At 38.2% G+C, this 144,179-nt stretch overlaps 2 protein-coding genes and 1 long non-coding RNA gene across 5 annotated transcripts in view; 2 read left to right on the top strand and 1 right to left on the bottom strand.

Annotated features, from left to right (window-relative positions):
* npr3 (natriuretic peptide receptor 3) overlaps positions 1 to 9,558 on the bottom strand; it is a 23,118-nt gene extending 13,560 nt beyond the window's left edge. For both annotated transcript variants that reach the window (XM_082168859.1, XM_082168860.1), the window contains exons 1-3: positions 8,571 to 9,558; positions 1,879 to 2,001; positions 1,275 to 1,450 (exon numbers count right to left, since the gene is read on the bottom strand). In XM_082168859.1, the coding sequence (XP_082024985.1) occupies positions 1,275 to 1,450; positions 1,879 to 2,001; positions 8,571 to 9,249 (978 nt within the window). In that variant the 5' untranslated portion in view covers positions 9,250 to 9,558. The remainder of the gene's footprint in view (positions 1 to 1,274; positions 1,451 to 1,878; positions 2,002 to 8,570) is intronic.
* Positions 9,559 to 33,794: 24,236 nt separating this feature from the next.
* arid3c (AT rich interactive domain 3C (BRIGHT-like)) lies at positions 33,795 to 122,504 on the top strand. Of its 2 annotated transcripts, XM_082168763.1 has the most exons (9): positions 33,795 to 34,194; positions 35,555 to 36,187; positions 47,892 to 47,978; positions 82,928 to 83,000; positions 97,952 to 98,135; positions 100,956 to 101,203; positions 115,133 to 115,420; positions 117,785 to 117,874; positions 119,109 to 122,504. In XM_082168763.1, the coding sequence occupies exons 1-9, from the start codon at positions 34,156 to 34,158 to the stop codon at positions 119,279 to 119,281; spliced, it is 1,815 nt and encodes a 604-aa protein (XP_082024889.1). In that variant the 5' UTR covers positions 33,795 to 34,155; the 3' UTR covers positions 119,282 to 122,504. The 2 variants fall into 2 exon arrangements, with proteins under 2 accessions (XP_082024889.1, XP_082024890.1); XM_082168764.1 differs by lacking the exon at positions 47,892 to 47,978 and having other exon boundaries at positions 33,800 to 34,194.
* Positions 83,007 to 87,251, top strand: LOC309498232. The gene is made up of 3 exons (XR_014205883.1): positions 83,007 to 85,042; positions 85,079 to 86,631; positions 87,173 to 87,251. It is a non-coding gene; the product is annotated as an uncharacterized lncRNA (long non-coding RNA).
* Positions 122,505 to 144,179: the final 21,675 nt, after the last annotated feature.

The raw sequence follows: 144,179 nt of genomic DNA, 5'->3' as shown, positions 1-144,179 counted from the left end.
CACCTTTGGATCTAAAACGGCACTTTTTAAATATCCATATTTCACGAATCTTTTAAAGGTCTTACTTTGTAGCTGGATTATACAGCCAAGCTTCTAGAATGTTAACAGTGGAAACTGTCATTTATCCAGAAGATTTACGTTATGCATATGGGGGGCTCTTTGCAAATGAGTATGGCTGCATTTCCTGGCAGCTAGTATGAATTGCTTAAATCTGTGCAGATGCTCATAAGAACACCACTCACTGTAAGCCAATTCCAAAAAATGTATCACCTTCCTTAATGAATAAAGTGAGCATTCTTCATCCAGCTCATTAATTCAGCATGAACACCGCGTCAGAAAAAAACTGAGCAGATACAAGCAGTGGCTACAAGCAAAGGGCCAAGTTTGTGAAACATCACATTAGCCTGTGCTTCTGTCAGGTAAGGCTTCTCTGGGAAGTGTACTCGTACATTGAAATAATTGTGCTTGGCACACTGAAGTCTTGACATTCATATTTGGGAGGGGAATGGGCTTTGTCTAAATACATTTCTATATGGTAGTGGTCCCCCACAAAGTCCAGCTCAAATCTTTTGTGGCTCCAGTTGATACAGCAGTTGAGCCAGTCAGAAGTGTCAGGGCCCCCACTGAGGTTATTAACCTTGGCACTTCAATTCGTCCACAATTATTTATTTCAGAAAGACAGTTTCCACTGTCTTTCTTAGAAAACTCTGATGGCTTTTCAAAGGAAGCTGACATGATGGGGACAAAGAGCCAGACCAAAATATGGGGCCTATACGGAACGCCAAGTCACTCCATTCAAAAGCACTTAAAGTGTGAATGCACTGTATTCTGACTTTAAACTGTGTGAATAAAAGAATCAGCAGCTCTCTGAATATTGCAGGCCACAAAATGGATGGAATTGCAGAAAAGAGAAAAATGTGATTGATTGACTGACTGACTGGCTGATTTGCCTGTATATTGTTAACAGTGGACAAAAGGATGGTGTGTTGTAAAATAGCCAAGAAGATTCTACATATATATATATATATATATATATATATATATATATATATATATTCCATTGTATATATATATATATATACAAATTAAATATATAACTTTTTTAAAATAATTAACTTTATGTAAAAATATAAAGTTAAAATAAAAGGTGAAACGTGAACAAAATATCCAATATGAACAGATAAAAAATAAACAAAGGTCTTTAGATCTTATATTTGGCTTTTGAATATGAAAGTATATTTTTAACATTATTTTAGTTTCAAAGACTCACGTACAGCACTGCAGTCTTCACAAACAGGGATGCCCGACTGCTGTAGTGACTTTTTCATTTCCATGGAGAAGTCTTCAAACTCTGGCTTAGTGGACCTAAGCAATGTTACAGTGTTGAGAAAGCTATATGCAGCCTTGGCCTCATTGTCAAATTTGTCTCCTCTCCTCCAGGATCCATCCCCTGTGAAATAATATTGTGATTTTATTGTAATAAATTCATGTTCACATGAACATATTGCAAGATTTGCTATAGAAAAGTTTGTCTCTCAGGATAAGGGCATTATACCAGCGTGTTTTGCCTGTTTCTGCTGATAAAACCTCAATGACAATGGGTAAAATATCTACCCTGTTACTTTTTCTGCAACAATGGGGCTTTTAGATATGCACAGGAACATCAGTGGAACATCCTGGACCTGCACACCAAACAATATCCAGGCGCTATTGTGTTGAGCCAAATATCTCTTGAATGTTATCTCTATGAAGCACAAGACCTGCAGATAGCTTCATTGTGCAACAGGGTCACAGGACTATCTTGTCTGACTATGGCTCATCTTGAGAATAGAGATAAGCTCTGTAATCAGTGCACAACAACCATGAATACAGCTTTACCATAGGAAGAGGAGTTAAAGAGCTCGATGTTGAAGAAGATGTGGCTGTCGGTGGTTAATTTTCGTCGATGAAATGCCAGCATGAGGTCTCGTATTTTGTCCGCCTTGGCACACATAATCACCACTGCAAAACAACAAGGAACAGAGTGTTATTTGCCATTCAAAACAACAACTTTAAGCTATCATCGCCACCTGGGTTATGTGTATACAGTAATGTCAAAAGGCATTTATGTCAAGGTTGGGGAGACAAGAAAATAATAAACAAAATAAAATAACGTGACTGAATGATTTTTATTGCGTTCGGTTCTCACACGTGTCTTTCTATGATAACGACGGTACACAGACCTAAAACACTCTGAAAGTGTTCCCTGCCTAACTATTCAGCACGAAACATACAGAACGAACAACTCTTCTGAGCAGGTTCTTTTTGCTGATTATAAAACAGTCCGATTCCAGAGCAAAACACTGGTTCTTTTTAATGAATCACAACTTATGACACAGTTGGAGCTGTTTCTTAATGAATCTGACTCACATACTGAACCACAAGTCATTGATATTGTCATTTACAACTCCAAAAACTGATATAATGTAAAGGCTTGTGAGACCTAATATGATAACACTGTATGCACCAGAACCGGAATCATCATTTTTCTTTTACCATTTTTAATTATAGCAGAGAAAATAAAGCACTGTGTCCTTATAAGAGTTTTACAGACCACGAATCCAACATGCACATTAAGGTAGGCTACTGTATTATCGTCTTGATCCTGAGAACACGTTCAGTGCTGTTCATTTAAGATTAATTATGACCTTTTTGCTACTGGCCAGCTTCACAAGAACATGTGGCATTGATTCAATTATGTAAGCACAAGCCTTTAAGTATCATAGAATAGCTTATTTTAGACCTGGTCTTACAGAAACACAGTCTCAGGTATGAAATATATTCCCATGGAGCAAGGAGGTAAAAAATAAATAAACAAACAAGCAAGCAAACAGAGTTTAAAATAATAATAATAATAATAATATTCGCAAAGTGTCCCATAAATAGGAAGATTCAGAGGATTGGAACTTTCCCCACAGCTCAGTCAGTGTAATGCGCTGCTTGAAATATCCTCAGCTGAGTGGGACAAACTTCACCTCAGTATTCCTGCACTATAGCACCCTTTAATTACAGAGCGCACAGCACACTACAGGCCCTGTGTTGGCTTTCCAGCGATTCCATGGGGTACAGCTCCAGCCAGCAATATTTCAAAAATCTGGATTTTTCCCACTGACACTAGTTACAAATGAGCTGAGGAATGCAAAGGGGCAACACATGGCACACTTACCGTTGGTTGTGCCACATTTAATGCACCTGGGGGTCTATATAGACCATAGTGTGAACGTGCACATGGAAATAATATCGCTTTGCAAACTTGTGCTATATCGCTACATAGTATAAGGGTTTACTGTCTTGCCCCTCTGTCCAACTTTGGCAGCATGGCACATAATGCAAAATAAGCAGGGCTATAATGACATATGTCTGGCTTAGTAAATTCACTCCCTGAGGACCACTCAGCCAGTTTGTGCTTCTGTGCTCACGTCATTCACTGTCAAAACATTGCAACACCGTATTCAATCCTCATTGAAATGTTATCTTCTGACATTTAGCATCGGTGAGGAGATCTGACAAAATAGATGTTCATATACAGTGCGTTTAGCTTAGACATCCCTGGTAAAAAAAAGAAAGAAAAAAAAGCTAAGTATACTTGCAGCCAGACTAATTTAGTATACTTCAAGTGTGTTAATGATTAACTAGAAGTGTGCTATTTTGAAACAACTAATTTTGTACTAAGTATATTTTAGTTGTTATTAAATAAATTGTAGTAAAGCATAACTTTAAGTGTATTTAGTGAACTTTTGTGAGGACTCGAACTCGGGTCACCCGAAGCACAACAGCGCTACATGTCGGCGCACTTGCCCACGAGGCTATCGGCGCCGACCATATGTGTATTATATTTGAGTAAAAAGTATATACTCAGTAATACCTTTGGCTTATTCCAAATACTACAAATTGCTCACTTTGTCTTCAATAACAAATGCACATTAATAAACAAATCATTATTAGCTATACTTTGTAAAAAATACTATTGTATACTATAATGTATATTGAAAGTATACTTCGAATGCATTGTTATGATGATCATTTCCAGCACATAGTTAAAATATACCTAAAATATATTTTTAATAAAGTGCAAATAAATACACTTTTAAAAAATAGATTGATAAATTGATTAAATGAATTTTCACTTCAAGTATATTTTTCTAAAATATATTTTTAGAAAATATACTAAAGTACAATTATTTTAAAGTGTGTTAAAAGTTGTATTGTGAAAATAGCTAAAAACATGATGCTAATATACATATTAGCATATATTAAAGATAGTAAAAACAATTGTTAGTATATTTGCAATGTACTATTGAAAAAGGGAATATATTTCAAATTCAATTAAGTATTTTTTTTTTTTTCACTAGGGATATGAGTAGTAAAAAAAAGTAGTATTTAGGGATTACATCTACTACATCTTTTATATATTAGACATTCAACAGCTAGGTGTCGTTTCTGTGTCCAAACACTCTATCAGATGCCAAAAGCAAACAGCAAATAGTGCTAATATAAACTCATGGTGTGCTGTGATACCGCCAAAAGAATCATAATCCTAACCTTTATCTCCATACCGAAATCTCAGATGGCCAGCGATTCATCTTTTATGAATAGTTAAAATATTGGTGTCCGGGTCACCACTGTGAGCCCGGAGATTGTATTGTACACCTTGTGTTTTTAAAAGCTTAGCTGAAACTAGTAGAGGCTTGGACCCGAAAACTGTATTTCTTATGTCATGACTTAACAAGTGGATTGTTACCAATGTTGACACTCATCTTTCAATTATACCCGATTTGTACCTGATATTAAGCACAAAACACGTACCTGATATTGAGCACAATTGAGCACAGGTGCTATTTTTATTTTTTATTTTTTATCAGCACTCATGTGCAGGCTTGGCCATATGTCATTAAAGTTATCTGTATTTTATTACATTTGCCTCAGCTGTGCCAACCGACACACCGCAGCCTCGTGCAACAGGTTCAAAACTGCATAGCGAAGACTGACAACAAAATTGCAATGGCCAATGAATCAAATCAGGCGTCACGGGCGCTGGAGAATATCCCAATGACGTCCTATAAAGATGACTGCAGGCAAACAAAAACTTTTTGGCAACCTGTACTGGATTGTTATTATGAGAAACTGTGTGAAAGAGTAGATACTGATGAATGCTGTTATTATAAACAGCCACATAAATCAACTTGCTTATATGCTTGTGTCACTGACCACTGAACACAGTTGCAGTCTGCATTTTGAAGTTAAAATGATATTTAACAAAAAGGAAATCAGTAGTGACAAGTAGTTAAAATATGTACAAACTCATAATCTAATTTATTATTTTGACACCCAGATACATTTAAGCATATTTGCCATCTGTACTGTATCAGCACTCGCTACTACAGTACTTACACCACTGCAGCCTTTCATGAGCAAACAATGAAGCATCTGCCATGCCTGGAATACTAATTCCAATGCCAGCAATCTACCTCATGGAACAGGCTGCATCACTTAGCATTCAAATATATGCTAATTTATACAGTTTATGTCAGAATTTGATGGTAATATAAACACAAACTTTTATGCTCATAGGGTCATAGCCAACTATCTGGTCACTTGTCACAAAGCTTTAAAAAAAAATCTTTTTTTTTTTTACGTGATGTTCCCTTCTTGAAACAGACCAATTATGGTAGATTTTATTTTGGAAAAATGGCTGCTTTAGTACTATCACAAGCTCCTTAAAAACATAATATTGAACTGCTGCTCTATGGCTGTGTTCTCAACTGGTGGGTCACAGGTCTGTTTTGGTAGCAATGCTAAATCCCAATAATACAATGCAACTAACCATATAATCATGCATAATTAGGATAGCTAAATAAATAGGCTAACCAGTTTTTAAAAGGGAGAAGAAAAGATTTCCATATCTTTTGATGCTGATGTCAAATAAAACTGTACAGTATTTGGGCCCAATAACAACTGTCATTTTGTCACAAAAAGATTATCGTAAAGGAAAAAATGTATGACGGGGACTTGGATCTATCCATCAGCTGATGGATTGAGGCTAATCTGAATACGATCTTGCAGTCAAGTGTAAGAAAAGAAGCGGAGATTAAGCAGACTGAATGATTGACCCTCACAGAGTCCCCCAATGGTGATGATCCGGTGGACAGGTTGCTTGAAATACCCACATCCTCAAAACAAAAACAAAAAAACTGTGCATTCTGTAGTTGAAAAATGTTTGGCCACACTGCTTGTTTAATGTAAACAATATAAAAATGGCAGTATTTCTCATAAAATACTCTTACTTTTGCAGAGAAATGACACCTTGTGTATTGACACTGAGGGTATTCTGTGACCATAATTGTGCAGTTCAATGTTATCCTTCAGAAGACATTTGAAACAGATGTCAAATTTTGCCCTGAGTGTTTGGGTGGTGGCCTGAAAAATGCATCCCATCACTGAGATTCCACATTCAAATCTCTGCATGGCCTGTGATGGACAGATCAAAGGAAGTATATGTCATTATACGAGGAGCATTCCATACTTGTACATTTATAGCTGCTGTGAGGGATCGCAACATGTTGAGGACCTCTAGCTGCTGTGAACTGGTAGAAAAAGGAAAGAATTATAAAAGGCCTCAAGAGCTGTTACCCTGTCATTGTTGGTGTCAAAACAGCCCCAAGACAGCATTAACCTCTTACCCTGTTTCAGTCATTCCATACTGACATTTTCAGAATTGGTGAAACATTCCTTTAATTACCAGCGTTCACGCAATATTCAATATTAGCTTAAGAAACGTAAGATGTTCATTTCAACGCACAGGACTGTCTTAGGAAAGAAAGTGATACAGGGTCCTGTATTGAGGTATATGTGTATATTTTCTAAAATCGACAACATCCTTGCTAGGAATGTGAGAAATGCACTGTTTATGAAACAGGATCAGTAAGGAGACTTTCTGTGAAACGCCACAGATTTGGGGCAGACAGATATGATTTTTGAAAGAAGGATAACAGAAGGATAACTGCAGACAGTTCATAGTTTTCACAGCAGGCATATATTTTAGAGCCACAATGTATCCAACACCAATAGTAGCAGAGTGAGCTCCAGGGAGGGTGTATCCTCTCTGGTTTTTGAGAATCAGCCAGGCAGACAGCGCATGACTTTACCCGCCATGAGAAAAGCTGTTAAAAAGTGCTTGAGGATGTCTAGGGGAGTGCTAAAGCCTACAATTGCTCCCCAAAATTCCTACAGCTCTTGCTCAGTGTTGACTGCCTGTCAAAATTCTGATCATTTTTTCCACAGGCTTTCTTATGGACTTCAACTGACCTCTTAGAAGGGGAGCTTGAGGAGATCAGGAAAGGATCAAAACAGCCCTAGTTAGGAAAATATCTACATTTGACACGTTTGTATATATGTTCTATATTGCTCTGTTCTATATTGGTCTGTTGCAACATGCTCCAGACTGGGATTGCTGTTACGATTACTAATGCATTATCATTTGGTATTATACAACACTTCCGGAAAAACTATGTTCCAGTTTAAACTAAAAGAGACTTAATAGCATAAGGAAATGTGTTGACCAAGGGCAATACTTTGCAAATCCACCCTTTTGACCTGTGAATAGAAGTGAGTCACAACTTACTGCAGAGAACAGCCACAGGTGAAAAAGAAATCTAACTGCACAGAATTTTCAGATTTTTTTTCAAGCTAATATTGTCTAAATTTCCTAAACATTTTGTAAGTTACGTTATGTAGCCTACCCCTAAAGTAAAAATCATTTAAGTACCCCTTTATCATCACCAAATCTGAAATGTCTCCCATTTACATCATGTTATAGCCTACTGAAATTCCTTCATTTGAAAATATGCAGTCTTATCTAGGCTATTTAGTATCAATGTGGATTACTACCACTTGTGGTGTAGTCTAATAGTTAAGATCTAGTCTAGTAATTGAAAGGTGTCTCTCCTGCAAGTCTCTTCAGAGACCTTCGCCTGTTTAGAGTAACTGAAAAGTATCAGGCTCAAACCCTGCAAGCTGCCATCCATTCCACTTGTGCAAATTATCCCCTTCTGGCAAGAAACTTCTCCAGGCGATTGTGCTTTTAACAAATGTATGTAAGACACTTTTGGCATCTATGGCAAGCCGTTTTATTCCTTAAAACTATTAATCAGTAGTACTTGTAAAGGCGGAGTACATACTATTGGTAGGCTACAGAAGAAAACAAAACTAGCACCTAATGAATAGTTACTAGTAAATGAGAAATAGGCAGCAGCGACAATTGGAATAGGTTACATACTAGTCTGAAGTGAATACTATTACTTCATTTCAGAACCCCATGCAATTCAATGCCCAAAACGTGCAACTTGTTACACGGTGGGTTATTGCATAATGAATAAGTAGGCTACTAGTGACTAATTAAATACATACTAGTATCTATAAGTGTTAAAAAAAAAAAAAATACTTGAAGCTAAAGAAAAAGTGTACAGAAACAAAATAAATGTTAAACGGCTTGCGTAAAGCATTTAGTAATTGACGGACGAGAGAACGAGTACCTTCGCTCCCGTAGATGGACGTGATGATCCCGTCGGTGTCTACTCTCTCCTCGTGCGAGCTCAACACAGCGTGATCTGTGACGATGAGGGAGTCTGTAAGCACTGTAAAAACACCTTCAATCGTAAAGTAACAGTTTCTCTCGTCTTTATCATCTTCGTAAATCAAATATGCCGTTCTCCAATTGAAATTTTTGGATATCGCCAGAAACGTCTCAGCCATTTTCAGGTAAGTTGGTGCGATTCGTGTGAGGTGCGAGTACTCGCTGGTTTTCTCCCTGAAGCCGGTGGCCAGAGCACCTGCTGAGATCACCGGGATGTTCCAGTGGCTTGCAACCCTCGTCACCGACGCGGCCGCGTATTCGCACACCGGACCGAGGACCAGGTCGGGACGCTCTTCTCTCTGCTTGTCCACGAGCGCGTAGAGAGCGTCCACCCCGCACCCGGAGTTCTCATAGCTCACATTGAATTTCAAGCCTGCAAACAGTTCTGATTTCTCGAGGGTTTTTCTCGCGTACTCAATAGCCGGATAAACTCTCTGGTAAGAGAACAAGTATGTGTTGTTGCGAGGCAACACGACCATCACGTCGATGTTGTCATTCAGTGCACTTGTCCTGCCAGGCATCAGGAGTACTACCCAAATGGACAGACATAGTGATATGAAACATGACATCTTTGACATCAATGAACGAATAACTTTTTTTTTCTTTTTTTTTTTTTTTTGCAAATAGCCTACGCTTTTTAAAGTTTTTTTTCTTTTTCTACCAAGTAGATTGCTATATAAATTAAGACGTATCCTTAATTGAACTTAAGTATGGCAAAGTCCCACTCTCTCTGTTTATAGTGAGTTATGTTTCTTCTGCAAGTCTCTCCAGAGCCCCTCTCTCTTCCCCTGTTTGGAGTCTTCTTTGAGTCTCTGTCTAACTCTCCGCTTGCCTGTGTAATTACTCTTGTTAGGATGTGTGAAGTGGCTGGTCACCACACACGCTGCAGTCTAGGAGGAATTTTCAAGCATCCTTTCATTATTATTCCTGCGTCATCGCTGTGCAGCCCGCCCCCTCCTTAAAGCTACAGTGTCGCAATTCATGACAGCCCACAACTTCAGTCTGGATTAAATGATAAAGATATAGTGTTCACACATTACAATTACAATTTAAATTTATTTGTTGATTTAAATTTATTGTTTTATAACCCAACAATAAAATCGGATGCCTAATCAGCAATAAAAGGCATAGAAGCCAGGATTAGGCCTTAGTTTAATTAGGACATTTAAGCAGTTTTTATAAACGTGCCTTAGAAAAAAAAACTTTACTGTGTGTGCATCTTGAGACAAAACAATGGCACTGATATATTTTAAGATATGTCAGTGCAAGTTGTTTTCAGTTAAAACATCTCAATACGGCATTTTAGTTTAGCACTATATACTGTAGGCTTAAGCCTGGTCTGTGAAACAGGGGGAATAACCCTTTTTAGTCCCAGTTAGAAATCTAGCCGTAGTAGTTTGCACCAGTTGTAATCAATCAAGTGCTGATTGTGGTAGCCTTCATACAGTAATCTAGTAATTACTGTTGCATTATAGTGCAATGACATAAATCCAAAATCATACTTCATGGCATCAATAACAAGTAGGCTATACATACTTGCTACTGCCTTTGGGTTGACGAAGGAACAAAATGTTCCATATCTGTAGTGTGGACTATGTGACATTCACTGTAAAGGGAATAGTGAATGAGTTAACGACTTTGGGCACACCAATGGTTCCCCCAAGATATTATTTATTGGTTAATCTATAATTTTATGGTGAAATAAAACTTGTTGTTTGTTTATTAGCTAACACTTAAACAACACTGCAATTATACAATAATCATTATGCAACATGTTTGAGCTGAAGCAGTAGTCAGCAGTTGGTATATCAGTCTTTGATGTGTTGAAAAATATAAGAAAGACAGCAAGAACACAAGCAAGATGACCCGCTTATCATGTAAAATGTTCTTAATACAAACTTCTGACTAATGTTAGCAGATAGCTCATCATAGTTCACCATTGTGATGTAAAACCAGAATTGACTCCAAATGATGGTATTTATGTCCATGTAAGAGATTTACAAACTAATTTAAAGAATTTAAATCATGAAGTCATTAAATAAACATTAAATCCTTAATCAAAAATCTTCTTATCTCATGTTTTATATGACATGTCAGATTTTTGATAGCCGACTGTTCTCTGTCTGGGCCTCATATCCATCTATGCAAATGTTAAGCTTTATTCAACTGTTTAAGCACTATCATAGTGACATCTAGTGGTAGAATTAGAGCAACACATCACAGATTTGACTAAATAAAATGCAGGTTTTTGAAAATGTATGTAATTTAGTTTGAAATATTATTATATGTATAGCATATAATGTATATGTATATTATACTATGTATAATATTGCTCTGTATAACCATATCTGTATTGTACTTAGAAAGATGTATAATAATGCAACAAAAGTGTACATTTAATGGTAAGACTCAGAGAAAGAGCAAGCACATTTCAGAATAAGAAGGCCTTATAGCAGGACAGATTTAGCGGCAGATTAAAAATGGCCCAGCCAAACTCTCCAGATGTAATATTTCTTATTCACGTCACTGCTAAATGGTGCGCTGAGTCTGTGGCTTCAGTCAATGAGACTGTTCTGGATCCCAGCTCCTATGATTGCCCCCATAGGTATTACACATTCTGGCTGAATAAACCAAATGGATATAAAGATAACAGCAACTAAAAGATCCATTCAGAGAACTGCAGTGAAGTACATCCCTGTAATTAGCTAATGGCCAAAGTACAACGACAGTCCTGGCAGACCAAGTACTCCCACATAAATATCAGACTCCCTATTTCCTGAGATGCAATATGCTGAGAGTGTCTTTTGTTCTGTGGTCCAGGGTGTAGTTCTCCCATGGGATTGCTATGGTTACTGAATCAGAAAAGGTTTCCAAAAATGCTCCATAGCCATTAAAAGTTGGATAATTCTGTTTATGTTCTATCTTTGTGCAATTCCACATGCTACTTGTGTAAGTCACTCTAAAAAATAATTCTGTGGCTTAGTAAATATTACAGTAATATTTAACTTTATTAACTTAATCAAATCTCTGAATATCGTTTACTTGATTGTTTGAGTTAAACATTCCAAAATAATTGACTAAAAATCCAACTGTTAATTTTATCTAAAATTTACAGTTGTATTTAAGTTTTTTTCACTTAAAGAATTTAATATTTGACAAACCGATTAATTATTTATAATACACTTAATATACAGTATTTGTGAAATTTCTATCAATATATTTGAGGATGGAGAATTAAACTGATCTGTTTCAAGAAACAAAAATATTACTTAATTACGGGCTGTTTGAATTCTCTCCAGTCCAGAACAGTTCTCTTCTTCTCAGCGTCGCAGAATTGGTGCATTTCCTCTGTGAAATTCAGGTTTGTGTATGTTTTATTTTATCTATAAAATCATTACCGTGCTTTAAATCATTTTATTTAATGCAAAACAACATACAGAGGCGTAATGTGACACCTAAACGAGAGTCGCCTGTCTTTTCGCGTGATTGAAACGCCTTGCATAGAACACACGACTTTATTCCTAATGATAATGAATATAATTAATTTGGATGATAAAATGTCCTCAGAACTGTGCACTGTTTGTTTATTGGCAGGTTATGGAGTCAGTCGCTTGCAGTATCTTTCGGCTATGAGTGAAAGGCAGGACTGCGGTATGAAGTTCAAAGTTCACCGCAGAGCAAGAGTCCGTCTCCGGCACGAGAACCAGCGCTGATCCAGTGGAAATTGGATAACAGACTGGTTGATTACACTTGAATTAGGCTACCTGAATGTTTAAATGTTTCATTTTTACTTCTAAAATGTTTGTTAAATGAGTTTAAATGTAGGCAATATTGTATACATGTTAAAACAGTGTAAAATATGCTGTATTGCTTGCTGTAACTTACTCATCGACAATAAAGGCCAATGTCATGTATAGGCTACTGGTGGTTGTATGGAATACCATTTTACAAAGGTTTAGAGGAAATAAAAAAAGTTAATATTACTCGTAAATAAAAACAGTTAATATTACTCATAAATATTGTTTTTTAAATGTTAAATTATTTCTATTCAATTGTATTTGTTAATGTACCAGATGCAGTTACTCAGATTGACTTGATTTTTTTTTTAACTTGCATTTACTCAATTCATACAGTATATTTCATTGATTTCACAGCTTTAAAATTTACTAAATTTTTTGGAGTGTAAAAATGTTTCACCAAAAAAATTTTGTAAATTATAGTTAAACTTTTTAGAGAGTGTTGTAATCCTAAAGTGTTACATTTTCAGATTTGTATCTCTTTTTTCCCTAAGAAAATGTATAATTTTTTCAGTAATTCCTGGAATAGACCCATGCTTGTTATGAGTTTTGCTAATCTAATCGATGAGTTTATGACTCTCTTAAATGTATTTAAGTGCTCACGTAATTGAAGCCATCTGTCAGTGCGAGTAAAAGGGCTGTGTTCTGCATTAATCCTGATTATGCTATTAATGTCTCCAGCTCAAGGCCGGCAAAGTCATGGTTTCCAATAGCCAGCGGATGTCATGCATAAGTGCCACCTCATTCCTCGCTTTCTAGAGGTAACTGTAAACTTTGAGGGGATGGGTTGCTGTTTTTCTCACACTTCCTTTTAATTTGTTAATGTTTTTAAACCATGTAGCAACAGCAAACTGCATTTGCGTCATCAATTTACAATGGTGTAAAAACATGTTTGCCACTTGCTTCCTATATAAAGCCTCTTTTTGACAGTTGAAAGTATTTAACTGCTACTTAATTTTAGACAAAAAGAACCTGAATAAATAAAACATTGAAAAGTATTTCAATTCTTTAAATGTAAGATTATCTGTAAAGTTAATAGACACATACGCAAGTGTAATTGCTCTATTGTTAGATTAGTTCAGTATAAAATAATTTACTTTGACTCTCACCATCAGTTAATTTGCAAGCAGAAACACTCAGAAAGTGCATTTTCACTATGAAAAAAATCTAAAGCCCAAATAGCTAATCTAAAGTCTAATCTAAACCAAATCTAAAGTCATAACTACAAATCCATAATCAGGATGATAACTATAGTCTCCAAATTAATAGTGGATCTTTCCAGAAGTGTCCAGTCTCAAAAGTGATCTAAAACAACTCTTGTCTTAGCTATTGATTATTATAAATTAATCTCATCTCATTTTAATACCTGTAAGTGTGTGTGTGCCTTTCTAATCAGTTCTGCTGACTTGTTGCTGAGCTACAGATGTGTTTTTGAGACACCTACTGGCTGTTTCACTCAAAGGCATCCAAGGAAACAGCAATTCTTCAAGGTGCACTTAGTAATTTTTTTCTCATTAAACATTTGCACATAAATAAAGTCAAGTTTATTTATATATACGAAGAGTTCAAATGCAAAAGACTCTAAGTGCAATCTGAAATTTTCTTCAGAATGATCATTTTTATCAAGCTTGTATATTTAAGTGAAATTACTTAATTTAAATATACGAGCTTGGTAAAAATTATCATTCTAGAAGAACTGATTACATGTAATCTGGATTATATAATCAAATTTAAAAAATGAAGTACTAAAAATGATTATGTTTTAAAATAGCCTACTTATAATCAGACTACACTACAGTTACTTTTTATTAATTACATGATTACATTTTATTCACACAATCGCAGCAAATCATTCATAATTGATTAATATATATATATATATTATTATATCAGGTGTCCACAAAGCATTTGACCACTGGATTAACAGAATCATTTAATAAAAAATAAAAAAAATTTTGCATATAAAATCAACTCCTGGTGACCACATTAATATGCACAGAGGAGCTGAGCAAAATAAACTAATTTGGCCTACACAAGGGATGCATGCAAACCTGTACACACACATGCACCTTAAGGACAGGTTTAATTACTAACATTTGATTTATTTTAAAATAGCCTTGGCTGCATTTCCCAACACACCAGTGCAATGCTCGCTTTTCAAAGCATTACCTCCCTGTGTTAAGACACTGATAAATACATAGAGAACAGTTTTAAATAAGATTCTACAGTGGTCATTAGTCACGAGGGGGGGAGAATAATTAATAAAATGCACCCATATAGAGGGCAGGAGCTGTAATTATGGTAGCTAGCCTTCCTTTTCAACCCATAGACTTTTCAACACAATGACATCAAACTGTACATCAATTAAGAGTTTGTTCCAGACATTTGCAGATGTACATATGTTGTGTTATTTTGGAACATATTATTGGACATAACATTAAGGAGGAAAACACTAGCTGAAACTGAATTGATCAACAATATTTCAAAAACTTATGAATAAAAGAATGAGTTAATGTGTTCATTATCATTTAGGTAAATCATGTAGTTTGAACTGATAAGATTTTTTTTTTTTTATGTGATTCATCGATACTCACATTGCATTCAATGCAAAATAATAATTGGAATGCATTAGAAAAAGTAAGACCCACAATAATTATAATCATCTGCTGTTCCATTTCCAACTGTTAACTTATGCAGCTCTTGGTCAACATGTTGACTTCCTCTCATGTTTATGTCATTAAACAGCTGTTGCTTATAATCTCTAAACAGGTAGATCTACTGTAATACAGTGCTTAGCATAAGTTAACACACCCATGCTAAAGTTGACTAAAAAGAGGAATAAAAAATTATATTTTGGAAATTGATCTTAATGCCTTAATTTAAAAAATGAGGAAAACTCCAACCTTTAAAGGGGCTATATGCATCTTTTTCCCCAAAATAAACGTAACAATAGCCTTTTTATTTTACCATTTATGACTCAAACATTTCCTGATGAGCATACTGACACCTTGTCCGCTCACTGTGGGTGCACCTATAAGCCTGTATCCTATTTTTCCTATTTTCTGTCGGGTCGGATTTTTCCCGCGCTGTCTGCGGATGTGACGTCAAGCGCGTTCATGTTAAACGTTTCAGATCACTAATTTCAGATAAATAATTCTTACCTCAGTAAACATAATGTTGACCTCCTTGCAGCAGATGACTTGTGAAGTGTGCACGTACAAGCGCGTGCTGCGAGAGCGAGCAGAAAGGAAGAGCAGTTCTGTTTTTTGGCCACAGGTGTCAGTCGCGAGTTTAAATTTCAGAAAAAAGCATATAGCCCCTTTAAGGACACCAATTCTTTGTGAATGAATAATGTATCGTAAATAAATAAATGTTCTTCTTTAAAATACAGGGTGCTTAAATCAGGACACCCCTATGTTAAATTCCCATAGAGGCAGGCAGATTTTTCTTTTTAAAGGCCAGTTATTTCATGGATCCCTTGATAAAGTTCCCTTGGCCTTTGGAATTAAAATAGCCCCACATCATCACATACCCTTCACCATAAATACCCTTTGTCTGACGCACCCACCGCTAGCCTAGCTTAGCACAAAGACTGGAGGTAAATGGCTCCAGCTAGCATACTGCTCCCAATAAGTGACAAAATAACGCCAACATTTTCCTATTTACATGTTGTGATTTGTATAGTCACAGCGTGTACAATTAATAAGGTAATGCGTAGGAGGAAACGCGATGCTATCCAGCCGACCAATCACAGATCTTGCGGTCCGCGTCGCGTAGTTACATTTTTGAGGAGGTGCGCGTCAGGGTACAGCGAAGGGTACGACGTATGGTACACGTCAATGCGTATGCTGCGCCGTACCTTCTACGCGCACCCGATGCAGAAGTATAAATTGGCCTTTACAGGTGCAGAGATTGAAGGTCAAACAAACTTTTTTGACCGTGCCGTGTTTTGAGAGTCATGATTGTACAAGACTGTGCACCAAAACAGTTTGTTAGCAATAAGTCAAAGTATTGAGTTTAATTTGTGTCTGTTTTATTTGTTATTTGCGATGCCAAAAAAGGACAATAAATGGATTTGGCATATCCGAATATTGAGAAGGTATGGACAATGAATATTTTATTCCTCAAGACAAAGCACGCGTCAGAAACAGACTAAAGGCTGATTTATACTTCTGCGTCGGACCTACGCCGGAGCCTCTACGCCGTAGGAAACGCGTTGGTTTTCATTTATACTTCTGCGTCATTGTCCGCGTTCACGCGCGCAGAGGGAGCATGTGAAACCCGAGGGAGCGGTCCTAGCAGACCAATCACAGCGCTTGCGTCCGCGTAGAGTTGACGCGTTGTTACATTTTTGGAGAGGTGCACGTCAGGCTAAGCCAAAGGGTACGCGCGCTACACACAGCCTACGACGTAGCTACGACGTAAGTTCGACGCAGAAGTATAAATTGGGCTTAAGCCATCTGCGTCCCTACATTTTAAGTCAAAAAAGTTTGACCGAATGAGCCTGGATGAGCCTTACAGCGATTGAAGCAGATCTAATTGGACGACTACAGGAAAAGTCAGCTGATCTGATGTCGGATGATGCTCATTCATGACGGTTTCGTTTGATGGATTTATTGTGGATTATTGCTTGGATTGACCGCGGATTTCGAAGGACAACAAACCCGCACGTGCAAAAGAAAACAGCGCACACGAACACCAAAGTCTTCAGCCTCTTTATGCACAGCTACACTACTTCCTGAACTTCAGCCAGCTCTTTGTTTCCTGTCTGTCATTATTGGACAAACTGATTAATCCAGGTGTGCCTGACCTCAGTAACAATAATCAGACACACCTGGATTAATCAGTTTCTCCAATAATGACAGACAGGAAACAAAGAGCTGGCTGAAGTTCAGGAAGTAGTGTAGCTGTGCATAAAGCCTGGGGTTGAATGGCCATACAGTATATAAAACAGTGTGCACACAAACAAACAAAGACAAATCCAATGCGCATTGGTGGTAAAAAAACAAACAAAAAAAACGAAGATTTGAACTGTTTGTGAAACGAAGAACTGAACTGTTTGTAAAATGCTTGTGTTTGCCCGTGTTTATAGTCTTTGATGTTTTTGTTGTAAAATTTGCAGTGAGTAAAGGAGGTCGCACACCGGGCGCGCAGCTCAGCACCGCGCCGCGCAGCGCCACGTCTTTTAAATTCGAACACATTATTCTCTATGAGAGTACACACACTGGCGGCGCCCAGTTTGACTGAGCTGCGCGTCCGGTGTGCGGCCCCCTTAAAGGTTTAAAATGGCGGATGAAAATGAGTTTCGTGGTTCTGAAATCGGGCAAAATGGGGCTCAGAAAGCAGAGGGTGAAAATGTTGAATTGTTTGTACGAAAACGAGAGGTTAAGCTTACTGCAAAAGGGTTAATGGCAAAACTCGATATTTTACAGAAACAAAGAAAGTCAAAATTTGACAAAGCATCCCAAATGAAAAAGACAATACAAGAGTTAATGGGTAATAGAGAATATGAAAATGAAAATGAGGTCAAAGGTATGTTTAAAAAGTTTGAAACGCAGTGCAAAGAAGCAAAAGAGGCACACGAGTCTTTGATTGTTTTATTGCCTGATGAAGAGAAAGACCAACATGAAACCTGGTTCAAAGCAAAAATGATATGGGTTGTGGAATTCAGCACTGTGGTATATAAATGGTTGGAGAAGCTACATGAGGAATGTGATCGTGCTGCCAGCGAAATTGAACCCAATGATAGCATTTCAAATGTTGAAACACGGGTTAGCGGTCGCACTTCAAGCCACAAAAGTAGCCGCCACAGTTCACGCTCCAGCAAATCTAATGCCTCTGTGCATCATGCGCGTATTCAGCTTGAAGCAGAAAAAGCCGCTCTTGTCGCTCAAGCTGAGTCTTTAAAAGTTAAGCATGATATTGAGCAACAGTTGGAAATGTTACAGAAGCGTAAGGAAGTTAAAGGAACGAACCGATATTGATGCAAAAATCGCCGCATCCAATGCAAAGATATCTGTGCTCAGGACTTATGAACAAGCAAACAGCATCGCAACAGATGGGATGGAATCCTATGTCAGCAAACAGGCAAAACGAGCAACTGCATCTCTTCATCCAGATGTTGAGAGACCGGCAAGGTCTATTTTGCAAAGCTACCTCACCACCAACAACATCTCATTTACAGCAACCTACATCTTCAAGACCCAGAATAGACGATAGAAGATCTGATTTCGCACCGAGTATGCTCCAAAAACATCAAGAAATAACAGAGTTGTTAATTCAGCAGCAAAAGTCTCAACATTTACCACCACGTGAGATTCCAGTGTTTGAAGGGGATCCATTGCAATTCAATTTGTTCACTAAAGCTTTTAAACATTGTGTGGAGGAAAAAACAATTAACAAGGGTGATTGCTTGTATTTCCTTGAAAGATACACAAGAGGACGCCCAAGAGAAATTGTTCGTAGCTGTATGAATATGGCACCTGAAAGAGGTTATGATACAGCTAAAACTATGCTTAAACAGCAGTTTGGAGAAGATTATTTTGTTTCTGCTGCATATATGGAGAAGGTGCTTGGATGGCCCATGATCAGGTATGAAGATACCACAGCTCTTCAAGATTATGCACTCTTTTTACGTGTGTGTTGCAATGCTATGGCAGATCTAGAGTACATGCAAGAACTGGACATGCCAACAAACATTCGAACAGTAATTCTAAAGCCTCCCTTTAAACTCAGAGAAAGGTGGAGAACAGCTGCATGTGATATCATGGAAAGACAGAAAAGAAGAGCCAAATTTAGTGATGTTGTCAACTTCATTGAATACCAAGTTAAAATCATTTCTGATCCAATATTTGGGTCCATTCAACATGTAGAGATGAAAACAACTGGTAAACCGAAGGATGTCTACAAATGGAAGTCACAATCCCAGTCAAAGCCAAAGTTAAAAGGGGATAGTTTTGCTACCAATGTTACCAACGTTTACAAACCCATTGTTGGTAAAATCCAAAGGGTAAATGCTGAACATCCAATCAGGCAATTCAAGAGTAACTCCACCACTTGTTTGTTTTGTACACAAGGTCATTCTTTGGAAGAATGTAAAGAGTTTGAGAAGAAGAAACATAGGGAAAAAGTAAACTTTATAAAGGAAAAAGCTGTCTGCTTTGGTTGCTTGCATGTTGGCCACATGAGCAAAGAATGTAAAAGGCGCTTAACTTGCAAAGTGTGCAACCAGAAACATCCCAGTGTACTTCACATTCATTTCAAGGAGCTCAAGGTTGATAAAGCTGTCAACACAAACTATGAACAGTATGTAGAACCAACTATCAACAACACGCTGGTACTGTACCTGCCCAAACATGTGGTCATATAGGGGCCGGGAGTGGCAATGGTATCTTACCTATCCTTCTAGTCCAAGTAAAGTCTGCAAGGGGCAACCAAGTTGTTCAGACCTATGCATTTCTGGACACAGGCAGTACTTCTACTTTTTGTTCAGAAAGTTTGATGAGGAAGCTGCACCTAAATGGACGAAAGACAAAAATGTGTTTGCTTACTATGAGTCCCAAAACAACAGTCTCAAGCTATGTGGTATACAACTTGGAGATTTCAAGTCTTGATGGTAATACTTTTTATGAATTACCAGACGAGTACACACAGAAACAAATGCCTGTAAACCAAACTAACATGGTCAATCAGGAAGACCTAACCAAGTGGCCATATCTTCATGGTATTCACATTCCGCACATTCAAGCTGAAGTGGAGTTGTTGATAGGTACCAACGCCTCCAAATTACTTGAACCGTGGGAAGTAGTAGTCAGGGAGATGGTCCCTATGCCATACGAACCCTATTGGGGTGGGTCGTCAATGGTTTTCTAGGCAGTTATCAAAATGAACAACATACTGCTAGAGTAAATAGGATCTCTGTTGAAACCTTGGAGTTGCTATTGGAAAAGCAATACCAGCATGATTTCAATGAAAAAATGTCAGAGGACAACGAAGAAATGTCCAGAGAGGAGGCAAAGTTCATGGAAATCATGGAGAAATCTGTGAGCTTCAAAGATGGACATTATAGTTTGAAGCTACCTTTCAAAAACAAAGATGTTGGTATGTCTAACAATCTAAACATTGCCAAACAGCGTCTTGTGGGGATAAAAAGAAAGTTTGAAAGGAATGTAAAATTTCAACAAGAATATACAGACTTTGTCAACGATATGATTATCCAAGGCTATGCTGAGAAAGTACCAGACCATCAATTGGATCGATGTGACGGTAAAGTTTGGTACTTTCCACATCATGGTGTGTACCACCCTCGTAAAGCCAAGTTACGAGTGGTATTTGACTGTGGAGCAAAATACCAAGGTACATCTTTAAACGATCAACTACTACAAGGCCCAAACCTCACAAGCTCTTTAATTGGAGTTCTTCTGAGGTTCAGACAGGAACTTGTTGCTTTCATGACGGACATTAGAGCAATGTTTTACCAAGTCAAAGTGAGAGAGGAAGACAAAGACTTTCTTCGCTTCCTGTGGTGGACAGGTGGAGATGTTACCCAGGATGTTGCTGTCTTCCGAATGACTGTTCATTTATTTGGAGCAGTTTCATCCCCGAGTTGCGCATGTTTCGGTCTCAGGAGAACTGCAAAAGACAATCAACACTGCTTTAATGAAGAGGTAATTGACACTGTGTATAAGAACTTCTACATGGATGATTGCTTAAAAAGCTTAGCTACAGAGTATGAAGCAATCCAGATGGTCAAAGACCTGACCACTCTATGTCAAAAGGGAGGCTTCCATCTAACACAATGGGTCAGTAACAGCCGTAAGGTCTTACAGTCCATTGTAGAAAGAGATAGATCAAAGAATCTAACTGAGCTCAACTTGGATCAAGACCAACTACCAGTGGAAAGGGCCTTAGGACTTCAATGGTGCGTACAGACAGACATCTTTAATTTCAGAACTGTTTGCAAAGAAAGAATCCCAACTAGACGTGGAATATTGTCAGTGATCAGTTCAGTGTATGATCCTTTAGGATATCTTGCACCACTGACACTTCCAGTCAAACTCATCCTCCAGGAGTTGTGCAGAACAAACTACAACTGGGATGATGAGATTCCTAAAGTTCTTGAACAAAGGTGGGTTAAATGGATTACTGACTTGGATCAGTTAAGCACTTTCAATGTTGACAGATGTTTGAAACCATGTGATTTTGGACAACCGGTTAGCGCCCAACTACACCATTTTTCAGACACCAGTGGAAGTGGATATGGGTCTGTGACCTATTTGAGGCTACAGAATTGTAACAATGCTGTTCACGTTTCCTTTCTGCTTGGCAAAGCCAGGGTGGCACCCTTAAAACCAGTGACTGTTCCTCGTTTAGAGCTGACTGCTGCAGTCCTAGCAATTCGCATTGACCAAATGCTCAGAGAACAACTTCAGCTTCAACTGGAAAATTCTTGTTTTTGGACTGATAGCACATCTGTCCTGAAGTATATAAGGAATGAAAACAAGAGATTCCGTACCTTCGTGGCAAATAGGATTTCTGCCATCAGAGAAGCTTCAGATGTGACACAGTGGAGGTATATAAGCTTTCCTGTAGCTCAGTGGTAAGAGCATTACGTTAACAACGCAAGGTTGTGGGTTCGATCCCAGGGGATTGCACATACCTATGTATAAATGTATAGGATAATGCAATGTAAGTCGCTTTGGATAAAAGCGTCTGCCAAATGCATAAATGTAAATGTAAAATGTATATTCGGCAAGCTTCGTCATGCCAAAGAGGATGCTTACAGAAGTGGGGATAAAATCTTGTATAACCAGGCCAGAAACAGACTGACAAAGGAGATCAGAGTTGCTAAAAGAAGCTACTCTGAAAAGCTGAAAAACCAGTTTTCAGCCAACGACCCGGCATCAGTCTGGAGAGGCCTGAGGAACATCACCAACTACAAATCACCATCCCCCCGATCTGTGGAGAATCAACAACTGGCTGACACTCTCAATGCATTCTATTGCAGGTTTGAGAAGCCCAGACTCACACCTCACACCCGCTCTGATGTGCACTTCACACATCCACCATCACCTCCTGCAACCCCTCTCCTCCCCCCTTCTGCCATCCAACCTGAGCTTAAGGTCTGTGTGGAGGACGTGAGCCGAGTCTTCAAAAAACAGAAGACTAGGAAAGCTTCAGGCCCAGACGGCATCTCATCTGCTTGTCTAAAAGCCTGCGCTGACCAACTGGCCCCAGTCTTCACGCAGATCTTCAACAGATCATTGGAGCAGTGTGAAGTTCCCTGCTGCTTCAAACGCTCCACTATCATTCCGGTTCCCAAAAAAACTAAAATCACTGGACTTAATGACTACAGACCTGTCGCTCTCACGTCTGTGGTCATGAAGTCGTTTGAAAGACTGGTGTTGGCCTATCTGAAGGACATCACTGGACCCCTTCTGGATCCCTTTCAGTTTGCTTACAGAGCAAACAGGTCTGTGGATGATGCAGTCAACATGGGACTGCACTATATCCTGCAACATCTTGACAGACCTGGGACTTATGCACGGATCTTATTTGTGGACTTCAGTTCGGCCTTCAATACCATCATCCCTGATCTTCTCACAGCCAAACTGACTCAGCTCTCCATGCCATCCTCAATCTGTCAGTGGATCTCCAGCTTCCTGACAGACCGGCAGCAGCGAGTGAGACTGGGGAAGCTCACATCCAGGACCCTCACCATCAGCACTGGCGCCCCCCAAGGGTGCGTTCTCTCCCCACTGCTCTTCTCCCTGTACACTAATGACTGCACTTCTAAAGACCCCTCTGTCAAGCTCCTGAAATTTGCAGACGACACCACCGTCATCGGTCTCATCCAAAATGGTGACGAGTCTGCTTACAGACTGGGGGTTGAACAGCTGGCTGTCTGGTGCAGCTATAACAACCTTGAGCTGAACACGCTCAAAACAGTGGAGATGATTGTGGATTTCAGGAGAAAATCCCCAGCACTCCCCCCTCTCACCATCATGAACAGCACTGTGGAAGCAGTGGAGTCATTCAGGTTCCTGGGCTCTACCATCTCTCAGGACCTGAAGTGGGCAAATCACATTGACTCCATTGTGAAAAAGGCCCAGCAGAGACTGTACTTCCTTCGCCAGCTGAAGAAGTTCAATCTGCCACAGGAGCTGCTGATCCAGTTCTACTCAGCCGTCATTGAGTCTGTTTTAAGCACTTCCATCACTGTCTGGTTTGGTTCAGCTACCAAATCGGACATCAGGAGACTGCAACGGACAGTCCGGACTGCAGAGAGGATTATTGGTGCCCCCCTGCCAACCCTCCAGGACCTGTACTCTTCCAGAGTGAGGAAGAGAGCAGGTAAAATCATCACAGACTCCACTCACCCTGGACACCCCCTGTTTGAACTGTTACCGTCAGGACGGCGACACAGATCACTGGCCACAAGAACATCCAGGCACAGGAACAGTTTCTTTCCACAGGCCATTTCCCTTCTGAACACTTAACATGCCCCCCAAGGCATATGCCTGCAAGTGCAATACTCCCACTGTCTAGTGCAATATTCTCTTAACTCAGGTGATATTTATATTTATATTATTCATACTACTCAAAATACTGTAAATATGTTCATAATCTGTAACATGCACTAGACTCCCACTGTCTAGTGTAATATTCTCTAACTCAGGTGATATTTATATTTATATTATTCATACTTCTCAAAATACTGTAAATATGTTCATAATCTGTAAATGTTTATTCAGACTAAACCCAACTGTGACCCCTTTTTTTAACTTTTTATACTATTTTTTTTTATTTTATTTTTTTATATATTTTATTCTTAGAATTTGTATTACTATGTTTCTTGTTGTATTTGTATTTGTATATGTGCACTGGAAGCTTCAGTACCAAGAAAAATTCCTTGTGGGTGCAAGCACACTTGGCAATAAAGCTCTTTCTGATTCTGATTCTGATTCTGATTCTGATTCTGATATTCATACTTCACAAAACCCTGCAGATGATGCGTCCAGGGGAATGACTGTACAACAGCTTGCAACCAACAAGAGATGGTTAAATGGACCACATTTTCTAAGAGAACCAGTTTCAAAATGGTCAATGACAACATTGATTCAAACATTGTTGATGATGATCCAGAACTAAAGAAAGAGCAGCTCTCAACAAATGTTGTAAATATTGAAGATACCAATAATGCAACCCATAGGCTGATCAATTACTTTTCTGATTGGAAAAGACTCAAGACTGCAGTTGCATGGATGCTGAAAGTAAAGAAAGTTCTACATGAAGTAAGTTGCCGAAGAAAACAACTGATGACAACTTTAAAGGATTCCAATGCATTAGAACAGAGGTTACAACAAAGCAAAGCTTCATTTGGAGGAAAGTGCTTGTCTCCAGACGACCTTTCGGAGGCGGAAAAGGCTATTATCCAGTTATGTCAATGGGAAAGATTCAGCGAAGAAATTTCATCACTGAAATCTGGAAGATCTGAAATCAGAAAACACAGTGCTATTCACAAATTAAGCCCCATTCTAGAAGAAGGATTGCTGAGAATCGGTGGCAGGTTATGCAACGCTGCTATGCCTGAAGAAAGGAAACATCCAGTTATTTTATATAAAGATCAGCATATTTCCAAACTGATTCTTAGGCATATTCATGTAAAGAGTGGCCATAGTGGAAGAAACCATATGCTGTCTATATTAAGAGAAAAATACTGGATTACTCAAGCCAATGCAACAGCTAGAAAGATTATTTCAAGCTGTACTTTCTGCAAACGACACAAAGGTAAGCTAGGAGAGCAAAAAATGCCTGACTTACCCGAAGAAAGAATAACTGCGGATCTACCTCCTTTTTCAAATGTAGGAGTAGATTACTTTGCCCCAATTGATGTAAAAAGAGGCCGAACTTGTGTGAAATGCTATGGCGTAATTTTTACATGCATGGCCAGTAGGGCAGTTCATTTGGAGGTGGCATACTCATTGGACACTGATTCTTGCATAAATGCTTTGCGACGATTCATATGCAGAAGAGGACAAGTAAGTCATATGAGGTCCGACAATGGAACAAATTTTACTAGCTCAGAAAAGGAATTGAAAAGAGCACTGGCAGAGTTAAATCAAAATAAAATCACAAAGGTTTTAGCGCACAAAGGAATTAAATGGAGTTTTAATCCACCTACAGCGTCACATCATGGTGGTGTATGGGAGCGCATCATCAGAATGGTAAGAATGGTGTTGTCCTCCGTTTTGAATCAACAAACGCTGGATGATGAGGGATTACACACTGTTCTGTGTGAAGCCGAGGCAATTCTCAATGATCGACCCATCACCAAAGTCTCCGAAGATCCAAATGATCTTGAAGCACTTACCCCCAATCATCTGCTTACAATGAAGAGAAAGCCAATCTATCCTCCTGGTCTTTTTGAGAAATCAGATCAGTATGTAAGAAGAAGGTGGAAGCAAGTACAATACATTTCGGATCTTTTTTGGAAAAGATGGATAAAAGAGTACTTGCCTTTGTTACAGGAAAGACAAAAATGGACCAAAGAGAGACGTAATCTTATGCCTGGTGATATTGTACTCATTGCAGATTCTACAGCCCCACGCAATTCTTGGACTCTTGGAAGAGTACTAAAGACTTTCCCAGATAAAAAGGGTTTGGTTAGATCTGTACGAGTTCAAACCAAAACAAACACAATAGTAAGACCAGTAACAAAACTTTGCCTTTTATTAGAAATGTGAAAAAAGAAGGTTCAAATGCATGGTGTACTCATACACACATATATATATATGAGTTACAGGTGCGGAGATTGAAGGTCAAACAAACTTTTTTGACCGTGCCGTGTTTTGAGAGTCATGATTATACAAGACTGTGCACCAAAACAGTTTGTTAGCAATAAGTCAAAGTATTGAGTATAATTTGTTTTATTTGTTATTTGCGATGCCAAAAAAGGACAATAAATGGATTTGGCATATCCGAATATTGAGAAGGTATGGACAATGAATATTTTATTCCTCAAGACAAAGCACGCGTCAGAAACAGACTAAGCCATCTGCGTCCCTACATAGGTGTTGTGTGATACATTGAACCATTGGGTGAAGCCGTCATAACTATTGACCAATCAAAATCAAGGACTGGAACTAACCATTTTATTAGCATGCTTAGGCGATAATCCATTCTGAATTTGAAGAAAACTTATGTTTTGCTGCATTGGGTAAGGCAATTAGCCTGGTTAAAACCCGACCATTCTCAGTAGTAACTGAGTTATGGTCTGGCAAAGCTTCATTAATAACTCCTTTCCAAAGGGGCGTCACCAACGGACGTCGCTCAAATGCCTCTGAGCGCAAAGACCTAAAACCAATCAGAGCGAACGTCATTGTGTAAAGCCATATGCTGCGTCCCAATTCGCCTAAGTTACACTACGCCATAAAAGTATGTACTCTTTTTGTGAAGAAAAGGTTTTTACTTTTGAATGTGTAGCAAAAAAGTAGGCAAGCTTTGGGACATTCTACTTCGTCATCTTTATCGGACGGATCTGTCGCATGCATCCTGTCACTTAAACTGTCCTGTCAATCATCTTGTCACAGTTAAAATCCTCTATTAAATCTATTTTAATTTCCTACCGTTTCGGAGAGAAATGTAGTAGCACGTTCATCTGCCAGTGGGTCTTTCATGTAGAGTGTCCTCATGTGTTTGCAATTTGAATATAATAATGCATTTAAAAGTTGGTGTGCTTCACCAACGGACGTCGCTCAAATGCCTCTGAGACCTAAAACCAATCAGAGCATTCATCATCGTGTAAAGCCCGCCTCAACGTTTCTGATTGGTGCCTCGATTTGGACGGATTAGAAATCGGCTTGAATGTATGGAAGTAAAATAATGTCAAATGTTCTTGAAACAAAAAAGCCTGTTGAATTGCACTACTTGTAAAAATATGCATTGCATTAACCCTGCTTGCATTTTAATGCATTGTATTTTTAGGGCTTGCATTTTTATGGGCTGAAATTCAGCATGGTTGAATATTTAAGCAGTGAATATTTCAATTCAAAACATTTCAAACACATTCTCATTATTAAAAATGAAATAATCCATATTCACCTTTCATATTTCACTTCCAAAATATTCAAACTGTTTAAAAATACAACCTAAAATATCCAACAGGCAATTTCCGGTCCATTTTATTTCGCTTTGCAAATTCAATTCCACAAATTCAGTGATTCAAATTCGACAGAAAATACTACGTTGACATCTAGGAACTGCAGGAAAAGCAGTAGATTACCGAGCATACTCTCCATCTGCTGTTAGTCGATCTCACCAGCAGGGGGTGCAAAAGTGCGTGTTGTTGAAGACCAGCAACAGTTAGAGCAAGCCATTCATTCATAAAACTCATTTACAGCAATGTAAGTGTATCTGTGATTATTATGACGGCTGTTTCATGTTAAATTCAGTGTCTTCACGGTTACATTTCCTGTGTAGCCTACATGCATCTTTCTCCACCGTGAACGATATTATTATGTTACTCCCCGATGCGGATGTACGGATCCAATGTTACATTTTTGAGGTTGACATATATTTCTCTTGGTTGTTTAGTTGCCTTAACTTTATATTGTGGCGATGTGCTGTATGCAGGCTATAGAGCTGGTAAGTCCCGCCCCTTCCGCTAACCCCACTGGACCTCTAGGTTGAAAAATCGTCAATGCAAGTGAATGTGAGAAAATTATTATTTTCTGGTCCCGTTTGAATTTTGCCATGAATGTGAACATATGTTGTCTGTGAATTTTTTATATCATTTTTCGTGTGAAGAATGCTACAATTTAGTGGGTAGAAGTTTGATACGGTTAGACTTTGTGTGAGAGCACTTTGTGGACTACAACTCTTCGCTGCTTTCGACGCGTTTCAGACGGGAATCTGAAGAAAGAACAGCCCATTTGGTTTGAATGGTGACATTTGGGTACAAAACACACAGGCATCTCGATCTGGCTCCATAGATTATCGCAGCATTAGCACCGTGATTTGACAAGTGGAGGGAAAATGTGTTATGGGGTGACGTCACATAGGCGACATGTAGTCTTTCTAGTTATGTCTTTTCCACAACTTCTAGCCAAAGAATCATACAATATTCTGTCAAACTCGTAACATGAAAAATTATATAAAAAATTCACAGACAACATTATGTTCACATTCATGGCACAATTCAAACGGGACCAGAAAATAATTATTTTCTCACATTCACTTGCATTGACGATTTTTCAACCTAGAGATCCAGTGGGGTTTTACGGTTGGGCGGGACTTACCAGCTCTATTAAGGTTTCCCTCAATACCTCAGGATTCCCCTAGCCTTGAAATCTAGACACACCCTAGCAGCAGCAAAATGTATTTTGCAGCCAGGGTAGTCTTAACAACTCTCCGTTGACTTTCGTGTTGGAAAAACCTAAATTGGGTCAGGCCAATCACGTCGTGTATAGAGTAGGCGGGGCAGGCTTAACATAATGACGACAGAGTTGCGACGGTTCCCTGCTACTTGAAAACAAAGAAGAGCTGCTGCTGGAGAATAGTCTTTCGAATCAGCTTTGGCCGCGACTCTGGAGGACTTGGAGTTAAGTTTTTCTTTGAGAAAAGAGCAAAGAACGGCACTTAAGTCATTCTTAAAAAGGAAGATGTGTTCGTACGTTTGCCGGCCAGATTCAAAAGTTGAATCTATCAACTGACGTTAGCTCCGCTGCTGTCCTATAGGCGGATCTTTTGTGACGTCATTGTTTATGTTTGTCGCGTTGCATCATGGGAATCGTGTGGCAGGAAACACCGCTAGATACCTCTAATTTTGTTTTGCACGTTTGAAGGAGGATTTAGAGAAGAGGATGGTTCACTCTTGCTGTGTGGTCGAGTACGGCTCGTTGGGGGCCTGATAAAAAGTTTTTTTCGAATTCCCTCCGAAAAGGATCGCGAAAAACGAAAGAAATGGTTGCGTGCAATTAGGCGATTGAACCTGGACGCTCCGAAGAAAGCCTGGATTCCTGCAGCTAACGTTACTGATCGAGTTTGTGAGGCTCATTTTGTTCATGGTAGGCCTAAGTCTTAGTGACTATGTATTTATAGAAGATTGAATAAAAAAAATAATAAAACTGAGTCAAATCAACCGAGTCATATGTTTTCGCGTTCTGATTCAGGTGTCCCAAACCGCGATCCACAGCACCCAGACTATGTTCCTCACATCAAAATGGGCTATTCTGGATCGCAAACTTAAAAGCAAAAGAAAAGGCTGTTCTAACCTCTGCTTTTAGCACGATCACTGCTTTCTGTTTGGCAGAAAAGATCGGCCCAACTTTTTGAAAAAACAAAATAATCATAGGCCTCCAGACTTTTGAAAGCCTTTAATCTTTCATGAGTGAAGGGTCCAGGGGTTTCTATTAAATAAGAATAAATGTCTCCCCAGCAGATTGGTGGCCAAGACACGGGCAAGTCGGACCAACGTTTTTTGTCATCCCAGATCTCATATTGGCTTTGAATAACTTCGATTTTGTCACCAATACAAATTTTGAGCTTCTCTCCAAACCTCCACCGGGCTTCAGATGTTAAAGTGCTTATATATTGTGGATTTCGCCCGCTAACTCTCTTGAAAGTGCTCGTCGCGTCTTTACTGCCCGCAATACTGTTTGTTTTGTTGCCACACAACCACTCGCGCATGCGTACAAAGATGTCAACAAAGATCCTCCTATTGCGTGCAGAGGGAATTTGAAAGACAGCCGTTTATCCCACCCCTCGGACTGAGCAGTGTTTATGGTGAGTTGCCAGACCTAACATCTTGATGTAGGTCTGGCTTGCCAGGCTAGGATTCCCCTGCTGGACATATAAAACGCTTAACGTAGCTTAATGGACTAATTACAGTGATATAAAAGACCAAACTCGCAGTCAAGCAGATGGACTCAGAATAACGCGCAAAGCTTAATGCTGAGCGTTTCCCAGTGATAGACTGGCATAAAGTTGGCTTGACGTTGGACATTCGCAAATATAGGAACCGTCTCTAAACTTTGGTATACACGTTTCTAACTTCGATAGCATTTGAATAGAACGACTTACAGTCATAAAACCAACTGTAAAGTGTTCATGTAGTGTCAGGCATAATGCGCACCCTTTGGATTTTTTATATTTATTCAAATAAATTGAAGTTTGCTATTGAACAATATGCAAGTGCTATGACTCTTCCCAGTTTAAGCTAATGCAATATATATATAATATATATATATATATATATAGAGAGAGAGAGAGAGAGAGAGAGAGAGGGGGGACGGAAGAGGAATCCTTGAGTATGAGGTATTGAGGGAAACCGATTATAATCCCGTTCATGGTAGAGAAAGCTGATAACATGTAGGCTACACCGGGAAAGTAACAATACAGTTATTGAATTAAACATAAACACAGCTTTTGTGTGTTTGTCATCTTTGCCGTACTGACACAGATCAGATAATCATTTTCTTTTTATGAATGAATTGCTTGTTCTAACTGTTGCTGGTCTTCGTCAACAACACGCGCTTGCACCCCCTGCTGGTGAGGTCCTGGATGTCAATGTTGAATTTACTGTCGAATTTGAACCACTGAATTTGTGGAAGCGAATTTGCAAAGCGAAATAAAATGGACCGGAAATTGCCTGTTGAATATTTTAAGGCTAGTAAAATAATGGCAAATGCTTTTGAAACATAAAAGCCTATTGAATTGCACTACTTGAAAAAAATAGGCATTGCATAAATATGCTTGCATTTTAATGTATTGTATTTTTAGGGCTGAAATTCAACATGGTTGAATATTTAAGCTGTGAATATTTCAATTAAAAACATTTCAAACACATTTTCACTATTAAAAATTCAATAATCCATATTCACCTTTCATATTTCACTTCCAAAATATTCAAACTGTTTAAAAATTAAACAGTTTGAATATTTTGGAAGTGAAATATGAAAGGTGAATATGGATTATTGAATTGTTAATAATGAAAATGTGTTTGAAATGTTTTTTTTATTGAAATATTCACAGCTTAAATATTTAGCCTTCTACTTTCCAATGCATGGAATGTTTCTTTTTTTCTCTTTTCCGTTGGTTCTTTACACTAATTTGATCAGTATTCTTAAAAAAAAAAGAGAGAAAAAAGACATTCTTTTTAAATGTACTTAACATTTATGCTTGATTTTTTAACAAATTAGATTTTCACTAAAGTCAAACCAAGGTCAGATAGGGTAGAATTTGTTCAGATATAAATGTGATGTAGGCTACGTATTCGGTACGTCTTTTGAGAATTTCTGAACTTGCTATATGTTTTTTTAACCTATTTTGAGCCGAAGACAAAATGCATGAAAATTATTACTTTGCATGGCACATTCATGACTTAAATTCTGAATATAGTCATGATTTTGTTGTGTAGAATATAGTCAAGTGATTCAGCTACACTGATGTAATTTTGTTATTGCTGCTATTTTTTCCTCTCAATCACACCATTGTGCTTTATCTGTTAAGCCAGCCAATGTATTAGTATTATTGAATTCACTCAGTTGCTATCTTAGAGCTGATGCAAAGCACAAACACTTCCATGTTTTCATTAGCTAAGTGTTTCTGAGGATGTGAGTGCCATGAAAAATAATCTGACAGTAAGTTTTGTGCAAGTCATTTTATAGCTGAAACTGGATCATGAAAAATGTCATGATAATAAATAGCATTAGCATTGTGGAACACTACATTCATCCTGTTTTAAAATTGGCATTCATTTCTTACTGAAGTATAAAGGACATGTAGCTCAGTAATGGCTCTTAAATTATAGTATCGTTTTGATGTATTTACCGATCATGAACAGCAGGTGGCGATGTTAAACAATTTTTTTTCACACCATTAACAGTTAACATTTATTTTAATCCACTTAGAAGTTTATCTCACATTGTTAGAACAGAGCTTATGTTTACATAACCTTGACAAAGGTAACCTCAGTTTGATAGTCTAGGTTTTGCATTAGATAAAGTTAAAGTTAATTGTATTAGATCTTTGTCATGTGTCCCAAATTCTGTATCTTCTTTTTAGTTATAATAGAAAAGTCTCACTTTTGTTCTAAGATATGCACACATTATAATTTATTGATTGTGTAAAGTGTGTGATTTCAATCCTGTCATTGAGAAATTTCCCTGAGCACAGTTCACTGTGTCAAACATATTAACCATCATTCTAGCCTAATCAGTGTCAGTTCAAGACCTTAGCCTTGCATTAACTTGAATGGATTGTAACCGTGGAATGATTATCAATTTTGCTCAACAGTTCGAGGGCATAAAGCAACATAGGATTCTTGCAGGAGTTATTGGGGTCAAAAGATAATGGGATATTTCATCATAATCAGAGAGCAGTGGGGTCATGGGAGAAATTACCTGCTGTTCAGCGCTATCTGGACTTATTCAGACATCAAATGTATGACAGTCAAACATTGTTTATCTCTCTCTCTCTCTCTCTCTCTCTCTCTCTCTCTCTCTCTCTCTCTCTCTCACAGCCATGATTCAGAGGATGCTGCAAAGGCTTTGGTTTCATTACCACAAAATTGTTTAAAACCCTAAAAACTGTGGTAATGACTAATGTAGGACTACTTTTCTGAAATTATATGGAATTCAATTGTAAGTCTGTTTATCGGTTCATATAATTACAAATCTTGGATAATTGCAGGGCAAATGGCAATTACATGTTCTGCAGTCAGAAGGGTGTATTTACAGAAGACTATAACACTCGATATTTATCAGCACTATTTAAGTCTGTCTAGATGCTAGTGTAATGCAACAGATGGACTTTTATTCTGTATGATGAATGAACATTGGCTGCATTTTACATTAATGATAAAACAGTTGCATTTAATTCACTGCCTAAATTGCACATCTTAAAATCAAATCTGGGATTTTAGTATTTTCAGTGACCACTTATTTCATTGCCTTGTTAATAATAGATGTAGCATATGTGTGTGCAAAATACGTTTAATATAGGCAGCTATATATCATACAAATAAACATTTTCAACAAACGTAAAGTAGCCTACTTGACCAATTTCCAACAGTCTCTCGCTACTCTTGTTCAGAAACACATAAATAGTATGTAGAAATGTATGCGCGCATATGTTTTGAAGAACATCTTGCGAGTGAGATCATACTATAATTATTGCTATAGCCTACTTAATCATTTGCTTTTCAAAGCTAAAACCATCTTTGAATAGCTCTTTCTACTTATTCTACACTTTCAGCTCTCAGTCGGAGCATTCGTGTTAAATATGAACTGTTAAAGCGTTCAGTTATTTTCAAATGAAGTTGAAAGTGTAGTATTTGAAGAGAAGCGCGCGCAGGAAGCCGCTCAGCTGTATTTCTGTTGGCTGAGTGCAGACCCTGCCCTGATTGCCTTATATCCATGTCTATTGACGTGTAGAGAGCAGATGGAGGCAGAGGGACTGATCTGATGATCTCTAGTTCTCAGAGGTCATTCTCGCTACAGTTACAGCCACTTGTTGCCAAATCGCTCAGAGACCGCGAGCGCGTCGCGAAACCGCTTTCATAAAGAGCTATTTCTTTGCTTTCACGACACAGATCTAGATGTTGAGACGGGAATACAACCACTTCTGACTTTGTTTGGGGGAAAAAGGTCACTTTTGAGCAAATTCGTCGCATTTGACGGGAGAAGCATGGTTGACAACACAAGCATAGCAACTAAATCTGCACTGGTAAGCACGCGCTTTTGCTCCTCGGGTACAATATAGAGTTGTTTACTCGGTACATTAATTTAAATATTGTATTTCGATCTTTAGTGCACTTATAAACTGTTTATAGATTACCGCATGCAATCATTACGTTACATTACACAGCCCTTCGACCTATAGCTATACTGTACCGTCAATAGCAATAGGCTATACATTGTCATATTTCTGTCATTGAATGGTTCGAGGTCGTTTTTTGCACATCGCATCAGAAATGTGACATTGCTTCATTGATGCTGACCGTCAGGTTTATGTAGTTGATCTTGTTAGTGGAATAATTTCCATAGGAAACCACGATTCTTGCCTAACCCAGTAAGTTACATGCAAAGTTATTTTATCCTGAACTGCTGCACTGGTTTGATCGGTAATGTCATCCGAACATAAAAATGAGTCCACTAAATTGAAAAGTTGAATTGCTGCATAAATTAAGTTAAAGCGGTGCCTAAGTTACCTGCAGTGATGAGTTCAGTTTTTCAACTAGCCTACTTTAATTGCTAATGAAGAAAAACTAGTAAAAATAACAAATTACGGGACAAGTTAAATGGATGGAAACAAAGTTAGGACATTGATGAGAAGATTTTTACAATGTGCATCAGTCATGTATTTTTCTATATAAAAAATAGGCCTACAGTGTTTTTCCTTTTTTAGGCTAGCCTACTAGTAGACAGCTGTTTAGTAAAATAACTATTTCAACCAGTAGCCTATGGAAATGACTTTCAACTAAAGTTTCGACATACTTTTAAATACATTTTGACATATATTTTCTATATACATTTTAAAGAACGTCTGCTAAAACTATGAAATGTAATTTTCGTGATCAATCTGTCTGGGCACATTGTAATTTGGCGCCACTGGTTTATCACTAGCTAAACAACCTAAAATGCTTTAGGTAAATAAAGTAAAAACTAGTTTTTGTAGATTCTAGTTTTTGTAACTATAGTTCTGATATGAAAAACTACAATAAAATTATACAAAATGTTTTTTACGTTTTATTGTAGCCTACCGCCTGAAACTGATTGACAGTGTGTGAACTAGCCAGTTATTAGGCTACCTTCTGTTCGTTACCGTCTTTTTTGATGATAGGTGAAAATACGTGCTCCAACTAACTTAAAATGTAACTTTTATACTTACTAAAAACGCCAACTTGCCTACTTGTAAGAAAAATATGTAGCCTATTACTCCCCCTCCCCCATCCCCAACAAAATATTTTGGCATCTTTTTGCAGGGGGCTGAAGTCTTAATTAACGGGGGTCTGACTCCACTAAACCCCCATAATTCGCACCACGCTTCCAGCTAAATTTTAACATTTGTATTGTGTTGCCGACAGCAAGCCGCTTTCTCGTCGGCGAGCACTCTTCCTCTGCTGGTCAGCTCCTCCAGCGCCCACAGTCAGTCGAGCGGCGGCGGCGGGATGAAGCTGGAGGCGGTCATGGAGAACCTGCAGCGACAGCAGGCGGCTCGACTCGCCCTGGAGGAGAAGATCCGCCAAGCCGAAAAAGATAAAGACATCAGGTCTATGGTGGAGTCGCAGATTCATCAACAAGCTCTGGCTTTCCGCCACTATCAAGCAGCTGTCAGGGGAGCGTTCGCTGCGGGAGCTCCGAACTCGAGCTCCGGCCACCCAAATGAGCGCACAGCCGACTCCGACATCGATGATGATGATGATGATGCTGACCTAGACATGGACCGCGGCATGGATGATGAAGAGCGCGACTTGGATGAAGATGACAGTTTGAACGAGGGTGGAGGGGATGAAGATTTGGAAGGACCCCTAGCTCACTACCCACCGCGCCATGCTGTTTATCCCGGTGCGGGGCAGTCTCCAAAAAGTACCCCGATACATCTATCCAGAATCCAGCCTCCCTATCCAGGTCCAGGACAGGCTGAATCACCGAGTGGTTTGGCACCACAATCACAATCGCAGCACCACGAATGGACTTATGAGGAACAGTTCAAACAGGTATGATTCTAGAAATGCACTTTAATAACCGTTGAATGTGCACTCTGGTGAACCGTATGGTGATTACTAATGTAGAAAGTTTAAAAGCATGAAGTGAGATTGGGTTCAGGACTCCTGTGTGAAACTACTTGCTGAAGTATCTTTCATAACTAAACAGCTAGTCGTCATTATAAAAAAATAAAAAAAAGAATTTTCCAGAGGAAACGACATGGCAGTGCTAGAACTTGAATGCTTGATCTTAATGTAAACTATACAGTACAGACTCTTGATTCATGCATTGACATTATATATTGAGAATATCATGTTTAATTGCTGCTTTAGTGTCCAGTTTCATCATTACCATAGACAAACAGCCTGCACTGTACATTTTCCCCACTTATGAAGTTTAATCACTGCATTACATTTTTAAGTAAAATCAAACTTACTGCAGTAATAGGTACATTACACTTTTTGGACTACTTTGGATTTAGAAAGATTAATTGCCTAAATACTTGCTTAAATTATTTAAATAATCAACATTTTTCTTAATTTAGGTCTAAAAGTGTTTTTGCAGAGTACATAAAGAACAGATGTGTTTTTATTAGAGTCTTTGCTGTTGATGTGTGTGAGTACAAAATCCTAGTGTGGCTTCAATTGGTTTTGACTGTTTTAAAACAGATTTTTGTATTGCAACTGGATGTTTTAGTTATTCAAAGTCAACTAGAACAACTGTAAATTCAGGATTATTTATGTGCGAGTGAGAATGTTTCTGAGTTATGCTGCAGCAGTTTAGTTCCACTGTATTCTCAGGGGATAATTTAGAGTGATACACTGAGAGTGAGGCTCTTAAGCAAACACAGATCTATACGGAACGAGCCTGGATGGACTTGTCATTCTTTATTTATGATAGATCATTCAGAGACCTGGCCAAATGAGACATGCACATTAGTGTCTGCATTAGTGTAAGCACTGGCTTAACGTTAGGGATACAATGCAGTTTGAATAAAGACATCTGCTTTGATTGACATTGATGAAATTTAGGAAAATTGTGCATCAAAAGTATCTCAAACTAATTCAACAGAAGAAATTTAAACTGCAGTTGTCATCATGTAAATAGATAGTTTGGTTTTAATTTATATTAATTTATATTATATTAATTTAATTTATCATGTAAGATTAATACCGACCAACCACAATCTTTTCTTAAAAAAAAAAAAATCTACTGAGGACAGTGTTACATAACATTTAATGTTGTTTTGCAGAAGTCTAGGACATGCATTTTGTAATCGCTATTTGGACAAATCAAGTGAAATGCAGAAACAATGAAAGGATGCCGATGGCATTTGGCAGACTGACTGGAGCCAGTGTACTGCCTGTTTTCAACACTTTAAAAAAATTTCTAAATGCTATGAAGGCCGCCTTGAAATAAGACTGGCTGTTTTGAGGAATGTAAAAATAGACTGAATCATTAAACTTGTGTGACCAAATTCCTGGTGTCTGTATTTACGAAAGTATTTAAAACGCTAAATATAGACCATACTTAGCTTTGAAAGAACTTTCAAAGTCAGCTCAAATTGTTCTGTACAATATTTCTTTATTAAAACTAAACCCAAAGATCGAAATAACTCAATTATGAAAACTAAATATAAGGTCTTAAAAAAGCTATATATGCGTAACATTGTTTGCACTTTGTCATAAATTAATTTCTCTTTCAGTTAAGCGTAAGATGGATGTGTGAAGCAATTCTATTTGCACTGATGAGTCATTCAACAAAGGAAAACAGAATAGATAGGAAAAGAGAGCCAGACAGGGAAGGATCGGAAGAGACTAAGTTAGACCGGTTGCCATATGGCCGTTTATTGTCAAAAAACAGTGAGGGGAGAGGGGAAAAAAAGCAAGTAGTTGCGTAGAGTTTTGGCAGGAATGCAGGAAACTAGACCTGGTGGCATTCCAACCTGGCTCCCTCCCAATAACGCTGGGATATCCCTCTCAGGCTGCGTATGGGTCGGCTCGAAGCCAAGCCATTACGAAATAGGAACAAACTGCATACTTCACCACAGTCTAGCCAGACAAACATGTGTGTGTGTCCACAAAGAGAATCACATTCTGTTGTACGCTTAAATATTTATTGCTTTTACTTTTATTTACTTAGTGTTTGTTTGCACAAGTTTTCTTTGCTTTGCACAAATGTTATTGCTTTCTGCAGCACTGTGTTTTCTGAAACTGATTTTTTTTTTACTTGAAATCTTTTATAATATTCTAAAAATCTTTACTGTCACTTTTGATCAATTTAATGCATCCTCGCTGAATAAAAGTATTCATTTATTTGAAAAACCACACTGACATCAGACTTCCGAACGATAGTGTATGGTTTATCAAACTGGCTCCACATCAGAGTAAATATGCTTTATCAGCAGGCTCTATATCTCAACCTATTTGAAGCACATATCAAATGCTCACTAAAGGTACAGAGTGTACTTTTTCCCCTCAGCAAATATCACTCTTTTGATTACTCAGTCCGACCTCCACTTTGGTTTCGGGGCGTATGTTTGATCCCCCCCTCACCCTACCCCCCGTCTCTCTCTGCCATGTTTTGCAAACATGAAAAAAACTCACATAATGGCTTTTTCCCATAACAAGGATTTTACAGGACCATAGAGGGGGCTGGGCAGGGCTGAACGGGGTGGAGGAAACCCGGCAGTGGTGTTTGGTTTCACTATAAGCTTGTGGAAAAGGAGGTTTCTCTTTCCTTCTTCAGTCCGCTTTAGTTAAATTAGTCTAATGGAATTTTTTATATATAATTATTATTTTTTGCCTCAGAGGATATTAGCACTCTCTAAACTCTGAACTCTGTTTGTTCTAAGGCTCAGAAGAGACATATCAACTATTTCAGTCTCTAGAAGTAATGGTTTGAAACCTGGGTAAATTCAAAATAATCTGTTTGCATTTTATAATTGCAGTTCCAAACAGATTATCGAGTATCGAGGCAGCCAGCTGTGACCTCATTTACTCAAACACTCACGATTAAGCAAAACATCTCTTGGAGAAAATAGGAAATGAGGCAATTGTGAAATCACTGAAAGGAAGACAACGTTCCCCCCCCCCCAGCCAGGAAGGCGAAGTAGTCTTTGTGGTTAAACAAACTTTGTCAGTGGGCAGGGGTTTAAAGATATGCACCTTTTTGTTTTGCTGGATACTTTTGTGAAGAAGTGAGAGACAGAGGCTATATGCGCCCAAAACAGCCTTAACCCATGAGCCTCTGCGGATAGTCTGCTGATATATTTAAATGGCCAGTCCTAAAGTCTTCTCAAGTAACACACTTCAATTCAAGCCCATTAATACCATCATAAAAATGTTTGGAGCCCTTCTTTGAAATCGACACATGCGCACACACACACACACACACAGTAACTCCGGTGTCAACACAAGACATTCCTTGACTTTACAGGCCTGCTCCACCCCTACGGTATCCCCTTCTGTTTGATTGCTCTGCTTTGCTCATATGTTTTGGGATCCTGAGAGCCATTAAGTGCCCCAGCATGAAGTCTCAAGCTAAAACACATGCATGGAGCTAATTCTCCATATGGCACAGAGGTTGTGATTTTTACCTAGCAGCACTATCGTTAGCCTTCTGTGGTATGAGCTAACCCAGGCCTTCCGACAGCTGTGGCAGGTTCATTTTGGACGTGTGCTGTCAGTGGAAATATTGAGTAGAATTCCAGTTGTTTCAGTTTTAGATTGCCTTATAAATAAGAGCCTCCTTTAGCTGTGTCCAATTGGTGGGTTGTTATTAAATCCCTGTTGACATGTCATCAGCTGGCAGAATTGAGGAGAGCTGATAAGCCTGCTCTGAACATGAACCATTCTGAACATTCAGAACTGATCACAAGCCCACACCTAGAGCTATATCATCTTATAATAACAAAAACAGTGTCACGTCAAAGTGAGAGTGTTCCACTTTCACTGTGTTTGCCACTGTCTCGGTCATCAAACCCTGTTAGTGAATGTATGTATGCATCTTTTTGAGTATATCTTGAGAAAGAGGCTGATAAATGGGTCTTTTTATTTGAATGCTTTTTTTAATAATTAAAAAGGTTATATTTTCATTGGTGTAACCTATTCTATTCAGTTGAAATGCACAATATATTAGTATCATACCAGTTTTAATATTGAATTTTTAGCTCTGATATAAATGAATTTACTCAACCCAAGCCATTGTAGACCACATTGTATCATTTAGACACATGAATTGTGTATATGTTTTCTTTATTTTTTACATTTAGATTACCCTATGTAAACTTTACCCTATGTAAATGTAATCTTTAGCAAATCTCAAAATAAATACTGTATAATTAAGTACTTATAGCCTAATGTTTTTTATGCCTTAATTCACTTGTAAAACTATTAATTTTATTACTAGTATGTTTTATTGTTATTTTTATGTAATATATAATTTTGTATTGAATATTGGCCCTAACAGTGTTTCTCACCTTATTGTGGGACTGGTGGGTGTACCTCAGTCCCTCTAGGGGGGGTCCAGGGCCATGGAAGAAAATGTTGTACATTTTAAAGTTAAATTCATCAATCTGGTGCACTTTGAGAGTTCAAAATTAGGAGCTTCAACCCATGTTCAGTGTGCAAATTGAACAAAGACTGTGAATTGACTTGTACCTGAAATTCAAAGGGGACTCAGCCCCCATGATTTAGTGATTTAGTGTCTCAGTCTACATTTATTTAACACTGGTGTTTTAGAAATCTAAACCATTAGAATATAATGATAATAATAATAATAATAATTTTTAGATTATTATTATTCCCATGACAGCCATATATTTTAAAACAAATGCACTGTAAAATAAAGTAATATTTCATAAGTATATTATTCATTTACTAATTTACTACAGTAGGGTAATTACACTACATTTGACCTAATTTCGACACTTAAAACTGCAAGAGATAACCATAGGGCTTTTATTTTGAAGGAAACTGCAGTTGAGCTTTTATTTTGGTGGAAAACTGCAGTTTCTGTGAAAACAGGTTAACAAACACTTCTCATTACAAATTAAGTGAAATGCTGTAATCATCTGCCCCATACATTTTTTTTTGAAATTATTTGAATGTGAAAATAAAGCGTAACTGGTTCTCTTTTGCGTTCCCAATTGCACGCTAAACTTACAGCTCATACAGAGATGGAGTTCACTGCATTCATTCACTGTAAACTGAGCCGTTCAGTGAGTGGTGGACAAAAGATAATGTTTTTTTGATGGCCGATGCCGATATACACATATATATTTACACACTTTATATAAATTTGAATTAGGGCTGCACGATTAATCACAATTTCCATGTAATCGCACTTAAATCGAGATGGCTTATCGCGATTTTGAAATCGCAAAGGCTGCGATTATTTTGTATGCGCAGCTTGTCACTGATGTACGGCTCTGTAAGCGCTGCTCCATCTGAAAGCATTGTGAGTTTGAATCACTTATAACGTGCATTTGAAAAAGCAACACGTGTCAAACAGCTTTCCAAACATGAGAAGCATTTAATAACCTCTTGTCCAACAAAAGACAACATTTAATAACATGCTTTCACTCCAAACTCACTTCATAATGACAGTTGAGCATCCTTCTGTGAGATGATGTGGCTTCTTACACAGAATAAGGCAGTTGTGTGTTTATTGGTCATGTTTAATCAATCAAAGCATTTCAGTCTCCTGTTTATTCAGCTACAGCGATAGGGATTTCCTGTAATGACGGGCATTATCGTACTTCTGCGGCGGGGCATATTTGCTGTGTCTGCGTGAGAGCGCCCTCTGGAGTTCAGATGGAGCAGCATTTACTACCGATCAGCCGTGCTGCACTGGCAAGCTGCGCATAAAATAATCGCAGCCTTTTCCAAATCACGTGCGGTTTCATTGCGATTAATTGTGCAGCCCTAATTTGAATTAATATTTAATAAATTAGAAATAAATCATTTGAAAATTAAGAAAAAATATAAATCTCTAAATTAAACAGTTTAGATGGCAACTTCTTGTCCATGAGCTGATCGCATGAACAAAGTGCTTTGAAACATGATTTGAAGCCATTTTGTGCTTCCAATTTTAGTTTGACCTATACTTTGCCAAAGCAATGGTGCAAAACACAACGTTAAAGACCTTTTATGTTATATGGAGAAGTTTAAATATATTTTTGGTTCATTATGAAACTGGCGGGACAGATTGGACTGGCGTGCCGCCACAATCTAGTTAATGAATGGTAAACACTGCATAACATAATAATTATCAGCTTATCATTATTTGTATCTGTACAGGGAGATGGATTTGTTTAACTTGCCTTTTTAATGTAGATGTCATTTTTTAATTACGGGAAACTTGGCCTTTCTTGTTTAGCTTGCAAAAGTCATAGGGCAGTGAACAAACTCAGCAAATATGGTGTGGTTATAAGAAGTGACACCTTCTCCGAGCACAAGTATACTCTGTTTTGCATGGCACTGTAAACAACACTAGCTTTTGCCCTTAATCTGAAGAATGAGGTGTGATTTCAAGTGATCAGTCAAGTCAAGTGATCAGAGGTAGCCCATGTGAATTGTGAATTTTGCAGTGAAATATTCTAGTAATAATATGTTTTTGTTATCTTTTTATCAGTTCTAGATCAGGAAAATACTGATAAGTACCGATAAGTAAACTTTCAATCACTGTTGTCTAAAACATGGGAATATCATTGCTCATTTATTAGTAGTACTAGTGAGTCACTGTAGATTGATTTTGCAATACACTTTGTGATCCTGGTTGCCAGGCATAGTCTGTGCAAACATTATGTCCAGGATATAAACAAAATGTTCTGTTCACTTCGAATACATAATCTATATACAGTATCTGAACCAGTAGAAACATTCACAGATTGTACAGTAGATAACTTTTGACATGCTTGAATATGGTGCAGTAATTGAGCAGAGTTTTTTTTTTATTATTTAATGTTGAGTGCAGCAATGCCATATTGTCACTATACATACATGTGATATATTGTTTTAAGGTCATTTACTGCACACTCTGTGCAAGGTTCATCATACATTTTTCTTGGTACTTGAAGTAAATGAGCTATTAATGGACATACAGAGCCGTTTTACCTTCAGTTCAAGAGTAATAGTCAGTAAAGGAATGCCTGATCTTTTGCAGTGTGTTTAGGCTAAGCTGGAGCTCAGCAGTAAAACACTTTTAGATCATATTGCTTTTGGCTTTGCATTTTGGTTTTTGGTGCTGAAGTATTTTCATTTCTCCTTGTGTCAGTATCAGTAAGACACATACGGTGCAGTGAGTATTAGATGGCAGCAGGCAGCAGCTGAGGTCTCATGTCATCAGTCTCGGCCCATATGGCCTCACGTGTCAGCGTTCATTAAGGTGAAGAGTTGTAATGAAAGATAGGGAGGAATCAAGCATTGAGTGTCTTAGGCTTACGGTCAGAATCAGATACTCTCTTTACAGGATTAGCTTCATCAGCACATCCCCCCATCCTAATGATCCCTCACAAAACACACACACACACATTTTTTGTGTGTGTTTATATGAGTTTATTACTGTCTGATTGGTTTGGTCAAGCATTTAGATATGTCCACACAGTACGCATTGTGTTCTAATTAGATGTGATGCAATAAGTGTCCAGTGACAAGCTATTTGTCCGACCACACTGCACAAAACGGCTGCATGATGTAACACTGTCACATCCCGAAGATGCGTTTAATTCTAGGGATTTGCAAAACTGACTAGTTGGTGGCTTGCCTGAAGGACTATTTGTGTAATCTGGCTTAAGGGAATGTTGTATAATTTTGACATCTTCCCATACTTGCAATGAGAAGCGGTTATCCACCTTTTTCCTGACGAGCCTATTGCGCTTTGGATTATTGGAGCCAGAGGCACTTTCGGTTTGGGAAACTTCTACTCAAAAAGACTGAAACAAATCATTTCAAATAATAAGGTTGCGCTACAAATAAACTTTATCAGCCAGTTTGACTGAATGAGGTGTACAATTTCCGTTTTATTTTCAGACATCAGAAGAATAACAATTTAATGTGATGTGGCATCACAAGAATATCTGTGGCCGCATTCTTTTCCTTCTGATTATTATTTTTTTTTTCCTTTGTATTCCTCTTTAATAGTATGATAAGACAACATATACTGCACATTTGTGGTCTGCTCTCCCGTTTTAATTTACGATATGTCACATGAATGATTAACTGTAATTTACTATGAATCCCTCGTGTTTCTCCCCAAATCCTCACGTCTCATTCCAGGTTTGTTTTCACACGGATGGTTTAAAATTTTTACTGTCTCCCCTTTTCACTTCTAATCCCTATTAGCAGTGTTTATTGGAAAGTTTCTACAACAGGTAAATAGAATATTTGTTATGTCAAAATGATGTTTGAATATTATTACTCAAGTAAATTCTAAAGTTAATAAAACATTTTTGATCAAGATAACGCATGTTACATAATATAGACAAATATTAGCCTACTACAGTGAAATTGAACCCATCCGTAATATTATTGCGGAAAGAATCAAGCTTTTGGGGTTATTTATGGTCTGTTGTAGTAATGTTAATGCTTTTACACTTAAGTTTCCTTTTAATGTTCAATGGTTGAAGGGTGCGTAGAAAAAGGTCACTTCATTGTACCAAGTTTTTATAAAAAAGCGTATTATTGCGTTCATAGATCGAACCTTTCACTGATTGTTTACAATTAGTTACTCCCATAATTTGCACAAAGCGTCATGGGGTGTATGAAAAAATTGGATAAACCGTCTGTAGTCAACAAAAGAAAAGTTTTAAGGGTTCCTGCCGAATAAAAGTTTGATAGTTTAATGTTTGAAAATGAAAAAAGACTGCCATAAATATTATTATATAGTATTTTTTTATTGTATAGGGAAATATATTAATATATTAATAGTTTAATTATGTTACATTTTATTTATTAAAAATAATAATAATAATAATTGTTTTAGTCATATTGATATATAATCACAACATTTTTGGACAAATTGTGCATCCCTACGAATTAGTGTTTTCAAAAATATTTAGATTTCGATATGTATCGATTCTGAAATGGTTCCAATACCACTTTTCTGCATTATTGATACACCGATTCCAGCTGCGTGTTCTCACACTCTCTTCGCTGCAGTTGAATAGTGCTTGTTTTGCGCATAGTCATTCCCGCAGCTTTCACGTTCACACCAAATGCGCATGTAGGCCTGTCGCGATAATTAAATAACCGTCTGATCGCGATTATTTGATCTAACCGCGATTGTTTCAGACAACCGCGATTATTGCGCTCTTTTATAGACCTACGGCACAAGGGGGAGTCATGAACCAAAATAAATAGACAAGCAGTCAAGCACTAATTACGTTTTCTAGCAATATATTCAAAGTCATCTGAAGCCATTCCATAGCTTAATGTGAGGGACAGTAGTATATTTACATTGTTAAATTAAAGTTCACAAACTCGTCTGCAGCTGTCAATCATTCCGTTCAGCATTCAAACTCTGCAGCTGTCAATCATTCCGTTCAGCATTCAAACAGCGCGCGTCGTCCGGTTACGACAGGATACACGGTAAAACTTTCTCCAATGTGACATTGACGTTATAATGCTTGATCTGTAGATAAAGGGCTGTGGATTTGCATAAAATGACTTTATTTTGCTGGAGTTTTTTGCTGTTTCTAAATGACTCGCTCGCTACCGTGTGCCTACACAGCACAAGGACTATGAATTGGCATCAGACGCACAATAACTGGAGTTTAAAACTGTGAAGAAACAAATGATCAATAAACTGTTGGACTGATATACACTAGGATTTGTGCCCTCGACATTTCTTCGCTTTGTGCCGTGAACTTTTAAATGCGCACTTGTGCATCGCTGCGACTCCATGTTGCATTAAGCACATCATTCTGCACCCGCGATGCGCATACGCGCTTTGTTCCGCTCTGTTTTGAAGCGTATCATATTACCATGGTTTGTGCACATTTGTTTTTATTAACATGTTTAGATTTTATTAAATTACTGTGCAGATGTTTTCAAAAATTTCTTTTTGCTGCTGATTTATACACTCACTAAGTTTAATAAACAAATTGTCATAGCTATTGAATATAGCCTATTTATTTAATATTTAAAGGTGTTAACTGTAAACTTACACTGCAAAATGATAACTTACAAAGGATTAAATTCATCACAATTATTTAATGAATGAAGCACAAAGCCCTAAAACAGACAATTAATCAGCATAATTGCCAAAGCCCTAACACAGACAATTAATCGTCAAAGCCCTAAAACTGACAATTAATCGGCATAACCGCAATTATTTTTTAGACAATTAATCGTCAGCCAAATTTCATAATCGTGACAGGCCTATGCGCATGCACCACTGATCTATACAAGTGGCGCTCTCATAAAGCCTCCTCTCATACAGCTTGTGAGAACCAAATTTACCTCTTTACTTTCCCATCTGGGCGATGTTGTGTATCCATGTTGTGTAACAGTAAATTGGATCCATGTATAAACTCTTAAAGTCACAGCAGCCTAATATTCCTGCTGCTGTCTTACATGTTAATCAAAGAACATAATGAAAATAGAAAAAACTTTTGTAACAAATTGTAAGCATTAATCTGTATTTCATTTTTGCAATGAAGACTATCTAGTGTAATTTTTACATTTAAATACTTTATTTAATTTCTGTAGTGTTTCTTTCCTGAATACTTGCCTACAGTTATACCCACCTGAAAAACTTAAAGCACTGTTCATTTAATTTGTCTCTTTATTCTAATCTCTTTATTTGTGCTATCGTTTGCAATTTGTTTATTTGTTATTATTGTATTACTGACTGTTTACTTGTCTTTTTTTTTGTAAAGTTCAGTTTCAAGTAAAGCCTTCCTGTGCTATGTGTAAGCTATTGTAACCAAAATTATCAAAAAATGATGAGAATAATAAACTAAATGAATTCTACTTTACTTTTTTTTTTGCTCGTTACTCTTCTGCATCACACCTGATTAGGAGCTGGTGTCAAATGTGTCGTCTTTAAATTTGCTGGGAACATCATTGAATATTTACAGTTATAACTGATGATTGTGCTCTCTAAGCTGAATAGCATTTTGAAACCAAATCGATCAAGTCTATTTGACATCTTTGTGTTAGTTTTGTCTGTTTATGTAAACTGTTAGTGTAATGCTAGTAGTAACACCCTTTTCCTCAGCAGCTGAATCATTTATAAGATGGAGGGTAATCTCAGCCTGACCCATTCAGTCTGATTCAGAGACACACATGGGGCTAAAGATCACATGTAACATTAGTAAATTAGCTTGTTGCTTAATCCCACAGGAGATTTTAAGATAATGGAGCACAGACGGCAGGTTTTAGGGTTGAAAAAAAAAATTTGAGGAAAAACATAAAGTGAATAGACAGGGAGAAGTATGTATGGGTAAAATGGGGGTGGAAAGAAAAATGAAAGGGCTGTTGTCTGAGAATATGAATGCAAATATAAAATTGTATGGCTAATCCAACTCACTTGCCTGTTAGTACAATGTCTGGTACTAAAGCAACTAACACCAGAATGTTTTGTGTTGTGACCTTTACTTTGTTTAAAACAAATGCCGTCTTTCATTGCTGACTTCATTAGCATGAGTCAAATGTAGTTCTTTCTACGTCTCAGCCCGTGATTTCAGTTTTGCCCTTGACATGTGTTCAGTCAGGCCAAGGCAGCGGGCCAGGAAGGAAGCTGAAAGATTCGAGTGTTGCTTTCGGTGGCGGTGGCTCTTCTTCTCTGATTCAGGAGGTCAGTAATCATCCCCACCCCCCATTCCTCATCTCTTCATTCAAATTGCACGCACACCCCCTTTTACTGGCCTCAGGCCTCTATGTAACAACCCCTCCAACCAAACAGTAGTGACAATCTGGAGAACTTGTGCCTGTTTTGATGATAGTGTTAAAGACAAAGACCAATGTGGAATCTTTGTACAAACTCTCCCAAGTCATTTAAAGGGATAGTTCACTCGAATAAAAAAAAAACATTTTGCACCCCATTGGCTTTCATTGTTTGGACAAAAAAAAAAAGCAGACATTTTTCAAGATATCTTTTTGTTATGTTTCACAGAATAAATAAAGTCATATAGATATGGAACGTTATAAGGGTGAGTAAATTATGATTGAATGTTCATATTTGGGTGAACTATCCCTTTAAATGTTTTAAGAGGTAGATGTAGAACACATGCACGAACGTAAACTTTTTATTTAAACCCTATGAAACCACTTAAATGTAACCTGATTCATTTATTTGAAGGAAGAATTAATTCAGCTGCAAAGCATCAACAAGCCACTTGTGAGACAAAGTAATGTCTGTCCTAACTACAAAGTGTGATACTATCAAGGTCCAATTTAATCCAGTGCTGAATTCATGAATAAGTGCTACTCAACTGACCGGCCAGTGCCCTACATAGTTCACAACCCACATGCAGCATAGAAGGCCTGCTTTGTTTTTAATGGCCAGCAATGAATTCAAGGGTCAATTAGAGCCTGAATTCCACAGGCATGTGATACAACATTCCCCACCTTCATGAAAGAAACCTCAATTACAGCAGACGCTTTAATGCAGAAGACAGCTCTGTTTTAAAGCCGTTGATCATTTCACTCATTTAACAAGAGCCATTTCAGTACTATTTCCATGGATGTCATTGACTTCCAACTGACTTCCACACCTCCGTGCTAAAAGATTCGCAGGTCAGTAAAAGAAACCTCTGCTTGCTGGTGCCATGGCAGTGAAAAAACAGGGAACAATTAATAGTTGAAACAGCATCAGATGCCTCTGGATCCTAGGGATTGTTTGTTTTACAGAATTCTTTTCCTGTTGCTGTAAAGATGATTTATCAGGTCTGAAGGGAACTATGAAATATTTGAAATGAAAGCAAGCTTGTGTTGCATTTTTCTCATAGGGTTTGTGTTTTTTCCATCTGGTTCTGTTGTTAAAGAAGGCCGAAACCTAAAATATTTTCACATTTTAAAATAAAAAGCAACAGTTAACACTAACCTCTGGGGGACAGCCAGAGAAATGTGGTTTGTGAAGAAATGGGAAGAAACATAACGTGGGTATTTTTAAATTCGTCTTGAATGCCTGTAGTTTTTTTTTTACTCTGTAAAGAATTCATCAAGCACATAGCCTCAGAAGCAGGAAGGTTTGATTTCCTCCAGTTTGCCAGTCGTAGTGAACACATTATTATTATTATTATTTTACATTTAAACATTTATTATGTTTTGATGAGGTTTACTTAAGAAGTCCAGTAAATTCTATTTTTAATTTTTAGTAATTCTTGAGATGTACTTGTTATTGTAGTGTAGTTTTCTAATGGTCTTTAAAGAATATATAGCTTGGTATCACTGAATGCAGGTTGTCAGTGATTTATTCAATAAGCAAGACTAATATTAATTCATAAACAGTGAGATGCGTTTATCACCATATAAATATACGGCGTCATAGAAAACACGTCTGAATTTAAGAAATATCCATATTTTCTACTGTATAGCGTCAAAGACCAAGTTACTCCAGCCAGAAATCAAGGAACACAAATGGATTGTAAGGAAATTCAGATTTTTTGCTGCCTTTTATGTGAATTACAGTAACAACAAACTGTTCAACCAATCAAATTCTAGCTGTCAGCAGAACAAAAAGAAAGTGGACTCTGAACATCAGTGCACAATAAAAGTAAAGAGCAGAGGCTGCTTTTGTCCATGCCATTTGTGAAAGATTTCAGTATTGTGTAAGAGCATCGTGATCCTCTGATAGTGACTATTGAATGTTTGTAGCGCATGTGTAGCAATTACACTTCATTTTCTGTTTCATTCTATTCAGAACTCAGTTCCATTTATATTCAATATCAGCACTTCTGCAGAGGAAGGGACAGCTTAAAAAGGGCTTCTTGCTAGGGGTGCTCCGATTGATTGGCTAGCGATCGCTATCGGCCGATAATCGTTTCTAATCACTCGATCGGTGATCTCTCAATTCACCACATCGCATCTGCACTATAAGTGTAACGCCGAGCCAGAGATGCCGAAGATGAAGGCAGGTTACAAGAATAACAGGATTTATTTAACAAGAACCTCCAACAATACGAAACCGTGTGCTGTCCACAAATAACAACCGACAATGAACTGAGGCTCCAAAGGAAGTTAAGTAGTGGTACAAACAAGGTTGATAAGGAGACACAGCTGAACTAAGAGAACTAATCAAATCAGTAACCATGACAACTCATAAGTGGCGGGAAACTAAACAAAGGAAACACATGTGACTGAAAATACTAAAAGTATTCAGACTAAAAGTCCATAAAAATGAAACTAACTAAACAGAACCGTGACAATAAGCGTAGCGTGTTTAAACCATTCAGCACTTGCTCGCTCTCTAAAACACTTGCACACTCAAAGCGCACACACATAAAGCAGTCTCAAAAACAGCTCGCAAGTATCAAACTTATTTCTTCTGTTTGTGGCTAATTGCACTAATGGTCAAAAACACACAAAGGTATGTACAAAATGACTGTCTTGGGGAGTATCCTCGTAAACACAGTTGTCTTTAGTGAACGTAAACAGAAAGAAAACGCATGTGTACCAGTATATTGGATCCGTGCATAAACTCTGTGCATAAAAAAGTGACAGAAGCCTAATAAACCTGCTACTGTCTGTGTCATTAATGTTAATCAAACAACAAAAGATAAAGAGAAAAATCACTCGCTGCTCTTGACTGAAGAACTTTTGTAACTTTAATTCATTACGATTGATTATTATGTATTGAATTTATTCAGGGAAGACTATTCAGTGTTATTTTAAATTTTTTTCTTTATTAAATTTCTGTAGTATTTCTTATGTGAATACTACTGTTAGGCACTGTCCTTAAAGCACTGTATTTTTCTTTTGTATCTTTATTCTATTTAATTTATTTGTGCTACTGCTTGTAATTTGTTTATTTGTTTACTTGCCTTTTTTGTAAATCCAATTCAAATTTTGAAATCAGGCTTGTACTGTATGTTTGCTATTGTGCAACAACATTGACCCATTGTAAAAACAAAAATGCATTGTGTGACCAAACATTAGGTGACATAATTTTTTTTTTTTTTTTGGAAAAAGTCTAAAAAAGCCTGATTGGAATAAAATACTGATTGGAGCATTCATATAAATAATGCTATATGATAAAAAGAAGGCTTCATATAGACTCCATGATCGTTATTGGTGATCGATATCAGTCGATACTGCTTCCTGTGATCGGTGATTGGCCCCAAAATCCTGATTAGAGCACCCTTACTTCTTGCATAGGATGCGAATTGCATGCAGATTTGATATTTTGCTATGACAGCAAAAAAACATGTTATTTCTGCATATAATTTTTATGGAGGATTAATAAATAAAAAATCATACTTTTTTCTCCCTCTATTTGTTTCACAGGTGAGAATTTTTTCCTTAAAATTGCCAGTCCAGCTAGTATCTAATTTATATACACGTGTGCACAATTGGATTAATAGAGCTTAAAGTCATATCCGTGTAATACGCTAGATCATTTCACGCCCTTCCTCCCTCAAAGTGGTACGGGGAAGCAATCAGTCAATTCTGATTGAAGTCCTCACTAAATCAATAGAAACCAGATATATCTCATAATGCCATAGATCCACAGCTGACCTAGAGAGCTGTACATCCTCACTTTGGTTTGTCTGGCCTATCTCTAACCAAATAGCACATTAAATTGGGCAACAGAGCAAATGTCTGTCAACTACAGTGAACAAAAAGCAGTAAAAGTTTTGCTAATGAAATCACAGATAATGTAAGATGATTTTTTTGTATACTAATAAAAGTGCAGCCATGCATAATTTTTGTGTATTGATGAAGCTGTTGAGGTCAAAACTTGTCCAATAATGATTGGCTGCTTTTTAACAGTGTGGTCAATGTTATCAACCAAAGACATTATCCACTTCTCAGAGGATGAGGCCTAATGAAGTTAAATAGAATTTTGACAAGATAATGGATTTGTTTTCCTTCCTTGATTCCATTCTCCCCCTCAGCGCTCATGATAAACTGTGTAGAAAAGAAGTAAGAGGGAAACGGATTATTCAAGGCTGCTCACAAGGGGGATGAGAGATCAATAACGAACCCTTTTGAGAAAAAAAGAAACATCCAGTGAAGACCTCTATAATTTGGGTTTGAGTTAGATCTTAGGCACAAGAACTGAATTCTTCTTAGCTCGAGCACTAGATCTGGCCCCTCCTCACGGGGTGATCGCTGACCAATAAAAATGTACAGCACATAGCAGAGAGTAAGTAGCTTGTACAGCGACCTTGCTACACAATTGCGTTGCGTGGCGCACTACCTTTTAAAAGTTTGGGGTTAGTACGATTCTTTTAATGGTTTTAAAAGATGTCTCTTATGTTCACCAAGACTGCGTTTATTTGATTTAAAATATAGTAAAAACAGCAATATTGTAAATGATCTATATTGTCAGACCATGTTTTATTAATAATATCAAGTCAGAACTGTAACACTTCCAAATCAAGAATTTTTTTTTTACTGTCACTTTAAGATGGCTCCCAGAGAAACATGATCCTCTCTAATCAGCATTTGCCTCTGTGAAATCTAGCATAAGCTTGCTGACTGTTCGTTTCTGTTTAGCATAAGCAGAATCTGATGACCTTTGACCTATTTGTAGACCTCACCCCCTCTCATCGCCATAAAACTAGGCTTGCTGTGCATAGATTCCTCACTTGGTCATTGATCATTAAGGAGATCAAAGGGTTAGTGAAATCAGCCGTGGCACACACTATCCCGTAAGGTGATTGGTAGAACAATCCTCTCGTTCTTAAAACCTGTACGATAGTGTGTCATTTGTCAATTGAAATATATGGAGTAAATTATATGGATCTGCATTTCTTAGGAAGGTGTGATGTCTATCGTTGGCGTGTTGTGTGTGTAGATGTGTGTATATATAGTGCTCACCTTTCACCCCTCATCACTCACCGCTCAACTGTGTCTCCACATAGCTTCAGTGTGTATTTCTGACAAGCTCATGTTTGTTCCACTTCTTTGTCGATTGCAGGAGAAATGTGCCGGATTCCTCAGAGCTGAGTCTGACCACGACTCATATTCCCTCTCTTCAATAATTCAGAGCTAGTGCCGTAAAGTTGTTACTTAAAGTCCTCTTCTGTCAGTGTCATTTTGTTGGCTTATACGTTGTGGTCCTGCTGTGTATCATCTGGTTAGACAAATGTTTTATGATAAACAGTAAATTTGACAGGCCAATGCTGTTCACCAGATCATTTCCAGATGGTCTTTACAAGGAGAATTGAGCGTGACAAGGATTCTAAAGACATAGTTAAGATTATAACAAGTAAATGCATTGATAACATTTCAGCTACTATGTAGTGCTGCTTTAAACTACTACTATATACTGTATACTCTAACGTTCAAAAGTTTGAGGTCAGTAGGATTTTTTTTTGTGTTAATGCTTTTATTTAGCAAACGTGCATTAAAGTATTCAAAAGTGACATTAAAGGCTTTTGTTACAAAATGATTTCTTTTTTTCTTTCTTTAAAAAGTTCTTTTTAACTTTCTATTCATAAAAAAAAAAAAAAAATCCTAAAAAACAGAAAAAAAATTGTACCGACCCCAAACATTTAAATGGTGTATAAGTGATCTAAGGGAACTTGCGATGCATGATGGGTGTTTGCAATGTCTTCAAATAAGAACTATGGTTAATTGCACTTCTTCTTTTTGCCTGAATAAGAAATGCTAAAGAAGTTGTGATAATATTGGTTTTAACACTAAATATTTCAGTTAGTCTGTGGTATCATGATTCCACTGATATCAGCATATTTACAATAAGAGAAATGGTTTTGGTTAGCATTACATTTTGAACATTCAGACCTATTAGATGAACAACTCAGATAGGATATTTTTTTTTACCAAAACACTAAACAAGAAAACTTGAGTTGTGTTTGAAGGTATAATTTGTGGTGATATCTTCACCATCTGCTTTTGCAATTCTAGTTTGAGACCCCCTCCTCTGGCAGGAAATGGCATCCCCCACTGATGATGTGGCACTTTGAGTCATAAATTTAATAGCTTTACCCCCCCCAATTCCCCACTCCTGCTTCTCCATCCCTTCATACCCCCCCCCCCCCCCCCCCCCCCCCCCCTCTCTTTCTCTCTCAGGACTGACCTTTTTTCTTTTATTATTTATCCATCTTAGTTGTATGGCAAGAATTTTTTACAAAAGAGCCCAGTGGATCTGTTGGTTTAAGCCCCGCCCCCTCTGCCGTATGCTGTGATGTGACAGTGCAATGCTCCCTTTGTGATCGGTGACATGTGAAGGGAATTGATGAGATGAAGCTAGCGATTTCCTTCCATTTAAAGACTTGCTCCATATGTCCATTGATTTATGGTGTGCTTCGTGATCATCTGTTATATAAATTAGGTTATTATAATGAAGTTAAACTATTGCAGATGCAGGTTAAGTACAGATTTAGAAACTGGATAGCCTTTCTGATAGAGCTTATAGAATGATGGAATACACCTAAAGGGATAGTTCACCCAAAAATGAAAATCGCCTTACCCTCATGTCATTCTAAACCTGTATGACTTCTTTCTTCTATAAACAAAAGAGCATATTTTAAACATGCCAGTGTTTTTTGTGTGTGTGTTTTTTTTTTTTTTTTTTTTGTCTGTCCATACACTGGAAATCAGTGGGATCCAATGTTGTTTGTATTCCGACGTTCTTTAGAATATCTTCTTTTGTGTTCCACATAAAAAAGAAAGTTACAGGTTTGGAATGACATGAGAGTGAATCAATGGTGATATAATTTTCATTTTCAGGTGAACTAAAAAAAATACTTCACAAAACATATCAGAATTACTTTTAGATGTCATGTGCAATGCAGATCACATGTCAGCACAGTATATATACTCAGGAAATTTGCCATGATACACAGCCCCGTATGTATGCTTTAAATTAAAGTGGCTGGTTAACAAATTATACTTGCAAATTATTTTGGGATTTTGTGATACAAAATGTGGAGTAGTCATTTTTAGACTAGACATGTAGACACAGTCATGTGCCTCATCATCTTTTACTCTACTGGCATTGTGTTAACGTCAGCTTTATTGTATGAATTGCAGAGCTCGCAATGAACTCACACAGACACACACACACACACTGCCACCAGTCACACATTTCACCCACTTATAAGGTCTGCTAAATCAAACAAGACGTGACTGAGGGATATTCACTGTATCCTACATGAAAAATGTGTCTGTCGGAGCTGACAATACAAGCAATAAGGACAGAAATGAAACTTCAAGTCCTTTAAACCAAACAAACAGGTTATTAGAAGGTTAGATGGCTCATATTGTAGAACTGGCTTAGGTTTGTTACCTCTGTGTGTAGTATCTACATGTAATGCTAATACCGCTAATGTTAGTGATGTTGGATTGGTTGTTTGGCTAATGTAATGTGGTCTGCTTTAGCATTTGGTCAATAAAGATGGCTCTGTGTGGTATGGTAGCCATCTTGAGCCTGGCTGTCAAAGACCATAAAAGGTTAGCTCACACAGGAGCTGCACTGTTGATATGACAGAGCCCCTTGCCTTCAGAACGCACAAGCTGTGGGAAACACCAGCCCCTCCTGACCCACTCATACATACACAAAACATACACACTTTCTCTCTCCCTGTACTGCACACACACAAACACACCAAATCTTATAACACAGAGCAGTCAACACAAGCTCATCCATCACAGATCTATTCAGGGCTCCGGCCCCCTCTTTGTTCGGTAGTGTTGGCCGCAGCCCAACTTTACTCTGGGTGAAAGTGATATGAACTTAGTGCTGGTGGTCTCGGGTAATAAATTCTACAGACGCAGTGATGCTACTGCTCGTTGGTACTTGTAAGCACCCAATATCACTGCACTGGCTATCAACATCATTCAGTTTCCCTGAGTACGAGGGCAAATGAAAGTTGACGTATGACGGTTGACAGATGACATAACCAAAATAAAAGACTGACATAACTAGTCCTGCCCCTCCGTGGATTCAGAGCATGTAGTGCAGGCTAATTGCATCCCCTGCATTGCTTTAGTACTACAGTACTAGTGAAAATGATTGTTGTTTCCAGTGTTCCTTGTTGAGAACTTGAGCAAGGATGAATTAAATTGAAATGCTTTTAGATTGTTACAAAACAATGTACAAACAAAACTGTTCTTTCTGTTTGTCAAAGAGTCTTGAAAAAAATGCATCACTGTTTCCGCAAAAATATTACGAAGCACAACTGTTTTCAATATTGATAGTAATACAGCGTGTTAGAGATGATTTCTGAGGGATCATGTGGAATAATGGCTGCTGAAAATTCAGCTTTGCCATCACAGGAATAAATGCGGCTTTGGTGAGCTTAAGAGACTTCTTTCAAAAACATAAGAAATCTTGACCCCCAACTTTTTCTTTAAATGGCATAATTTTGAATGTGTAATATAAAGGCATATTGTAATATGTAATGTATTTGATGTCCTTGTATGTTTGGAGTTTTAGATCTCTACTAGAACCACCAACCTGCATATTGTTCTTTCAATTATACAAATATATATAAATTATACAGTTTCTCCAACAAATTGTTGAAAAAATTTGTAGGGGGGGGTACTTGATATTATTACTTCTCTAATAAATAAATAAAACCAGTAATCTCAACTATTCATGTCATAAAACAATTACCGTTTTAACTAAGTAAACATAAACATCACATACAGCACAGTTAGTTTTGATAGTTCATGTTAGCTCCAATTGAAGTCTCATGCTGAAGTCTTCATTTTGATCTTTTGAACATGTATCCATGAGTCTGGATTTCTTAGTTTTACTGCTTGGTCGTGTTGTTTTGCATGATTTATTTGTACAGAGAGAACCGTTTCCAACTGCCTCACATTGGTTATCTATGATTTATTCACATAGCTTTATATTGGTTTAAAGGCGGATATGTGCATTTCCATCGGCGAGGTCTGAGTTATACTACCATTTTGATTAACTGTTCATGGACCCAAGTGTATTAGAGCCATATGGCACTCATGAAGAGCACATTTAATGACTAATCCACTCTGAGTGCTGAATTTAGAAATCAGTTCCTGCTAATAATCTACAGATCTCAGAGATATTGTTTCATTAATGGGTTTTAACAACCACAGTTCCTTGTTAAGCTTAAGAATTATATTTTTATAGCGATAAAATATCAAGTATTCAGTAGCATTAGAACAAATGGGGTTTTTACATATTTGAGAAGCCCTAAATCTAATTTAAACCTGGAACAAACAGAAAGTTGTAAGATTTTGAAGTTTATTTTAGATTTTTGGATTCCCTGTAATTAATAGTGCTCCCCATCTGTATGTAAATTCTGCAATAAGTAAATTTTCCACTATCGGAACTTGAATCTTTATTTAGGGGGTTTCTCAGCAAATATTTGTATGTGATTAGTTGAATTGAATTTATATACAGTATATATATATATATATATATATATATATATATATATATATATATAATTAATTAATTATTTTTCCCCCCGATTAACTGCCCTTGTTTTATGATAAACAGTAAAATTACATTCGTGTTCAACAGTAAACAAATGTGACATGAACAATGTCAACCAGTGAACATTTACATATGTACTCTTGTCCTACACCTCAATATCGATCTCTGGCCTTAAGTAGTGCCAAACAGAGTGGTGAGATAACTGTAATTCCATGCTCCTGGTTTTTTCTGGCTGTTATCTCAGTCAGTCCTCTTCAATAGTGTCATGTTTGCTCAGCTTCTCCAAAAGCAGCTGCAGCTGCCGTCGAATGAAGAAGCCATCCGTCATAATGGGGGAAATAAAGCAGGCTCATGTGCCGAGAGTCTCTGTCATCCCCCCTCCCACCCTTCAATCCCCCTCTTTTTCCAAGGTCTGCGTCACACAACACTTTCTCTGACCTCTTTCCATACTGTTTGTTCACACGCGTGGCCTGCTGACTTTTCTGGCAGCGTTTACTTGGCCTGGCTCCAGCTGGCTGACGGTGCTGCAGCAGCATGCAGACAATCTCTTACAGATGTCTGGAGACATGGAGTAGGATTCATGCTTTAGAAACGAGGAAAGCAAGAATGGAGAGGAAGCAAACAAAGCACTGTGAGCAAGGTGCACTGCTTTGTTCGAGTAGCCAAGTTATATACTCAGCAATAAAGAAACATCTTCCCACTTTCAACTGCTTTTTTTCCAGCAAATTTCTTTTTGAGTGTAAATATTTGTATGAACATAAAACAACTGAGACAAACTAAACAAGTTTCACCAACATTTGATGAACAGAAATGGAATAATGAGTCTGTGAACAAGGGGGTGCGGGGGCAATATCAAAAGTAGCAGTCAGTGTCTTGTGTGGCCTGCAGCTTTAAGTGCTACAGTGCATCTCATCCTCATGGACTGAGCCAGATTTGCCCGTTCTTGCTGAGAGATGTTACTTCATTATTCCACCAAGGCACTTGCAAGTTTTCAAACACGTCTGAGGGGACACATGGACACACGGAAAATCAGCTGTCCTTCCTGTCTCCCTGTAGCACCGTCTTAGGCGCCTTACATTACGGACATTGCAGTTTATTGCTCTGTCCACATCTGCGGTCCTCATGTCACGCTGCAGCAGGACTATGGCTTGTTCACGGAGGTGATCGGGAAGCCTGGACATTTAAACTGTTAGTGTCTTAAGGACTTTTCCACAGGTGCATGTGCAATATTGTTTATGGTTCATTGAAAAAGCATGGAAGCCATTGTTTAGACCATTTACAATAAAGATCTGTACAACTTATATGGATTTTACAAAATCTTCTTTAAAATACAGTATCCTGAAGACTATCCTTTTTTTTTTTTTTTTTTTTTTTTTGCTGAGTTTGTTATATCCAACTTTATCTGCATAGACTATTATTCACATAAAGCAATATACACTGCAAAGCAAATCTCAATTGCCTGATTTTTTTACATTTTGTTTCAAGGTGGATATATACTTTATCCACTTACAGTATACTCAGATATGGTAAAATATATTTTATAGCACATCTCAAATGCTTGATTGCTTTTAATGTCCCAAAATGTAAGCAATATTATAGCTCTAATCTGCTAAATGCTACTATGAAGATATTAAGATATTTTAAACATTAACATCATGATTTTCTGTAAAAAAAAAAAAAGAAGGGGGCTCCTAAACAATGTGTATTGTTAAAAGCGCTATACAAATAAATTTGACTTGACTTGCCTTGAAATTTGACTGAGTAAACATAGACGAAAAGTCATAGTATGGGGACAAGTTTGCAGATCTTTTCTTATTCAGAACAGTAGTTTGTTTAGGTAGATTACGCTGCAAAGTTACACTACTGTTCAGATGTTTAGGGTCAGTAAGTTATTTATTTATTCTTTTGAAATAAATGTATTTATTCAGGATTGACTTTTTCAAAATTGACAGTATGTTTTTATGCTACAAAAGATTTCTATTTCAAATAAATGCTGTTGTACTTTTCTATTTATAAAAGAACCCTGAACAAAAATCTTGGTTTCCACAAAAAATATTAAGCAGCACAACCGGGTTCAACATTGCTAATAGTAATAAATGTTTCTTGATCATGAAATCAGCATATTAGTCACACACTATATGACACTGATGACTGCTGAGATTGAGAATTCAGTTTTTCCATCACAGAACTGTTTTTACTGTATTTTGATCAAATAAATGCAGCCTTGGTGAACATAAGAGACTTCTTTCAAAAACATTTAAAATAAATTAACGATCCCAACTTTTTTGAATGGTAGGCTATACTGTACATATTTAAAGGAACAACTGAAAACAGAAATGACAACCTCAGTCATTATTTACCCGCCCATACTGTATGTTGTTTAAAACTGGTATGACTTTCTTGATTTTGTTGAGCACTAAAGGAGATTATCTTTTAATGTGTTCATGTGGTTATAACAAATGGGAAAAGGCGCTTTTAAGGCTTAAACAAGGCATAAAAGTATCTTAAAAGTGGTCCATATGACCCATGCTCTTTATTCAAATTCTTCTGAAGTCATATGATGATGAACAGGCTAAAATTGAAGTTATGATTCGTTACTGAAAATCTTCCCCTCCAGCTGTTAACCGTTTTGACTAGATTATTGAGTCAATGAGTTCAGTTTGATTTGTTAAAGTGAGTCATTCAGGTAACAACATGAGGGTGAGTAAATAATGACTTTTGGTGAACTGTCCCTCAGTTAAATTCTATAATCTATCTAGCAGTATTCTTGTCCTTTCATTCATTTTCTTTTCCTCCCACCCTTTTTTCTTTTTCTGCTTGCTTTTGCCTTCTCCTGTATCTTTTTTAGTTTTCTATTTCTATTTCTTTCCTCTGCCTTCTCTGTTCCTGTCCCCTTGTAGCTGCTTAGCACGAGAGGGAAGGGTCTGGCTGACAGATTGAAGGGACGAACGGGGTCAGGGGGGTTAAATTGAACAAATCTGCCCATTGACGTCCTGTCTCCTCCACCCTCCACTAATATCATTATTCCCGGGTGTCAGGGGGCGAGCGGACATGTCGCTAAGGCTGACAGCACAGAGGCGAGGGCAGCCACTTACCACAGTAGACCTCCCACTATGGCAGGCTCCTTTTGTTGAAGGACCTGTCAGCAGAGGCAGAAAAAGAAAAACATTGAGTCCTCTGTGTTCATCTGAGTAAATACATGCAGAGACACACGGGGTTGGAGGGTTATGGATTGCTGGTCTTTGTCTTTACTAGAAGCAAGTGAAGAGGGGTGCTATGAAGGCGTGGCTTTGGAATGTTTATCATTTCAAAGTTCATTTTTTTGCGAAATATTTGGACTTTCCCTCTGCCTTTTTTGGTCTAGTATAGTATTCAGTGTAGTTGAACCATGCAAACAAATCAAAGATCACACACAGATCCAAATGGATGCTAACAAAGCAGCTTTGCGCATCACTCTGTGAAAAAAATGCAGAGTATAAAAACCAAAGTAAAAATTATTATCACTAATATCTAATTTAAACAACATTTTAAGAAAAATGTATCAGAAATCAAATTTCAAATGCTACATGGAATAAAATTAAGTTTTTATCATGTAACTTGAAGACAACCATTTTGTGACCTGACAAGTCGAGTTTGCTTTTGGTGTTTTGTGATTTGTTTGCATGCCTGTCAGTTTGCATTCCTGCTTCACAGATTTGTTTGTCTGCTTTTGGATTTGGTTGAGTTTTCTGATATGTTTGCATGCTTTGAACATCTCAGGTACTATACTAGCAAGAACCGGATCACTGGTACAGGATTACGGCGTAGAAAAGCCCTGCACATTTTCTTAACTACCACTCTGACGTTTATTGGATTTACACACAAATTTTAAGGCCCCAACAGCACAGGTCTTAAAGTCACTCTTGAGGCCCGTAAATTGGGTGCTGTCTTTTTATAATCTAATTCTACACAGGACTAGCAGGATTTACTTTTGTGTTTTGGTCCATGTTCAACTTTTTGCAACCTATTGAATCGTTATTAAAATGTTTCTAGTAGGGCTGGGCTAAAAATACCAGTTTCTCGGTTTTAATCAATTGATGATTGAACAAAACTTTGTAGCACGCCTACCTTCCAATATATCACAATAACTTTTGTGCTTTGTTACTTCTGATATGAAACAATGGCTCAGCTTTCAAATTCTGTCGATTTTATTATGAAAATCAAGCAATAAATAAATGTCGCTAAATTTACTTAACCTGTTCCTCCATATTTAATGTGTTTGAATAAATTAAATTCATCATGTTTTTACACCAGCCACCATTTAAATGTTTATATTTAAAAAAACGTCCGTATGTGTTATTTAAATGCACATAGCCTATCCAAATCATTAATATTATAGTAAATATTATAATAAAACACCTTAATACAGTGAATAATCCACTCTCGATCATATTTCGTTTTCTAGCAAACAGCAGTTGCTTGTGAATTATGCTCTATCTTTGTACTTCTGAAGAAGTGGTCTGAACAGAATGCTTGGTTGGCGGTAGCAGAAGTTGAGGGCTTACAACACCATCTAAACCACAGGGTAACACAGAAGAAAAGTGGACTTCTTTAGCCTTTACATTCCAGAAGTTTCAGTGTCAGGCCCTCAATGGGATGCAGTTAAATGACCGTTCAGTTTGTTGTTCTTCCCTCGCTTTACTCCAACCTGCATTGCTCTGCCAACTTTTGTGTTACAAATGAGCCGGTAACTCACCTTTTGCCATGGTGGAGCATCAAAGACCAAGACCTAATTATCTGGTCTCCATCTCCAGGGCTTTGAGTGCTCTTTTGGGAGAGGGGAGGCCTCCCATTCCATTCCTGTCTTTTATTGTGTTCTAATAAGGAGCAGTGAGAGCGTGTTCAAACAAGCAGGCTGAAGAGCCAGACAAGGAGGAAGACCTGAGTGTTTCTGTGTTTCTAGTGGAACCTTCCAATGTGTTTGGGTATCATTTAAAACTTCAGAAAGCTTTTTACAATGTGAGATGTAACTTTCATTTTCCATAGGCACTATGAATTTTAAAGCCGCAACCTTACAATCTCCCGTAAACATACGTATTGTATAGAGGATCGTTTTACTAGATCCAGACAAGGTCTGAGCGAGGTGGGTCAGAGTGCCTGACATTTTGCAGCCAACATCATAAGTCTTCATTAAAGAAGGGAATTACATTGAGTTTTACCAAAAAAGAAAAAGAAAAAAAAGAGTCCAACCATAAACATCAAAGCCATGAAATAAAAATCACTGGTAGCCATCAGTCTGATTGGATTCCTTCTTTCTCCCAACCGACACACACACAAACAAACATCCCCCGTTTGCACCTCCAGACTAGACACCTCCATTATCACTGCTAAGTTAAGTATTCACTGAGAAGCAATCAAGCATGTGGGACATGTTTATGGTTGTAGCAGGCAGCATTTGACTCGCCTGTGTGTGGGTGTGGTTCCTGGAGAATTGGGAAAACTGACCAAATCTCTGGTCTGGATTGTTGTTTTGGGCTTTTATAGGAGTGCAATTAGCCACAGTCTCATCCTGTAGCCTCAGTTTACATCCTCCATTTGCAGTTGTTCCCATTCATGTGAATGAGGCTTAGATTTCATTTGAGAAATTAAAATCTCTCCAAATATGCTGAAAGATACACAGATATAAGGGGTCGAAGAAAAGTCTGTTGTGCTTTCCTGAACTTAAGTGTGTTAATCTTTAAGGCTATGAGCATTTCTCTCAGATGTATATTAAAGATGTATATTATTTTCTGTTTAGACAGCTGATTGTCTTCTCCATCTGGCTAACTTCCACACTTAACTTCTATATTATGTACACAAAGAGCGAGAAGCCCATAAAATTATGTGTATTGTGATAACAGAATTGCTTTAATTATTATAGAGGCAAGCACAGTGTGTTGGTGCTTTGGTTTTGGTACTTCGTACTAGCAGCTTTTTGCAATCTAACAGAGCCGATGTGGTACTAGACTGAAGTAAATTACTGTTGCTCACATTCCAACGCTGACAGAAGCATATTGACTGGTTTCCATCCTCTGCACAGCCACAGAAGACATTATCTAGGCTGCTGATAAGGAATTCGTATGTCCAGCTTTTCCTGTGTAGACATGAATGGTAAATAGTTTAAGAGCACAGAGCATTGATCATAAACCACAAAGTTAAAGCATTCCCAGCCATAGTAATGAATACAATCCTTTACCAGCTGATTTGTGATTGTGTTGAATGGATACTTTTTCCCCCACAATAAATACAAAAATAAACTTGAATGCACAATAAACAAATCATTGTTTATCAGTTAGCCTATGTTGAATTGCATCTTGTTTGGAATAAGGTAAACCCCAAAATTATTTTCCCCCAAAATTCCACATTTTTATTTTTTTTCTGGTTTTAATGGTTTAAATAAAATTGTAATAATCCAAAAAGTATGTTGCATTAATTTAATAATTTATTCAAGTTTAAACAATAATAGTGCCCGAAGGCTGTCTGAGAGTTATTTTTGCCACCTAATTGGGCTTGAACGCTTAAATACACATATTTATGTGTCAAAATGCCCATCTTTAAGTACCTGTGTAAAAACTGTCATTTAGGTCCTAAGTGAATATAAAAAGACAGAGTTTAGAAGGAAAACACATGTGTAACAGTAAATTGGATCTGTGCATTCGCTCTTAAAGTGACAGCAGCCTAATAAACCTGCTGCTGTCTGTGTCATTAATGTTAATCAAACAACAAAAGAGAGAAAATCTCTCACTGCTTTTCAGTGAATAACTTTTGTAATTTTAATAAGAATAAATGTATATTTAATTTACACAGTAAATTGACTCCACTGACTGTTTAATTGTATTCAGTAAGTTTAAGAGTTTTTTTTTTTACTTAGGCTACTATTAGTTATTTGTGATATTGAAATTAGTGACAAGAATTATGGAATTTAATGGTATTAAAAAAAATGTATATCATAAAAACCTTATTTCAAATCAAAAATAACTATATTTTATAGTTATCGTGAAACAAAAAAGTAGTTATATTGCCCACCCCAAAAATGTATCATCAAAAATCGTGTAAATCAAATGAATACATAAAGCTTTAATAATTTAATTAATCTTTTAAAATGTAATCTATTGAAATTTGAATGATTCCTTTCATTTTTCATGTGTAGCAGAAACAACACCACTTATTCTCACAGAGACACGCAGAACACGCAGAATTTAATTAGCAATCTTTGTAGTTTTTATATAACACTAGTGCATATTACAATTTTGATCAAATGTACAGCCCTTCTGATTTATTCATCTTTTTAAAATTTAATTAGAGACACATGACTTGTGTTTTTTGGGTTAAAGTTGTGTTTTTGGGTTAAAGTGATGTAATAATAATAATAATTTACCTAGTTTGTCCTAAAGTACTTGCAGCTATTCATTCATTTGGATTAATTTGTCATTTCAGTTTGTTTTTTACTTTGAAATCTGCTCCTGTCACAGAAAATGAACATTAATATGTATATGTTAAGGTCATGCAGAGTTCCCTTTTGATAAAATTGTTAGGTGACAGGCTAAGAAAAAAGCCCTGTTTCTTATCAGGCACTGATGTAAGGCTTTCCAGAGAACAGTATGTATCATGAGAACCGATTGTGATGAGGTGAGGCATGTTTTATAATGATGTGATTCTCTATAAAGTCATTAGGAAGCTCAAACCTCTGTCATAGAAATGCACAAAACACCATGGAGCTTTATTGTCCTTTCTGCTCTGTTGCAGTTTTCATGTATGAAATGTGCTTTCATTGTGATGGTGTATTGCTGTTCGTATTGTTAATAATAACTGCATTTTGAAGATGTAGATTACTCAGTCCATCTGAAGCAAGACAATGTCCCTGATATTTTTGGTTAGCATTAAAATCAGAAAAAGTGACTTTCTATTTGTTATTCAAAGGCCTGATTCACAAAGCAGGAGGACTTAATTGTTGTGTTAGACCAGTAGTATCAAATGAAAGCCATTCTGATTGTTCCTGCATACATTTACATGTATTCAGTGCATAATATGATGAAAGTCCACTCATTTATGGTCAGCTAGGTTAATATTTGAGTCTAAATTGTTAGTGTTATTAAGTGAAGCAGAGGTCAGTGTGTACTTCAGATAAAGACATACAGGGTTTTTTGTTTTGTTTTTAGGTTTAATGGTCTGTATGAGGCACATGAATGAATATTTTATCACAGCACATTAAACCACCCTCTGAATTTAGGAGTTAAACCATTAGACAATTTAAAGCTGCCTGCTAAAGCAATGGCCCCACTCACACTCAATGGGCTGTTGACTTTTATACTGGGCTGGAGGGGATCAAATGAATTTGTAATGTAAGCGTGTAAACTTTAAAAGCATTGAATTCTCTTTTTCTGAAAATGTATAAAAAAATTCAAAATACACTTTTTATTCCAATTGCATGGAATAGTTGCATGAGTCCTGACAGAGCTACGCTGCATGTGAACCCTTAAAAAAAAAGATAAAGGTAAGCGGCAGGCTGAATGAATGCTTTAGCTGTGCTGTCATGTTACTGGCCTCAAAAACACATGTATGTACAGAAAGCGGAAGGCTTTGATGTCACTAATAATGCCTAGAGTCACTGGGTTTAAACAGCAGCAAATGATCTTTGATGGCCTATAGGCTCTCATTAGTATAAACTTAATTAAAACATTAGTGGAGAAGAACATATTTGCTCTGGGAACATGATTTAATAGAGTGTGTACAATTTAGAGTGATTCAGTGCTTTACAAGTTGTTAACTATTGTTTTTGTAAATACAATATTGCATATGGAACAGCTGTATCCAGCAGTATAAATGAAGATAGGCATGACACAAAAACAAGATAAGTGATTGTGATTATGGAATCAGAGTGTAGGGTTGCAATCACACAATTTGGATATGCGCTATTCCAGTTATTCTATTCGACAAGGGCAATATTTCTTTTAGACATATCATGGAGGGTTTTTTGCTCATCAAACATAGAAACTACACTCCATAGTTTTGTGAACAGGGGCCCAATGCAGGGATTTGCAGGCCATTGAACGTTGTCTTCATTGGTGCTCTGCCCCACGAGTATTTATATTATATGAAAGGGGCCCAGTTGAAGTGTTTCAGAGTTAAAACCCCATACGTCTGCATTGCTGGTTGTATCATATAGACATATGACGTGTTACATCTCTCTAATGGGGGATGGGTGGTTTTTCAGGCTCCTGGGTTGTATATGGTAAATATACTGGGAATGCTGTCATTTTGTTAACCTTTTCCTTTTTATTAGAACTGTAGAATTGAGGTGTTTGAATATTATAAGCATATCAAATTGAGTTGAGACCATAGAAAGTTTTAGGATTAAACATGACAAATAAATAATAAAGTAATGATCTGTTACACAAACTTGTCATAAAGTAAAAGGCAGACACACCAAACACTGAGACACTGGAATTCATGTTCAGTTAAAAAAACATAATATATGTTTTTATGTTTCAAATATAGAGGTATATCAATTATTATATATATTAAATAATAATGCAATGTTTCTGTTTAAGTTTCACATGGTGGTCTTTGTACGTTGTGCAAAAGACACAAAATGTTCCTACAGCTTAAGGACAGAAAAGTCAAGTGTTAATGAATAAAACCTGGCATTGATCATGTTATCGTTCATGTGATAACAGCAAATCAAAAATTGTCTAGCTGTTAACACCTATTGAAGGAAAAATGCCAATTTGGTCATAACTGCTGCTCCCTTATCAACTGAACCATGTGATCTAGCCATAGCTGCAGTGACACTTTCTTACCCACTTCTTCATTTTGCAACCGTTATTTATTACCGTTATCATGGTTTCACATGACTGTAATGCTTGTCAACATAAATGTTGAAAAACATATCACAGCGGTTTCTCACTTTATCCTCTCAGTTGCTATATGCTATAAGGAGACTGAGTAATCAAACAGGATGCCCACACACAGACTGAAGTGTTTCTCTCAACCCATGCATCTTTTTTTCATTTGCAACGAAAAAAAAAAGATATTTTCCAAGGCACATTGCCGTTCCACTATTCTGTCCATGAGAATTAAGACTGAGAATAAATAAGCAGGACTGTTAAAGTGACTGCATTAATGCAGGTTCCTTCATTATGTTTTAGATTTTTTAGAAAAGCTTTAAGAAGTGCTGTACATGCCCAGAAAATACTAAAAGATGAAGGATCTTTAATGTGAGGTCAAAAACTTGCTTTAACATCCTCAGTGTTCTTGGAAAGCAATTACTACTAACTATGCTTTTTCCACACTTGTCCAGACATCACATGCTTTTCATTTAGTGTTAACCTTTTTCTTTTGTCCTAACACATTCATTCAGGACAGGAAGCATTTCAGGGGGAAACAGAATTAGCTGAGGACATTAAGCACAGCCTGCATTCTTTACAGGCAGCTAGCGTGAAACAACATCACAATATCAAATGCTTTATCGTTGATTCTCGAACACTTATTAACATTTTAATTTGGTCAGGGTGTTCTTTGTGCCTGCTCAGGTTAGTCATTCAGAGGAACTGGCTATAATTTAGCATGTGGTTTAGGTTCTAGTTGGTCATGTCTTTTGTATGTTTATGAAAAGATTTGGTGATATGGTCTCCTTAAAGTCTTATTATAATTGAAAATAGTGATGAATGTTCACAAATGTTCCTTTGTTTTAGCTTCTTCGGTAAATCTAATGAACTGGAACTGGAGTGAAAGGTTCTAGTCATTTATAATGTTTAATTGCATTGTACTGTCCCGAATTGATGCAGTAATTGTTATAGTGATTTTAGTGTCACTTTACATTAAGGATGCACAACATATCGATATTGGATATTTAATTGTGCATTCTCATTTTCTATATTTTTACATTTAGATTGCCTGCAGCCTAACGCTCACTTAGCTCTAAATTAAAATATATGTTTTAAAATATTTTAAAGTCATATTTGATACAACTAATTTACTAACACTGTTAAATGTAGTCTCTTTTGCAAATCTTAAAATTAATATCGATTTTTCACATTGTAGACAGTATTATATCATTTTGATACCAAAATTTACTTGAAGCATTTAAAATGATAAATTGTAAAAAAAAAATAAAAAAAATTGGGTATTCTGTGATTGAATAATATTAGATAAAGTATTATAAAAATGTAATAAGCCATTTATCAGGCCATACGATGAAAACAATAATTGGCCAAATCATTTATATTTATTAATCACTGTATGTTTTAAATTCAGAGAGACTTTAAGCAAACTGCAATTTTTAAAACCACAATTCATGCATCTGGGCCTGTGACAGAGCATAGAACCCATAACATACAGTGAAGGGGAGGGGGAGGGGGCTCATTTGAATCAGACCTGACCCCTGTGCATCAGCAAAACTGAAATATGGAGCAGCTTCCATGCAGCCGGGGAACGAAAGCCCTCATTGTTTGGGCCATTGAGTGCTTCTGCTGAGGTTGCATTTGCACTATTCTGTGGATGTGGCCTCATTCTGCCATTTGTGTTGTATGCAATGATTAAACATTTGCCTGCTTCGTTAGTCCTGCGTTCGGCATGCATTATTGACCTGAGCTAGAAGGAGCTCTCTCTTGCCGTACAGTGAAACTGAATAGCTAGCATGTTAGCATCACAAACTTTCAAATGTATAAGAAGGGAATTATAATTTTTTTACTTGACCCAACAATAAAGTGTAAAGTTAAATAGGAAAGGATTCGGGGTTTGGTTATAACGATCACACCTGTTTTTGCTGCTAGCGGGGCTCTGGGTATTAGCTCTATTTTTAATGACAGTGCTGGACATTCCAGTTTTCATGTGGGGATAATTAGAGACATGGCCTTGGGCTTGGAGGGTAAACATCACACAATTACAACAGGATGGAGGAGGGGCCCCAGTCACTGGACGAAAGAAATGATGAGGGACAGAAAATTTTAATGACGGGATGGTGTGGGAAACGGCCAAAGAGATTCAAGATCCTATGAGCTTACGCCACTGCTAACTGCCAAACTCCGGAATGAAACCTCATGTATATGTCCACTTCTCCAGACAAACAGACACTGTTACTCAGAACAGAACTGAATGTTCTGTTAAGTTCCCTATAGCTGTAGCAATGTTCTTATCAGTTGTAGGATCGGATTCTAAATGTGCTCGGTGGCAAAATTACACACAGGCATTCTCAACATTGTTTTCTGAGGCTGTCACTGGACAGAGATCAGGGCGTGGCCTATTCGTGTCAGCCGATCATACTGTGCCCCTTCTGTAGATCATCAAACAAACTTTGTTTTCTTCTCTCTTTTTTTGTTTTGTTTTGTTTAGTCGTCAGTATCAATTGTATCATGTAAATGGTGGAAGTCAGTGTTAGAATTACTGGGTCGAGAAGGGTCTGCCCAACTCACATCTCATTATTATTAAACTATATTCCCACAAAATATGATGAATTATATTAATTTGTTGTATTTATCCGCTGTATTTATAACACTTTTTTTTATCAAGAATGTTATATTAATAAAGTATTAACGTACATTGATTTGTTTTGTGTGAACTGGGAGGGGAATCAGTTTAGTTGTTCAGTAAGTGTGTGTGTGTGTGTATGTGAGCTTTGTTTGAACACAAGTGAAAGGTGGTAACATTAATACTCTTCTATTATATTCAGTTACAAATGATAAATTCAAGCAAAATAATTACTTTACAACAATAATAATAAAAAAGCTAAAAATGTAAAATAAATACATTTAATAAATCTAATTAATCAAAATATATTTTTCAATATTCTGTGGTAGACTAGACCCATATTTTGGCTTGCAATTTGTGTGACATCTTTACTCACGCAGATGCAGATAGCAGAAAGACTCCTTGCATCCTCATTACTGCATAAATCATGCCTGACCCTTGTCTTGGCTCAAACACAGGTGAAGGCCAGAGATGTAGCTTCTCTTCCTCTCCTGTCATGTCTGCATTAGAGATCACGATGCTCCCCCATCACATGCACACACACACACACACACAAACCACTAGCCCTTTATTTCTCATGACTACCTTGAAGACCATGATGGCAGGCAGATGACATTATTATCACTACAGAGCCGTACCGCTTCCCCTTAGCTCCAGAATAAAACAAAGCCCTCTCACAAGACTGTGCTGAGTCTATTTTTCCATAAATTAATGATTGGGGGAGGCGATCAATATATCAATGGTACAGTCTTTATGTCAGCAGCCTCTCTTTGTGTTTATGCTGTGCGGGTCATCGCTACAGCATAATGATGCAATTATTGATTAGCATTTAAAGGCAAATCTATATGATATATTTTCTCATGGCCTGTTTTCTGTCTATTTTCCCAGCTAGTACTGGACACATACTATAAATTTGATCATCAGCATGGCTTTTGCTGTAAGTGTTTTTGAGAAAAATTGTTTGTTTCAGCCATGTGGTGCATTATACCACAAAAAACGTTAATATTTATGACAACTCTTTAATTTATATATATATATATATATATGTGTGTGTGTGTGTGTGTGTATATATATATAATTATAAACCCATAATGGCATGTTTTTTAAGCCTGAATGTGGTGATGCAAATGATTAGTGGTCATGTTGTTTTAATTATATGCATTTCATTTTGGTATCTCTGAAATTTTCATTCATGAGTCATCTACTTAATGTTGTTTTTTTGTTCGTTTTTTTGCCAGGTGGTGTAGTTTTGTTTGTCATTGTATTATCTTTCCAGTGTAGTCCCAACCCGTGATTGCTAATTTATCATCAGATTTCCTGATGCGTTATGAGCCATTTAATCTGAAAACATGACTCCTATACACATTTCTTTTTCATGTAAAGAAACTATTTGGGTGTGTACGCCATCCATCAAACACACGCCCAACACATTTGTCACATTAATTGTACTCAAAAGGTGCTCTTTTGAGCCCATTTATGGGGACACATTGAATAATTGATTTAACCCAGTGTTGGATTAAATGCCTAGAAGCTTGCTTATCTATCAAGATTAGATGTCCCATTTTTATAGGTAATGGGAGACAGGTGGAATGTTATGTTGTATTACCTGGTTTCATAAGAGCTTATGATATGTTAGCGTGGGTCGTAATTAATTCTGAGGGAGCGGTGAGAAATGACATGTGAAAGAGGTCTGTTTTGTTGCTAATTACAACAAGAAACATCATACAGTATATCTCTCATGATAAAAAAAAATTGACAGCAATAATAAGATGATTTGGCCAAATGATTTTGTGTGTGACTAAATCTGTATTATACAGGACCAGAGGGCATGTGGCTTTGAAGAAGCAAAGATGAAGGGAAAGCTGGTAATAATAGGGCTGAGTCATTGTATAACAACTGAAGGCGACACTAGAAAAAAATAATGAATGAGTAGGAGAGGTTGGTAGACTACTCTAACCTTCAACCTTTCCAGACACAGCTCACACACCCCTTTCATACATGTGCGTGTAAACGGAAAGCTCTTTTATACACTTGCAAGGTTTTTCCTTCATGAATGAATGAATGAGGCATTTATATAGCGCTTTCATACGTACTACTGTACACCCAAAGCGCTTTACAATCATATCAGGGGATCTCTCCTCAACCACCACCAGTGTGCAGCATCCACTTGGATGATGCGATGGCAGCCACAGTACAACGGCGCCAGTGCGCTCACCACACACCAGCTATAGGTGGAGAGAGGAGAGAGAGTGATAGAGCCAATTCAATGTAAGGGGATTATTAGGAGGCCATGATTGGTAAGGGCCAATGGGTGGAATGTGGCCAGGACACCGGGGTTACACCCCTACTCTTTACGAGAAATGCCATGGGAACAAAATTTATTGAAATAATAATTTGGCGGCATGCCAAAATGCATCTTTGTCCCGTCAAAGGCCGTTCTGCAGTACTGGTATGTTTGCATTCTGTGAAGAGCGTCAAAGGTTTCTATTTACAACAAGTTTTTGCAGCTTTGAGCTTTGTAACCAATCACAGACATATATGTTAAGAGTGTGAACATAATGGCCAATCAGATGTGTTTAAGTTAGACAGAATCCATTCAACACTGCCCAGAATGGCAGAGTTTTTGTTTGGCGCCTTGCTATAACCTTTGATTATAACCAACAAAGTATAAACACAATATTGGAGGTTTTTCTTATGTTGTTCACTGAGTTAGGGTCACATGATTCATTAGCATCAACATGTAGAGACAATGTAGAGGTGTCATAGGCACAGGTATTCTCAACGTAGCTAAAGCCCGATATACTTCAAGTAAAATCAAAGAATTGGTGGGACGTCATTTCGAACAAAATTAGGTCAAACAAAGTTGGAGTTCATTTTAGGAGTTCAAAACATCTTGCCAAAGTGAACTTTCTGGAAAAGTTCAGTCTGGCTGGTAAATGCCTTCGAACTATCATTGATCCATGGTGATTATGTAATAGATGGGTGTACCCTGAGGCTACGTGAACGCTGTCAGTTTTTGGGATTGACAACCGCATTTACTTACAGGTGTGAGTCTTGAAATGTCCTGTTCACACAGCAAATTATAGTAACGTCTTGAATACTGTCTGTATGAACGTTCAACAGGAGTCAAACCCGTATTCTCTTACCAGTAGCCATAGCTACAGTAATATCAAAGATGGCAGCATCCATAAAACTGTCCAATCGAGCCGCAAGTTAATATTTTCATTAACCGACAGCAGCTTTTATATCTGGGTGAAAAGCGTAGCCTGTGACACACGGTGCATGTGTTTGTGCAGCGCAGAGCCTCTCTCTCGCACTGTGTGACGTGACAGACAGACAACTAGTTGTCCAGTCCGGTTCAGTTCACCCAGCGCAAGTTTTCTGAGAATGCGGTTGTGAGTCCTGAAAATTTACTGGTGTGAGTTTGGTAATAGAATACAGTCGTCACTCCCTTAAATAACTGAACTGTGTATGAACGTAACCGTATGAAGGACCCAAACACAGGACTGACAACCAAATTCTGTTGCTGTGTGAACATGGCCAGAGGCTACGCCTTCTTCTCAAGTCCGTTTCTTTTGTTCTGTCTGTCGAGGTCAGACACGAGTAAAAACATGAACACACTGGTGAGCTGCTTTAGAGTAGAAATTGAACTGAAAGAGACACTGACACGACAAGAAATCTATTGTATAAAGTGCTATATAAATAAACTTGATGTTACGTGACTAGAGTGCTGAATTGCAGAGTTTAGTCAAACATATCCAAATCATATGTTTTCTTAACTTCTGTTTTTATCTTTTTTTTATTGAGAGGAAAGCGCACAGCACATATTATCTAAACGTCACTCTCAGCAGCATGGACGGCATCGGGATATTCGCTAACAGTATTTCACTGCAAAGGTATTTCAAACTTTGTTTTACCCCTAAGTGAGTTTCACTAGTGGCACAAGGTCTGTTTTGCATTGCTGCCTTTCTGCCATAAACCTTGCAAGCTGTACAATAAGCTCAGTAGCCTCTTCTTCTTTTTTTCTTTTACTTTACTGAACAATATAAACAACCATAAATGACCTGGAACAAAATATGAAATGTCTTAATCAGACAACGGACAAGCATCATAGCATAAGAAATAAAATATTAATAAATGAAGTAAAATAAAGAAAAGAAAATACATTCAAGTAAATAATAAATAAAGAAATAAAAGAGGCTCAGTAGCTTCTGCAACACAAAGTCCACAGTTGTTGTTGCTGTTACGTGACGTAGCGGTGTCTGACTAGGGTCGACACGTGGGGTGATGACATCGTCGTTTCACAAAATATACGCATTGGCTGTACACACGAAAATGCAAGGGTGTAGTTTTCAGATTTATCCACCCTGGGACCAGGTTTAAAAAAATAGCAGTTTCAGGCTCCCAAAACGCCGGATCCGTCTGGATGAAACGTGAATAAAAAAACGTATACAACTAAACGCGTCAAGGCCTAAGACACATCTGACCGACATGTAAAACAACCAATCACAATTCATTTTGTTTTTACAAATTATTGAAAGACGCATTCAATTAATGGTGTGATGCAATTAAGGTACTGATACTACTACTACTGATATTGATTTAAAGCTATATCAGGTTAAGGCATCGTAACACTTGCAAGTTAAGTTTGCTCTGTCAAACTGCAAAAATAGTTTAGGTTTTAAGAATGTGTTTTTAGAATGCTTCGTTTCCAATAACTGGTTAATTTTAACACCATTATGTAAAAGAGGCATGTGCACTCAGATGTAAACAATCCCAGCATGGATGAGAAGCATGGTGGCACTTACAGAAAGGCATAAATAACACATTTACCCCTTTAAAAACAACAGGCTACGTATGCTGTGATAAAAGGTTTAGAAATTTTCGTAATGAGAAAATCTGATAGCTTCACATGCCTATGCACAAGTGACAGATACATAGAGCTTATAAGTTGATAAATACTTTATATAGATAGATAGATAGATAGATAGATAGATAGATAGATAGATAGATAGATAGATAGATAGATAGATAGATAGATAGATCATTTTACTGTACTGTAAAAAAAAAAAAACTACAACCTTGGTTGTGTAAACTTGATGTGTCATCAGAATTTCTAGATGTCTCTTATCTGATAAACTTTGGCAAATCCAGTGATTAGTTCTTCCTCTGAAGCAGTTATTTTATTAGTCCAGTACCTTGTAAATGCGTCTTGGTTTCCAGAAGGACTGATAAAATATCTGTGTGCATAAAGACAGTCAATCAGATTAGAGTTTGCCAGATCATGCAAGCTTTCAAGTTTTGTGTGTGATATTCATTAAATACTCATTGAACGGACCGTCTGCAGCTGAGACTAGTATAGATATGCCACTCCCGCAACAGCATATCAAAACATATTTATATTTCACTTATTCGCAACATCAGACAGAGAGAAGCGCCACAAAATACCTGTAAATCTTTGATTGTGAAGTTTCCACAATTTCAAAAGCATTTTTTATTGCTTTATATAGTTAATCAGTAATCAAGAATGCAATGTACAGTTTGGGTACATTCAGATTTTATTCTGTATAATAAAGCTTTATCAGTTGCTCCTCAGTCATCACTATAGTGTTTATGACTCTTTCACTTTTAATAGTTTTAAGAAAAAGGCAACAATCACCCCTGTATGATACTGTATGTGTAAGCTGATAAATCCATTATGTAGCGCCTGCCAGTTCAGGCCGTTACGTTCTCTATACATCCTCTCAAAGGTCAGGTTTGAAAATAGAAATGAAGCCACTGTCTGTAATCCGGGACCAGCATACTGCCATAAGGAAATATAAACCTTTGAAAGATGGCGACATGCTTTTACATTAAATTATTGATGGAAAACACACATACAGAAAATGCCCTGGTCAGATTATGTATAATTCATGGGGCTCTGCTTGAGTGACTATGAAGATTTGCTGTGTTTTTCACTTGTAATTAAAGAGTGAAATGTGAGTGCTGAGCAGTTTTAAGCCTAATCCCTTAATTGCACTATGGGGATTTGCCATTAAAGTGTCTTAAATTCTGTCAGACAGCCGACATTCTCTTTCTTTTTTCTTTTTTTTCTCTTATCCCTACATGAGGTCAATCTGTGGTACTAGCACAGTGAATTTCATTAATGTCAAAGGTAAAATGATCAGAAGCTGATGTGAGGAAATAACAGATGCAAAGACTGAAAAAGAGTCTTATTCAGATGCCTTTTTACATCTGATAATCTCTGTGGAATTTGAGGTTAGTCAGAGAAGCTTCAGACGTCTTTTGCAATCTCATGGACAAAGCGTTAGTCCACAAATCACACCGTAAAACAAAATGGTGAAAGACAGTTAATGGACCATCCCCACATTCTCTTGATGAAAGCAGAAGTGATGGTTGATTTCTGAGCCAGGATTGCATTATATGATGGCTACTGACCAATCCGAACATTTGAAAATGTAAACAGAAGAAACTGAATGAATAGGTAACTTTAGATTATTTAAAAATTAGACAGATAGATAGAGAGAACGATAGATGCTTTTCCTAATGTGTTTTTTGACCTACCTGAGCTACCGTTTACGCACCAGTCTTTTGCATGCTTTCATTCAATGAAATTTCATTCAATTTCATTCCATTCAATATGGATGGTATCCGACGAAAAAATAACATACGATCAATAAATAGAGCCAAATCGTGGAAACTGCGAAGACTGTCCATTTTAAGATCAGTGTCAGATAAGAGTAATATACTTGTCTAGATTTCGCTGCTCAACCGCTGCTATAAACTCGTGAAGTTTACTTAAATAGGGTTTTTATAATAAATAAAAATTATATTAACAAATAATAAATTAAAAGACACATACTTCATACATGATGCACGGAAGAACAGCACATGACCTTCTGTAACGCCCACATCTATAAAACACACACTCGACCTCTGTAATAAACACGGGGGTGTTAGTCCCGTCCGAATCGGTACATGAAATCACAGACGTCGAGTGATAAGAATTGTACCTAGTCCCGTCCAAATAAGGCTTAAAGGAGTAGTTCACTTTAAAATGAAAATTAGCCCATGATTTACTCCCCCTCAAGCCATCCTAGGTGTATATGACTTTCTTCTTTCAGACGAATACAATCAGAGTTATATTAATAAGCACACTGAGCTTCTGAGCTTTAGAATGGCAGTGCTTTGAAAAGTGCATCCATCCATTATAAAATAACTCCACACGACTCCGGGGTGTTAATAAAGGCCTTCTGAAGAGCTTTGAGTTTGTGTAAGAAAAATATTCATATTTAAAACGTTACAAAGTACAATTTTACAAAATACAGCTTTTGTAACATTTAATAAAACGTAACTTTTTAATAAAAGTTAAAGTAAAATAACTAGCTTCTGGCCAAACGAACATACGGATTCGACTTAAGTGTAAAGCACAACTTATGCGAGTACTGCGACGTACTGCTGATATTTACACTACGCCATGACGCACTTCGCTACTTCCCACGTCGTAAGTTGCGCTTTATATGCAAGTAAACTGCGTTTGGCCGGAAGCTAGAATTTAACTTTGAGCATGAATATTTTTCGTTTATTAATATAACTCTGATTGTATTCGTCTGAGAGAAGAAAGTCATATACACCTAGGATGGCTTGAGGGTGAGTACATGATGGGCTAATTTTCATTTTAAAGTGAACTACTCCTTTAAGAACTTAAAAACATAGTGATTAACAGCATCATTTATAATAAAATTATTGTCATTGCTGTAAATATTTTAACACTTTGTATATGTAAAATAACGTGAACACTATCAAAATTAATTATGTTCTTTGGCATTCAATGACATGCTTTTTAATGACACCATAATAATAATTATTGTTGTTGTTATTGTAATTATTACCTATAATTTTTATTATAATTATTAAATGTTTTAATATTTGAATAAATAAATATTTTATTATATTTATTATAATAGAATAATAATTCACAATAATGTTCAGGTAAGGTTTATTTCATATTAATTTTATTCGATGGGGCGCAGTAAGTGACTTGGATAGTTAATAGGCGGCCCAAAAAAGAACCACTGTTCCATACAGTGAGACAAAAAAAGTGATTTCGCTCTTGCATTCATTGAAAATGTAGCTTGTTACTTGAAAGCTACACTTTAGAAAATTTGCTGAAATATTGTCATGATACTCAATTTAGTGGTTTATTTTAGCCTGTAATACAACCTTGTAAAACATTTAATAGATACAATATGTGATGACAATATACATTTTAATTTCAAGTGCGACACAGCTTTTTGAAATCAGTTTCGTGCACAATTACACCATAACAATCTGATTTAGTCTGGGCAAAGGTCCATGCTCATCACAGAAGGGCCTTTCTCACACCTCCCACATGGGAGTTAAAGAGGCATCCTGCACTGGCCCTGTAAAATAACACTTAGCTCTGCCAGTACATGCTCAACTCACTGCCACTTAATCCAGTCCGTCAGCTCAAGTACCCGATCAAATGCCATTAGGAGGAACTCCATCAAGGAAAGACAAAGATCAGCTCTTCATATTAGCTTACATCTCATTATGTCAGCTGAGCGTGTGTGTGTGTGTGTGTGTGTGTGTGTGTGTGTGTGTGTGTGTGTGTGTGTGTGTGTGTGTGTGTGTGTGTGTGTGTGTGTGTGTGTGTGTGTGTGTGTGTGTGTGTGTGTGTGTGTGTGTGTGTGTGTGTGTGTGTGTGTGTGTGTAATGGAATGAAAGCAGCACTGGCAGTCGGCCAGTTTGGACCAGTGCCAGTGTGACCAGTCCTGTTGTTCTCTAATTAACTCCTGCTCCCTTGCCTGTGCTTCTCACACACTCACATTCAAACACACAGAGCCACATTAAGCCCAGCAGTTTCCCAGGAGCTCCGGCACCCAGTGAGTGCACACACACACACACACACACACACACACACGTATTCACACACACTATCAGTGCCACACACAACGATGGAGCTTCTTGTGATCGATTCTGTTGTCATGGGATTTTTTCCCCAGTATTGATGCTTGTTAATTAGTGGTTTGTTGTTAGCACAGATGGTGATTGTTACCTTCAAAATGATATATTCCTCTAACTTTTTGTTCTTAATCTCCAGTTACGGACAATGGTCTGTAATAAATATATATATAAACAGCACTCATATATTCTGAAGAAACAAATTCTGTACTTTTACTCTTGTTTTAACCTTACATTAGGGATAATGTAGGTCATTATCACAAAATTTTGCCAGCGTACTGGTTCTCAGCCAGGGGCCACAAGATGACTCAAAATGATTCAAAATAAAGAGGAAGCAAGTGTTAAAATAAGCTACAACAACTGAAAATCAAGATAGTTCTTATTGTTATTCACCCCCTCAACAAGAATTGTTTTAAAAGTGTAATTTCTATAACTGGCAAAGTCATATAAATTGTGAAATCTTGTAACTATTTAGCCATTTTATGGATTTTATGAATATACATTTTTATAGTTATGCCAAGTTTTAAAATATTTTATCAGGTAGAAATTGTAATATTTTACTTGTGGATAATGGGGGCCATAATACAAAAATACAAATCAGAATCGGGTATTTGTATTTGTGAGAGCGTCTAATAAATTACTCTTTGGAAAGATGATAATAAAAATATGTTTAAAGGGGCACTGATATTTACACCTTAAGTTATTTTACTTTGCCTTTATTTTCCCCTTACATCTGTCCTGCTACCCAAGCTTTTGAATGAGCACGCCCATTAGTATAACACCGAGTGTGTATTATTTGCAGTGTCTCAGAGGTCACGAGGTATAGAAGTAAAAACATTTCCAAACTTTTAGGTCAACAGTCGGTCTCTGCTGAGCTTCCAGGTTTTAGTATGGCATGTAACAGCTCTAGACTGCCTGAAGCTCCATTTTAACTGGGTTCAAAGTCATATCCCTGCTCCCCCTTCATTGCTTTTGTCAAAGTGAGCGGTGTGTGTGTGTGTGTGTGTGTGTGTGTGTGTGTTTTCAGTCACAAAGAATGTCACCCTGTCACCAGCCCACGTACCTGATTTGAGGATTGTGACATTAAATCTCTCTTGGACATTAATTGTACAACACAAAAAAGTAGGGTTTTTTTCTTACTCCCAATCTGGGAGTCAGTGTCCCTGATTTGCTGGACCCCTCAATGTCAGTCAGGAGAGGTCTGGTTTTGTCATGAAAGCCCTGGTAAAAATGTCTTGGTAGAAGCTGAACATTTCAGTTGTGTGTGATAATTTATTGTGTTGTCAAGAGCTCCCTCTACTGAAATCCCGGCGAGATACTTCTTTCAGCATTAACACTTAAAGAAGAGTGATATACTGAGTTCAAGATTAAAAGCATATTTTACTTTGTGTTTCCTGCTTTTGATGAGTTCTGCAAATAAATTAGATTATAAACCATGCAAGTATGTCACTGGCATATTTTGTTTGTAATTCATCCATTTTATTTTTGTGTCCATACATGTTGAACCAGTAGTTGCTGAAGGTTGAGTCAGGGTGTGAACACAGAGTGTAACAGCAGCCTTGGGGGATTGACACTATAAGCAGCTTGTGTCATTCGAAACTACAAGGAATCATTGAGACGCTTTATAATGATCATACACATGTGCTCAGCAACTGAGTTGATCAGTAAGGAACGACAGAATGGCTTATGAATGACATAGATGTGACTTGTGTGCAGATATCGAGGGAGGTTTAAATCAATGAACAATTGTTTACACTAGTGATTTAGTTATATTTATAATTTTTATAATTTAAAACACAGTTTGTATCACACATTATGTCATTAGCACAATAAATGCAATTGGAAAGTGAATTATTTGGATTGTCTCCCATTGTCCCTTTGTATTTAGGCAGCTGAACTCCACATGTTTGTTTAAAACCTGTTTATCTCCAGCACGGTTTGAGAATAGCTGTTATTTAAATAGTGACCTAGAGATAGTGGAGAATCTTTAATATTTCTGATTAATTTTATAATTTACGTTATAAACTAAATTCTAAATCTTTCTGTCCCTTTTTGGGTATAAATTAGATTTTGAATCTCAGCTCAGCAGTGCAGTCACAGGCTTTTGGACAACATTGTATGTAATTTAACAAAATAGATTATGCCATATAATCAGTGATTTCTAATTCATATAAATCATGTCAGTCACACCTAGATTTAGATTTACGTGAGTCTTGTGAGACTACATGCATCAGTGCTCTGCATTCCTGCAGTCATGATGCTGGGAATAGACCTAATATGACCGTAATGGACCACTCAAAGGTGAAGCAGTGCTCTAATGTATTTTCCATCTGTTAATATTTAATGCAACATTGTAGACGTCATTAATTACCTCTTTACTGGTCACCCTAGCTTAGTGATGACCTCTGAAAGTGACAGTGTCACAATTACATCACCTCAATCTTAATGAATCTCTAATTTACTGTTATAGCTCCTGGCACCTCAAATGAAGATGGCAGAGTGGTGGATAAATAAAAGTGAGCAATGTATTTAAGATGTGGAAAAATTCACCTGGTATTGTTTAAAAATGAGAAATTCTATTTTAAAATGTTTCTTTAGTTTTGATAAAATATTTCAAACCAATTTGGGTTTTGTAATGTATATTTTCCCTGATTTATCCCAGAATTTTTTCTTGTCTTACTTGCGCAACATCTGCGTTTAAATCTTTAAGAGAAGCTGAATTCTCATGTTACACGTTCTGTTTCGTTAGGGTTTACATTATGTCGCTCAACAACTTGCCACACAGTTGATCTGCACAAACAGATTAAACCCACACATATGGACAACCTCTTACTTAGCAAGGGTAGATTTGTTTAAATGAACAGACTGCCTGCGTCCCAATGTGCATACTATCCATCCTAAATAGTATGTGACATTAGTAATTGTCAATACTATTTAGGACGGATAGTATGCACATTGGGACGCAGGGACTGATTCAAATGTCACCTTTATTGCCATACATCTTGAAATTATGAAGCGCATAGATTTTGACATAACATTTGCAGGTAACTTGACAGGCTTTACTGCATTTTAGAGCTGCTTTCATACGATTTTCTTTGTTTGCTTGTCGTATGTCGAACAGAACATGTTTTATTCGTGCTGCAAGCTTGGAAATGTCACATACTGTATGGGTAAAAGCCTGTTGTGTCGTATTCACACTTTAAACCCACTGTACCTTTTTCCGAGGCATTGATTGCATTGGTCCTTTAATATTGGTGACAGCTAATACACTCCTAAATGATCGGTTATTATCTCCGGGGCCTTGTTCCATGTGCCCCGCTGTTTCCAAAGGTCATCCCTCTGTCTTCCTGTATCGACCTGCCCGCCTGTTAACGTGGCCTAAGACTTATTGAAAGTGAAGGTTGAGGAACATATTTCCATCAGGTTGCAGTCTTCTCCTTCACGAGATGGCTTTTAAAAGGCTCTTTTGAGCATGTCCATTCAGAGAGCGGGGACAGGATGAGAAAACATAATGGACATGCCAATAAATTGAAAAGCGCCCTTAAAATGCATGTGGTTTCCCACTGGTGTGGATGTATTAGCATCCAGCCTTAATATAATGCATTTAACGATAGATGGGGTGTCTTGCATATGCTTCACATTTTATAACTTCATAACTGTAATAACTCAAAGCAAAATCCTCACAATACTAAAAAAGCATCTTCTTTTTCATTTCACAGCTATACGAACTGGACGACGATGAAAAAAGGAAGGAGTTTCTTGATGATCTCTTCAGTTTCATGCAAAAAAGAGGTGAGTCTTGTTATGTACAGCTACTCAGATCACGAATGGCAGACGCACACACCCCTTCACACCCACATTGCAAAACCACATGTTGCCTTTAGATGATAAGGCTCACATTATGGTAATTATAGTACTTGCTGGTGATATTTTAGCCATATTCCATATCGTAAAATTGTATTCACCGATCTTCATAGCAAAGCAATTAACAAAACAAGCTTTTAAAAAAACGTTTTTATAAATAAATAAAATGTTTTCAGTATTTAAAAAAAAAAAGAATTAATATAACGAGGATCTCATTTCATAAGAGCAATTGGAATGAGTAGGTTTGATATAATTGTGTGCCACCGGTGTTTGGAAACAAAGCATCATAAATGTCTAAGCACCCATCTGCAGTCTTGCCAACAATAGAAATGCAGGGTTTATTGTTTTGGTAAAGGCTGAGAATGTGTAGATACTATTGTGATAGGCTTTTTCAGGTTTCCTGCTTGAACCGTCCATTTCTCTGAAGTGTTGCTGCCACTGTGGCGTGTTTCTGCCCCTGATGCTATCTGAAACAACGGCTTCTGCTGTTTGTTTTATAATTACTCTCAGATTATGTGAAAACATCCCTGAGGGGATGACCTTGCCACTGTGGGGAAGGCAGCATCCTGGTATTATGTTAGCCACCATAGCATAATGATTTTTTTTTATATTTTTTTTGCTTTATTGAGGAGGGAGGTACATCATCGGATAGGTTTTTCCCTCTGAGGTGCTTTAGTCGACATCAGTCTCCGATATTTTATAGAGGAAATAGAGGAACATTAATGGCCTTGCATAATATGAGGAAGTTTGCAGCCTTTGAAGACTTTCCAAGACAGGACAGAGCTATTTTAAGTACACAGGACTGTTTTTGTTGTAATATGTTACAAAACCTCTGTTTTGGTAATATGGTGTATTTTCACTGTAATTTTGGTTTACGTCCAAGTTGATTTTGTTTCCGTAAACTTGTTACACTTTTGTAGTATCTATGTGAGCAAACAATGTATTTCAATTCTTTTCATAATACAATCAAATCTAAAGATGATATATTTCTAAAAATAAAATATAATAATAAATATATAATATATGCTAAATTAGAAAAAGTTAGTAATATTTCAGAATATTACTGTTTTTACTGTATTTTTGATCAAATAAATGCAGCCTGGAGAGCATAAGAGGTTTCTTTCAAAAACAGTAAAAACTGCCCCAAAAATGTTGAATGGTATTGTATGTAAACAAAGTAATACATCAGCTTCCAAATAGAATAGAATATGTAATATATAATTCTGTTCCTCAGAGGATTTTCCTCCTTTTAGTTGTCATTTAAATTTATGTTTTTACTTTTAAAAAGTTTACTTTTTACGTTTTATTGTACATTAAAAGCCATAGCTGTAATAAAACATATACAGCCAATATCACACCACTTTTGTTTGAAATGTACTTTGAGTATGACTGACTGAAAAGTTTTACTATGAACTTGTCAGGCGCAGTGGTCTGTAAGACAAACAGAAAATGCAGCAGATTGTTTTCTGAGAAAGAAGAATTGAGCAAGAAACGCTCTCTTAATCCATGAACAATGATGTGCTTTTCTAACAGTTGTGACTGTGGCTTCCTTACACATTACACTAAAGGTACTTGGCAGGATCTCAATAAAATCCTTGCAGATTTTCAGTAATACAATATATTATTACTGAATTGCTCACAACACAGTTGGCTATTCAGAGCTCACTTCATGCTTTTGTCCATATGCACTACATATTAGTGCTATGATGTTGTTGTTGTTACAAGTTTTACATCCAAGAAGGGGAGATATTCAGCAGTCTGTGTTTGAAAATGTACAGTATTGGATTACTTTACTTTTTTATAATAAATGAGTAAGCCTATATTATATATTTATTCATAATTTAATTAATTTTAATAAATGTGGTTTCCTTTTTCAAAAAGATGCCGCATTAAAATTAATAGAGGAAAAATAAAAAATAAAATATTTAAAAAATAGTCATAAAATAAACTCATAATAAGCCTTTAAATAAGTCAAAATTACTAGTAAAATGAAAATGCAATCGTAGCATTACTAATTATAATCCATTATAATTAGTTACTTTTGTGTCTTTTTTAATCAGTCAAACATACAGTGTTTGAGAGCAAAAATAATTATATTGTATTAAAAAAAATATTGCAAATAAAAAGTCTTCTTAAAGCTGTTTTAATGACAAAAATAAAGTAATTAATAGCAAACCTCTTTGCAATGCGAGTACATTATTGTTTGTCTTTGTGTAGTTTTCATCACACATGCACAAATTTGCTCTCTGTTCTGCTGTCATTGTTTGTGACTCTAAAACCTTTGCTTGCAGGTTGAAATGTTTTGAACTCAAGTGAAGCTGCTCTTCAGAATGAAAGACCGGTTTCTATTGGTCACTCTCCCTTGGCGCTATAATTCGTCTTCATTGTAAAAATTAAAAACATATTAATGCTTACAATTAAAGTTACAAAAGATATTCAGTCAAGAGCAGAGAGTGATTTTCTTTGTCTTTTGTTCTTTTATTAACATATCAGACAGCAGCAGGAATATTAGGCTGCTGTCACTTTAAGAGTTTGTGCACGGATCCAATACACTGTTACACATCATGCGTTTTCTTTCAACTATTTACGTTCCAAAACGTAAACTGTGTTTAACTGAATATTTGCCAAGACGGCCATTTTGCCAATTTTGTGTGTATTTGACTTTTTAAGCGCAGTAAGCCACTCATTTTGGTACTTGCGACTCACAAGCTTTTTGAAAGGCGGCTTATGTTGGTGCCACTTCTATAGATCAGTGGTTGCGCACGCTTTAGGTGTGAGTGCGAAACCTGTGGGAATTAGTAAAATTGTGCACAATACAAGCACTATTTAACCGGAGCGAATGAGACGAGTGACAGTGTGTGTCCACTGGTGTGGAGTGAGTGGAGCTCAGAGGGGTTGAAAATAATATTGCAGGAAGTTGATTAGATGGTGATAGAAATGTCTTAATTTAAAAAAAAACATAAATATATACAATATGTTTTATATATCAATAAAATATATATAAAAATGGACACTTGTATAACTATAGTAACATTTGTAGACATGCATGTCTAAAATTCATTATATTTATTGATTGATTAGCATAACTAAAAATATCACGGCATACAAGTAAATAATTAATGTCTTCAGGTTTCAGCTGATAAAAAGGCTTTGAACCTCTGCTTTAATTGTTCTAATCGTCTATTTATTAGCTTAATGTTTCATCTTTACAAACGTTTATATCTGTTAGTTTAGTTACGAGGACAGAATGCAGAGCTACCGGATTTTCGTCATAGAATGGTGGGAGTTATGACATGTAATATGAGTGACAGATCGGACGGATATCATAATTTACTGAAAAATGAAAATAAAGAAAATAAATACATTTATTTATAAAGAAATATTAAGTAAACATGAGAATCCCAAATTTTTTCCCCAAATGTGCACACTTTTGGACTAAAAGCCATAATGGATGTTATATTTGATATGATCACAAATAAAAAGGAGCAGACATGATTGAATACATCTCGTTATTTCATTTGAAATACCAATAACTGGTATGGTTTTGCATGTTTGATGTGTATTTCTGACAGAAATTACTGTCACTGTTAACTGTTTTTATCTTATACAGTGGTCAAATATTGAAGCTATAGAGCCACAAGTTATTCCAATGATATACAGTTCAAGATTTAATAAGACTGTCATAGTAATATATTCTCTGAAATCGATATCTGATGGATGAACTCAAGCCTCAACAATTGGACTCGATTGTTATTTAATAACACACTGTCAATTGTGATAAAACCTACAGATGTTATGGACATCGCCATTTTTGATACTGTCGCAGAATGTGATTGTGACTTCAGCTGTCCGTTCATACAGATATGTATTCAAGCAGATACTTTAATCTGAAGAATAAACAAGACATTTCAAGACTCACTCCTTGCTGTTCATTCCAAACAGCGACTATGAATGCAGCCATCACAGACATTTGTATTACTGATAGATGCCTTTTAATTCTTTGCACTTCGGTTTTTTTATCTTTTTTTTTTTTTGGGAGAAAATGTTTGAATAAAACATTGAAATATTAATGGCAGAAGTTAGTTATTACTTATTGTTAGGAGAAGTAAAGTATTAATCGACTGATCATAAAATAATTTGATTAATCGTAAAAATAATCAATAGATTATTCGACTAATCGTAACAAAAAAAATCGTTCGATTAATCGATCATCAAAATAATAGTTAGTATTATACACAGTAAATCTTTTCTGAAGCTTTCCATACCAGTCACAGTTTCCATACCAGTTTTTTGTAGTATACTTTGTTTATACATCATGTGTGGCCATTTTTGACTAGTCAAACTATCTTTGCAACAGATTTTCTTGTTTTAGCAAAACTTGGTGGTTTGTTTTAATGTTTGATGCAGTTACAGGTCACATGATATCTGATGTATTTTTCCTGAGAGGCAACAGATGACAGAGAGGACTGAGTTGTCATTTAACTCTGTCTCATCTGTTTGAATTGGTGATGACAGGAATGCAGGCCAGGTTTTATCACGGTTCATGCTGTTGTTATTGCGCCATGGGCTAATCCATCTGAGACAGTCAACGAGGAGTCACCCAGTCTAGTGATGCCATCACATAAAAATGCCTGAATGCAGCGAAGTGAAGCTCTTCCCGTCAGCTCAGGCATTAGATCAAATATACTGTAATTAAATCTGCCTCTGCTGCTGCCTGTATAAATCTGTATAGAACACCTAATGCACTCATCAAGGGTTCACTTACTTTTACACAGATTGGATAAAACATGTAAATGTTTATACAATTTTGAATGCACCTGGGGCATTTTAAACAAACAATCATTTAACTATCAGTTCATGCTTTCTGTGATTGACACTTTCATCTTAAAAAAAAAAATCTGCCCTTTTGTTTTAGAATAAAGCTTAATCCAGGTTTACCTGTTGTACTTGTTTTACTGTTGTGTTCAATCATGTTTCCATGGTGTTAAATGACCGAGTGGCTTTCATAGCTGTTTTATCACACTGACAGCATGAATAGAATGGAAACTCCCATTTGACATTCTCCATATTAAGTATTGAAACTCATTATGGTGATTTGTGAATGACAGTTGGAGCTGTTTGTTAACTGAGATGAGACCACTGTGACAGAGATTCACGATACATGTTCACTCAGTAGATGCTAATAGACCGGGGCAGTTCTTGGGTCACTGGGTATCTGGGGCTTATGAGGCTGAAGTATAGAAACAGATTGTGCCTCTGCAAGTCTACACCTACCGTCTAAACATAGATGTTGCATATGGATATATGTTATTTTTGGCAATCAAAAAGTCAAAGTTACAGTAGTACTATGGGATATTTTGTCAGTGACTGTGGTTCAATTCCTCAGATCTGATTGTACACGTTGTTGTCATAGGTCCATTTTCTTTCGCTCGGGCGCTTCAAATTTCTGCGTGTGCTTCAACAGGGACAGGTGATAATTTGATAATCCTGAGTGTACTTTTTTGTACTAGAGCAAAACCGCTTGCTCCGGTGAAATGTTTAAATATGCTGCCCTCACTGACATGGGTGTTCATTGCTGCACATCGTTAGTGGTTTTTCTTGTTTGAAATTTGGTAGGGATCATATTACAAGCGACATACTGCATATTATAAATGACATTTCAAGACATATTTGGATTGAATAAGATTAATGACATGTTGCAATTTGAGCCGAAAACACAAACAGCTAATATCACATTACAGCTCTTATTAAAAGCTGTACTTGCTGAGAGTTTTTTCCTGACTTTCCTGAACTTTATTATCACAGCCCTGGCGAATACTATCTGTATCACTGACATTCTGTAATCAGGCAGGTTTTGTTGTGATTCATTTTTTCCCTTTTACTTTAGGTTTTTTTGTTCCAGCTGGGGGTTCACAAATCCCTAGGGGTTGATAATAATATTGCAGGAAGTTGATTAGATGGTGATAGAAATGTCTTAATTTAAAAAAACATAAATATATACAATATGTTTTATATATATAAATAAAATATATATAAAAATGGACACTTGTATAACTATAGTAACATTTGTAGACATGCATGTCTAAAATTCATTATATTTATTGACAGATTAGCATAACTAAAAATATCAGGGCATACAAGTAAATAATTAATGTCTTCAGGTTTCAGCTGATAAAAAGGCTTTGAACCTCTGCTTTAGGGCTTTCTCTTTCTCTTTTTGTCTTTGGCCATGGCCAGTGTAATGCTTTTGCCAACATTTAGCATTTTGGTTTCATGACTATAAAAATATTTGGTCAAATAATGTATGGTAACATTTAAATGTACTGCTTATTATTATTATTTATTGTAATAATGTTTTATTTATTTTTTTGCCATTTTTATTTTACTATTATCACTAAGGGTTTTCTCAACTTGAGTTGTTGTTTTTTTGCAATTTATTGCAAGATGACCTTAAGGGAACATCTGCATAAATAAATTTTGTTGTCATCAGTTCTCTCTTAAATTTACATATTAACTTAATGCCTGTAAAGCGATCAATAGCCTGATTTTTTTTTGTGTGTGTGTTTGACATGAGCAAGATGAATGACAGGATGCAAAGATCCACCTGCCATTATTTTGGTAGGTACATTTTAGCAGTACAGTATAATAGAGGAAAGGTCAATGATCAGTGATACCAAGTTCATATTTAGATCGTTGACAAGTATTGGTTACTGTGCAATCTGAGCTTCAACCTAGCAAAGATTTCAGAATGCAAGTAGGACACACGTCTTAAATGTATTTTGACGTGCAGTGTGAATAATGTCATGTTTGCTGACTGGCACAGAATGTTGTGCACTTATCTAAAATGCAAGAATTTTGAGTTTTTATTAAAAACAGTTTCTGGTTCTAGCAAATCTTAAAGTGATAGTTCACCCCAAAATGAACAATCTATCATCATTTACCCTCAAGGTTTTTTTGTTTTGTTTTGTTTAGTTTTTTTTACCAATAAAGAAAGGGAAGAATTAGAGCTATCATATTTAAGAAAATGTAATTTAAGTAGTTCAAATGGCCCTGAAAAGTAATCCAAATGAGTCTATATTTTTAAGCCATACAATAACTGTGTCTAAGGAACAGACAAAATTTAAATGCTCAAAGTAATGGTTCAGAAAAACCATATTTCTATTTTAAATGCTTTTCTTTTGAACTTTATATTTTTCAAAGAATCCTGAAAAAAATTTCACAGTTTCCACCACATTGATAAAAAAAAAAAGACTTCTGAAGAATCATGTGAGATGGAAGTTGGAAATAACGACTGCTGAAAATCCAGTTTTGCCATCATAAGTTTAAATTACATTCTGAAATATATTTAAATACAAAACATTTGAAATTGTAATAATATTTCACAATATTACTGTTTTTCCTGTTAGAGAGAATTTTGGATAGTTGCAAATGCAAAATGTTTCCAAAGCAAAAGATTTCCCTCCCAGAAAGAAGTTCCACATCAGTTCAGTCACAGGATCAAGTAACAGCTTGACGATAGTAAGAAAATGAAAACTTTGGTTGAAATCTTCTGAGCTTCACTATGTGTCCGGAACACATTAAAAACCAATACACGAAAGGTTCTCCCCCGCTGTGAGTGAATTCGTGCCAGGACTGTTGTCCCCTGTAGGCCTGGCCTGAGACCAGAGGTCATTGGCCTTCCCAGTGTCCCCCGGACCTTGCCATCATCAATCATAACCTGTCAAATACGAATCGTTTGTCGCAAGCCCCTGTGTGTACTGAGATGGCCGTATCTTTTTTCACATCAAAATGGCTGCCTCTATTTCACAGCTCAACACAAACAGTCCTGTGTTTAACTCCGCTCATGGAAGAATGCAGATGATATTCCCTGCTCCCCCAGAGAGCTTTATATAGAGAGAAGTATTTATGACCAGCTGTTTAAGACCTGTAAATGAAACGTGTACTGCAAATTACACCTCTGTCAAAATGGAGATATCATGTGATTCCAGAAGTTTTCAGAAACAGGCTGTTGTTTTATGGTGCTGCTGCTATGAAACCCTCTTTGTTTGACACTAGCTCTACTATGGTTGTCTCATTATATGAAGAGAAATGAGATTTAAACAACTGATGTAAATCACTTAATTGTATCCTTTTCTTTTAAGTTGCCTTGATGGCTTCTAAAGAATAAATACATCCATCGTGGAAGAGACTTGGAGTGATGGGCTCATTTACGACCCCTGATCTTTAAGCAATAGGAACAATGCGAGTGTTATTGCCCATTGTAAACTGATAAATTCCCACTTTGATTCATGATTCCCACAGGGAGGCAACAATAAATTGATCAAATCTTAGGGCAGCATCAGCACTTTCTTTTGAATAAATCAATATTTGACGCTTTCATAATTACCTGAAATACTAATGAAGAGAATGAAAGGCCATCAGCGGCCTTGAAGAACAAGTCTTTTAGGGCGTTTTCACACCGGGCACGTTTGCTGCGGTCCGAGGCCAATTGTTCCCGGCGCCCCCCGCAGTGTTGGTCTGGTTTTACACTTGACTCAACTTGATTCTATTGAACCCTGGTGCATTTGCGTTCATCTTGCCGCATAATAGAAAACAAAACATGGTCAATATATTTTGTTTGTTTTTAATTTGGTGCTATTATACGCAGCAGAGTAAATTACACTTGGGTTTACTGTATGTGCGTTGCAAACTGAATCTTTAGAGGAGACAGCGGATTGCCATTCATTTGCTGCCCTGATTGCACTCGCCATACGCGAATACAATGCAGGCTCAGTCTCGCTCGTATCCAAGGTAAATCATCAACACCATCATCCCTTATACAGTATGTGTTTTATTGAACTAAATACATCATCATTGGCTAAAACGCATGCGCAGGTTACTTGTGCAAACCCGAGTCCATGTTGTTTTCACATTCACGCGAATCGCGGCACAGTTCAAGAGCAACCGAACACAGACCACCTCCTTCAGGTAGCCTCGGGTTCGGTACCCCGGTGCGCGCCCGGGGCCGCATGACAGCTTTCACATTTGCAATTTTTCATGCGAACCATGCCCCGTTTCGAACTGAACTGCCTGTGTGAAAGCACCCTTAGTTTCACTCGTATTTTCAGTTCTATTTACCTGGAAGGAAGTCAGGCTGATAACACTCTCAAAGCACAACCCTGAAGTGTGTGGAAATGCCATTCTGCTAAGATAATCTAGAATGAAAATATAGATTTACTATTAACAACAATGGGCCACTTTATGAAGTGTTTCTTTTCAGTTTGTCTATGAAAACTTGAACAAAACGTTTGTTTACAGTGTAAAAAACCCTACAAAGGGTGAAAAAAAGAGAAATATATGGCTAGCCATAATCTTCTACTTTGTTGCAATTAATAATGTAGATTTTTTTCTTGCACCTTCTTGTAATCAGCTTGATAGCAATGCCTAGAACACAAGGGAGGCATTTTTATAAAAAATAAATAAAAAAAGAATTACACTTATACTCCATTTTTAACCTAGGTAGAAGATTGTTTTATTATAATAAAATGGAAAGAATATAGGCAAACCTTTAATATGCCCCTTAGGCCCCTTTGCCTTTGCAGACAGTGACGGCGACATGATGTGAAGTATGGTAACCCATACTCGTAATTTGTCCTCTGCATTTAACCCATCCAAGTTAATGAACACACATTAGGAGCAGTGAGTAGTGAACACACACACACACTGCAAACCGTGAAGTGTTTCTTAAATGTCACTTTGGATAAAAGCATCTGCCAAATGAATAAATGTAATGTAAAGCTACCTACTGTTCATGACAAACACATCATAGAGGACTTACTCAAGCTTGTTGGTCAGTGCAATTTGCCTGTTTTATACACATGGATAAAGATTTTTTTCTACCGTTGTGTTTACAAATTAGCCCTTCATTTCATGCTTCGGAAGAGCAAGCAATCGCAGACACGTTGTCCTTCCATTATCTGGCTGAAGTGAATGATGAAAACGCAGACTGCTGATGAAGGCAGCCACATAGATGATTGGCCCCAACACCGGCTTATTCCCTTCAGCACATTTTCAATTAAACCTTTTTAGCCAGTGAGCAATTAACAGTAGGCAGCTATGTGAGCTTGGCAAAACGTGTTTCTCTGCACTCCATAATCACTCATTGTCATAATGATGCATGAGCAGATCAAATTGTTAGGGATGACAAAAGCTTGTACTGGCCTTTATTCACTGCATCTTATTCAGGGGACCAGAGGAGATGAATACATCACCTCGGAAATCGAGCACTCGTAAATCTTGTTTTAAAGACGCTTATCCAGGTTTAGATTCAGTCCAAAGGTGGCTTTTGTATAGTCAGGTTTTATTTATTGCTCCAGCCTCATTTCGTTTGGCCTTTTGTGCATGGGAATAAATAATTATTTGTGCATTATTGTGTTTTAACTTCATACATAATATACACATAGTAGTGGCCAAAAGTGATGACCGAAGGGGATAATTGTACAATATTTGCCTTTAATTACCATACAAGTTCAATTAAACCATCAAAATATAAGGAGTTTGTTGAATTGGGATGAAGAGCACACTAAACTTGGTTGAGGTATTTAACAGGCAAACTACAGCTTATCACGAAATCTGGGTTTTATTTTAATATGCAAAAAATGCATAGAAATAAAATGGGTCACACTTTAGTTTAGGGTCCAATTCTCACTATTAACTAACTATTAACTACGACTTATGCCTCAAACTCCTAATTACTGCTTATTAATAGTTAGTAAGGTAGTTGTTAAGTTTAGGTATTGGGTAGGATTAAGGGATAAAAAATATGGTCATGCAGGATAAGGCATTAATATGTGCTTTATAAGTACTAATAAACAGCCAATATCCTAGTCATATGCAGGCTAATAAGCAACTTGTTAATAGTGAGAATTGGACCCTAAACTAAAGTGTTACCAAAAAAATGCTTTCAGGAAATAAAGCATGTATATGTGTATGTATGTATATATATATATATATATATATATATATATATATATATATATATACACTTGAGATGCACAGATTTATCAGCCAATAATCGGGATCGGCCGATAAAAGCAATTATTTTCACTTTCAGCCATTAAAAACAGCCGATGATCAGAGCCGATTATATCCTATCAATCAAATAGGGGTGGAAAAATGTGTCAGACTGCAACTCATACTGTGTGTGAAGAAAATGTGTGTTGTGTTGAATTTAGGGCAAGTTAACAAGACAATAATGCATTAACAATTAAAAAACAACAACAACAACAACATAAAAGCAGGCTCTATTTGACCCGTAGTTCAAGCCAGGGTTGCCAGATGCCCATTTTTTCCTTGACCAAACATTATTTGTATTGCGCCTGCCATCGAATAATCGCAAAGAGCTTTGCGCTTTATTACTTGTAATAAGAAACAAAGTCTCGGCTTTCAAATTCTGTCCATTTTATTACGAAATTCAATCAATAAATGGCGTTTTGACACTCAATGTGATGTATAAATGTGACGTAACGGATCGCTGTAGCCGCCTCAGTTCAAGCAGCAGCGCGGGTCATCTCTTCCACTTTAATACAAGTTATAGCATGAAAAAACATGTTAGAATATCAAAAGATATGTTAATAAAGTACAACTTACCGAAACGAAACATGTCTAATGTAATCGCTCAATCAGGGTTTCAACTACGGAAAGACGCCAATAAAACAGCTTGTGAACAATTTCGTCATGTAACATTGTGTTTACCTCAGGAAAGTTATCCAGTGTTCACAGTTTGCTAGTTAGCTATAAAAAAAAAAAAAAAAAAGTTGTCCAGCTAAGGTATGTTTTTTGATTGATTCACTTCCGTTGTAAAAATCATAAGTTATTAATTTAGGGGCCGCTTACACGACACCGTTTTAACTGAAAACAGAAAAACTTGTAATGCGTTTTGGCCGTTCATTTGTACGGCGTTTTTTAAATGGCTCGATAACGCAAACTGCCACTGCCACCGTTTACAGCATTAGTTTGGAGAGATTTTTATTCCTTAAATAAATCAAACTATCAGTATCAGCAGATATCATTCTGAATATTCGGCTGTCAGTATCAGTGGAGAAATTTTGTATCGGCGCATCTATAATATATATATATATATATATATATATATATATATATATATATATATATATATATATATCAGTTGTTAATACAGGTATTTCATTGGTTCTCCCTTGTTTTTGATTACAGCCATCATTCTTCTGGGCATTACACAAGTTTTTTGCATGTCTACCTAAATTCATTGGAACATGAAGTTTTAATCCAACCCAAGCTGATAAAAATACTAATAGTACAATAAAAATACAATAGTCTAAACTAGTGACCGCGATGCTGAAGTGTATGAGAACAGATGAATAACATCAGTACGAACCACAAACATTTATTTATTTGGATTAAATATTTTAATCATTCTGTGTAATTTTTCAATGTCAATCTTTTCACTATTTACATGTTTATGCCCAAAATGCTATAATATTCAAAGTAGTTGACTGTCATTCTCCTCTACGCTGTGTACGTTATTGATTAAATAGCCTAGCCTATTTAACATTGTTACAGGCACCTCGCGAGCATTCATAAATTCAACTATTTTAAATGACTGGAATAAACACCAGCGCACACAAGCAATCCTTTTAATAGTCACTTTCATTTAAAAATAAACCCAACAGGTATGAAATGTCAGAAAGAGGAAAAAACTGTTAATGAGAAGACGAGCATGTAGGTCTGCTGCAGCCTAGTGGATAAGTATATTTAGCCTATTTATTATTCAGAATGCACAGTTGGAAAGAACATATATTTATAGGAACATTTCAGCAGGCTCAAGATAATTAATACAGAGATCATTATTCATTGTTTTAATCAATTGGCAGCCATAAAACATAGTGATAATCTGCATTCTTATGTATGTGGGTGCGCTGAACGCTCTAACCGGAAACCCTATGTACTAACTAGATCGTGGAAGTAGTTGTCGAAGTCCACTTCGATTCAAGTTTTAAATTTTTCAAAGGATTTCAGTTGTATTAAGGAATGCCTTCGCTGCCCACCATTATTGTGTGTGGTTGGGAGGGGAATCACGTGTTCAATCTCCAAACAGATCCTCCATACTCGCCTTTCAGTGCAAGATGAAACTGGAGGTTCCTTACAATTGCACATCTCATCCCAGACTTTGGAAGTTCATTTAAATGAGTGATTTTAAAATAGCTTACTAGTCTTCTTTGACTGGCCCAGTGCTCTACATTCTGCATTTGCGATAATTCTTAAGGCATTCAAACCCAGCAAACGAGCAATAGCTTATATAATGTCAATTGACCAGATTTAGCCATTTTGATACTATCCTCATTGGTTGCAGAGGACAGCTCCTTCCTCTTGGCCATTTTCACTAAAACCCACAAAATAATGTCTAATGATATAGTGAAAGCCAGCCACAGTGATTGATTGAATTATCTTTGAATCTCATTTTAGAAAAAAATGTGTGTTATCACAAATTAAACAATATAAAGCAGAGAGCGTACATTAGTTTTACACTCTTAGCACAACTATGCAATAAGCTTAAAAAAGCTTTAATACATTTTAATATGTTTGAATAAAGGCAAAAGACATACATTTTAGCCACTACTGTGTATATACATACAGTACGCTCAAAATGTCACTTGCAACAGATAAAGGGATATAGTGGATAGATAAAGTGTTCTGTGCCGAGATTAATATTATTTCAATGAATTATTATTTTATGTCATATTCTAATACATTTCTGAGTGATTTTAAAGACCTTTTCTTTATTTTTTCTGTACAATAAAAATGTTGGTATTGTGCTGGATCATTATTAGAAGGACTACTGCTCTGAACAATTATTTATTTATTTATTTATTTTTCAAATCAAGACCCTTGATACTTATACTTTTACTTCAGTGACTTGTGTGGTCAGTTTGAGGAGAAGTTAGAAACATCAATCGATTGTTTTAGACATTTGTGCTACTTTAGATCTAATGCCAGCATTGTCTCAGAGAGAAGGCAAATAAATCTTTAGTTTTAATAGTGTCTCTTAGTTCACATGCCAGAGAGGCAAAATGAAGCCGTAATTACAAGTCTTAATTGATGTGTTTTTACCTTGATAGACCATAGCTCTGCTCTCCTTGCTCTTTTCAGACTGTGGCTTGGCATGCTGTTGTTTGCTCTATATTTCTCTGCCTATTGATTGCTATTATGGCAAATCCAATGGGCACAATAGAACTCTATCAGCAAAATACAGGTTAATTATCTTGAGGTCAGGCGGTCTCAGATGCACACAAAGGGCTTATCCTCTTCACACATTACAACCTAACATTAAATCGTGAGTACAAATTATCACCAAGGTTTTTTTTTTTTGGTTTTTTTTTCATTCAGCAAATGAACTGGCAATTGGAAGGAGAGCAGTGTTTAAGCATCGACATCTGAGAGTTTAGATGTTTGGCAACTTTTGTTCTTTTTTTTAAAAGCCATTTGCTCTTTATTGTCAAAATGATTATCTCCAACTGCAGGGCTTTATGGCACTTATTAGATAATAGTAAATCATTTTTTTAGTTGATCAGCCTATACAGTGTGAAATCATTTTTACTAATTGAGATTTTACTCTTATTATAAACACACTCGTTCTACAAATAAGAAGCCATGGAAGCCAGAATCTTTCTTTTCACTGGTGGTGAAACAGTGACTTTGACTGAAGGCAAAAAGTGATATTTTTGCTAAGTGGAGTGGGAAGCTGTCGGACGTTTTACTTATGCCTGACTGATTGGCCTTATAAGCGGCCGAGAGGCTCGTCAATAAGCTTGAGTTAATGGCATTGATTGTGGATATTGTGCTTTTTTCCCTGGCTCCTGCAGGGACTCCAGTGAATCGGATTCCTATCATGGCCAAGCAGGTGTTGGATCTCTACACTCTCTACAAGCTTGTCACCGAAAAAGGCGGCTTAGTGGAAGTCATCAATAAGAAAATATGGCGCGAGATTACCAAAGGCCTGAACCTCCCTACCTCCATCACCAGCGCGGCTTTCACCCTCCGAACACAGTGAGTGAGATAACTTCAGACGAGAACAACTTGTTGATAACTGCCAGTTGATTCTTGTCTATCTTGTCCAATTTAATTATCTGCTTTTAAAATAGAGAGAGTGAAGACTATGTATTTTACAGTGTTTGGTAAAAGTTAGAAAGAGGTTTTACAAAGATAGCCTACATTTGTTCAGCAAAATTGAGATCCATCAAGCAAACAATAATGCTGTGTAAGCATTGCACTTTCTTGAATCAGCACATTGTGAATTTAATAAAGACTAGGGCTCGCTATTTAACTTCAAATGCGGCATTCATGGTGGAAGAATCTAAAAACACAAAACAACACAGTGGCACATCCCTGTGTGCACACTGACACACTTGATTGCAAAATGGATTGGTGTAGACAATATATTGACTTCTAAAGCTGCTTTTTGTTTATCCAACGGTTTCCTCATCTAACACAATATATAACACAAATGTATTTAAATTATATTCATTTTGGGGAGTTTCTTGATATATTCATACACACTACCATTACAAATTTGGGGAATGTAAGATTTATTAATGCTTCTGAAAGAAGTTCTTCTTCTAAAAAAGTTAAAGTTCTTTTAACTTTCTTCTAAAGTTCTTCTTTAAAGAAGTGTTCACTAAAAGCCTGCATTTATTTGAATATAGTAAAAACAGCAATACTGTAAAATATTATTACAATTTAAAATAACCATTTTCTCTGTTAAAAAAATATAATTAAAATGTATTTTTTATTGAATTTTAGCTGAATTTTCAGCATCATTCTTCAGTGTCACGTGATCCTTTAGGAATCATATCTAATATGCTGATTTGGTGTTTAAGAAACATTTCTTTTTTCTTATAAATGTTGAAAACAGTTTAAAAAATGCTCTTTTTGTAGACAGTTGAACAAACACCTCTCATCTAGGTCATGTAAACAGAGGAATGCAGGAAATCTAGATTTCACAGCACTGTTGAGTGCAAGAATGTGCACTCACTACATTATGGTGTAGTGTTCCCCCCCCTCCTTTATTTTTTTAAAATGTAAATGACAGTAAATATATGCATTAAATATATAATAGGGTGACTATTAAAACAATAGATATACTGCTTGAAAAGAAAGACAAAAGTTTTCTGTTTCTGTCAGCTGTTAGTGGAACATAAAGTTAATGTGATGAACTACACCTTTGGTTACTCTGCTATTACACCTGTGCATAGCAGTGGGAACATATTTTATCAGGGAGGTGTTGGGGGGTTGATGTTGCAGGGTAGTGTCGCGGTGGGGGATTTTAAACAAAATCCTAATATTAAACGGCCCAAATAACACTTACAGATGAACATACAAATAAATGAGGACAGAGTTATATGAGATTGCTTAGAACTTATGATTAAAAATAAATGTTAAAAACACTGTATATTTCACTACTCGGTGGCAGCACAAAAACCTGCATCTTACCTTTTGATACTCAAATGTTGTTTGGTGCTTAAGAGTAATGCAGATTAATCCTTTAATCAAGACCTCTATATTAAGTTTTTCAATGATATCTGGGTGAACATGCATAAGTGTAAGATGAGTTCTGTTCTGTAACTATAACCTGCCGATACCGATTTTTGCTAAAAACTATAATTGACAGTATATACAAACAAAAAATCTACTTTTTGTCAATGCAAAATTTTATTTCAATAAAAAAACAAGTAAAAAGACAGTAATGAAAAGAACAAATAAACAAATTTCAAACAACAGCACAAAAAAATGCAATAGAGTAAAAAGAGATTTTTTTAAGTGGATATACAGTATATTCAGGTAAGAAATAATTCAGACGTTAATGTAATCAAATGTGAAATAACACTGGTTAGTTTTCATTGTAAAAATTAAATACAGATTAATGCTTACAATTAGTTACACAAGAGCAGAGAGTGATTTTCTTTGTCTTTTGTTCTTTTATTAACATAACAGACAGCAGCGGGAATATTAGGCTGCTGTCACTTCATGAGTTTATGTACGGATCCAGTACACTGTTACACAACATGCGTTATCTTTCTCAACTAATTATGTTTCAAAACTGACTGTGTTTAACTGAATACTTGACAAAATGGCCATTTTGACTTAATTGTGTGTATTTGACCATTTAAGCGCAGTAAGCCTCTCATTTTGGTACTTGTGACTAACAAACTGCTTGAGACTGAGATACTTGTATAGATCAGTGGTGCACGCTCTTTGGTGTGAGAGCGAAATCTGCGGGAATTTGTAAAAGTATGCGTAAGACAAGCACTATTTAATCGGAGCAAGTGAGTGAGAGGAGATGTGTGTGTATGTCACTTTGCCGTCGGAGAGAAGAGAGCGAGAACGCGCAGCTGGCGTTATTGCCTGAGCCGCTTGCAACAAAATGGACTGGCTCAGAATCGCTAAGATGTGAGACTGACCGGCCGGTCACCGGTCCAGACCAATCATGCGGAAAAACGTCCGAGTCCGGTCCCTGGCCGGTCGGGCGGTGCATCTAATACAATGACGTTCATATATTTTTCAATGTGACTTTAGCGTCCAAACATTTAATTAGAGGTGGGAATCTTTAGGCATCTCGCATTAAATCTTAAATGTATTTGTCCACGATTACCCTTGTAATTCAACTTTTTCGACACATAGACACATTCACATAGTGCCATCTCGCATCTGCGGTTAAATTCTCTGAATTCAATTAAGAGAAAATCGCAATGCATAGGAGAATTAATTTTTTTGTTTCTCCCACCCCTACTGTTTATTAGTTGTAGTGAAATTGTGATTGGATTGTACATCACAGAACGCGTTTCATGTTCTGTCTTTTGTTCTCTACAGGTATATGAAGTACCTCTATCCTTATGAATGTGAAAAGCGGGGACTGAGCTCTCCCGGGGAGCTTCAGGCAGCTATCGACAGCAATCGTCGTGAAGGGCGGAGACAGAGTTATGGCTCCACCCTCTTCAACTACTCCCCTGTGGGCACCCCCACACTGCTGTCTTCCCCCAAACTCCAAATGCCCCACATCAGCATGCCCGGCATGCCCAACGGCGGGCACCTGAATCAGACCTCTGTTATCAAGAATGGTATGTGTTTGTGTAACATACTTCTGTTACTACTTAAAAGTTTTTTTTCTGTTAAAATACTTTAAGATGAAATTTAATGTATTTTTAACAATACAGCTGAACATAAATTATGTTCCTCCCTTGCACAATAATTCTTTACTGTGTCAATAAAATAATATAGACCAAGGAGAAATAAATGAAATAATAAAAGTAATTAATAAAAATGAAAATTAAATGAGGTATAATCTAACCATTATAAACCAACTAAAACTAATAGTATTATATTAATTGTTGATTTTTGAAAAGAAAGAGACAGAAAAATGGTATTCATCGTCAGGAAATTGAATGTTATTGTAGACCATCTAAATTACAACCTAGATCCTCCAAAGGAGAAGTCATCTCTCTTACACAATAACAGTGCACTTCTTACTCACGCTTTGGCCTGAATGGTCATCAGAGCAGACAGGAAACAGCTTGCAGGACTTCCTCTTGCCCACTCTGCCAGTTTCCGTATCACACCAGCAGGAGCAATGAAACACAAAGAGACATGGGCTACTTCATGATTCAGTAATGTGCCCATATGGAAAAGGATAAGTCACGCAACTCTTTAAGGATCAAAGACCCTTACAAATCTGATAGTATTTATAGTGTTTACAAAGCAGCTTTAAATAGATCTCAGTGCTTACTGCATGACTTGAGTCATACTTCCCTGTCGGGATGTCATTTCTAAATCTTAATATGTAGAATAAAAAGCTCTATTCAGATTGAGCAACGTCCTTTCCATTTGCAAAACCATTTTACATAAAAAAAAAAATTATAGAATCAGTTTTAAAGTATTAGGTTTATAGTATCAAAATTAATGTCAGATAACCATTTAGAACCTGAAGCTAAAATAGGTGTTTTTCACATATTTTGTTGTTTTGACTGTAAAATTCTAAAACGATGTGCTGTCTTCAAGTGCAAGGTGTCATCTTTTTCAGAAAAAAGATGGCGTTCAATAAATTACAGTTCCCTTTCAAGGGAACTCGCGTTGCGTCGAATTGACGCTATGGGGAACGCTTTGCGTGATGACGTCTTGAAGCACATGTAAAATCAGTCCAATGGTGTGGCGGAACGTCAGAGGCGGGTGACGTCACGTACCAGGAAGCTATAAAAGCCGGCCCGAAACAGAAAACGAAAGCTTTCTGAGTCTTCAGTTGCGCTCTGTGTGAAATCTGTCTGTATATTTGGTGTTGTCTGTCTATATCATATATATATATATATATTCAGTATGGCGAGCAAGCAGCAGTTTAGAGTGTGTGTCCATCCCTGCCCGCGTTATTTAACGGGAGGTGATACTCACACTCTTTGTGTTGTTTGTTTGGGTGAGGAGCATGCCCAGTCAGCACTCGAGGGTGGTGACTGTGTGCAATGCGACGCGCTTCCATTGCGTACGCTCCGATCCCGCTTGGCTCGGTTCAATCCCGATCGCGTTCCGAGGCACGGCGGCAATCACAGACCTGGGGTTCGCAAATGGATCTATCAGTGGATGTTGAGACGGGCTCTGCCTTATCTCAGCCTCCTTCTGATAGATCCAGTGCCTCTCATCAGGGTGTGGAAGCACGCGTTGCGGTTTCTTCCCCCCCCCGATGGAGGCACCAATACTGCAATTGTCCAGCTCTGAGGAGTTGGACGTTGTTAGTATTGACGCTGAGTCTGAGGATTCGCCACCTCAGTCTCATGCGTTTGAAGAATTGCTTGATGTTATCACTAGAGCTGTCGAGCGATTATCTATTGAGTGGCCAGAAGATAGGCAGGGCGCTCGTTCGAAAAGCAAGCTCGACGAACGTTTCCTGCCATCTCGTGCACAGCCTCAGTGCAGAAGCCTTCCGTTTTTCCCCGATCTCCACACCGAGGTGTCGAGATCGTGGGGGAAACCAGTGTCATATCGAGTGTATACTGCACAAACATCACACTATTCATCCATTCACAATTATAAAGAGCATGGTTATGGGGAGATGCCGAAGGTGGAAGAGACGCTCGCGAGCTATCTCTCTCCAGCAACGGCATCTTCTCTGAAGGCTCCTGCACTTCCATCCAAGCCAGTAAAAGTTACATCTTCCCTGGTTCATAAAGCTTATGCCGCCGCCGGTCAAGCTGCAGCGTGTTTACATACAATGTCCATAATGCAGGCTTACCAGGCTGAGTTATTGGGTGATTATGAGGAGGGCGGGGGTATTAGTGCTGATACGGTGTCTGAACTGCGTAGAGCCACAGATTTGTCTCTCAGGGCCACCAAGGAGACGGCTAAATCCATCGGCCGCTCTATGGCAGCCCTGGTGGCCACTGAGAGGCATCTGTGGCTCAACTTAAGTGACATAAAGGACAAAGAAAAACATGTTCTTTTAGATGCACCAGTATCCACGCAAGGGTTATTTGGAGACGCAGTTAATAGTGCTGTAGCGAAGTCACAAGAAGCTTCAAAACAGGCAGCTGCACTTCAGAAACTTCTCCCCCGCCGTTCTTTCTATGAGGCTGCTGAGCGGGAGCAGCCTCACTCCTCTAAAAAGAGCGCTGAGCACCGCGCCACTCAGAAACAGAGCGTTTCCTCCCGTGCTCCCCCAAAAAAATCTCGTGGACACGGAGGGCGCTCTCAAACCCAGCAGTCTTCAAGGGGTAAAACGGATCTGCGGACCGTTATTACCGCCAAGAAGGCTGCTGGGGAAAAGTCCTGATGTCTGAGGGCTCAGGACAAATGAGGGTAGTCCCCCCGAAGCAGAGCGGTTAACACCTCTTTTCACGGTGCCCGTCTCTCTTCAGGCCCTCAAGGGACCGTTCTGCCAACCCTGCCGCCTCCGGTGTTACAGGGCGCAGCGGTCTCCGGCGAGCACATATCTCAAGGTCCACCCGGAAACGTAGTGGCCTCGGGATGCCCGCCCCCTCTGAGGAGGGTGCTAGAGCAGTCTGTTTGGTCGTTCCCTGCCGGTGCGCCGTTACAGGGCGACGAACCGACTACTCAACATCAGGAGAAAAATACGGTGCCGTCTCTCTTTGGTGCCCTCAGGGGACCGTTCTGCCAACCCTGCCGCCTCCGGTGTTACAGGGCGCAGCGGTCTCCGGCGAGCACATATCTCAAGGTCCACCCGGAAACGTAGTGGCCTCGGGATGCCCGCCCCCTCTGAGGAGGGTGCTAGAGCAGTCTGTTTGGTCGTTCCCTGCCGGTGCGCCGTTACAGGGCGACGAACCGACTACTCAACAGCAACAAAATCCAGAAACCAGTCTCGAGAGACTGGTACCTCTAGTAGAATCTTTGACAGCGTGGAAGCTACTGTCAAATGTTTCTCGTTGGGTCCTGCAGACCGTGGAAAAAGGGTATTAGATACAATTCTAGTAACGCCCACCGCGGTTTATGGGGGTCCTGCCCACAGTGGTGGGCCCCGAGCAGGTTCTGGTTATGGAACAGGAAGTAAACACTCTGTTAGAGAAAGGGGCCATAGAATATGTACCTCCCTCCAACAGGGAAACCGGGTTTTACAGCCGGTACTTCATAGTTCCAAAGTAGGACGGGGGATTGCGTCCCATTTTAGATCTTCGAGTTCTGAATGAGTCAGTCATGCAGCTCAAGTTCAAAATGTTAACATTGAGACAATCGTGCCACAGATTAGTCCGAGGACTGGTTTGTCACGATAGACCTCAAGGACGCATATTTCCATCCGTCCGTGTCATTGGAAGTTCCTGAGGTTTGCTTTCGGGGGCAAAAGCATACCAATATCGTGTTCTTCCATTCGGCCTGGCTTTATCACCCCGCACTTTCACCAAATGCGTGGATGCAGCTCTGGCGCCTCTGCGCCTCCAGGGTGTTCGCATCATGAACTACATCGACGATTGGTTGATTTTTAGCTCAGTCGCATCAGATGGCGGTTCAACATCGAGATGTTGTTCTCGCCCATATGAAAGAGTTGGGGTTACGGCTGAACGCCGAGAAGAGTGTGCTTTCTCCATTTCAGAGGACCACTTTTTTAGGCGTGGTTTGGGATTCAGTGTCGATGCAGGCGCGCCTGTCACCGCCACGCATAGATTCCATCCTTGCAGCTGTGAAAAGTGTAAAGCTAGGCCAGCTACTCACTGTCAAACAGTTCCAGAGACTGTTGGGTCTCATGGCAGCAGCTTCCAACGTGATACCTTTTGGACTACTGCACATGAGACCCCTGCAGTGGTGGCTCAGGACCAGAGGGTTTTTCCCCGAGGGGCAACCCATTTCGCACAATCAAGGTCACGCGGCGATGCCTACGTGCCTTGGTTATGTGGAAGAAACCTTGGTTCCTGTCCCAGGGCCCAGTGCTGGGAGCTCCTTGTCGTCGCAAACTGCTAACGACGGATGCTTCCCTCACGGGTTGGGGAGCGATCCTGAGGGTCGCTCATCTCAAGGTCTGTGGGAAGACCATCATCGTTCCTGGCATTCTATAGCCTAGAGATGTTAGCTGTCTTCCGGGCTCTGAGGAGCTTTATCACAGGTCTCAGGGGACACCATGTGTTAGTACATACGGACAACACGTCGGTAGTCGCCTATATCAACCACCTAGTGTTGCTTTCGTCAACGAAAATTATGACGAAATATTGTCGTCAACGAACCTTTATCACCTGACGAAAACGAGACGAGACGCAACGTAAATGCTGGTCATGTGACGATGACTAAAATAAATGTATAATGCAATATCGTTGACGAATAAAAACGAGACTAAATGTGGTTTAACAAAATAAAAACTATGCTAAAATGTCTCTTCATTTTCGTTGACCAAAACGAGACTAGACGAAATGTTATAACGTCACGACGAATGAGAGAGTTGTGCGTGAACCCGTTTATATAGCTATTGTCTATGGCGTGAACCCATAGCTTTGTCGGCTTTAAATTCTGGTTTGCGATCTGGTCACCCGATTATCAGCAAATTTAACAATATTATTCCATTAGTTATTCCATTAAAATGTCTCATTGATATATTTGACACATTCATAATCGTCACCCTCTGGTTACATGAACGCGTCACCACCGCATCAGCACAGAAAACATGGAGTTTATTTTAAAGAATAATCGCACAACCTATTCGATATTCTATAATTAAATAAACTAATCGAATATTCAAAAAACGTGACTCATCCCTGCATGGAATCTCTTTCTTTTCCCAAATCTTCACTCACGTCTCACCCATTTTCTAAGGGGATTATAAACGTTTCTTCATTGGTTCGCTTTTAATAAGGCCTATTATATTCGTATTCTTTACTGTGGTAAAGTAGAAAATGCTGTAGGACAGATAGCCTACATTTGTACTTGCATGTCAAATTCTACAGTTTGTGCTTGTTATAGACATGGTAAGGCGCGTCAAGTTTAGTTGTAAAGCGCGTTTCACACGCGCGGGTGATTTTTTTTTTTTTTTTTCACTTTCTCTGGCAGCGCAATCTCAAACATAGCTTAAATATCTCGCCCTTGTGGAGGATAAAATTCGCTCTTCAGACCATTTTACATCAAGTTGAAAACATGAAGATATCAGAAAAGAGATCGATGGTCTCTTTCCTGCTCGTGTCCCACATCCCTCTCAAAGCGCATTGTGGTAGGCTATATCACGCGTCTTTGTGTGGAAATATAAAACGAGTTTTAATTTTTTTAAACAACCCCCCCAACCACCGCTGGTAGTTGGTCCATTACCAACAAACTGCCACCGACACAGCCCTAAATATAATAAGATAACCTTGTTTGAAATACTATATTGACTGGGTTAAATAGAATTGCATTACTAAATAAAATACAATTTTCATTGACTAAAACTAGACTAAAAGGTCATCAGTTTTCGTCGACTAAAACTAGACTAAAATGTCATCAGTTTTCGTCGACTAAAACTAGACTAAAATGTCATCAGTTTTCGTCGACTAAAACTAGACTAGACTAAAAAGAGTATGAACGTGACTAAAACTAATAAAAACTAAAACGACAGCTTGACACAAAGACTAGACTAAAACTAAAAGTAAAACAGGCCGCCAAAAACAACACTACAACCACCAAGGGGGTTTGCGCTCGCGCCCATTATCCGATCTGGCACGCCAAATCTTCTTGTGGTCCCAGGGGAAGTTGCTGTCACTCAGGGCAGCCTACCTCCCCGGGGTTCAGAATATAGGAGCAGACACTCTGTCGAGACAGGGGCCGAGGCCCGGGGAATGGAGGCTCCACCCCGAGGTGGTGGAGCTGATATGGAGGGACTTTGGTCTCCCTCACGCATCCAGCTCCTCTGGACTGGATGCTATGGTACAGACGTGGCCGAGGCTACGTCTGTACGCTTTTCCCCCAGTGGCTCTGCTCCCGGGAGTTCTGGAGAGAGTTCGCAGGGACCGGGTTTGCCTGCTTCTTTTAGCCCCGCGCTGGCCGGGCAGAGTATGGTTTCCCGATCTTGTGTCCCTCCTCGACGGGCATCCTCTGGAGCTTCCTGTCAGGAGGGACCTTCTGTCCCAAGCAGGGGGCTCAATATTTCACCCCCGCCAGAACGTTGGAACCTGTGGGCTTGGCCTCTGAGGGGGCCCAGCTCATAGAGTCAGGTCTCTCAACTGAGGTTGTTGAGACCGTTCTACAGTCCAGAGCTCCCTCCACGAGGAAACGTTATGCCCGGAAGTGGAGAGTATTCACTTCTTTGTGTAGTGACCGTCGGTTGGATCCAGTCAACTGCCCAATTGGTACAGTTCTGGAGTTCCTGCAGGACCGGTTCACTGCAGGTCTGACCCCGTCCACTTTAAAGGTTTATGTGGCGGCGTAGGTGCTTACCACAGTCCTTTGGGTGGAATGTCTGTGGGGAAAGACCCTTTGGTATCTCGTTTCCCTCGTGGCACTTGGAGGTCCTCCTCCCTTTGGAAATCGGACCAGGAGGCGAATAATTTGCTTTGCCCTGTTCGGGCGTTAGACGCATATGTCCACAGAGCTGCCCTGTGGCGGAAAAGTGATTAGTTGCTCCCCTAACAAGGGAGGTCCAGTGTCTAAGCAAAGGATGAGCAAGTGGGTGGTTGATACTATCTCACTTGCTTATGAGGCGGCTGGGCAGCCTTCTCCTTGGGCTGTCCGGTCGCACTCTACTAGGAGTATGGCGGCCTCTAAGGCCCTTATATCAGGAGTATCTTTACAGGACGTTTGTGATGCGGCAGGCTGGTCCTTACCGTACACCTTCGTCAGGTTCTACTCTTTAGACCTAGACTCTACTCCAGGGTCTCAGGTTTTGTCTTCCTAGTGCTGCGCAATTGATTTCACACAGGACAGACATTTGTAGCTATGGTGGCGTTGGTATAGACGTTCCCCATAGCGTCAATTCGACGCAACGCGAGTTCCCTTGAAAGGGAACGCCTCGGTTACGACTGTAACCTCGGTTCCCTGAAGAGGGAACGAGCGTTGCGTCACCTTGCCATATCTCCTTCATGCCTGTCAGCACGACTTCAGACTCTACGAAGCTTTCGTTTTCTGTTTCGGGCCGGCTTTTATAGCTTCCTGGTACGTGACGTCACCCGCCTCTGACGTTCCGCCACACCATTGGACTGATTTTACATGTGCTTCAAGACGTCATCACGCAAAGCGTTCCCCATAGCGTCAATTCGACGCAACGCTCGTTCCCTCTTCAGGGAACCGAGGTTACAGTCGTAACCGAGGCGTTATTGGCCATTACTGTGTTTGGTGAATTTGTAAATAGAATTTGAATAGACAAAAATTAATTTACTGATTTTTATTTAGAAAAATCTGAAAAATCACGAACGAAAGAAACACTTTAAAGTTGAAAAAAAGTCTTTTTTGTGTCTTTTTTGTGACACTGGGATGCACAGTTTTCATTTAGGAGACTTTTTTTCATACACGCACACATTTACAAATGCATACATACAAATGCACATACACATACATGCGCACACCATATGCTAAGATGCAAGAAAAAGTAATGGCCATCCGCCTACCAAGTTTCATCAAAAATCATCCCAATCGCCTCTTCTACTGTCTACCACTTCATTCACCATGATTTTGTTCTTTTGTTTTTATTATTTTATGCAATCCAAAACACTCTTAACATGCCGCGCCTCATATCTCTCAGTTCAAATCCTTCCTTCCCGCTCTGCCAGAAAGCTGCTGTAATTTGCGGCGAAAAGCGCATGTTGTCTACTGTCGGGGCAGTTTGACAAGATAAAACAGCTTGTAAACAATATCCAATGTAGCATTACATTTACCTCAGGCAAGTGTCAACAGCTTGTTAGTCAGCTAGAGAAATTAAATCTTTTGCTAAATATATGCACTATATTAGCCTATATAATCATTATATTTTATTTAACCTGTTAGTGGTGTCTTGATTATTTAATCTAGGTTTCAAATGTCAAGAAAATGACAGCCAGGGCCCTATTTTAACGATCTGAAACGCAAGTGTCAAAGCGCAAAGCGCAAGTAACTTTGTGGGCGGGTCTCGGCGCTGTTGCTATTTTCCCGGCGGGATAAATGACTCTTGCGCCAGGCGCAAATCTAAAATGGGTTGGTCTGAAGTAGCTTCATTATTCATAGGTGTGGTTTGGGCGTAACGTGAAATAAACCAATCAGAGCGTCATCTCACATTCCCTTTAAGAGCAGATGCGCTTTTTCCATAGCGGATTGCTATTGTAACGGCGGATTTGCCAGGCGCGCGCCAGCTGCGGTTCACAGCCAAGGAGAGCAACGCTCTCGTCACGGCCGTAAAAGAGAGAAGTTACATTGAAATGGAGAAACCCACCCAAATTAACTTCGGTTAATTTGGGTAAATGTGTAAGCTAGATGTATGCTTTTATAATAAATTGTTTATCTATCTATCTAACTATCTATCTATCTATCTATCTATCTATCTATCTATCTATCTATCTATCGTAATAATGTATGATTTGCAAAAATGAAAACTGCTGCTTCTGTGTAGATGAGAGAATCAAAGTGCGCGTTGTGCACACGCTACATTGATTATGGCCAAGCATGCGCCCTTAAAATAGCCTATGAATAACATGCGCAACGCGCCACTGACTTTAAACTATTTTTTCCTGGTTAGTGGCGCAATTGTTTTCTAAACCTGCAAAATAGCAAGAAGGAACGTTTGCGCCGGAACACGCCTCCTCTTTGCGCTGAACCGCCCCCGGGAGCGCAAGTGTATTTCTTAGTTAACCGACGTGCTTCTGTGGAGGGAAAAGTCCGCTTTGCGCGGGTGCAAAATAGGAATGATACATGCGTCGGTGTACAAAGTCACTTGCGCTGGGTGCAAGATAGGGCCCCCAGTGTGTAAATGATTATGTTTCAACAACGAATTGGAGTAAAAACACATCATTAAATTTAGAAATTAATGCAAAAACTGCCTTAATTTGCATGTTTGCTTACAATTTGTTGTTATTTGAGTGTTGATTATGTATCTAAAAATAAATTGCAACTGAATTTATACTAAAAGTTTGGGCTCTGTTGTTAACCTTTAATATTATAGTAATGTGCAATTAATGGCTCCCTATATAGTTTACAGCATTAGCAGAGAAAAATGTTTTATCCTTAAGAAATTTTTATTTATAACTGAATTAATTTAAAGACAGAGACACAATTTGTTCAGTAAATCACTGTTAAAAAAAAAAAAAAAAATTTTATGTTTAGTTTTTCTGTACCGTAATGAACCGTCAGTTTTGTGTAACGTTATACACCCATAATAAGATTTATGCTTTTTTACAGCAAGGACAAATTATATTGATCGAAAGTGACAGTAAAGACATATACATATTTTTTATCATTTAAAAAAAAGATTTCTGTTTCAAATAAATGCTGTTCTTTTAAACTTTCTATTCAACAAATCCTGATTTTTTTTTTATAAATAAGCAGCACAACTGATTTCAACATTGATAAAAATCAGAAAATCAGCATATTAGAATGATTTCTGAAGGATCATGTGACAATGAAGACTTGGTGTAATTGAAAATTCAGCTTTGCCATCACTGGAGTAAATTACATTTTAATAGAAAACAGTCATTTTAAATTCTAATAATATTTCACAATATTACCATGATTTAAAGGATTAGTTCACCCAAAAATGAAAATTCTGTCAGTAATTACTCACCCTGATGTTGTTCCAACCCCGTAAGACTTTCGTTCATCTTCAGAACACAAATTAAGATATGTTTGATGAATTCTGAGTGCTGGCTCACTCCTTCATAGGCTGCTAGGTAATCAATATCTGCCATCCCAGAAAAGTTAGTAAATACATTGTTAAAATTGTCCAAGTGACTACAGTGGCTCAACCATAAGTTTATCAAGCAGCGAGAATACATTTGTGCGCAAAAAACAACAAAAATAACGACTTTATTCAACTATTCATTTTCTTGGGCATCTGAGTGAGTTCACGTAGTGTAACAGCTTCTGGGTTGTACGTCAGAACGTAGGCTCACTATTGGCCGACGCTGGTCATGTATGTGATGCTGGCCAATAGTGAGCCTGAGCCAATATGAGGGTGAGTAATTACTGACAGAATTTTCATTTTTGGGTGAACCAACCCTTTAAAGACAGTGTTGCATTGCTTTTGCATTGTTTTCTCAACTGTTATAATTTTTATGTGAGTGTTTGGTCTACCTTCTTTGATAGTGAAAAGTCAGCTCATATTTACATAGCTCAAAGTAGCAGAAAATGAACTAAATGTGAAACAGCAGCCTGGCAAAATTATCCATCGCAAAAGTTAGGCTATTTAAAGATATATGGTAAACTAAGGGTAAATTGTACACTACTTAAATACTGACCTATAGGCACAGGTAGAAGTACTGTATGCAGTAATGCCTTATCGGGCTAACATCTACCTGTGAAATAATGGTAAATGTTTCAAGGAGTTGCTACTTTCCCCAAGATTTACAGTGGGGGAAATAATTATTTGATCCCCTGCTGATTTTGTAAGTTTGCCCACTTACAAAAAAAAATTAAGGGTCTATTTTTTTTATTGTAGGCTTATTTTAACGGCTAGAGATAGAATATCAACCAGAAAAAATCCAGAAAAAATCACATTATATAAAGGTTATAAATTTATTTGCATTTCAGTCAGTGAAATAAAATAAGTATTTGATCCCCAAGCAAAACATGCCTTAGTACTTGGTGGAGAAACCTTTGTTGGCAAGCACAGAGGTAAGACGTTTCTTGTAGTTGGTCACCAGGTTTGCACACATCTCAGGAGGGATTTTTGTCCACTCCTCTTTACAGAAACTCTCAAAATCTCATGTTTCAGCTCCCTCCACAGATTTCCTATAGGATTACGGTCTGGAAACTGGTAGGGGTGTAGTCAACCAAAGAAATGCTTAGTCGACCAAAGTCCTGTCCTGCGCAACGATTAGTCAAAAAAAAAAAAAAAAAAACACGATGTTTTGCATTTTGATTGAACATTTATTTTAAACAATTGTCATAGAGCATTTATAAAACAACTAAAAAACATCAATAATACATAAAACTATAATAATAATAATACAATTCTTTGAAAATTAAGTGATTTTTTTTAACTGTAAAGTGAGGAGCTCTGCATGTCCTAGGTCTATAGTGACAGTCACAATCGCGCACCTGACCACACCACGCTACAAAAAATATAACTGCTAAAACTGCCAAATAATGAAAAATCCTTACAAAAGCTCTCGTTTATACAGGCTGTATATTCTTCTTTACTTTCAAAAGCTATGGGTTAACTTTTGTCCAGCCTATCTAGGCGTTTTTAAACAAACACACAAAAAACCCAAATAGCCTTAAAAACAATCCTAATAATAATAGGCTGTATAGTAGGAAGGCCTATAGGTTTATTTTCGTTTTGTTACATTATTTAGGCTATTTTCAAACGCGTCAAGTGTACAAATAAAAACAAAAACATAAGAAAACACGATCTATTGAGTCAGAATAATAAAGCCGTTAAGGCTACTTATAAGGCGAATAGCGCGTCAGGCGCGAGTGATTTCAAAGTCAATGCAAAGACGCGCGTAAAAAATTCCTGCGGTGCGAATGAGGCGTAGAGCGCGGCGCGGTAGATCTGCAGGCCTAGTCCACCTTTTTTATGTTGTGGGCCAAAAACACTAACATGTCCACATTATTGGGTAAAAGACAGCTCCTCGACTTGTTAACAATAAATCCTGCTTTGGAAAATATGCGCTCTGCAGGAGTGGAGGTTGCAGGGATGCAGAGCACGCGTTTGGCTGCCCGAGCAAGTCGTGGATATCTCTCCTCCTTATTTAGCTATCCTCATAGCTTGCACTCCACAGTCTTGTCGTCTTTTGTTGTAAAATGCAGTCAGACAAAAGATTTAGATTTCTTGGACATTTTGTCGACTTAAGCCAAAACAAGTAGCGTTCTAACTGAATGAATACAGCAAAACTACCTATATTCCTTACTGAGCGCGAAGCAGCAGTGCAGCCAGCCACAGGTGCGGTTCACGAGTGTTCTACGTGGTGCGCTAAACTGTGGCTGTTAAAAAATTTAAAGTTGCATTTAAAGTTGGGGATAAAACATAGGCTAATTATATTTAGAATACAGTAATATATAACTGCTTATAAAGGAATAAATATCAAGGAGTAAATCAATGAAAATTTATTTATTGGTGAAAAAAAATAAAAAAATGCAACTGGTCGACCAATGAGAATGTCAGTCGACCAAGACGGCATTGACCGATTAGTCGACTAAACGACTAAAGTTGACAGCCCTAGAAACTGGCTAGGCCACTCCAAGACCTTAATGTGCTTCTTGAGCCACTCCTTTGTTGCCTTGGCGGTATGTTTTGGGTCATTGTCATGCTGGAAGACCCATCCACGACCCATCTTCAGTGTTCTGGCTGGAGGAAGGAGGTTCTCGTCCAACATTTGATGGTAAATTGGCCCCGTCCATCAGCCCCTCAATACAGTTAAGTCGTCCTGCACCCTTAGCAGAGAAACAGCCCCAGAAGCACGATGTTTCCACCTCCGTGCTTGACTGTAGAGATGGTGTTCTTTGGGTCATAGTCAGCATTTCTCTTCCTCCAAACATGGCGAGTTGAGTTGATGCCAAAGAGCTCAATTTTGGTCTCATCTGGCCACAGAACTTCCTCCCAAGCCTTCTCTGAATCATTTGATGTTTATTGGCAAACTTCAGACGGGCTTCTACATGTGCCTTCTTGAGCAGGAGGACCTTGTGGGTGCTGCAGGATTTCAATCCAGTGTGGCGTAGTGTGTTGCCAATGGTTTGCTTGGTGACTGTGGTCCCAACTGCCTTGAGATCATTAAGAAGCTCCTCCTGTGTAGTTCTGGGCTGATCCCTCACCTTTCTCATGATCATCCTTACCTCATGAGGCGAGATCTTGCATGGAGCTCCAGACCGAGGGTGATTGCTTTTTCATTTGGTATTTCTTCCATTTCTGAATAATCACACCAACTAAAGTCTCCTTCTCACCAAGCTTCTTGCTGATGGTCTTGTAGCCCATTCCAGCCTTGTGCAGGTCTACAATCTTGTCCCTGATGTCCTTTGACAGCTCTTTGGTCTTGCCCATGGTGGTGGAGAGGTTGGAATGGAAGATACAGATTCTGTGGACAGGTGTCTTTTATACACATAACGAGCTGACATTAGGAGTACTTTCTTAAAGTGACAGGACTAATCTGTGTTTCACATGGGCACATAACCAATCTGTGGGAGGCACAATTCTTGTTGGTTGGTAGGGGATCAAATACTTACTTCACTCGATCAAATGCAAATCAGTTTGCAACCTTATATAATGTGTTTTTCTGGATTTATTGGTTGATATTCTGTCTCTATTCATCAAAATAAACCTACCATAAAAATTATAGACCTTTAATTTCATTGTAACTGGGCGAACTTACACAATCAGCAGGGGATCAAATAATTATAAAGTGTATTGCCACCTGAAAATATTTGAGAAGTACTGTCTTATAGTCACATATACAAAGACTTCATGATGCTATCTTGCCCCACAGAGGACTCAATGCTGTCCAGCTGCCTGACTAACAGGGTGGGCATCCCTGTGTCTTTGGCCAGCCACCACAGTGCGGCCCAGGCTGCAGCGGCTCAGGCTGCCGCTGCAGCAGCTGTACAGGCGGCCGCGTTGGAGCAGCTACGGGAGAAGCTGGAGTCTGGAGAGCCACCGGAGAAGAAAGTGATGCTCATGGCAGAGGAGCAGCAGAGGATAATGCAGCATGCATTGCAGCAGAATCTGTTCGCCATGGCAACCCAGCTACCCATGAACATCAAACTGAACAACAGAGGTGGGGGCAAGGAATCCAAAGATGGTTCTCACATATTTTTGTCCTGTATATGTTTTTATAAAAAAATCTCTTTATTTGAATTTAGTGTCAAAAAAAGTAAGATGCAAACTTGTGTGTAAATATAATATAAATGGCAGTAAAGTGAAGTGTTTCCCTAGAGTGACCCATAAAATCCTATGGACTGAGTCAATAGTGAGACGAGAGAGGGCATTATGGGTCAAATAATGTAGATTAGGGCAGAAGAGTTTATTTACTCTAGGCTGAGTAAGGATCACAAATAACCAACAGCAGCTTGAAAAGCCCTCGGGTTTGACTGCCGCACATAGCATGACAAAACATTAACCTTCCAATTTTCCCTCACCAAACTGAGGTAATTAATGAATAACACTTTACTGATGAATCATTTTTATTTTATTTATTTATGACACTAAGATAAGGGTCACCAATGAGAGAGGATTGATAAGAGTTTAAGACATTCTCAAAAAACAAACATCTATTTAATTAGTTGTGAATAAATGGTGAAACTTTACTGATGAAGAAAAGTGATTTCTGTCGGGCCGTTTGTCTGATGTTAATGATTTCAGTGCACCTTCATCACTTAATGACAGTGTGTCATGATTGCAGGCTGGTCATGAGTAATGTTTTGTTGTCTTCTACGTGACTGTTACTCTTATACCACCCACAAAACCAAGAGCCTCGTTATATGGCGGGACAATGTAGCATAGTTCTGTAATGCTGAGCAGGACTTTCACACAGAAATACTCTGCAATTTAAAGATTATATTAAAGGTTATTTTGTGTAACCTGCACACAAGTATTCAAAGTAATGACAGAGTAAAAACTGAAAGTCCTGGATGCTAACTTTTTGGAAATAGGAATCCCCATGTGTTTTATCCCTTTTTTGACTAAAAAAATTTACCTAATGGTCTGCTACTTAAAGGGAATAGTTCATACAAAAATGAAAATTCTTTCATTTACTCAACCTCATGTTGTTTCAAACCCATAAGACTGTTGTTCATCTTCAGTACACAGATGAAGATATTTTTCTGTCTCTCTATTGGTAGTCTATTCACTTAAAACTCTGATGCTTCAAAACGTTTGTAAAGAGATTGTAAAATAAATCCATATGAATGTGTCGGTTTAATCCAAGAATTATGAAGAGAAATGTGACCCTGGATCACAAAACCAGTCATAAGTCGCACGGGTATATTTCTGGCAATAGCCAACAATACATTACATGGGTCAAAATTATAGATTTTTATTTTATTTAAAAAATCATTAGGATATTTATTAAAGATCATGTTCCATGAAGATATTTTGTAAGTTTCCTACCGTAATTATATAAAACTTTTATTTTTGTGAGTGAATGCAGCACAATCGTGAACATAAATGGACAACTTTAAAGGCGATTTTCTCAATGTTTTGATTTTTTTGCACCCTCAGATTCCAGATTTTCAAATAGCTGTATCTCGGAAAGTTTATTTATTCAGCTTTCAGATGGTGTATAAATCTCAATTTCAAAAAATTTACCCATGTGACTAGTTTTGTGGTCCAGGGTCACAAATTATCACCAGATCAAATTTAGGCTTGCATTCACATATGAACATCAGCGAACCTACATAGAGCATTAAAATTTGGTTAATGGAAGCTCAATGATCCTTGCTTGATGTGCAAGAACCAATGAGGTTCATTCTCGTGTTACGCAGCACGTTTGAGCTTCTGCAAGAACCAAGGAGGTTCGTTCTTGTGGTCAAACAAGTAAGGTTGAGCTTCTGTTAATGTTTGCTGATCAATCTTTATATGTGAATAAAATAATAAATTAAATCTATTCATCGTATAAAATGATCATCTCTCTTCAGAAGACTTGGAAGAAGCCACTTGATTCAAATGGATCTCTTTATGAATGTTTTGAAGTGGAGTTTTAGGTGAATACACTTTCGATGGAGGGACAGAAAACTCAGATTGCATTAAATGTCTTCATTTGTGTTTTGATGGTGAACAAAAGTCTTATGGGTTTGGAACGAGGGTGAGTACATATTGAGAGAATGTTCATTTTAGGGAGAATCATCCTTCTAATATATTTCTCTTGAATACTTTGTGTGTAATGTTTGATCGCAGTGAAGAAATGTTTATGGCACAGACATTCTGTGCAGTTCCCTATCTAGAGAAGTGAAAGCCCCATCTTTTTGACAGTTATCACCTCCCTCCCCCCCCCTTAAACTCTTTTAATAAACCCCTCCTTATCCTGTCACTCATGAGTTATCACCGATAGTTGGTGGCACGCTTCTCTTGCTTCTTGTGTTCCTTTTATAAATGCTCATATTGAGTTTTTCTCTTCCTCGCTCTCTGGCTCCTCTCTTGACAGATGATAGACAAGAGACTGCATTGAACCTGTCTACCAACGGCATTAGCAGCATCAACATGTCAATAGAAATAAATGGGGTTGTCTACACAGGTAAATAGAGCGCCGTTTGCTGATGTAATTGCAGGCAGGAAATTCAATAAGTTATAGCAGCACCCCCTCGCTTAGTCCTCCACACAATTTGATGTCTTTGCTATAAAATCCATCGTAATGAAGTGGCAAGTCCAATAGAGTTAAAAAAGTTAAATATCTTAAAATTGGGCCTGGGCGCCAGGAGGTCGATGGAGCTTATTGTCTTTCGTGCCCGAGAGAAAGGCCCTCCGCCTTAGCTAGATACAGTGCTTGTGCCTGATGTGCGAGAGACAGTAATTACCAGAAGATGGCTCATAAGCTTGCTGGGAACAGTTCAGGAGATCAAGTTGAAGTGGCATCCTTTTTTTCACTGAAGGTTTGTTCCCTGTAATGATGTACAGCCCTTGAAAATACAGATAAAATATTTTTCTATGGCTAAAAATTTAACCAATTAACATGTAAAAATTATATTATATATTTTTTAAATCCTGCTGTCGTGGTGCATAACACTGAACAAAGATGTGACGTTTACATAGGCCTGTCTACTTCGGACAGACTGACAAACTCAAGACAGTAACAAGTTTATGTTCAGAGGCACAAAAATTAAATATTAAAGCCGCTTTTTATAATGTCTATTCCATAATTTACTTGCCTGCCATAATAATATCTGAAATTATCTTGGTTTGGGCACACATTCTCAGAACATTGATAGAATATATGATATTGTTATATATGCAATTAAGTGATTCATTTGATCCACATAGCATAAACTCATGTAGCATACCATGTCATTTATTTAAATAAAATGTTTAATTAATTGTCCTCATCTCTTTTCAAAATCTTAGCTTTTCTTTAGTGAGCATCTGCAAATTTTTTTCATATGGATTTAAACAAAAAATTAGATACTTCAATATACATATAGTATTGTGCTAATTAAAAAAATTCCAACAAAAATATAGAAACAGATTGAGCAAGGGGGTGTTGTAATTTTTTTGTAAGAATGATACAAATAATATGTTTTAGATGAACGTTTTTTGACTTATACATATAGTTTCTATTACTGCATGAAAATATTAGTAATACAAATAATTTATAATATTTATCACATAATAATATATATATTTTTAATGCATTTTAAAAACAACAACAAATTGGTCCAGTAAGTGAACTGCTGATGTTGTGTTATGTAAGGGTGGTTCTGGTGTTTATATTCCTTGAATCTAACTTGAACTAAATATTTGTCTGCTGACTCCAGGGGTCTTGTTTGCCCGTAAGCCAGCCATTGGTTTCATGCCAGGCAGCCAGCGAGTCCATCACCAACACAGCTCTCAGGGAAAGAGCAGCAGCCCAGGGCTCAGCACCCAGATGCAGCCGTCCTCCTCTTCCTCCTCCACCGCCTCCTCACACGGACCAGCCACCTCCCCTTGAGCCCACAACACCTCTCTCACTCAACTCTCCCCCGACGTCAGATAAGGCAGGGTCTTTAGGTCATACTGTTGGACCAGTTTTTTCTGTCTCCTTCAATGTACACTTTTTACTGTTTTTCTAACCCTCCCCCTGCAATCAGGACAAGGAGTGTCCATCACCGAAAAAACTTCCATTAAAATTAAAGGCTGAGCACCTACAGCTGATAGCCGCACATTTGAAATGTGTTACATTTACATATGCAGCAAGTTGCAGCTTGTAATTTTGTTCTTCTGAGGACGTGTTATTCATTGTGGAGTGACTAAAACGTATTGCGTGACAATGCCATGAACACAAGGAGCGGTGTGACGCTCGAGGGGATGGGATGTTCCTCAGACTGAGCGCTGGCCTGCTTGAATGTTGCATCAAAGCAAGATTCTTCACTTTCCTACACAGATCCTTAATTTTTGGCACAGGAGTCCTTCCTCTTCATCTTTACTCGTTGCATTCTTGAATTAAACAGCAAGAGCTATTATCAGCTATTACCAAAGAGAATAAGAGCAACCTACTAGATTAATGCCGTTTTATCACAACCATCACACATATCAAATGCCATTGCAAACTATCAGAAAAAAACAAAAACAATGGAAGGTCACCATAATGAATTAAATCAAGCTGAAATATTAATATCTTGTTTTTAAGCAAAGCACATCCCATTTAACTTGAATACAAATTGTCAGGGAGAAAAGTTATTTACTGTATCACTGCTTAAATTTATGTTAGGAAAGAAAAAACATCATTTTATCCATCTACACAATCTTTAAAAGACTGAGAGAATCATGAATGCATGCCGTATGTGGAAGATCAGCCATGTATAGCTTGATATTGAAGAAAGCAGACAGGATTAAGTCTACTTTATTCTCTCATGACTGGTTTTGGCCTGTGGCCGTGGCGAAATATATTCTATTGATTAGTGAGTTATTTGGGGAACACTTGTCGACAATGTTTAATGATTTTCCACCACCTCAGCTTGGGTTTTATAGCAAAGTGTTTTAAGTGTTCATTAAATGGTTTAGTAGACGGAAAAACGGGTCACACCGGTTAATACAGGTTTCAGAAGTCGGGGGTCAAACGATATTGTGACGTGTGACTGTGAGCTGAACGTTGATCATAAAAAAATGTTCGAGTACTTATACCAGAAAAGAGAGGCTCTTGAGAAGAAGATTATGTGCCGTGAACAGGCTGAATATGGCTCATCTTAGGCATCAGATCATGAGGTGGGATCTTTGTTGTGAATAGAATCCAGTTTTCATCAAGTTTTCAACAATGCACTTGCATTTGAGAGTTCACCTCTCGTCCTTTATTCCGTTCTCCTTTTTTTTTTTTTTTTTTTTTACTTTTTTTCTCTTTTTTTTTCTTCTCTTTTCTGTTGATAAGGAAATGGGAGGATTTTATTGTGTCATTTTATTTAGAATTCAGTAGACAGTTTCATGTTGTATTTATTATTACTTTTATTATCTTCATTTCATGTTTAATCTTGGGCTGTTTCAGTGCTTTTAGCAACATCACATTTATTTAAAGAAAACAAGTCATATTACAGCCTAATACCTCACAAATCCTGCAAACCTGTACACAGATAATAGATTATGAAAACAAGATATACCTCATTTATTTCATTTCTATTATTTTTATTGTGAAGCCACTTGAAAATTGATGTTTTTTGTTTTGTTTTTTTCTTCAACAAATCACTGGATTTTTTTTTCTTTCTATTTTGTATTGTTTTACCAAAGAAGGGAAATATATAATGAACACACATCTACCTCATTTGTTATAGACTGTGCCAACAACATATTCACAGCAGCCAGTTTTTAATCATAGCCTTTCTGGTCCAAATTCGCTTTTGCCTGCGTGGATTGTGCTGCAAAACCAGAGGCTGGACCACACTGGGCTCAACACAGCGTCATTTGCTTTGCTTGTTTGTTTATGTCAGTGGCATTTTTTTATGCACGGAGGGAAATAAAAATACCAGAAGGATTCTATTTTATGTATACAACTGCTCAAATCGATTCGATATTGATCTGATCGAGGTTCTTCTTTATAGTATGAATAGATGTTTGAATTAGATCTGAAAACATCTTATAAAAATATCTTAAGTTAAGCTGCAACCTTTAGCATTTAATTAAGTGTTTTAGCTCACGGTTTGCAGCAGTTCCATTGATGCCAGTGTTTGAGTCATCATTTCTGTTCACAACATAATGTGGCTTTCAAAAAGTATATAACCTAATCTAAATCAAAAAAAAAAAAAAAAAAATCCATTATTTTCTTTCACACTCTCTTTATTTGAATGTGGAGACATGCTCAGAACATGACTTATTTTTACAAATACCAAAGATGTGACAATGTTGTTGGGTTGACAATTTCCAACCAATACTGTCATTCCTAACTTTTAATCTCAAACAGCAGAGAAATGGTTTCATTTGATCCTGCTGCAGCAAAACTTGATTTTATCCACTTTAAAAAAAGAAAAAAAAAGCCAAGCTGTATATTCAATTAGTCTCAGTGCACAAATGGCAATCTAAGAATGTAATAGCAGTTTCCAGACTTTTAGCACAACTAACGATTAATGAAAACCTGACCATCATTTTGTTGTTGTATAGGTGCAAGGATTAATGGAAATATATAGTCTATATTTATGTGGAATTACAGAGGGCACAATCAATGCACAATTGTCTGATTCCTGTTGTTCGATGTAATTTACCTCTTGATCAGCGTATGAAGAGACTGCTCTTATTTCTAGAGCAAATCCTGGACGAACTCTGGAGTGCTTGCTGACTGTGAAGCAAAAACATGAATCAGAGTGATTCCATAACCAAAGCTTTTACGAAACCACGCTCACAGGCTTACTGATGACGAACATTTGTTCATAAAAAGACTATCATTTTAATAAAGGTTAAGAAAAAAATATTCACTCATGTGCTTAAAGAATAACATGTTGTTTACCTTGTTTAGCTATGTCAACGATGCTATGCTGGTAGATTTTAGATCCTATTATATGCTGTGTATGAAGCTTATTTTCCTTTTATTCACTTTGGATAAATCCAGTGCATTATGGGAAAGCTGGATTGTGGTGCTCAGGGGTTAAAAAAGAAGAAAAAAAACTGGTGAAAGATTTTTTTTTTTTTTTGTTTGTTTGTTTTGCCATTGACTTGTAGCATAATTAGAAATAAAGTACTGCTTTCCACTTTAATGTCCAGTTGAGTTTTTCTTATAATTGCTGTAATTATTAGTCTTATTGGAAAAAAGTCTAATATTTGTTTAATATTTAATATTGGTCTTATATTTTTTAGAGGGAAAGAAAGCTGAACATAAAAACTAAGGAGGAACCGTCGGATGCCTATTTACACTGCCGTTCAAAAGTTTTGGGTCAGAAAAGATTGTTTTTTAAAGTCTATGTTCGAAGGCTGCATTTATTTGATAAAAAATACAGTAAAATCAGTAATATTGTGAAATATTATTACAATTAAAAATAACTGTTGTCTTTGAATATATTTTAAAATGTATTTATTCCTATGATGCAAAGCTCAATTTTCAGCATCATTACTCCTGTCTTCAGTGTCACATGATCCTTTAGAAATAATTCTAATTTGCTGATTTGCTGCTCAAAAAACATTTATTATTATCAATGTTGAAAACAGCTGTGCTGCTTAATTCGTTTTTCTTGTTGAATCTTTTATGAATACAAAGTTCAAAACAACGGCAGTTTGAAATATTTTTGTAACATTATGAATGTTTTTACTGAATGTCTTTTCATCAATTTAATTTGTCCTCGCTGAATAAAAATATTCATTTCTTTTAAAAGAATCTTACTGACCCCAAACTTTTGAACAGTAGCCTACTGCATATGTTGGCAGATGCTTTTATCTAAAGCTAATGTCAAATGATTTTAACAAGAACTTGACAAAATCCACACTTTATTCCAGAGTTTAAGATTGGAATACTAATGAAAGCTTACTTAATTGTTGATCAGCCCATGTTTACTGACAAATGATTGTGTTAAAAAGTTGTCCACTCAAAAGGCAAAATGAGCAACAAGTGTTCATTAATCGACAAGATGTATATAGCTCAAAGACGGCCTTCAATCTCATTATGTTCATATTAAAACATAATGAGATTGAGTGGAAACGGCAGATGGTCCTGAATTTAAAAGAACAGCTGCTCTGCATTATAGAGCGAATATCAGCAATTCGTTTCCACAGTAACCACAAAGAACAAATGGAAAAAGACCGGGACAGAAAAAAGTTGACTCGGCTGGACAAAGGTCAAAATCCCGCACTGCAAACGCAGGCAATTAAACTAATGATGCCAGGGGGGTGTGCAGCATTAAGCAGCTAAAATGGAGTAAAGATCGCTTCATTAAGACCCAAGAACCTGATGTAATTAGGAGTAGGGCCAAGATTAGTGTCTGTCAATGGTTTTTCCTGGGATTTGCAGGTAATAGAGTTATCATTGAGGCTCAAGGAGTGTTACATTACACTTCGGAATAAACAAAAACAAATTAGCAGCGTCGTCCAATAATGGGTTATCTTGTCAGGGCCTGACAGAAATCCATGCCCTATAACACAGTGTTAATTTTATGCATCACTGACAAGCACCTTCACAATCAATGTAGGTACTATAAAGTCAGGGAGACCATCAATTCAAGTTCAGGACAGGTAGAGGAAGAGTTTTGTGAGGCCAATGTGTAATGGAGCCAAAGTATTGTTTGTTAAGTTCCATTTTTTTACTTTAAAAACAATAAAATGCATTAAAGTCTCAATCCATATAACAATTACAACAGTGCCATTGTAAAATATGTCAGTGCACAACAGTAATGTTTTTTTCCAAGGCACGTTGATGTTTATAAAACTATAATGTCCTAATTTTTCTAAGGCCTGGCATAATCTAAGTCCTGTCTGTGAAACCAGGCCATGTGCTTTCTCTTGTTAAACTTTAAGTTGCATTAAAAAGTCATACACTGTAAAAAGTGATCGGTTGATTTAACTTTTTTTTAAAAGTGAGGAAACCAGTTCCCTTAAAATTATTAAGTAAATAAACTTAATGCGTAATTGAAAAAAATTAAGTTATGTGGACTTGTCAAGTTCACATAACTTAATTTTTTCAATTACACATGAAGTTTATTACTTAATAATTTTAAGGCAACTGGTTTCCTCACTTTTTTTAAGTTAAGTCAACTGATCACTTTTTACTCTGTAGGAAAATTCCACTTAGAGGATTAGTTCACTTTCAAAAAAAATGTTGCTTATAATTTACTCACCCCAATGTCATCCAAGATATCCATGTCTTTCTTTCTTCAGTCGAAAAGAAATTAAGGTTTTTGAGGAAAACAATCCAGGATTTTCCTACACAGAATGGACTTCAATTGCAACCAACTAAACCAATGTTCAAAGAAGGTTCAAATGTCCGTCTCAATGCAGCTTCAAAGTCTCTACACGATCCCAGTCGAGAAATAAGGGTCTTATCGAGCGAAACGATTGGTCATTTAAAAAAAAAAAAACATATATATATATATATATACTGTATATATATATTTAACCACAAATGCTCGTTGTGTACCATCTCTGAGATGTGCCACGCATTGCGTCATCATGTTGGAAAGGTCACTATCTAAGTTATTTGTCTGTGTACTCCGGTTCAAAAAGGTAGGGAAGGGCAAAAATGTCATCTCATTTTCTCCAACTTCAAAATCGTCTGACATCTTTGTTTTAATTTATTATGATTATTATTTTTTTAAAAGTCGTGACCTTTCCAACGTGATGACATAATACGTGGCGCATCTCAGAGATGGTTCAATGATGGCATTTGTGGTTAAAAAGTATATATATACAGTGGGGAGAACAAGTATTTGATACACTGCCAATTTTGCAGGTTTTCCTACTTACAAAGCATGTAGAGGTCTGTCATTTTTATCATAGGTACACTTCAACTGTGAGAGACAGAATCTAAAACAAAAATCCAGATAATCACATTGTATGATTTTTAAATAATTAATTTGCATTTTATTGCATGACATAAGTATTTGATCACCTACCAACCAGTAAGAATTCCGTCTCTCACAGACCTGTTAGTTTTTCTTTAAAAAGCCCTCCTGTTCTCCACTCATTACCTGTATTAACTGCACCTGTTTGAACTCGTTACCTGTATAAAAGACACCTGTCCACACACTCCAACCTCTGCACAATGGCCAAGACCAGAGAGCTGTGTAAGGACATCAGGGATAAAATTGTAGACCTGCACAAGGCTGGGATGGGCTACAGGACAATAGGCAAGCAGCTTGGTGAGAAGGCAACAACTGTTGGCGCAATTATTAGAAAATGGAAGAAGTTCAAGATGACGGTCAATCTCCCTCGGTCTGGGGCACCATGCAAGATCTCACCTCGTGGGGCATCAGTGATCATGAGGAAGGTGAGGGATCAGCCCTGAACTACACGGCAGGACCTGGTCAATGACCTGAAGAGAGCTGGGACCACAGTCTCGAAGAAAACCATTAGTAACACACTACGCCGTCATGGATTAAAATCCTGAAGCGCACGCAAGGTCCCCCTGCTCAAGCCAGCGCATGTCCAGGCCCGTCTGAAGTTTGCCAATGGCCATCTGGATGATCCAGAGGAGGAATCGGAGAAGGTCATGTGGTCTAATGAGACAAAAATAGAGCTTTTTGGTCTAAACTCCACTCGCCGTGTTTGGAGGAAGAAGAAGGATGAGTACAACCCCAAGAACACCATCCCAACCGTGAAGCATGGAGGTGGAAACATCATTCTTTGGGGATGCTTTTCTGCAAAGGGGACAGGACGACTGCACCGTATTGAGGGGAGGATGGATGGGGCCATGTATCGCGAGATCTTGGCCAACAACCTCCTTCCCTCAGTAAGAGCTTTGAAGATGGGTCGTGGCTGGGTCTTCCAGCATGACAACGACCCGAAACACACAGCCAGGGCAACTAAGGAGTGGCTCCGTAAGAAGCATCTCAAGGTCCTGGAGTGGCCTAACCAGTCTCCAGACCTGAACCCAATAAAAAATCTTTGGAGGGAGCTGAAAGTCTGTATTGCCCAGTGACAGCCCCGAAACCTGAAGGATCTGGAGAAGGTCTGTATGGAGGAGTGGGCCAAAATCCCTGCTGCAGTGTGTGCAAACCTGGTCAAGAACTACAGGAAACGTATGATCTCTGTAATTGCAAACAAAGGTTTCTGTACCAAATATTAAGTTCTGCTTTTCTGATGTATCAAATACTTATGTCATGCAATAAAATGCAAATTAATTACTTAAAAATCATACAATGTGATTTTCTGGATTTTTGTTTTAAATTCCGTCACTCACAGTTGAAGAGTACCTATGATACAAATTACAGACTTCTACATGCTTTGTAAGTGGGAAAACCTGCAAAATCGGCAGTGTATCAAATACTTGTTCTCCCCACTGTATATATATATTTTTTTAGAAAATGACCGATCATTACATAAGACCCTTATTTCTCGATTGGGATTGTGTAGAGACTTTGAAGCTGCATTGAGACGGACATTTGAACCTTCTTTGAACATTGGAATAGTTGGTTGCCATTGAAGTCCATTCTGTGTAGAAAAATCCTGAAATGTTTTCCTCAAAAACCTTAATTTCTTTTCGACTGAAGAAAGAAAGACATGGATATCTTGGATGACATCGGGGTGAGTAAATTATCAGTAAAAAAAATTTTGAAAGTGAACTAATCCTTTAAAAGCAGTAAAGACGGATCGATCTGATATTTATCCTTTAATTTCAAAAGGCCAGTCATGTCTTAGACTGTTAGCAGAGATGTTCTTTATTTCAGTTTTATTTATTATAAATTTAGACCAGTATTACTGACGGGCATTAAACTGGTCATGTGTCCAAAAGGTTAGATTACCCTGCCTTGGGTCATCTGAGAACATCTAATCCGACTGCATATCACCTGTTGTCTAATTTCATTTTAGTGCCTGAACTTCTGTTCCAGCAAGAGAATAATGTCAGTCAATAAGATTAATTATGAATATGATGATTTGTCATTCATGGACAGCACAGTGATGTTTATTATAAGGTGTAATTGATCACCATCTTCTTCGAGGCTTCCTGATTAAGGAAAGGGAAAACTCACCCACCTAAATCAAATGAAGCCACATGATTATGTTGTGGGTTGTTTTCACTCATCTTACACACTGGCTGATGAGCCATAGATAAGAGAAACAACAACAAAGATGCTGTTTTCATCCACTGCTGTCCTGGTGACCATTGATTCAGCGGTGAACTTTGACCTCCGGAGCAGGATTCCTCACTAGAATCACCTCATGGCTGTCAGAGATGATTAGCTCAGCTGATCTAAGAGCACCGGCTTTGGGCTGCCAATACCAATCAGCAACCACAGCATATACCAGCGATGGTATCATGTTCTGAATACTGATTAATTAGCTTCCAACTTTGTGATTTCATAAAAGAAAAACTTTATTCACAACCTTCTTTCTTTGAGGGAAGACTCGAACAATAGTGACTACATATCTGTCATCATCGTTATTATGAGAGGGATAATTGGCTTCTGTATTTTTTCTGCATGCGTGAATTGGTAATAGTAAATATGAATAACTTCTATATCATTTGAAACATTCACCAACAATCTCAAACAAGACATTTGAAAGATTTGTTTCTGAAGTTAATTAAGTTATGTAAGAGATCATGTCTACTTCCATAAAGAACATTTAACATCAATGGAACCTTTCCATTGCACAAAAAGGTTATTTATGGTGGGAAAAGTGGTTCTTTAGATTATTAAAATATTCTTCACACCAAGGAGAAATGGTTCTTTAAAAACTGTTCACTGAACAGTTCTTTGGGGAACCACAAATGGCTATTTTAAAGGGATCGTTCACACTAAAATGAAAATTAAGTCACCATTTACTCACCATGGTGTTCTAATTCTGTATGCCCTTCTTTCTATTATAGACCACAAAAGGAGAATTTCAAAAATGTCCTGCTCGCACTCGTCCATATAATGGTAGTGAATGGTGACCAGCATCAAGCTTTTTCAAAAAAGTATGCATTTAACAAAAATCCTGACCTTGGCCGTTGGTCTTCAGTGTACGGCTTCACATCATGTGTGTTCGTGTAGCCATGCACTAAAGACCAACGACCAAGGTCAGGATATTCCTAAAATAATACATTAAATTTCATATCAAATACCCCCAGAACCCCTGGGAATATATAACATGTGTCACATGGGATCATTATGTGATACTTTTGCATCTTTTTTAAAAAGCTTGATGCCGGTTGGCTTTCACTGCCATTATATGGATGAGTGCGAGCAGGACTTTTTATTTTTTTCTCCTTTTGTGGTCCATTAAAGAAAAAAGGACAAACAGCATTAGAACAACACCAGGGTGAGTAATTTATGACTTTTTAGGTGAACTATCCCATCAAGAGTGTAAACGGGATTGTCGTCCTTTATGTGCACCAGACCAGTTTTATCAAGGATTTCTGAGAATCGTATTCCTTTCTTTTTACATATCAATGGCATTGTACCTTAAAGACAAAAACCTTCAGGCAAAGTGATATTTTGTATCAGTATTTTACTGATCCTGGATCAGATGGCTTGTATCTTTTGTCAGGTTTGCCTAAGGGTGTGGTAAGATGAAAGATGAAGATTAAATTTATTGGGAGTGTCACTTCAAAAGCAACCTGAGAGGAACCATGTGTGATAAAACCTCGGTGGTATGGAAATTAGCATATTAATATAACTTATTTATAAAAAACACTTCTAAAATGAATTTTACAAAAATAACACCTTTGCACATCTATATGTCTATTTTACAATTATCTTCCAGTTCCATTTCTGTAGCATTAGATTTTTTTATCTGTTTGTAAAACAGTCCAGTTTGCATTTGATTATGTCTTTTTAAATGTGGGAATTTTAAATGGTGAACAGCAAACATCAGATTTCACATAGACTTGCTATTTCCATTTGTGTGAAACATTCAGATGATTTTCCCTCATCTGATAGACCTTTTCAACTAGGAAGAACATAGACTGGATGTCCATCTCTTTGTTCGTTGACATGGTGAGAATGAAAGATAATGGGGGAAGGGTTGTGCATTCCTTTTATTAAGAAGGGACTCGTCAGGCACTAATGCATTGTGATGGGATTATTTTCCTCAGTTATCTAGGTCACGGTCCATGACCTGCCTTATAAAATTGACCATGTGATGGTCAGGGAGGTACTTAAAAAGCCATCAGAAATATTCTCATGTGAAAGGAAATGGTAGTTTTGCCACAAAACCACTAGTTGCCATAGGGATAAAAGCTATGGAAACTGGATATGTAGTCAATACACAAATCATCTATTGATTACCATAGTTCCACTGATAATAGTGGATTTTACTGACCAAACATCAGTCAAATGATAAAATGATATTTGACAATTTCCTTGTTCTGCATTTTCTGGTTTATTTCTGTGCAAAGGTTAAAAAAAATTAAACAAACAAATAAATAAGCAGTGTAAAATGGCAGCATTGATATTTTCAGTTAATTGTTGGCATGTTTGGCACAATTTATCAGGGCACAACCGCAGCTCAGCAAAATAACAAAAGACTTTTCATGGCTTATTGAGAAAGTCAGTGGCTGTTTAGAGTAGCCCAAACATCTTGAAACAAAGAGAAAAATCTGTTGATGTTGTCAATGTGGATATTTGTATGTATAGTTCTGCTTTCCATTTTGTGTCATCAGGATTGTCACGCTTCACATCAGAAGCCAATGACTATCACGCTGTTTCTGGATGCCAAATCAACAGAGATAAATCACTGAATAGCCTACTAGGTAACGTCTTTTTTGTATGTCTGCTTGTTGTAAAACTAGGTGTTCGAATCCTACCAAGCCAGCACTGCACCTGCCTTTGTGAAGATAATATGAAACATTTAGAATGCAAATTCACCAAAACACACAAAGCAGAGCTAAAGCTATGTCGCACAATGATGAATGTGCTGCCACTAACATGCTGACATCCCAACAAACACAGCTGGCCCACGCTAGTACTTTGCTTATTTTTCTGTTTTGCCTTACAAATGCAGTCCTGAACAATATTACTGCCCCATTACTGCATTACAAAAGAGCCATTTTAATGGTGGTTTTATTGCCAGTCATTGGGCTTCCAGCAGATGATGTCATAGAATGCATAATATAACATAATTTAATAAACAGTTTACATGGATAGTTCTTTCCCAGCGTTCCACTTATACGGAACAGCAGTTCATCAAATAACTTTGCAGCTCCGATAGCGGATAATTTTTTTGCCGCGTAACTTTTGTCAGAGACTGCATCTGAAATCAATGACTGTCTGAGTAGGTACAACATGTGAATCTGAACTTAGCAACTGTTTAAAAAAAAAAAAGTATGTTCTATATAGCATGAATATGGGTAGTATGCATGAATTTCGGACGTACTACATCCGCCATGTTGTTACTGTCAAGTGACTTACCAGTATGGGAGGCCGGATGGGATGAAACACATTAAAACACTTGTGGTTTCACATTAGACTTGTGCAGACATGTGAACAGGGTTCCAGACTGCAACCAAAATGGTCGCATATGGTCGTTAAAATCACGCATGAATTTTCCTGCATTGAACTTGTTTTAGCGCCCGCCAAAGTGAATTTTTGTCCCGCCAAAGTCTTATTTGATCGGTGAGTAATGTAGATAAACTGCTGCGCGTGACAGGGCGCATGTTTAACTGAAAGAACGAGCAGAGAGAGAGAGAGAGCCGGTTGTGCGCGCGCGCACTCTCTCTCTTCGGAGTCAGGCGAAAGTGTAAACAAGACTTCACCGTCTCCAAACTAAGCGCTGTCTTGCTCTCTCTCCCTCGCACATATTAATAGGTCAGTAAAAGGTCGGAAGACCAAAGTTTCATGTGGAGCATTCTGAGATTTTTATTTTTTTCCTGAATTACCGCTGGGTGTGAATTGTGCTAAATAAGTTGCCTTATCTTCTCTGAAAAGCGTTCCGGACATTCAGCTGACATAAAACAACACTTTAATTAAACGGGAAAAAAAAAAACTATCCATAGATAAAACTTTTTCTGTGTTGACACAAATCTTGGATGTCCATGTCCTAACTGCTGGGATAATCATAACGCGCATGACACGTCCAGTTCGCGAACTAATGACTCCTTTGAACCGATTAATTTGAATGAATGGTTAAAACAACTGATCTTTCCAACAGTGAACTCAGGAGACGTCTGAATCGGTGTATAACTAATCAGTAACACTTTACAATAAGGTTCTATTTATTACATAAATTACATAAAAAGTTAAAAAATAATAATAATAAAAAATAAAACCACTTGTTTTTTTGAAAAGCATATGACTTCATTTTTCCACACAGTGCTATCAAGAATCGATAAGAGAATCGTTAAAGAATCGGATCGATCATCAGAATCGTCAGTGGCATTATTATTGATAAAATCTTATCAATTCCCATCCCTATGTGAAGACAGTAAAATTATAATCAAACATTAAAGAACATACATGTTTTTTTAATAGTTTTTTTTTTTTGAGAGTTAAAAGATTAAAACATTTTGCTAACATGAGGTCTTGTGTCACTGTCAGTCTTTTTACATCAGTGCAAAACTAGGGTATGCAGATTAAGACCACTAATCATCAGCATGCATTGATTAATCCCATGGCATGTAAAAAAAAAAAAAAAAAGGTGCGACCAAATCATATGCTGGTGCGACCAACTGAGAAAGTTGGTAGCACCAGTGCAACCAGTGGAAAGGTTAGTCTGGAGCCCTGGTGAAACACGGACAAAACACATTGAAACACTGGCCCGTTCACATTAGACTTGCACAGACATGTAGCCTGGAAATCCAGACCCAAATCCCAAAGATTAAGGGTCTGGCATTGAGTAATGCATTTGCAAATCTCACTGCACGCAATTGGATAATACTACGACCAATCACTGTCGTGATTGCGCTGTCACTAGCACTGTCGTCATCTGTTTAGCTCGCCTCTGGCCCGCCTATATCAGATACACCGATGTGATTGGTGCAGCTCGGCTACAAGTGACTCTCAGAGTCAAATTGTGCTCTCCTGAGAACGCTAGTTCCGCATGTAACTGTGGTTCTGTGAATTCTGGATGACCGCCAGAGGCAGTGTAAACACTATGGATTATCGCAGCGCCAGCTAGATAGGTCGAGAGAATATACCAACAAAGTCACGTGGCGTGACGTATGCTGAGCCCTGGAGGTTTATAGGCTACAGTAGCTCAGCACTCTACCTCGGTACACCTTTCTCGCGCATTCCGAGTGACTGAGAACTCTGGCGGTCATCCAGAATTCACAGAACCACAGTTACATGCGTAACTAGCGTTCTGTTTCATTCTCACTGACCGCCAGAGGCAGTGTAAACACTATGGATGACACATACCAACATAGTCATGAGGAATGCCACCCACCTGATGAAATTAAGGCTGCTCCAGAAGAACCGCAGAACTAACGGCATGATGAGCAGCAATGTTGACCTTCTAAAACCTGGCAAACGTGCATGGAAACGCCCAGGTAGCAGCAGTGCAGATATCCACCAGGGAAACTCCTCTAAAAACAGCCCATGAAGATGAGATGGCCCTAGTGGAATGGCAAGTTAGTCCCCAGGGCAGTGGTCTCCCTGCTGCCTTGTAAGCTAGCGTAATGGTCTCTACTATCCAGTTCGACAACCTCTGCTTAGACACTGGAGCACCTTTCTTCACACCACCATAGCAGACAAATAACTGGTCTGACTGTCTAAATTGAACAGTAGAGTTCCCATAACACTTCAAGGCACGAACAGGACACAAAAGTTGGGCACTTGAATCAGACCCGGAAGAAGTCTGAAAAGAGGCCAGTTCAATGTGCTGATTTATGAACTGAGGAAGAAGGACCTTCGGAAGAAAAGAAGGATTTGGTCGTAGAACCACCCCAGAGTCATCCGGTAACCAGCGCAAGCACAGCTCGCTAACAGACAGCGCGTGCAACTCACTTACTCGTTTCGCAGTAGCAATAGCTAACAAAAAAGAAGTCTTCAAGGACAACCATTTAATGTCAATGCTTCGCAAGGGCTCAAACTGGGGTGAGCACAGGAATGCAAGCACGAGTGACAAATCCCACACAGGAAAATGAGGATTCCGAGCAGGGTACAGACGGCGCGCGCCCTTCAGAAAACTGCAGACAAGACTGTGAGAGCCAAGAGAAGAGCCACCAACTGGAACATGATATGCAGAAATCGCAGCTACGTACACTTTCAACGTGGAAGCTGCTTTTCCTTCCTCCAGTAAACGTTGAAAAAAGCTTAAGATACTCGGAATGTCACATGTTGCAGGATCGAGCCCCTGTTCCTCACACCATGCAGAAAAAAGCTTCCAACGGGAAGCATAAATCTGTCGTGTGGAAGGAGCCCTAGCATTAGAGATGGTGTGAATAACAGGAGGGTCACAACGCTCCAGGGAAGGATTTAGCCCAATGGCCAGACCCAAAGCTGCAGACGAGCCGGGTCCGGGTGCCAGACACTGGCCTCCAGCTGGGAGAGGAGGTCCTTCCTGGGGGGAAGCTTCCATGGATTTCCTGTCAGAAGTCTCAGCAACAAAGGAAACCATGGTCTGGCTGGCCACCGTGGTGCCACAAGTAACACTCTGTGCTTGCACAGGGAGATCCTGTGCAACGTCTCCCATAACAGAGGGATAGGTGGAAACGCATATAGCAGGCAGTTCGGCCATTTGTGAGACAACGCATCCTGGCCCAGGGGGCTGGACACTTCCGTCCTTGCGAACCATAATCGGCAGTGGATGGTCAGCTCTGAAGCAAAAAGATCCACCTCTGCTCTTCCAAATCGCAGCCAGATCTCCTGCACTACATCTGGATGAAGCCTCCATTCCCCTGGATGTACCTGATCCCTGGAAAAAGCATCCGCTGTCTGGTTGCACGCTCCTGGAATATGAGCTGCCCTCAGTGAAGCGAGTTGTGGCTGACACCATGTCAGGATCTCGTGAGTCAGCCGTAAAGACCTGCGGGATCTCGTGCCGCCCTGGTGGTTCAGATGGAACACTGTTGAGGTATTGTCGGACCGAACGAGAACATGGCGGCCTGCCAGAACCGGCATGAAGTACTTTAGAGCCAAAAACACTGCTCTTAGTTCCAGCAGGTTGATATGTTCTGTGGCCTGGATCGGTGTCCAGCGCCCGCAAATACCCCTCCGATTCCACGTTGCCCCCCATCCTGTGAGGGAAGCGTCTGTTGTGACCAACTCCCGACGAGAGGGAACAACACCCAGAGGCACTCCTGCCTTCAGAAACTCTAACTGTCTCCACTGCCTCAACGCACATATGCAACGCTGAGAAATTATAACCAGTCGATGGCGATGCCTGGTGGGATCTAGCCGCAAACTGTTTTTCCATAACTGGAGTGGTCTGAGGTGGAGTAAACCCAGGGGGATCACCACTGTAGCCGCTGTTAACATCCCTATCAGTCGTAGGACCACCTCGTACTGCAAAGACACCCCCGGGCGAAAGCGAGCCAAAAGTTGCAGAATGTTCGTCACACGTTCCTGAGACAGGGAGGCAGACATTAAACAGGAATTCAGGGTCATTCCTATGAACGTAGTGGTCTGTGATGGAATCAGACGGCTCTTTTTCTCGTTCACAGAAAACTCCAGCTTCTGCACATGTCTCAAAAGCAGTCTGGAGTCTTGTACAGCCTGCTGCTCTGTTGGGGCACAGAGAAGCCAGTCGTCCAAATAAGGAAGAATACGCATACCTCTCATCCAAAGAGGAGACAGAGCTGCGCTCACACACCTTGTGAAGACGCGAGGAGCAAGGGAAAGGCCGAAGGGTAGCACTTTGAACTGGTAAGCTTGATTCAGGAAACTGAAACGCAGAAACTTTCTGTGATGTACAGCAATTGGGACGTGAAAGTATGCATCTTTCAGGTCGACACTTACAAACCAATCGTCTGCAGTCACAGACCGAAGAACATCGGCTGTGCGCAGCATTCGAAAAGGAAGGACCTTCATGAACAAATTCAGAAGCCTCAAATCGAGAATTGGGCGGAAACCACCGTCCTTCTTCGGAACAAGAAAATATGTCGAATAGAACCCGTCTCCCTGAACGAGGGGATGAACTTTTTCTATGGCTCCCTTCTCTAACAGTGAACAAATTTCCAGAGAGAGAGCCACTGCGCGAACCGCGTCTCTGACAATCGTAGGAACAATTCTTGAAAATCTGGGAGGCCGGCGTCGAAACTGTAGAGTATATCCCCTGCTCAGAGTCGCCAACACCCAGGGGTCTGCTGTGTTGGATCTCCAGTACTCCAGTTGATCTATTGAAAAACGATCGACTGCCGGCCTGACTGTCTCAGGCTTTATGTGTGCGATTTTTAGTGTTCGCGGGGGGACGCTGACGGGGTCCTCCTGGAAACTGCCGATGAGGTGGGCGAAAAACTCTCGCATCTTCAGGAACACGAGGTCTTTGAGGGGGCTGTGACTGAGGTGTAGCGTGCCAGCGGAAACGTTGCTCCGATGTGACATAGTGATGTCGGGTCTGAACCGCTGGCATCCTAAAGGAAGGGTTGCGCTGCACCTGTGTCAGTTGACGAGTGGCTTCAGACAGCTTTACCCTCTTTTCCAATTTGGACCAAAAAGTTGCCCGGGAACAAATGGAAGATCTCTCAAGGTTTTCTTACAGTCCTCCGGCAGTCGTGCTTGGGCAAACCACACTTGGCGGCGGGCTGCCAGAAGCGTGGCTGTAAGACTACCCAGCTCGCGGGTCACATGGCCTGTTGCCAACAGAGCAGTTTGCATAAATTGTGAAATAGAGGGATCCGCATTTGCAGGTTCCAGCGTACTGGTGGCAGCAAGAAGTAACTGGCAGATTGTGTTTTCTGCTCGAGTAATGTAGGCAACAGACTCATATGCCTTTTTTAGCAAGGAATCTGTACGACCGCATTGCGCACTGGGACATCGCACATTCCCTCGTAGAGCCTCATCAGGAGACACCACCAAGGCTGCCACAGGCTGCTCTATTTCCAGAGCACGACCCACCCCGATAGAATCTGCTTCAGCCATAGATGCTAGCGTTCGAGCAATCTTAGAGCGCCGCTTAGGTGGACCAGAACCAGTGAGAGCATTTGAGAATTCAGCCACAAAATCCTTACATGGTGGCATGGCAAAAGAAGTTGCAGCTGTGGTCTGTCTGAAAAACACATTTGTTTGGGCAGATTGGACAGGTGACTCATCAAGTCCTAGACGGGCAACTGCCATTCGAAGCACAGCCAAAGTATCATCGGAGGAGGACTGGGCTTGTCCAGACGACTGAACTGACCCTCCACTAGACCCCTCCGCTGCTGGGTAACCAGTGAAAACAGCCTGAGGTGATGGTTGTGCAGCAACATCCATAGTAACCCCATGATCGTGAAAAAAGGAATCTGAGGCACTTGTAGAAAGCACATCAAACTCTGAACGATGAGAAAAACAAGGGGAATCAAGAGACTCTTCCTCAGCTCCCTGATTCTGAGCATTCTCATCCTCCTGTGTCATCTTCACTGGTGCAGCAGATGTGACAGGCTGAAGCGAGTGAAGCAGGCATTTCAGCTCTGCCATCTCAGAAGAAAGCGCCGATACCGTCATAGAAAGTGAACTTTTCTCAACATGTGACTGTTCATCACTTCGCGATTTGGCCTTCTTAGATGGGAGGGGAGCACCAGCCGCCGCCGAAACCCTGCACTTCCAAGTGCGCGAAGGGGCTACATCTAACTGCCCAAGCTTCACTGTTGAATTAGGGTCTAATTCGGCAAGACGGAGCCGTCGTTCCGACATAGGCAAAAGGCTGCAGTGCATGCACGGGTCCGTGAGAGCCTCTCGCAGATGTTGAACACCCAAACACGACGGGCAGATGTCATGACCGTCATCAGGGAGAAGATTATTAGGGCACAGCTTACAAGTCAGTGGAAAACCAGTGGCGATCGAGCTGTGAGCCATAGTTACTCGCTAATAACACCCTCGGATAGCACCGTAAGGTTAAGTTAAGCGGGATGAAAAAATAATAAAAATAAAATAAAACTATTACCTCGGATGAACCGACAGGTAATACCAACAAATATCTCACGAAAAAGAGAAAATGTCTAAAATGGCTGGCGGATTGACCGAGGAACAAGAAAAGTGAGTAGATCTGTCAACGGGAGACCGTTAACTCATAGGCGCGGAAAAACACAAGCCACCGGAGGCACAGTGTTACCGACGAAGCAATATAAATTCAAATAGAAAAACAGAACTCACCAAGCGCTGTTAATTTACTCCAAATCCTTGAAATGGCGTAGACGCGCGCTGTCACAGCTTGTGAGGACGAATCTCGCTGCTCTTGTAAGCTGCACTTGACAGCGCGAATAATCACTCAACCAAATACAACCTATCTCAACCAGGCGAGAAAGCGAAAGAGGTAGAGTGCTGAGCTACTGTAGCCTATAAACCTCCAGGGCTCAGCATACGTCACGCCACGTGACTTTGTTGGTATATTCTTTCGACCTATCTAGCTGGCGCTGCGATAATCCATAGTGTTTACACTGCCTCTGGCGGTCAGTAAGAATGAAACAGAACTCTGGATTTCCAGGATAACAGACATGTGAAACACGGACGAAACACATTGAAACACTTGCGAAACACATTGAAACACTTGCGCGTTCACATTAGACTTGCGCAGACATGTGAAACACTTGTGCGCACAAACATATATTTGCGCATATATATGAAACTACGGTGCTGCATTGCTACCACATACATATTCTTTTTTCCACTTTTCTCTTTTCCTTTTTGTTATGTTAAAACAATATATTTTCTAGGCCTAATAAGGACATGTGTAGTCATGTACAGAATATGCCTTTATCCACATAAAATGTATGTAGCCTAACATGCCTTTATCATACTTCTACGTTAGAAAAACTGAAAACAATTAGTAGCAGGACATTCTAACGCTTAACGTGAAAAACGATTAACGTGGCTTAATGAGACAGCTGTGAGATTAAAAGATCAAATTCTGTACACACCTTATTAATAAACCATACTATGTACATAAAAGCAGATGAGCCCAGAATATGAACGCAACGCATGAATTACACGTTAAACATTTTCCTCAGATCAAGCCCTTGATTCAGGGAACAGGGAAATATTTTACCACTCCAAACGCCATCTTCATTAAAAAAAAAATGTGTTTATTAAATGCAGTTTTTCATTTCAAAAGCATTTCTAAATTCAGTTAATATTTCCAACAAATGAAACTCTGAGCCATTCCCCCGCCCATAAGCGGTGATAGGCTACATAAATAAGTTCATAAATAAAAATATAAAAATGCACATATTAATAATAATAATAATATAAACAAATACAACACTTAGCCAATTACAGATAAGCTACTATGATATTAGACTACATAGCCTATAATAAAAGATAATGAATTTCAAACCTGAACCAAACATATTTTTATTCAAAGATCAACAGTCTGTCAGTCTTTAGTCTGCCACACAAAAAACATTAAAATCATGAACTCAAATGTCATTGTGAAAAAAAAAAAAACAATGACTGTTGTAACAGTGTGTAAATCAGACCTTTCAGGCTATAGCCTAACGCTAATAAGCCTTATGCCAAAATTATTATTACAACTAAACTGTCGGTCATTAAAGAAAACGAAATAATTGTGTAGATGATTTGCTTTGTGTAACCCGACATCAGACATTAGGCCGAAGTATTTTTTGCACACAGTGCCGCGACTAATCAATCACTCCTTTACGACTGGCTGCCTGCACATTCACTGTCCTCGCGGCTCCTGCAACTTGCGCTCGTTTATCAATGCATATAAATTCGCGCCTATGGTATCTTTGTAGGACTTCAAAAAAAGAAAAAAAGATGCTGCAGCCAATGAGCAGCCGGCGGGGGCTGGCTGCAAGACGACTCAACCTCCACGGACAGTTTTTAATGTTTTATCAGACAATAACTAGCCTACTCAAGATTTTGCCTTAGTATACTTTTTGGGACAATTAGGGCCGGATTTGGGATTCGGGACGACAGCTTAGATTTCGGGACGTCTGGTCACCCTACAATATTAGGCCTAGAAAATATGTCGTTTAAGGACATATTTCTTTATTACGAGAAAACCTATGTCATTTTAACAACATAACATCTCGTTATTATTCAATGTGTTTCGTCCGTGTTTCACATGTCTGTGCAAGTCTAATGTGAATGCGCAAGTGTTTCAATGTGTTTCGTCCCATCCGGCCTCCCATATACCAGTGTCAATTGCGTCGTTACACTGCCATTCACAAATCCTCTCCCGTAGCCTCATGGAATAGTAAAGTGTGCATTGAATGCACGGTGAAAGTAGGTCATCCGTGTACTTGTTGCCTACTGCTTTTCGAATAGGCTACTATGAATTTTGACATGTTAATGTCTTTGATCTCTTTTGGCGTAGGCCTACTGTTTTTCGCATATAGTAGGAAAGTATTTTCATTTCGTACGCAGCGCAAATATTTTCTATCTAGCGCAATAGCATAAGTATCTGTCACGGATCTGCCAGGCTCTCACACCTGCCAATCACAGCGCACTCCCTCACCAGAATACTAATCATGCACACCTGTACCTCGTCTGCACCTTCATCAAGCCAGCCATAAATGCACACACCTCATCTCAGCTGATTGTCTGGTCTTGTTTCAACGAAGTGGACTACTACCTGATCTCCAGCAAGATTCTCCTTCGGTAATCGCCATTCATTCTCCAGCATCTTCCTCTCCCTCAAGTCTTCTGTGTACACCTGCAAGTAACCATACCAGCAAACTGACCCGTTCAGTCGAGGTGTGTGTGTTCCATCAGCCACCAGTCTTCCCATCCACGATCTGCTGAACCTGTAAGACAAGAAATATCCACATTACAAAGTTATTTTCTGCTTCTGAAGTATTTCTGAACTGCCTACTTACCCGTTATCACCAATCTGCTCAGTTGCTGTCAATAAAGCTCTTTGACTGCTTATATCTGTGACTGAATCTACTCCTTTTGTCACACTGTTTTTTGCCTACTATATAGGGAAGTATGCAACTTCAGATGCAGCCTTTTGTTTTGGTTGTGTTTTTGTCTTTGCTCCTCTGTATGGATGAATGTGTTTTAAAGGCACCAGTGTACACATGGATGAAGGACAACTTATCAAAGCAGATGAACAAATAAGTTTTAGTTTAACAGTCAGTGATTTGCCATAACTTTTTCTTGTTAGTTGTGACAACTTCAGCTTCAAGCTACCCACAGCAGGAGCTACATTTCTTTTGTGTACGAAAATTATATGAAACGGGTGAGTCGTATTTATGCAATTTTCTGCAAAATCATTGCAGATAACTCTAAAATATAAATTATTGTTTTAGATTTATCAAAGTGGTTCATTATTTTTAAGATATTGGTTTGGAAGTTTTGGGGGTTTTTTCAGTCTCATTAATAACGTTTTGTTCTATATATATATATTGCTTTAATGAATGACGAAATTATGTTTTATTGAAAACATTGTCTTTAACGTTTTAAACAACATAAATAAAGGCCCTGTGTCACGATCTGTTTTAGTGTTTTCATGGACTTTTTGTTTGCGTTCATCAGTTACATGTTTCCTGTGTTTCCTTTGTTCCTAGTTTCCCACTAGTCATTAGTTGTCATGGACACTCATTCTATCATCACAACTGTTCATTATTAGGGGTGTAACAATATATCGATATGCATCGATGCCACACGTAAAATATCGATATGAAGTAGCCTACCTTATTTTGACACTCTCCATGTCCTCGCATAACGTCCGTCTATGCACTTTCAAAGCGTGCATTTTCGTTTACTCGCCATAATGCCTGCCGGTGTCTTTTTGTAACATTAATCTCCTCATTTGAAATAGACGACTGACAAGATTGACTGAACCCTAATCACGTTTTGTCACAAAAGCTGGTATGTCCACTGTCAAGGCATCGCGCGTTCATGTTTTACAGCAGAAACCGACAAGCAACCTTGTTTGTGAACCCAACCCTAAGTGCGTTTTAGCAAATTAACGTGCATTATTCAGGTCAGGTAACAAGGCTGCTAGTTACTTCGAAAAGACACGCTAGCTGAGAGGAGTTTCGTCAAAGCTTACTTAAAGTGATCAAGGATGGCTCATTTAAACGAACTTGATGAACCTGAGGTGGTATCTTCGGGGTTATAACCTTGATAAAGCAGCATTACAGTGGTGAGGGGAAAGCTCCTTGTATTGCGTGTAGTAAGTAATCATAACCATAGAGTTTGTCTGGTGTCTGTCAGCTGAGGAGATTAACGTTACAAAGATTAACCGAGTGTTTTATTATATATCATAGCAATTACTTGGTTTTGTTTAACTCTGAGACATGAAATGTGGAGCTATTTGCTTTTTCCCAAAACTGTTGGAGTTATCTGCTTTTGCTAAATAAACTTTATATATATATATAAAATACTTCCAATGATTTTGTTTTGTGCGTTACCTGTTTTTGTTATTTGAGGTATTAATAATAATAAAACAGCTGCTGTTTGATATTACTTGGAATGCACAATAAATAAAAACATGATTTATGAAAATTAACAAGAACAAATGATTTTTGCAAATTAACTCTTCTGTTCTCAATTGGGAGAGGGTGTGCAATTTTTCAAAGAGTTTAATTAAACATTCATGTTATATATTTTGGTTGCATTTGTGAGTAAAAATGTAACTGGTTGTGTAAACTTGGCACATATCTAAATATCGATAAATCAATCGATATAGCCCTGTATTGAATCGTATCGCAGAATTGAGCAAATATCGTATCGCTGGCTGAGAGAATCGATATTGTATCGTATTGTGATGAGCAGTCTGTGTGATGAGCATGCCAGGCCTATAATCCTACAGTTCAAACTACAATCCGGCCTCTAGCTCATAAATGCCAGAGGAGAACTGGCCCCCGACTGAGCCTGGGTTCTCCCAAGGTTTTTTTTTCTCCATTAGGTCACCTGATGGAGTTTTAGGACACCATTAGGTCACTTGATGGAGTTTTTCGGTTCCTTGCCACTGTTGCCTTTGGCTTGCTCAGTTGGGGATATTTTGGGGATATTTAATTTAATTTTATCAATCAATAAATTCCTCTTGAAACAAACTTTGTTGTATTTTAATTTAATACTGTGAAGCTGCTTTGATACAATCTGTATTGTGAAAAGCGCTATACAAATAAACTTGACTTGACTTGACTTGTGTGTTAATTTATACCCCTATTTATGTTGTCATTATCACTGTGTATTAAATTGTTCGTGTGTTGTGTGCTACATGCTGTCTCATTGCTGTTTCAACCCATTGGATTCCCTGAGTTTACTTTATTTAAATAAAAGGACTTATATTTGATCTTCTCTTGCCTCTTCCTTTCATCATCAGACTTTCAATGTTACAGAATTTCGGACCTTAAACGAAATGAAGATGGATCTTGCCTCCATTAATGTCACCCCAATGGGGAGCTCTAACAGATCGAATGGGGCCACGATTTTTATGTTCCAGGGAGGTAGAGACCTGGAAGAATATGAGGAGGAATTCATCAGCATCAGCCACCTCACCCATTGCAATGACATTGCACTTATGGAGGGGTTTTGGATCGGACTGAATGATGAGATCCGGCTGGTGATGCCACGGGGAAACTCCTGCTGGACGCTGGCCGAACACATAAACTTTGCCCTCTGGGTCAACTAATCTTCTTTTACTGCGGGCGAGCTAGAAGAGGATCCTGCCGCCAGGATCCAGCCCCATTCACCATCCGTCACCACCCCAGAGCCAGACACAGCGACCACTCCCACCACAGATAGGGAGCCAGAACCCATCGCAGACCGAGAGACTCAGCCATTACCCAAAATGGACATCATGCCTGAGCCAAAGCCAACAACGAAGTCAGTGCCAGCTGCAAAGTCCGTCCAGGAAGAGAAGCCTGAGTACCTGTCTGATAAGTTGTGTGAGCTGGCAGTTACATCCATGCCTGTGGAGCTGGAAGAGGAAGATTAGCTAATAGACTGGAATACGGTGGTAGTGTTTCCCACCAGCAAACCTTCTGTCACTGGTCCCCTCCTGCACTAATGTCTCCATCACCATTGGTCCCGTCCAGCACAGAATTGTCTTCGTCGCCACCATCCCTGTCTATCACCAAGTCTGTCTCCGCACTCAACCTTCCTCTCCTGTTTGCTCCACCGAAGCCAGCCATTCCTAGACCCTGCCTTCTCTGAATTCCTTCAGCCCTTTGGCGGAGCATGCAACCCAGATCTGCCTTGGGGCTCTCAGTCACCAGCTTCGCCGTGGCATGGGGATTCCCTGGCTCCGTCTCGTCCCTCCAAGCTCTCAGCTCCACCTTGGACCGTCAACCAGTCGGCTTCGCCCTGGCTCCTCACCCCCTCGGCTCCACCTGGGACCATCGTCCCTTCAGCTCCCTCATCCCACTGGCTTTGCCCCAGTCAATCATTGCTCCACCATTGTCACAGATTTCAGGGCTGTCTGCTGCACTCCATCCCTCTACCCCTATGGCTCTGTCGGGCTCCTCCATCCCTCAGGCTCCGTGGGGGTCCTCACTCACACTGGCATCACCTCAGTCCTCCAGCCAACTGGCTTCACCTCGGCCGCTCGTTGCCGGCACTGTCGTTTTCATGGACTTTTAGTTTGCATTCATCAGTTCCTAGTTTCCTGTCAGTCATCAGTTATCATGGACACTCATTCTATCATCACACCTATTTATGTTGTTATTATCACTGTGTATTTAAGTTCCACTTTGTGCTCCTTTCAGTTGTCAGGTATTGTTCGTGTGTTATGTGCTACACACTATCTTGTTGCTGTTT

Source organism: Leuciscus leuciscus, assembly GCF_965113295.1.
Source record: "Leuciscus leuciscus genome assembly, chromosome: 5".
NCBI lineage: Eukaryota > Metazoa > Chordata > Actinopteri > Cypriniformes > Leuciscidae > Leuciscus > Leuciscus leuciscus.
The sequence above is the reverse complement of the archived record's forward strand: the minus strand, read 5'-3'. Positions and strand labels throughout refer to the sequence as shown.

Bases quoted from the DNA above. Each gene is read 5' to 3' on its own strand.
- arid3c (XM_082168763.1), top strand. From the start codon at position 34,156: ATGGTTGACAACACAAGCATAGCAACTAAATCTGCACTG. The intron at 47,979-82,927 runs GTCAGTAATCAT...TTCATTTCACAG, and splicing joins CTTCTTCTCTGATTCAGGAG to CTATACGAACTGGACGACGA. The intron at 83,001-97,951 runs GTGAGTCTTGTT...TGGCTCCTGCAG, and splicing joins CAGTTTCATGCAAAAAAGAG to GGACTCCAGTGAATCGGATT.